Genomic DNA, 144,179 nt, shown 5'->3' with positions numbered 1-144,179 from the left:
TCACTTAAACTGAAACTTCACATTTTGGCAGTTACACCATCTCCAACCTTTGGGTATAAGTTGGCTGTTGAGTTGATTGATCACCTAAAATCAATCTTCATCTTTGTTAACATACATATATCTTCATGACTTGGCTTTTCTTGAAATTCATTCTGCATTTTCACTAATTTTATCACATGGCACATAATTCAGTCTAATAATTCAAATTTGGGAAGAGTTTAATTAGGCTAATTGAAGTCCAAATGATCATAAACTGCTAGTTTGTATCATTGTTAAAATGAGGTAAATTCTTAAACCCCATGCTTTCAAATTTTAGTCTGGATCTGTCTTTCCCTGGCCACACTCCTCTCTCCCACCTATGCTTAGAGTGTCTTTTCTGAGCTCACCCTCGACAACAAGAAACTGCCAAGAGGCGGTTGCTCTGAGTAAACTGCCTCAAGCACATTCACCTGACCAAAGCAGTGAGACGAAATACACACTGGCTTGCTTAAGAGCGCAAAGAACAAACACACACTGGCTTGCTTAAGAGCGCAAAGAACAAACAATCACTGCGCCCAGAGTTGGCAGGGATTCAATTGCAACAGGATACTTCTAGTTTTCAGCTGTGCCAAGCGGAACGAAAGGCTCAAGCCGTCCGAGCATATTTCCTCTTTGAGGGATGCTTAAATGGGTTAATGCTGCCCACCGCACTGCCCAAGGGGACCCTCGGTTTTCTAGTTTCTTTTTTTCTCGGCAGCCGAAGTTGGGATAACTGGGCGGACCGGTGGAGGGGAATTTCCCATCTCCTTTGCAACAACCCCGTGGCGTAGCACCGAACCCTGTGAGTCAACTTCTCCTTTCAATTGCTTTGGCTGAACAACGAGGAAGGCAAACTCGCTCCTGGAATTACAGATTAGACTAATCAGTCGTCTGCGCTTAGATGTTAGGACCGCCTTTGGGGTGAATGGGCGGGTCCTCTTCTGGACCGCCATCATTATAAACTAAAGAATCTCCGCCGGCGGTACTACTTCGTGGCCGTCCTCTTGCTGTCAATACGGACGTAAACTTTTCCTCTTCAGCGAGGTATTGAGCTGGGAGGAGTGAAATAGCTGAGTAAGTCGGTGCGCGGGGCTGATCATGAGTTGGAAAGTTTATACGGCGTGGCTCTGGGTTGCTGAGGGTTGTGGTTGCTTCGGCTCAGGGCTAGGACCCTAGAAACACTTAAGAATACTGTAGAAGATTTCACTTTGTGTGTGTGTGTGTTTGTGTGTAATACACGCGCGCACACACATAGAGGGGGTGGAAGAATAGAAAGGTCTTTTGGGCCGCTATGTGCGGGTTCGCCCTGTTGACCTTTACGTCGCTGCTTCCTTTAATCCAAAGTTCAGAGTTACGTCGCCTGAAACGGCTGGTAAATACAAGAGCAGTTACTTTTTTGTGGGAGGGAATTTCCTTTCGTTTCTGCAGAAACCATGGTTAGGTCAGAACTTGTCGAAATTAGCATAGGCAATATTAAACTTATTTGCCTAATCCATATGTTGGGCTGTGGATTTATTTTATTTAAAAGATGTAGAAGGCCCCTCCTTTTTATGAAGTATAACATTGGATGGGTAACAAATCAAACCTATTCAATATATTAAAAATACAAATGTGTCTCTACTCCCAAGTTCTAGCTTGTTTTCCTTTATTCATCCATATTCTATTATAAAGTCACAAATTAGTACTAATTAACATTTAGAGAAACTGTACCCTTGTAAATAACTATACATATATAGATAGTCTCTATGACTAAAGAAGCTAACATAGTTGCTGTTTGGACTCATGCTGCTGAGGCCTGAATGCAACAGACAAACAACCAATTATATCTGGAGACAAGCAAAATTTTAAATCCTGAAATATAGTGAATGCAATTCTGAATCTGCCTGCAATTAGTGCAGGTTCGCATCCCACCAGCCTCAAGGTTGACTCAGCCTTCCATCCTTCCGAGGTAGGTAAAATGAGGACCCAGATTGTTGGGGGCAATTAAGCTGACTTTGTAATAATGCCGCTTGGGGTGTGTGAAAGCCCTAATAAGCAGGCATATACATAGAATGAAGGCTACTGCTAAGCTTGTAAGCTGCCCTGAGTCTTCGGAGAAGGGCGGGATATAAATGGAATTAAAATAAAATAAATAAAATAAACCTTGTTGATAAAGGTCAGATAAGTTATGGAATGGGCTTAAAGACGTTGTTAAGGATGAATGTAAAAATGTCTGCCAAAAATGAAGAAAACAAAACAAACTGGATGTTGGAACAAACTGGAGATTCTCAGGAAGAGAAGAGAACCAAGAGAGAAAAACTCTCAGGAGTTTAACAAAGAATTTAAGAGCACGGTTTGAAGAAACAATAAGCAAGATTGCAACATCTGTAAGAACACTGAAGATAGAAACATATATGTTAAAAACAAGGAAACTTTCAGTATAACTCCCAGCTAAAAAGGAGATTCTAAACTTAAAGTGGTATGCAAGCATGCCCCATAGCAAACTAGGTTTATTTAATAACCATGGCATTTGCTTTTAATGACCACTGCAAAAAAGGTTGAGAATTTGAGTCAGTCGCATGATGACATATTTTATGACGGTCACAAATTAACAACCATAATTGGTAGGTTAAATTGGCAGGTTATTGAATCCCTGTAATTTATTAGTCCCTAAGAAATAATTCAATGATAGTGGTGGCAAAAATCCTGAAAATTCCTAGTAATATGTGTCTGTAGTTATATGCTGGGGCACATAAAAAGTCAGTTGACTCAACTATTGTGCATATTTACTGCATTTCAGGAGAATGTATACATAAATTCCTGCCATTTTTGGACCCAAATTCACATGGGTTTTGTAATCTCTAGGGAAAACTAGATAAACCCATTCTTCATGTGCTACACACCATTTACTGTCTCGTGTATTGTACTTTTATTTGTATTTAGCCAAATGCCACAATATCTGTACATAGGATAAACATTAATTGCAAATGTAATAACTGAAATTATTTAATTTATTTAAATTTACCCATGATGCTTCCTTACTAATTGGGAAACCTTTGGGGAATAATCATGTAAACATGAAGCAATGAAATCTTTGTGAGATTTATCCCAGGTTTGCTTTAAAAAAATCCATATACAAAGAATGATATCTTCTATACATTGAAATTAATACTGCAAAGCTTTTCTTCCAAAGAAATGTTAGAAAGTCCTACCATTAAATAAATTGAGAAAAGTGTTTGAAATCCATTCAGTTAAAGCCCGCACATTTTAAGACAAAATGGAAATGAACACTATGTTCTAATTTATTTCTCCTTGAACAATAAAAGCATCTATTTAAATGAAACTAGAAGTCATAGCCCCATCTTCACCTCCATAATAATCATAAGTCTAGTTCAGCTAGCTAGACAAATCAATAATCATCTGTTCAAACATTTCCCATTCTAAGGTTATGTTGCTTTATACTAAACCCCATCTCTATTACTCCATCCCATTGGAGGTGGAGGTAGGCGTTACCTATTCTATTCATACTGTGCCAGAATTTCAGATAATACAGATATATTCTAACTACAATAAATTAGACTGGATTCTTCCAAGAGGAAGGCTGTAGATATACTGAATAAAGGTCCAGAAACAAGCTATCACCAGCAACTGAACTTAAATATGTCCTTTGTACATTATGTGAGTGAAAGTAACATTTGGTTAATACTTGTCCATACAGATATTCCAAGGTTTTGTATAGAACAGAAGTTTAAGCGGGAGAAATTAACACTATAGCACCTCTGTTCTATTGCCAAGAAGAAAATATGGATATGTCCATGTAGTCACTATGATCAAGCTCAAGGAAGAGATCTTATTTTGGCTGAAAAAATCTTCAATAATGCTTAACAGTCAAAAACTATTTAAAGCAGTTTGTTGCTTTAGTTTCATCATTCACCCTGTCCACAGGAATGATATACATCTGCCTCTTTCTCATTGATAAACCCTAAGTTTTGGAAGATCCCAAGGGAGGAAGAAAGGATCGTAGCTGAAAGGGGTGAAAACAAGACATAAATGTTTGGCAATGTATTTAACTGATGTTTGAATTTATTCAACAGGTAATCTGAAACGTTTTCTCCAAAATGAATTTCTTCCTGGAAACACTCAAAATAATCTTGCTGTGTATATATTATCTGATGGAGTTTTTCTTATCATTTATCTATGCACGGAAGAAAAATGTTGCTGGTGAAATAGTGCTTATAACTGGAGCTGGAAGTGGAATGGGAAGGCTGATGGCTTTAAAATTTGCTCGACTTGGAGCTACTTTAGTTCTTTGGGATATTAATCTGGAAGGAATCAAAGAAACAGCTAGATTAGCACGTAAAATTGGGGCTGAGAGAGTACATGATTACATTTGTGATTGCAGCAAAAGGCAAGAAGTCTATCAAGTGGCAGACCAGGTAATTATATATTGTTATAGGTTTTTACAACATAAAATATTTTATTTATCCATCAAACATTTGTTCCATCTGCTAACATGGCATCTGTAATCACTAAAATCATATATTGCATTAAACTATAGTTCATTTAAAACTGGATTGACCCAGCATGTTAGGCAATAGACCATGATTTATAAAGTACTGTGTCAAAATCATAGGTTTGTATGTGTGAACCCAGTTGTAAGACTGCATAATATGATGAACCAGAATCCCCAATAGTTCTAGATATGACCAATAGTGAAATATTCTGAGGACTGAAATTCAGAAATATCTGAGGACTGTACATGGTATTCCAAATTACTTGCATGTATATGTCATTCTAATATTACCTGTGGTCTTTGATTTATTCATATAACAGTCTTTTTCATGGAGACTTCTGCTTGTAAAACACATGCACCCCAATTTTTAGTGATGTCATTTCAAACAGAAGTGAAACCCCTAACTTTACCACAGATCCTTAATGCTGAATGCTGAATTAAATAGAAGGGAATGAAGGTAAGAATCAGAGAAAAAATGTTTTATCTTGCAACTTTCTCCAGTGTTTTCCCTTCTTTGAAACTTTAAAGTCTACTTTGCTGAATGGTGAAATGTTACAATAAATGACAGATAAAACAAGCAGACTGAGCCTCCATTTCATGTGATGTCCGATGGCATGTTTAATACAAACATATCAAGATCCTTGTGTGAAGATTTTTGGTAGCTGTACTTTCTTTTGAATTATGTAAATTTACTAAAATTGTTTTAACTTGGGCCTGCTCTGTGATTGTTCTAGGTGAAAAAGGAAGTTGGTGATGTTGGTATCCTGATTAATAATGCTGGCATCATAACAGGAAGGATGTTTTTAGACACCCCCGATATGCTTCTAGATAAGACTATTCAAGTGAACACAATGGCACACTTTTGGGTAACAGATTTTTGATTAATTATGAAAGTATATCCAGTATGAACTTGCATTTTTTAATTAGTAAAAATGGTCTTACAGATAGAACTCCTGTAGAAAGTCCTTTGTCTTTTCTCATCATATGTTGACTAATAAGAGAAATGATTTCATAGTAGAATATCTTCTCTCACTAGTTTCCAATCAAATTTCTAAAAAGCAAACTAAACAGAAGCCAAGAAAGGTGATAGATGATTGTAAGAAAATCGTAACTATAAATCCTGTTTCTTATAAGCAATTTCAAAGCTATGCATAGCGTCCTCAGCCCTCAGTCAATTCTACTCTATCAACACACAATATATTTCTATCCTACTGAACAAGCTATAAGAATTGCACAAAGGCTCTTTTAGAAGATGATTCAATAATTTCAAAGAAATAATTCTACTATGATGGGATCATGTTCTTTCACAAAAGGATTATATGTGATGTCTAAGATCCACAAATATTTTAATGAGCCTCTTATCATTTTCAGACCATGGAAATCAGCCAACCTGAAGAATGCTTGTATCCCCTCTCCCTGATCAACAAAAGATTATATTTTTAGTAATTTGGTTTTTTTTTTAAAAAAAAAAATAAGCTGTACAATTAAGCATGTCCCTTCTTAACCCTTCTCTGGATATCTGGAAGGCCACCAATTGTTTAAGCAGATAATATTGATGTTGATTTTGACTAAGATCTTCATTTATACACAATCAGCTATTGCTGTCAGCAATCACAGGTTCAACCCTATAAGTTTTTCAAAACATGTCAATCATGCTTCTCTAGACAGTGCTTTTCAAGAAACAACAAAAAATAAGATTTTTACTTCTGTAGCACAGATATTCAAAAATGTATTTGTTTCTACTTTAGACTTCAACCTTGATTCCTGGGAACTTCCTCAATACCATAATTCTATGCAGTTTTAAAGTCTGACTTTTTGTTATTGATGCCCTCTAGTGGTCTACCAAAGAAAGACAAGAATCATAGCTGTGGTTACTCCATATATTAAGTAATACATTTGAACATAACACAGCAATAATATAGAAACATAGAAACCCAGTGGTCTATCGAATCTGCTGTTTGAGGGATTTGTTTTGTTTTGTTGTTGTTGTTGTTATTATTATCAGTGCTTTTTTTGTAAAAGAAAAAGGTGCCGGAACTCACACGTCATACAACCTGCCTTGCCTACCCTACAAGGTTCCATCCAAAAAAGGTGCCAGAACTCCGTTCTGAGCGTTCTATGAGGAAAAAAGCCCTGATTATTATTATTATTTATTTTTAATTTTTGTTAGATAAGGTAAAGGTTCCCCCGCACATGCGTGCTAGTCGTTTCCAACTCTAGGGGCCGGTGCTCATCTCCATTTCAAAGCCGAAGAGCCAGCGCTTGTCCGAGGATGTCTCTGTGGTCATGTGGCCAGCATGACTAGACGCCAAAGGCGCACGGAACACTGTTACCTTCCCACCGTAGTGGTCCCTATTTTTCTACTTGCATTTTTACATGCTTTCGAACTGCTAGGTTGGCAGAAGCTGGGACAAGTAACAGGCACTCACTGTTACGGAGCACTCGGGATTTGATCTGCCAAACTGCCGACCTTCTGATCAACAAGCTCAGCGTCCTAACCCACTGAGCCACCGCGTCCCTTTTTGTTAGATAGACATATTTAAATTCTCTTCCTAAGAACTAACCTATTACCTGCCCCAAACATTGACTCCCAAGTTTCAACTATTCAACAGCAAATATTTCCCACAAACGGAAGTTTGGAGACTGGATGATTATTATCATAAAAGAGGGATCTAGAGGTGACCTCTTGAGAGTGTACCCCACCCTTTTTTCAGGGAGATTTATACCACCACATAGACCCATCCTTGGTCACCTCCAGGTTGCCTTAACATCCCAGAAGAGACTAAAATGAAGCAGATAGATTTAATTTAATTTAATTTAATAATTTGATTTCTATACCGCCCTTCTCCCGAAGGACTCAGGGCGGTGAACAGGGCAATACACAATAAAAATCAAATACAAAAATTAAAAAACCATTAAAAAACCATTAAACATCATGCCCATAAAATCAATACATATTAAGTTAAAAACTAATTTTAAAAACCTAAAACTAAAAGACTGGAAGACCTTTCAGAAACATTGAAATATTGTTGTATCTACCTGATTAGGTCATTTTTGAAGTGAAATTAAAAAAAAATTCTTATTTTTTATATATTCATATGCTGAAATGTATTTGTTTTTACCTCTTCTCCATAGACTGTCAAAGCATTTGTTCCAGCCATGGTAGCTTCTAATCATGGACATGTGGTGACTATTGCAAGTTCAGCTGGCTATTTTGGTGTCAACAAAATGACAGGTTAGTATATGGCAAAGGTTCTGCAGAAAAGATTAAATAGAACTTTTAATAGTTTAAATAAGTCTTAATTTGACAAGTGAAGTAGGCCAAAGAGTTAGCAACTGTTATTACAAATCAACATTTCCTTCCAACAAGAAACAAAACACTGTAGTAACAAGAGAAAAGAAAGAAAGAAGCAATATGAAAGAGGTAATCGGATTTATAGAAGTATTTGAATTTTTTGAAAAAATGATAGGGCAATTTACTTCAAGTAATTGAATTAAATTCAGTGAAATGATGGCTGTCCTTTTTGTTAATTATTCCTTTCACATTTCATTGATAATATTTGAAAGAAATGTCTAGGGGTTCCCCTCAAATATTTTAAACATGAGACAGGAGTTAATAACAAATAGTTTGATTTACTGTTGCTATTAAGTATAATATGCATAGTAATTAAGTTGCATTTCCACACATCTGGACCGTGTATTTTGAGAAAATGTGTAGTTTACCCTAAAAATTCCCAGCCTTTTTAGCAGCAATGTTGTAAATATAGAAAATAGACCTCTGAATGTACAAACGAAAGATACCAATTGCCATTGATTTTATTCAGTTACTTATATGGGATATCCAAAATATTTTAGGAAGAATATTCTGCTTCATGCACATACTATTATGTTTTTTTCTCACTTTTCAGATTACTGTACAAGTAAATACGCAGTTCTGGGTTTTGCTGAATCTCTAGCTTTAGAGATGATGGCAATGAAAAAGAATGGTGTTAAGTCTACAATTGTCTGTCCATATCTAGTGAACACTGGAATGTTTGAAGGCTGTGAAACAAAGTGAGTTGTTTGCATTGTGTGTGTGTGTGTAATCCTTAAATTACATAAAATCACATAAAATAACGACACATTTTAAATAAAATAGTAATGACAGGTTTAAATAAAACAGAACTTGCTCTTCTACAGTGTTTTGCAACCTTAGTACCAATTGTGTATATGAATTTCCCCAGTTTCCCTTCCAGAAGCTATTTCTGATATTTCTAGAGTTTAAGTCCACAGATCTGGAAGACTGCTGTTATACGTTGAAGTCACATACAAGGAAGTATATTCTTTTGGATAAACTCATTCTGGTTATGAGCTCCTGCTCTCAGTAATTTTAGTAATATGTATAGGATAGCCTAAAATTACTGAGAGCAGGAGCTCATAACCAGAATTTTAGTAATATGTATAGGATAGCCGAGGGACGCGGTGGCTCAGTGGGTTAGGACGCTGAGCTTGTCGATCGGAAGGTCGGCAGTTTGGCGGGTCGAATCCCGAGTGCCGCGTAGCAGAGTGAGCGCCTGTTACTCGTCCCAGCTTCTGCCCACCTAGCAGTTCGAAAGCACGTAAAAATGCAAGTAGAAAAATAGGGACCGCTACGGTGGGAAGGTAACAGCGTTCCGTGCGCCTTTGGCGTCTAGTCATGCCGGCCACATGACCACGGAGACGTCCTCGGACAAGCGCTGGCTCTTCGGCTATGAAACGGAGATGAGCACCGGCCCCTAGAGTTGGAAACGACTAGCACGCATGTGCGGGGGAACCTTTACCTTTACCTTTATAGGATAGCCATGAATGCTCTGAGGCACACTTGGCACTGGTTCTGTTTCAGCCATCTTATATTTTCTCCAAAAGGTAAGCCAACAAGAGAAGATGCTTTGTTAAAGCAACTGCATGTTCAATTGTGAATCATGCAGGAAGGGATGATTATGGTGACTGGTTCAATAACAAATCAAATTGAAAATTTCTTCAAAACAGAATTGAAGGAAAAGCTCATAAGGGATCAGGATTTCCTTTGTTCAAAGTTCCATGCATTATTCAGCCTACCAGATCCTTCATCAGAGAAAATCTGGCCAATAAAATAAAAAAAACACCACCCTAATCAAGGAACAGCCAGATAAGCTAACAATAAACAACCCAACCAAGAAACCTCCAAGACCACCCCTCACTCACCAACACAACTGACAGGGCAAGCCAGTGGTATATAAACTGAGAGCAAACCTCACTCCTTACTAGCACTGATGATGTTACCTAGTTTGGATAATGAAATGTCTGCAGAAAAACAACCAAGCTCAGAGAGCACCAAGTATTTCTCAGCTCTGGTGGCACAGTGGTTAGAATGCAATAATGCAGGCTAACTCTGCCCACCGCCAGTTCAGTCCTGATTGTCTCAAAGTTGACTCAGCCTTCCATTCTTCAGAAGTCAGTAAAATGAGGACCCAGATTGTTGGGAGCAATATGCTGACTCTGTAAACCATTTGGACAGTGCTGTAAAGTATTAATGAGTAGTTAGATAATTCTATTACTATTGTCATTTCAACCCTGGACTACAAATACTCTCCTTTATTGGTAAAATTTAGTTTTGGTAAAATCTGGTATAATGATTCTTTAGAACATGTATAAAATGCTTGAGCTATGCGTTATGGATAGTGATGTTTTTATACCCTTAGTATCAAATTTTACACTGGAATATAATGTAATGTGGTCAGCTAAATCCACAAAAGAAATATCATATTTGCAATGTTAGATGTGCTTCTCTGAATGATTAATGGAGCATTGGCAAATTACTCCATTAGAATTAAGAAAACTACCTATACAAAATTGAAACGTCCTAAGAAAATAAAGAGTTCAAATTCTGATAAAACAGAACAATAAGGCAGATGAGAAGATATGGATAGATGATAGCTGGTAGGCAAGCAAACAGGCAGGCAGACAGAAAAAATATTACAGAAGAGGGATTTTGCTGGATTGATAAGATACCAAATCTAAAATCAAATTTTAACAGACTGAAAAATTAAGTTGGGAGAATTATTTATATAAATTGTAACTGTTTCAAAGCCTTTTTTTAATCCCATTTATATTTATTTATTTATTTAATTGATTGATTTTATATACCGCCCTATTCCCGAAGGACTCAGGGTGGTGTACAGGGCGAGTTAAAACAATACAAATAAGTACACTTTAAAATAGAATTACATTAAGACTAGCCCACAATTAAACAAATTAAAATCCCACCCTTCTCCGAAGACTCAGGGCAACTTACAATCTAAGAAGCACAAATCAATGGCTTTCGGGGGGGCCCCAAGCAGCATGTTTACAAAGTCAGCTTATTGCCCCCAACAATCTGGGTCCTCATTTTACCTTCCTCGAAAGGATGGAAGGCTGAGTCAACCTTGAGCCTGGTGGGACTCGAACCTGCACTAATTTTATACAGAAGGCATATGAAGAACTGAGTAAAATAGCCTTGGTGGAGCAGTGGGCTAATGCCTCCTTAAGTAACACCAGCTGCCTGCATTTAGTGCAGGTTCGCATCCCACCAGGCTCAAGGTTGACTCAGCCTTCCATCCTTCCGAGGTAGGTAAAATGAGGATCCAGATTGTTGGGGCAATAAGCTGACTTTGTAAAAATGCCGCTGGGGGGGGGAAGCCCTAATAAGCAGGTATATAAATAGAATGAAGGCTATTGCTAAGCACATTGTGCTTTAGATTGTAAGCCGCCCTGAGTCAAATTGAGGATGAAATATGAAAAAATTAATAGATTGTCCAAAGATTTTCTCCATTAACTCAAATATGCAATTGTTAATTTTCTAACCAATGTTTTGCTCTAGAATACTATTTATTGTAGTATTTATTGTATTATTGTAAGTTGTATTATTGTAATATTGCAATAATGTGAAGATATCTGTATTAAATACACACAAAGAAAAAACATGAGCAAGAGAAGATATTGTGGTTACAGATTGTGCGAAATAGGGAGACAATGTTCATGGGTTTGGTTGGTGCAGTATGGTTCTTGATGATTGCTTTGTTTAAGCTTTAATTGCTATTACAGATGAAATTCAAGAAAAAAATATAATTCAAAATGGTGGTGTTTTATTCCATCAGGTGGTCTAATTTGCTACCCATTATAGATCCAGAATATGCTGTTGAAAGAATTGTGTCCGGGATACTCCGAAATGAACGATACATCTTTATACCGCGAAGTCTATACTTCTTTAATGCAATGAAAAGGTAAGAATGTTTTGCCTAGAACTAATTGAAAATGTGTCAAGAAAGGAACACTGAACAACTACAAAAACAAGGTAACAGTATAAAAAGGTTCCCAAATTGTATGCTCTGTTGAAAGACCTCTTATGCCTATGTAAATTAGGCAAAATTTTATCCAGGTTAATTTTATTTTGGAAATTTATCCAATCCAATTCAATTATTTTATTTATTTATTTTAATCCCATTTATATCCCACCCTTCTCCGAAGACTCAGGGCGGCTTACAATCTAAGCACAAATCAAATGTTAATTAAACTAAACTGAATTATTCAGGAAAATTTCTCTTTTAGAACAGATTCTAAAGTTGATATTCAGTTTCATATAAAAGTATAGAAAAGATGGATTTACCTAGTTAATTTTTTTAAAAAATATATGAGAAATCAGTGTCATACATACGTTCATCCAATAGCACAAATAAGGAACATGCTGGGTGAAGACTATCAGAAAAACAGGGCAAAGAACAGTGTAGCAGATACAGCATCAAATTCCTGATGTATATTCTTTGCGTGTGCCATCAGTCCTTGAGAAGATTAATTTCTTTTAACTTGAGGTGACATCCATTAATTTTTGTTTTGAAAAGGGCAAGGGGAAGCTGTCGCATACACCACACCAGCTGCACCTAAGTTAGGCTTCGTCAGTATTCTCTTTCATTTTTGTTGTTACTTTAAAGAAAGAAGAAAATTGAATTTCATATCTATAGGGATATGAAAGTTTTGCAGAATATTGGAATGTGTAAAACATGACCACCAATTATTAGAGGGCATACCTGGAATTTTGAAAAAATACTGGGAATTATCTTATGAAAGGGCTGTTCAATTACAAGATGGTGTTTTCCTCTTATTTACCTTCTGTGTCTCTGCAGAATTCACCATGCTACTTCCATTTATCTATACCCTTTTGGGTGAAAAATTAAGCACTACTTTGCAGCCATTCATTTTCCTTTACCAATAATATAAAAAAGGATGGGCACAGCCACAGCTAGAAATGCATATGTTGTTAGAAATAGTTGCTTTGCAGTTTTTTATTATATTTTAATTTAAAAAGTGGGGAGCAATAAACCTGGTGGGTGAAAAAGATTAAAGATATGGCAAGCATCTTTAAAATAGAATCATTTCTAAAGAATGTCAGAAATTCAGATATCACATCATAGTTAGAATATTGAAGGCACATTTTATTGCTTGCAGCAGCATAAACTAAGTAGTGTACACAGTGCAGAACAAATGTGGCTTGTCTCCAATGCTTTCCTGCAGTTACACTTGAAGCAAAATTGAAATTTGGTCATCTTCAGGTATTGCCTAGAACCCTGATAAGTATATCAGGAGAAGGGGCCAACTCTTGGAGTGGGATGGGGTTACTTGTAGAGATTAAAAATCTGCAACATAACGTTGGCTTTGGTGATAGCCCAGCAGAAGACAAGATAGCAGTTAGCAATAACATTAGGCTTATATACTGCTTCTCAGTGCTTTACAGCCCTTTCTAAGTGGTTTACAGAGTTAGCATATTAATTGTTCCTTCTAGCCTTGTACTCAAAAAGGCTTTTTTTTGTTTGAGAAAGACCCTGCATGAATTTTACTGTAAATTCAGCCCTGGAATAGGGTTAGCATTTCTGGATAAAAGGGACATTATTCCCAAGGGAATAAAGCCCGCTGTTCAACTAGCATTGTATTCCTGTATGCAAAATATGAGGACAATCACAATAATTTGAAGAACAAGAAAGATTTTTTCCTGATGACCCGTCCGGCCAGTGAGCTGGCAGTTTGAGACCCCTGGGTTAGATGGTTTTACTATATGTAGTCTGCATTTCTACATCTCAAAGCAAATTGGGATGTCCAAATGAAGACGTTTTTGTGTTTCATCAATAACAGACTGTACAGCCGGCATGTCAAACTGCCGATCCACAGGCCGGATCCGTCGCATCAAAACCACGCCCACCCCATTGCCCGCAATGGGGAAAAATTGCAATATGTCGTGCGACATCACGAGTTTGACATGCCTGCTGTATAGGAAACCTAAGAAGGGTTTACATGTGTGTATGCCCCACCTGAGTTATAGACATCTCTTCCAAAGTGAATTCAATTGCTTCTCTTATTTCCTGTCATCCATTTAATATGACTCAGAGGGGTCTGGTGTTTATTAGCTTCTACAGATTATCTGCTGTCTACCATTTTAATTTTCTGCTATGTTATCAGATTTAATTTTGTTTCTTTTGCATTTAATATTTATTAAATTTCTATACTGCCCATCCCACCTAAGTGATTGTTTAGCTTCTTAATGTGTAAAACTTGCATAACACTAATGTAGCAAAATTGACAGAATCTCAAAGTTTAATATAGAGTGGCTTATGTTTGTCTCTTTTCTTTTTAGCTTGATTCCTGCAAAATCAGTTGATATCCTTTCTGAATATTTTGGAATTTTACAAATTATGAATAGATTCAAAGGTCAGACAAAGAAGACTGATGACTACAAATATCAGAAAAAATCAATAAAACCTCCAGGTTCCCTTGACTGATTATAAACTGAGGAGTCAGTATAGAGAACTTCCAGTTTACGCTGTTGTAAAGGGTACACTTAAAACAGCAAATCTGGCTTATTAGCAAAAGTGAAATACTGGGAGCAGGGTATGATAATTTTAACTACCACTCTTTTTATAATTGCTGAAATACAACCTAATAGTGATGCTTTATTTCAATAAAATTATTTAATTATATAGAACAATTAATTTTTTGTGGACTGTTAGCAAAACAAGGAAAATAGTAAACTAATAGTAAACTACTGATATAGAAGGTGAAGGTGCTTTTTTCTCCACCCCGAACCAACCCAGTGATGCCCTCGCCGTGATGTCCCGTTGCCTGGAGGCGGTCCAGGTCTGGATGGGGAGAAACAGGCTTCATCTCAAGACTGAGTGGCTGTGCATCTCGGGTTAACCAGACTATTCCATCTTTAACGGTGGGGGGGTGAGGTGTTACTCCCCATTGATAGGGCTCGCAACTTGGGCGTCCTGGATTCACGGCTCAATTTTGAAGATCACATAGGATCCGTGACCAGAGGGGCTTTTGCCCAGGTTCACCTGGTGCGCCAGTTGCGACGCTATCTGGACCAAGATGCCCTACGCAGTCACCCATGCGCTCGTGACCTCCCGGTTAGACTACTGCAACGCTCTCTATATGGGGCTGTCCTCGAGGACCACTCAGAGGCTTCAGCTGGTGCAGAATGCTGCTGCGCGAGTTGTGATGGGGGGTTCCCGATACTCCCATGTAACCCTCTACTCCACGAGCTGCATTGGCTTCCAGTTGCCCTCCGGGTGAGATTCAAGGTGCTGGTGATGACCTATAAAGCCCTAAATGGCTTGGGTCCGGGATATTTACACCTGCTGCCGGCATCAAGTTCCCTTCGTCCTGTGCGCTCCCACATGGAGGACCTTCTCAGGGTGCCACCGGTAAAAGACTGCCAGCGGATAGCACCGCCTGCCCTTTGGAACCAGCTGCCCGTGGAGCTTAGGGCTGCCCCCAACCTTCGGTCATTCCACCGGGACCTGAAGACCTGGCTCTTTGAGCTTTCCAGCCCAGGCTGAGAGTTTTTAAATTGGGTGGGGCGGTGGAGCGCTCCGCCGAGAGAATGGGGCAGTGGAGGCTTGCCGCCCATTCTCTCGGCAGAGACGTCTTTCGGGGGATCCAGCCTCTGCCGCGCCGCAAGAACAGCAAGCCACCCCATTCTCGGCGGAGCGCTCCACCGCCCCATTCTCTTGGCTTGCCGCCCTGTTCTCGTCTCAGCGGAGACTTCTTTCGGGGGATCCAGTCTTTGTCGCCCCCTTCTCTCAGCTGGGCAGCTGAGAGAAGGGGGCGGCAGAGGCTAGATCCCCCGAAAGAGGTCTCCGCTGAGAGAATGGGCGGCAAGCCTCTACCGCCCCATTCTCTCAACGGAGGCTTGCAGAGGTGGCAGCAGAGCATGGACGAAGGCAGCAGCTCTCCAAACCGGGTGGTGGTGGTTTGGAGAGCTGTGCGTGCAGCTCCCCAAACCTCCACCACCCCATTCTTTCAATGGGACTTTTTTACTCCCACTTTTTTCCCAGAATGGCGGAGGACTAGGAGCCGCAGGAGACGGCTTAAAGAGCTGCATGCGGCTCCGAAGCCGTGTGTTGCCGACCCGTGTCCTAATGTATACCAAACTGCTAAATTTATTAATAAAAATATTAGTTAATACCACTGAATTGACAGACTTGAAACTAAAGTTGAAAATATTTATAGATTGATAACCATAAACATTATGGTGAAGAATATTAGTCCTTAAAGTAATAATTTTTAACAAGATATTAAAATTTACTGATAATTAATGATACACTGATCTAAAATGAGCCAACTTTTGTCTTGTCTTGGAAAGTAAATCTATGGGAGTGCTCAGTCCTGTACTATATTTTCAGCCATTTCATTTGATTACATTATCTGTAATCAATTTGAATTCCTTGCTCTTTGTATATATGAATTTATGTGGTACAATATAAAAACACATTAATTTGGCTAATCAAAACCTTATTTCTGCAAGTTTTTCCCATATAAGAATGCATTACATTCTTTAGACATTTAGTTTCAAGTTTCTTTGGGTTTTTTTATAAAATACAATACAAGGACAGTGGCAATACAGCTATCAAGAAACCAGTTTTTGAAAATAAAATAAAGCACACTGTTATAGTAAAACCATTATACATCCTATATTAATAAAACTATATGGTCAATATGGTGCTCCTCCCAATGAAGCTAGGATTCTCTCTCTTTCTTCTGCTATAGGCATATGTGGTTTTGTTCCATCTTGTCTTCTCTGCATCATAATCCCATGCTAAAAATGAAAACAAATAATTCTGGTTAAATCCATTTTGCTGTTAACAAACATTTAATATATTTACATATTTAGTTCAGCAAATCAAATACTTGCTGTGTAGTTGGAGAAGAATTGCTCCACTAAAATAAATGTTATCTCTTGTCATCTAGAGTACCTATTTTTGAAATACTGTTTCAGCATCAGAAGATAAATCATTCTGTTTAAGATACACAATCATCACTCAATAGTTTGGAGATGGAACTTGGCCATTCATAGAAATATGAGTCAGGATAGTTTGCACATAACAGAACTATACAGAGCATCATGCTTTGACTTTCTCTATATATGCAGACACTGATTTATATACATGGACACTACCAGAATGAAGTCACAACGTGTTTAGGCCTAGAGGCTTAATGTCAATGATCTACCAGAAGAGTCACTTTTTTCATTAAAACAGAAATGGTTTGGTAGATTCTAGTTGAAGAGTGGTATAACATCAGAGTATGGTCAGCTAGTTTTTTGCACGTGTGAATAAATGATTGCTTTCACCCATAATATTAAGTGAAGGAAAGACAGCCTCTCTGGGCAAGTGGCCATATTTGGACTTTTGAGAGCATGTGATGGATATATTAAAAAATGGCTGCCATGGCAAGCTTGCCTCTTTTAACAAAAAGACTATATAATATCAACGCCTCAATTCACCAGAACTAAAATTAATGAGATTACTCTCACCCACTTGGCTTTTTTAAGTAGGTATGAATATTTTCAAAGCAAGCACTGGGATACACTCACCCACCATTACTTATCTTTTAAGAATGACTAAAAGCTTAGAAATATTATAAAACATAAAAGAGACTAGAAAATGGCCACTTACTTTGCAACATATCAGCTTTATTTTTTTTAAAAAAATACATAGAAAAAAATGGAAATTGCTCTATGGAAATCTGGAAAGCACCAAAAGGAGATGTCTACGAGAATGTTATCTAACATTGTGAATTTTTCTTAGTATGAATGTGACCTATCCAAAGAACAAAATGATGGTTTATAAACCAGATCAAACCAATTTTTCTTCTCGCTACATACAATATGGATTGATCTCATGTGTAAAAAAAAAAAACCACCAGTAAACAAATTCTGATTTGGTGTCTAAATTCCTGAATAAATAAACGATTACCATAAAGTTTTAAATACAGGTAGATTTATCCTTACAGGTAGATAAAGTATAGAGGTATCCTATCACAATTGTAGTATAATCCATAGGATTCAATTTGAGTACCGGTGTCCCATCATGAATGTCAAAATTCATTAGGACCTGTATATAAAGAGTGTGCTTGTTCTGGGCCATCCTCTTAAAAGGTGTTTCATACTATCAACTAATTTTCTAGACCCCCTATGAGGAATGGGTAGAGACAAGTCTCAGTGTTCCAGGTGATGTTGATAAGTAGTCAAACCCATCACTCTTTTATAGGATGCAATAGGCTCTGCATTGTTCTCCATGTAATTTAACTTCTTTAGGAAATTACTGGGGCAGGTGATTCATTAATTAGGTTGCGGTATTAAGATAAATATCCAATTACATATTTCCACCATTGGCAAAGCTGATAGGCGGTAGGTATCATTAACTGTGTCTTGAGGATGGATGGATAAACCAATCTAAAGTAAAATATTAAATAGAGTTTGAATACTGTCAGCTATTCTTTTACAGGATAAAGCAGTTGCAACTTCCAGATTCTCTTGCGTTTACAGAATCTGGCTGAGGTTAGGAGAGCCCTTGCCTAGTTTCAACCAATGGAGCAACTGCAGCCCTTTTTGAAGCAGCCAGCACTAGCAACAGTTACGCTCACTCTTACCAATTTAAGTTTGATCTGTTGCAGCGCATTCTATAAGGTGTTTTTTTTAAACCTTCCTGGAAACATCCATTGGTACAGCATGTAGCAATCCACTTACTCGTGTTTGAAAGCCAGGTCAACAGCATCTCAGATACATTGCAAGTAATTGATGATTTTGATTATAAAGTTCCATAGTTCTTTATCTTCCAGAGTACCTTCTCCAAACAGAATATGCCCATTCTGATGCATTCAATCCAGAATGAGATACTTCAGATCCCAGTGCCAATGAGATTGTGAGAAGTGAGTGTGAGGATAAGTCTTATTGAAAGTACACTATCTCCATAGATTAGTCTGCTCCTGAGGTTCAAAGAACCAAATAATGTTAGCATTTAGTATGATAGTGAAAACTATTCATTTTTTACTGGAAAATGAATTTCCTTGGAAATTGTATTCTTGGTTATTTTAATTTATTGTGTATAAAGAATGTGTATTTTAACTTAACTTACTATTTAAATTTTAATCTGAAGTAACTGTAACATTGTTAGATTCTGTGGCACAGACACATTGTAATGTAATTTCATATAAATGATGCAATAAATAATCTGACCTTTTAATTTTGCCAGAGAGACAATAATATTGATAGAGACAGAAATAGATTAGAGGCAGGTTTAGAGCCTTATTTCTGTTTCCCTTCCTGAACAAGTTTATTTATAAGCCTTTCAATTTACTTACCCAAAATTTTCGGCAATTTTTGTACTTTAAAAAATAGATTGCACACATATCCTTATTGGATTGATTCGCTTCCAAACACTTTCTAGAAGCATCACTTTCCTTGAATATGAAAGGAAATAAAATATAAAAACCTAATAGTTGGTTTCCACAATTTGGAAGAGTACCATATTTATTTGTTGAAAGGCAACTAAACAGTAAGAGTGCGATCTTATAAATATGTTGGAATAAATTCCTACTTAACAGTAGTGTAACTATATGTTTCTTCAAAGTATTAATCTAAAACATTAAAACTAAGATTAGGCTAAAAGTTAAATCTATAGTTTTGTAAATAATAAGATAATAGGTATCTTAAAATTCTCCCAACAAAATATATTATCAAGAAATGTAACTAAATATGATAAGGATGCAAACTTTTTGGCTTGCTTTAAATTAAAATAGAACTGGTAATCTAAAAGATATTCTAGAATCCCAAGAAATATGCAAGAAATAAGATAATTTCCTCATCTGACTAGGTAGTTTTAACAGTTTAAAGCTTTTGTAACATCATACAATATCACCTGTAACAAATCACAATTAAAATTTTAAAAAGCTACATCTTCAAGTGAATTACTTATCAATTCACAAAAAGGAGTTGGGAGATGAAAAAATAAATCTAGTGGAACTTCTCTGCAGAACCAAAGCAAAGGTATCAGCGGAGCTTCCTTCACAGACCTTATAGGAAAGCAAGGAAAGAAACATGGAATTCTTATTGTTGAAAAACAGTACCATAATAGCACTGAAGAGGCCATGTTTTATTTGTTGCATAGGCCAGGTTTTGTTTTTAAAAGATTTTAGGTTAAAATATAAATTACATTAGCCAATAAAAACATTTGGTTTATGATATCTTCAAGATTTTTAATAAAGTGCTTAAAATATTAAATTAGTGATTATTACTATTTAAGGATGTTAGATGTAACCAATATTCTATTATCAGGGAATACATTGTTTATAGGTATATATGGATAATTATTTATATTTTACTTGTTCTGTAAAGGGTTAATAATCTTTGTGCTAACTTATTTGGAAAAACTAACTCAAAGGAATATAATAGATCTTGAATTATATTCTATCAAATCAGTTTATTACAGTGATAAATCCAGGTAAAATATCCAACAGAACTGCCTTATACATCTATATGTGACACAAAAAAATGAATATAAGACTTAAACCAAAGAATATCTTTAATAAAATAAATTATTAAAAGTGAACAAAAAAGCATTCAAACTTAGATTTTGAATTATACCTACATTCAAAGAAGCCTTATATTTTAAAAGCCTTATATAAATTCAACTAATAAATAAAATAAATATTAGTACATATTTTTTAAAAAAGAAAACATGATTAAATTTTATTTTATTTTATTAAATTTATTATTGCTGCCCACTCCTTTTATACTGGTTTTATCGTATTACAAGATGCAAATACATTATAGAATTCATATATTAGCTAGGTACAAAGGTATTTACACTTTAACTATAGGGATCAGAAGAGAGCCAGATCTGGAACACGAAGTGTGTGGGCACTGTATCTCTGGTAAAATGCTGTTTCAGAGGGTAAGGACAAAAACAAGAAATGTTTTGTTTAAAACTACTGAAGTTCAGAAGTTTTTCCAAACTTTTATGATTTTACAATTCAACAGAAACAAATTTAGAATATATTTGTAGTTACAGGATCCCGTCAATATCAGTCATCAATGTTCTGGTCTATCTCCTATCCCAATGTATGCCATATACCCCACCTGCCTACCATCCCAATCTTCCCAACTTTTTAGCTTCTTCTCCTGCCACCCTTGATGTCCCAACACAGCATATCGTTTTCATTCCCAGCATCTCCTCAACTGCCACTGGTTAGGTCTTATTTATTTATTTAATAAATAAGCTGTTGCCAAGAAAATCCCTTCAGACTTGTTTTTTTAAAAAAACAAACTCTCACCCCTTCTTTTAATCACACTTGCCTGGATAAATGTTATCTAAAAGAACATAGCCCCATTTCATTCTACATATAAACTAAGATACCTAGAATACATGTCTATGTTTGGACACAGATTATCCAGTCAACTGCCATATGCAGTATTTTGTACATTATTATTATGTAAAGCTACATTTCAGAATAAATAATAAAATAATAAAATAAAACCTCATAGCATCCATTTGAAGAACTCAACTTACCACTAAACATGGATTAACGTCATGATCCTGCAATCGGTGTTTTTGGGACATAAAGTCAGTATTGTATTGTTTTTTTTCTGTGTGTGGTTTTTCTTTTAAGGACAGCAGCTTAAAAAAAAGATAATTTCAACACATCAGGACTTTTGTCTTAACAAAAATTTAATACTTTTTCCTAGGGATTTGTAAATAATATTTTAAGAAAAGAAGCATAGGAAGAAAAAAGGTTGTTTGTAAATAAGTATAATTAAAATCAGCTTATTATGCATTAGTATGTTCAGTATTATTTTTAAAAAAATGTAACTTCTTTTATGAGGCTTAACATTACCTTGAAAGAAGTACAAAGTTCTGAAAAATAATTATTTAAAAATTAGAAAAGAATATGGCAATAGGTGACAATTTCTAAAAAAAATATTCCGCAAAGCAAATATATTTGAAACTACCAAAGTTGGCTGAAGTGAAGCATATTTCAGAGAAAATTCTGATTCCAGAAAATCTGCACTGGCATATTTTTGAAAGAAATATAAAGCAGAAATATATTTTTGCTCATTCCAAAATTATAAATTTACAATTTTCCATATGGTATGGCTATCACATGAATTTAGAGGTAAGAGGTGGGGAGCTAGGTCAAGCAAGTCTAAAGGGGGTTCAGATGTCATTTCAATATATTTATATAGCCATGGGGAGGGGCAATATGAGACCTATTTTTCTACACAGCATTAATTGGGGTCTTGGGGTAACATTCCTGAAAGCTATGAAATAAAAAGAGCAATTGCAATAGATATTACAGAAAAAAGTCTGGCTTTATTATAATTTTAAAGAGCAAAATTTCTTAGCTGATGTTTCCTGTCACTTTATCTACTATCTCCTACAGAATGACTTTTCAATGACAATTAAAGAAAAGACAAAGCATGAAGATGATTTCCAGACCAAATCAATTGTGGCTGGCTTTCCTTCTGTTGTATATAGGTACTGGCTTAACTAAAATGCAGCAAGTTACAATTTGAGCTTTGAAATAGAAAGCAGTAAGAAATTTTCAAAGTTTTAGTATCTAAATTAAGAATACTTTTTTTACATTCATGTTGCAGGATAACCATGTAAGCACAGCCAAAATTCAGAAGTCTGTTAGCAGTCTCTACATCTTTTCAAACTTCAAGGCATAAGTTTTCATGAACCTTAGCTGCTTTCATCAATCAAAACCAAACTGATCAAAAATACATAAGATTATACCTTTCAATAAAATTAGTTATTCTAAAAAACCGCTACTAGATTCCTGATACATGGTATACGAGCAGTCAAAGGAAGAGTCAGGCAGGACATCAGTTTATAGTGTGTCTATATCAGACATGTCAAACTGGCAACGTCACGCGACGTATTGGGACTGTTTTGCCATTGCCGGCAATAGGGTGGGTACGGCTTCCACTTGATACGTCCAGCCCGTGGGCCGGCAGTTTGACACCCGTGGTCTACATAGTCACAAGAGGACGAAGTCCAACTCCTTTGAATGCAATTGACTCTTATCTAATTTTATGTAGGTGCAAACCCTTTGTCTGAGAAGATTCCTGTGCACAGGCTTGAGAAATAAGTACATGTGGACTTGTTTATTTAAGCCTGACAGTACAGCACTCTCTTGAAATGGGACAACAGATATATCACTTAACTTGGATATAAGTCAAAATAACAGCAAATCAAATAACACAGTACTGGCAACCACTTAAGAAATATTGACACACACACCCAAAAACCCCCAACCTGGATCTGTCTTAGTCATCATAAGTCAAGGTTGACCTTATGGATCATGACATATACATACACTGATTTGAAAGCAAGCTTCTAAATGTGATTTACAGCCTAATATTTATTTGTGTGGTTGACTACTACCTCAATCCTTAACATTCTTACATTTACCTGCTGATATTGGTCATTCATTTCTTCATTTCACAATATGGAAAGACATGTATTTTGGACACTGGTTCTGGCAAAAAAAGGGCAAATTGTGCTTTTAAAGATTTTCTATGATAAAGCAGTATACAGTACAGCTGTACAAAATAGACTTGTATCTACACAGTAAACAATGTATGTGAAATTTGCAATCTAATCCTATGTGTATTATATTAAGTTCAACATGGCTTACTATCAGATTGCTGAAATAGTTACAGCTTATATTTAAAGATCTGTATTTTCTTAAAATGTTGCAAACTATAACTACTAAATATACCAAAAACTAAATTATAGCATATGTGAACACTAAAATACTATTTTTATTTGTATTTGTAACTTCAGGCTGAAGCATTTGTACTCTAACACTCTATTCCTAAACAGTCTAAACCTTGTGAATTCTCAAGCTTTGTTCTTCCGTTATATATTCAAGATGGACAGTGTTTAATATTCACATGTTGTAGGTCTATACCTATATTGTATAAAGTATGTATATGTTGTATATAGTACATTTAGGTATGTGTCATGTATGTGTTCACTTTGAGAGTGGGCAACTAAATTTCATTTTTGATATATGTCGTGCCCACAGTAAAAAAATGACAATAAAGGTTTTCTTATCTACATCTTATATTAGGAAAGCAATCCTTTATTTTCCTCCTTGGTGGAAAACACACAAATATATGCAGGCTGAGCTCTGTGAAATTGAAGGCAGAGTCTATTAGATCTCTGCACAACTTGCAGCAGATAGGCAAGTTGCCTATATTCCCAATGATTTAAAAATGGTAATAGCAAATATCAACATATTCCTCCGAAAAACAGTTGCAGAAGTGAAGAGTGGGGAAATCAGCAAAGTAGCCCTAACACTGAAACTAAATTCCCAAACACACTTTTTTTCAGGTCTACATATGTCCTGCATTATGTCCTTTCTGGTTAGACTTGACAAATACTCTTAAGAATACAATAAAAATTCCTTGAGTCTACTTTAATCCTAACGAGTTAATAACACTTTCTTGTTATTTTCTAGATGACAGTATATGGAAGCGGTCTCATTCTGGGATTTGCAGTCCTGGGATTTTCTATTAGTCCATATATATACTAATATAGTGTTTCCCAATCTTTTGGGCACCAGGGACCTGTTCCATGGAGACAGATTTTTCCGTGGACCAGAGAGTGGGTGGCTTTGTGTGCTGCCTGCATTACACAGATGGGACTTTGCTTGTTTGTACGGGCAGGTTGCTGGCATGCCATGGCCCAGTACCACGGCTGGGAACCCCTATACCAGGGGTAGGCAACCTTGGCTCTTTTATGACTCGTGGACTTCAACTCCCAGAATTCCTGAGCCAGCACAGCTGGCTCAGGAATTCTGGGAGTTGAAGTCCACGAGTCATAAAAGAGCCAAGGTTGCCTACCCCTGCCCTATACTAATAGATTCAACCTTGTTTAACGTTACAAGACAATCTCTAACTGATAAGCACAAACTATCTAGCAAAGACGTACAAACGTTTCCCATCGTTGTGTACATGCTTAGTTCCTAGTTTTATGACCCTGTTAATTATTAATAGTTTCTAATATTTTGACATCTTTGCTTTCATTATATATATTGTAAGCCTCCCAGAGTTGCTGGTATAGTGAAATGGGCGGAAAATAATTTTAATAAATACGTTGCTTCCGTCGCATTCTTTTCAATGGAAAGCTTTCGAGAAAGTCTATAAACACAAAGGAAACAGCTCGTCTCTGAGCTTCGAATCTAACTTTCCGTACAATTCAATGGAGCGCACGGCCATTCTCCAAAGAAACTGAGAAAGCCTTTCTGCACCCACTCTTTTTCTTAATTCCGAGCCCGAAATCGGGGGAAAACTTAGGAGGAGGATTGAGTCTCCGTCGACTGAACTGCTGCCGGGGCCTTCCAATGCAATTTAGCCGAGGGGAACCTGGAGCATCTTGGTGAGCGGCGGTAAAGCCACTCCGGCCCGTTTTGTGGAGGAGCCACGAAAGAAAAGCGAACCTAAGAGAGCCGGGATCACTGCGACAAGAAGAAGAGGTCTGAAACGGACCGGGGGAAACAGGACGAGGCCCGCTTCGGCCACCTTTCCCGCAAAGCTCCTTTCTCCTCATTCTTCAGAGAACAGCCAGGGGCAGCGTTCGCCTTGGGCGCTGCGACGCCCCCAGAAGGCAGCTTTAGCGAGGATGTTCTAAGCGGGCGAAGGCGCCCCACGCAGCACAAGGCGAGACCGCGCTCTCACGACGCCGCTCCGCAGCGAATACTCACCTCGGCCACCACGAGGAACTCAGCTCACGGCCCGAGGGCTCGTCTCGAATTCGAAAGACGTCAGCGGCTTGGGCAACGACCTTATAACTGGCGCAGCCTACCCCGTTTCTGGCCCCGCAGCCCGGTGGAAAATGACAGCTCCTTAACCCAATGCAGACGACCGGAGCTCTTTGAAAGACAGCCCCAAGCCGCCTCAGACTGGCCAATCTTTGCTCGGTTCCTCCCCGGCCTGTCCCGAGCGGCGTTTCCACCCACCAACGGGGCAAGCCGTGAGCACGAAAGGCGCCACCGACTGGGCGAGGCTAGAAGGCTGAGTGACAGGGGGAGGTGTCCAACCCGCGGCGCGTGTGGGCGGCTGGCGGTGTGGGCGCGGCGTGTGCGGCAGGCTGAGCTGCACCGCAGCGCATACACTACAATGGCTGCTGGAAAGAGGGGAAAGCAAACAATTTCCAGGCCCGCCGCGTCCAGCACGAAATATGGGGAAAAAATTACAGAAAAATCGGAGAACCCTGTAAAAGGCGGGAAGCGGGCGCTGAAGGGATGCTGAGGCTCCCGGGGTAAGTCTGCTGTGGGTTAGGGGTTCTGCAGCCGGGGTTCAGCAGGGAAATATTAGGGTTATTTAAATTCTGAAGGGGGAGGAGGAGGAGGAGGAGGAGGGACGCGAAGAGCGAAGCAACAGCAGCCGAAGCAGGGATGGGGAAGGTTTGCGCGGCTCCATCTCTTTTTAGCCCTTCTGGGCTTCTTGGGGGGTCCCTAAGTCCAGCACGGGAAGGCACCCTAAAAGTAAGACTCGCTTTCTCCAGACTTGGCTGGGAGTTCTTCCTCGCTCTCTCCCTCCCTCCCTCCCCTTTGCCTCGCTCCGGGCTTCTTGGAACGGCGAAGAAGTGCCCCCCCCGCGCGGTAGTTTTAGTAAGTGGGGAGTTTTGCAGAAACTTGGAGAAAAGTGCCCCCCCCACACACACACACTTCGCCTCTCTGTATGTGTGTCTTCTCCACCCCCCTCCCTTCCCTGAGCTCCAGCGTCTGTGCTGTGAATATAGTGACAGCAGCGGTAGCAGCAGCAGCAGCAGCAGCAACAGCGAGGAAGGAGCGGAAGACATTAGAGTCCGCGGTGCCCCAAAATGAGAGAAAATTAATGAAAATTCGGCGGTGTCGCCGAATCGGACACATTTTGCGCAGAAACGTTGCAAAGGGATTGCTCTTGCCGGACGGAGTACCGGGGTGCCCGCAGCTGAAGCTTTAGGGGGAATCTGGAGTCACTTTGGGACATCCAGCGCCCTTCTCCCTCTTTTCATTGGACAAAAGTTTTTTCTCTCTCTCTCTCCCCCCCCCTCCCCAGCAGCATAAAGAAACGAATTTGCCTCCTTTTTTGACTTCGGCGGATGCGAGAGGCTTTCTTTTCCTTTCTCGTGTGGGTTTGGAAGAGAAGCTTAGGAAGGCAAGCAAGGTTGAGGGTGGGTAGCATTGGGGAGCGGGGTTCGCTAACTGAAAGCAGGAGAGATCCGGAGAGAGAGCAGGGACAGCTTGTTGTCAGTATCATAAACAACCAAAATGGAGGGAGAACTGAGGCATATAACAAAATTAAAAATAGCTCGAAAATTCCTAAAAAAAATCCCCAAGTCGCTCGAGCTTCCGAATTGCCCCCTAAAAGATCACACCGAACCCGCATACCCTCATGTGAGTTTTTAATGCGCTCGGAGAGCAAGGAGTTAAAATTGATGCCTATTTTTGTTGATGATCGCTTTAGAAAGGCAAAAGCCCTTTTACAGCTCATTCCCGACACTGCGAGAACGTGAAAAAAACCCCTTTCTTCCTTGAATGGTGGCGGGAGGTGGGAATGCACGAGCTGCACAGCTTTGGGGCAATGTGGAGCTGATTGTAAAGGAGGTAACTGCTACATTTGCCAAACTTTGTACCTTCCTTTTCTTGTTCTTTGTCTGGAGAGGGGGGGTGTGATTTGGTAGAAACACAGATGGAAGAAGGGGGAGGTGGCGAGAAATGAACTACCTCGAGATTGTCTTTCTGCCCCTCTCCCAGTTAAGATGTAATGCAGTGTAAAAAAAGTAAATCTTAACTGGTTATGAAATGTCTTTAGGTTGATTATGGATCTCAGTGTTTGGGTTCCTCTCTGTAAAGTGCATTCTGTTGTACAATACGGAGTTAAAGCAGCGTGCCTTAGAGTGAATTGGCAGAAAATACATGTAGTGAGGTTCTCTCTTCTGGGAGAGAACCGGTCACTTGGTCTAGTATACTTACTTCACTTGGTTTGTATTTTACAAAGTATGCAATCTATAGTTTTCTCCAGATAAAAACAGTGTATTCTTTGCATCATATTAAAGTTAATGTGAAAGTGCTGCTGATGTTGGTTTCCACGTGGGATCAGAGACAGAGCAGGGTATCTTAAAGAGACAGCTCCTCTTTTAGCTATCCTCACCTATGTCAGAGCTCTAGCTGAGGCAAAGCAGTTGTCCTGTATTTGCTAAAATGTAAAGTCATAAATCAAACTCAGGAGGGAGGCTATAACTACTTAAGCTGACAGAGTTACACTAGTTCCATTGTGATTTCTATGGATATTGATTGGATCTAAGTATTTACTTGCTGTGATGCCATAAGGCTGTATAGTGCAGTGGCTGAATTTAATTTAAATTGTGCTTTGGAAATTGATTTTGCAATGTTATGTGTAGAAACTGAAATAGTTTCTGCAAGTCATAGCATAATTTCCTAGAATAACCTAAAGTTTTCTTTATATTAAAATAAATTCAATTGAAGGCACTAGGGAGCTGATAATTAGACAGACACTATGGGGGGGGGTGTCTGTTGAAGTAAAAGTATGTCTTTTTAAGATATTCAAACCTGATCAAAATATATGGCTAGAGCACATAGGGGACCTAATCTGTGTGAAAGTTTTACATATGCTTATGATATCTCTGTTGTTTTCATTGAAATACAATATAAAGTGAAAGCAGGTCGCATTTTTAGAATTTGTTGTTGGTAGTCACCTAATAATTTGAAGTACCAGTACCTGTTTTTAAGTGAATAATGTTAAGTCTTTGTGATATAAAATTGACCATACATGTTTCAAAGCTTCTAGCAATATACCTGAAAAACTTCTGTAATAGCCCTCACTTTCCTCATGCACACATATCTAACATAACATACTTACATAGTATAGATTATAAAGTGAATTCAAATAAGTATTCTACCCAAAAGGATGAACTGAATGTTGAGATTAAAGTCATTTGTGTTTATTTTGTGTATTTGAACATCTGTTTTAGTGTGTTTTTTTATGTGAGCAACTGAACTCAAGGATTATAGCCTTGTGATCATACATGTCTTGTCACTTCCTTGGGTAAATATGTTGCCTGAATAATCTTGTGGCTTATTACCCTTTGCACAAAAACACCAAATTTTAAAAAATTTCATCATTGCAATTATTTTTTTAAAATATATTAGTTCATTTGGGAAGGGATTAATTTATTTTTATGAAGATGCTATATAAACTCTTTTGCTGAAGATTTACCTATTTTTGCTATATGATCCAATAGTTCAAATACAATAAAAAGAACTTAAGAAAAACAAACTTTCAAATAACTGATGCACACCACATGTTTTAAGAATGACACTTGAGTGACTTGTGTTTATAGTACATAAGCAATTTTGAATTACCAATTAAAGTCACTACATTCATAAGTAGGTGTATATATAGGGGAATAAATAGGAAATAGACATGTAGTCTTCCACTGTTACCTTAAATACATGATACACTATGGCATTTGTGAAGCACGTATAGAAATATTCAACATTGGCATTAAACTTAATGCTGAATTTTGGCATGAATCTTGATTTCTCTGGAGTTCACATTAAATTGAATTTCTCAGAGAAAGAAATAAAATCTATCTGCTTTTCATAATAGAAGTTATCTAAAATAGATCTACAAAACTTGTATTGATGTATAGTTTTATGTGGTATACTGATACCATGATAAATTCATTGTTAAATGAATTAATCTGAAAAATACAATCTTGAGTTTTATTTTTTTGCTATTTTATGAATGTTCTCCATTTATGGAAATGTTTAATGAAATGAAATTAGAGCGTTTGTTATTTAGCTCTAAATATATTTAAAGCCAAAAGATTGAGAAGGGTATTTGTTTCTAGAATATATTTTATTTCCCTACTTTATTTTTACAACAGGTGAATTTCTTGATCTTTTAAAAATTGAATAGACCTCCAAGAATATAGATATTTTATTACTGAGAACCTACAGTTCTTTTTAAAAAGTTAAAACTATCTTTAAAGAAGTTATCTTGATTGTAACACTCTTTAATTAATATAAAATTCCACCTTCTATTATGCTATAATGTTAGAAATTTCATAGTTCTTCAGTGAATTTTATTCTTCATGTTACTTTTTAATACAACCTTGTTCCACCAAATCTTTTAAATTTTAGTTAGGTTTTCACACTTGATGTATGAATAATTCAATTATGAAATTCAACCTCTTAATAATATTTTATCAAAATAGTTTCTTTCCACTATAATTTTATTCTTTTGATTGTGGAGATTTAAGTTGGTCAGTTTAGTGCATTATCTCAGTAATTTATGTAAATTTGTTTTACACTTAGAAAAGTTTTTAAAAGTGGCTTTAAATTGTGTACTTTACACTTAGAAATTATCATTTAAATCTGATTAATTATAATAGTTTTCACACATGTTAAACTTTAAAGGGATACTGAATAATTATGTGTTAAAGGTTTATAGTATCCAAATCTTCAATGAGTCACACTAAAATGCTGAAATGTCTTAAGTGATGAGACTATCCTTGTGAATAGATAGGATTAATAATTCTAGTAGATTTCAGCATGATTTAGTAAATATCTGAATGATATGCTGATCATCTTTAACCAATTACTGTTTTAAAAGTGTTAGAGAACTATGAGAATAAATGAAATATGAAAATATAATTTGTACTTGTCTGACATAGAATTTGTTTAAAAATTTACATGACAGACAGCTACTACTTTAAGTAAGATGGTAGAAACAAAAAACTACATTTAAAGAAAGCAAGAAGCAGTTGTTGTTTTTCTTTACAATAATGAAGATTTTTGCAAATAAACATAATAGTGTTTTCCTCAAAAACAATAAAATAATTTATCTTAGTTTTATGTATATTTAGTTGCTATTGGATAATAGCATAATTATATCTATAATGCATCAATATAATCTGAACATGTGTGTCTGCCCTATAACTGCACAACAATTAGATAACCAAAACTACATGTTGTAAGTTGGTACTATCAAATAATGGTGTAAATTTTTGAAAGAAAATTTTTATCTTTATATTGAAACAACTAGTATGAATATATTTGTTAAAATTAAAATTCTTATCTGTTTTAACAATTGCTTCATACTGTATATTACTACAAAATTACATTATTAGAGTTTTTGTGAATGTGTAGAATTTGGGCAGCTATTCGTACTTTGAAGAAATTATAAAGTATAAAACAGAGTACCATAAGTGGAAAAAAGCTTTATTAAAATTAAAAAGTTTTCTTAATCTGTTCCAAAATTAACCTCTTACCATGAAATTGTGTGTATGTGTATAGTTTTGCTCCAGACCACTAAATAACAAAACTGTTAAGAGATATAACTTTTCAAAACAAAAATGTGAAGCAAGATAATATATATGAATGACAATCAACTTCATTTCATATCCCCCCATATGAGCCAAGAGGCTATGGGGGAAAAAGAAATAGGAACATGAAAGAAGATCATGGAAACATACTTTGAAGAGGAAAAATGAAAAGAAGATATGTTTGAAAAAGCTAGTATAATCATATCTGTAGTGTGTATGCACAATATCCCTGGAAATCAGATTTTGCAGACATCTGCTAAAATTAGTTTTTAAAAAGCTAATATTCATGTACTGATGGGACAAACTGGATCACTTTCGATTTTAGTAAACTTCTCTTTTTTGAAGTTGAAAAAGGTATCCTTTTTATGTTACATTATATGGATGTGTGTGTGTGTGTTGTATCTAATGGTATAATCCTGAATTCAGAATGCTGTTGTAAAAACAGTTTTAATAAAAATATCAGCACAATAATTGATGACCAAGAGATGAGTTGTAATTGGCTGGAAAAAAATAAGATGCATAGATGAAAATAATTGTAGAAATATTGTAGTATACTTTTATTCTAAAATAGGGATACTTATAATAGAGACAGTTTTAATTGTCTAATTTTCTGACAAATCAATTCTTAACATTTTCACAATTATATGTACACATGCTAAGGCAGTATTTTCTTATTGATGCTGACAGTTTTTTAAACTATATTTTTGTTTTAAAACTTCAAAGAAAAGGAATTGTGCAACTTATATCCTAGAATCAGAAAGACTTGAATATATATTTATTATGTATATGATAAGTATAAATAATTTCAAAGTTTTGTATCACTCATTTACAGTTAAAATTCATTCTGCTTGATAGAATTGGATGTTCTGTAAATACTGTTTCAGTCTAATGTTACATTATGCAACTCAAATTACATTGAATTAATGGTCCTATAAATGTACAATACTTCTGTTTAGGATTAGGAATACTGTTATTTTTCCCATAGATGTTAAAATTATATTGCTAGTCTTATTCATGTACTATTTATTCTGAAGTTAAAATGCGCACAACACATATTGTAAGCCTATTTTCTTTCTGTCTTACAGCCTTCTAAGTGTATGGAATACTTGTAGAACTATTTGTTATGAATGACATTTTAAATAGGGAAGTTACATACAAGTGTTTCCATACACTGTTCTAGTGCAATGTTATTTTTTTTTCTTTACTAAGGGATATATCTTTCCTTCCTTCCACCTCACCTTACCTTACCTTACCGCCTGCTTCTTACTGGTTAATTTAGCTTCTCAATGATTGATTTTCTCATTCTCTTTTTCAGTTTCTTAAATAAAATGATTAATCTGTTTTTAATAATCTTATTCAAAACACCTTGAAATAATCTAACCTACAGTGTAAGGTATATAAAGTTTGTTACACAGTATTTTGGATTTTGCTCAAAACTGACCAAAGTCTAAAATACATTACATAGCATTACACAATTTATATGTATGCCTAAAAGAAACGTTCTGGGAAATATTGGTAATGGAATAATTTTTATTTTCTTACAGGAAAAAATAGTCTGTGATAGGTGAAATCAGATTGTAATGGTTTTAATATGGTATATACAGTTTTCAGAGAATTAATATTAATATAAAATTCTAGTTCTTAAAAAGGGATAGACATTTCTTTGGTATTGTAATAAAGTTAGGACTGTGCACTTTATTTCAGAATCCATGATTTCATTATACTACAAGTTGCTTTTAATAACAAGAAGTGAAATTGGAAGCAAACCATAAATTGGGGACCAATTCTGAGACTTAACTATCTGACAGACTGGATCTACATCTTGCTCATTTTGCCTATTTTTAAAAAAAAATAGCAAAATTTATGTGTTTATATCCATGTAAATAGTTCTAAGATAGTCCATGGTTTTAAATTATTGTCTTTACTTTTGGTTTTTGTGATATAGTAAATTAATAAATTGAGAACAGAAGAAAGTTATCTTGTACATTAACTAATGTACTGTGGACAAAAAAAGCTTTGGACTACAATTAATGAAAGCTTATGCCCAGAAAATATTTCAATTTTTAAAGAGCCACAAGATTACTTATCATTGCAGTATGTGATTTACATAGTTTTTTTTTATTTCTAGATGGGTGAGTATTTTTAAAAATACTTAAAACCATAAAGCTTGCTCAGTTCATGTATAACTGTTTTTCTTCTTTATGTATGATGGCAGACAGCTTCTGAGGGAGTAAATGAATTTGTGGCAGATTTCACAAATCGTCCAGTAGTAAAATGCAAATTACATAACATTTTTTTCTTGAAATATTTAGTTATATCAGAGTTTCATACATTCTCTGAATACCCTTGCTTAATATGATAAACAATATTCTGGACAGTATTAATAGGAATTGTGTGTAATAAATAGTTTTCATATTTACTAAAGTAGTTGAAACCTGTTAAGTTAAAAAAAATCTATTACTAAAGTTTTAGGAAACTCATCTCTACCCAACAAATTAAAGGGATCTTACAACCATCATATGCATTACTTGGGTCTGAGATGCACAAACAAGTGCAATTTCATATCATTTCATATCATGAAATGTTAGAGAGTAAGCAGTCCTGTGTATAAGTAATTTTATATTTCAGTATTTCCTGAAATATATACTGATATTTACTGTATAAAATTGTAAATTCATAAATTTCTTTCAAAAACTATTATTTTATAATCTATTAATAATAAAGAGGTGCAAGTCACTATAACTTTAGTACAGAAAAACTATTGGAAACGAGTTTGAATATGGCCTACATATTCTGTCCCTGTTGCTTCCCTAGCTTAAAGATATCAATAACGTGATCCTCAATAAAATGTCAAGGCACAGGCAGCTTCAAGTAGTTCCAGGTTTATCAAATCTTTTCCCGGATCCATTTTATTTTAAAATAAAAATAGCACTTTGAATTGGATCTTGGAAACTCCTTTTAATCTTGACAAAATAAAATTTGATTTTATTGGTTTCTACTTTTGCAGTTAGCCTTGCAATTGATGTCCTAGCAGTCTAGGTTACCTCGTACTTTTACAGGTAATCATTGACTTACAACCACAACTGAGCCCCAAATTTCAGTTGCTAAGCAAGACAGCTGTTAAGTGAGTTGCATCCCATTTAATGGCTCTTTTTGTCACAATTGTCAAGTGAATCATGTCCTTATTAAGCAAATCTGGCTTCCCCCATTGACTTTGCTAGTCACCAGCCTGTTGGGAATATTACAAATGGTGATCACAACCTCAGGACAGTGCAACAAATACATGCCAGTTACCAAGCATCCAAATTTTGATCACATGACCAGAGACATGTTTCTTCCTTAAGAAAGAAGAAAAAATGTTGGGTTTTCTTCAACAATAATGTTTGTTTTTTAAAACAATAACAAAGCATATTATTGTCTTTAATTTAAACATTAGAAGCTAAAGAAATTGGTGAAACCTCAATTTACCAAAACACTATGCAACAGTCTGTATGTGAAATAGACCAATTTCGATTACATGTAATCTGTGTAATAAAAACTATATAAAACACACAGATAATAAATATTCTAAAATTTTATGGGCACGTGAATAGTGGGGATCCTATTTCCCCAATTAGTCTACTAAAAATGAAAATTATTATTAATATTCTGATTATCTTTGAAGTCACGGTGACTTTTGAAAACAAAGACCTTTCCTGAAAGGATAAACAATCCATGTACTTTGGAGGAATCATACAACTGCTATGAAGGTTTCTGATTGTGTATGCATATATAGACTCTTCAGTGGAGTCGGAGAACTGTTGCCTGTGCAACACATGAATACAAATAGAATATTTTTTAATCAGCTGCACAAGCCTTCCAGAGATCCAGCTGTGCCTTATATTATTGTAATATAAAATTACTAGTAATATAATATAGTAACTTTATAGTAATGTTACAAACTAACTGTTCACTGTGGTGGTAAGCACTCTATAGTTATCCAAAGTAATACAGAGGAATAGGAACCTTTAAACAAACTACAAAAATAGTTTTTCCTTATTCCAGGAAAGGTTTTAAAGTGGTCATTAATTAGTTATAAAAATAATTACCCATAATATAAAGAGAATGCTACAAAATCAATGCAAGATCTGTCTCTAGTATTGTTAGCCATCCCTTTGTCTTTTACATACATTTTGCATTACTATCTAGGATAGAGTGAATAATCAAAGTCACTTCTTTATCAAATGTATATAATGGCCCATGTCACCAAAGGTAATTCTGGATAGCACACAACAAATGGGTAAAACTACATATAAAAGCTACAGATACAAAAGATATTAAAATTACATTAATAGTAAATATTACAAAACCAGAGGTACAACGCTAAGCAAAAAGGAAATAAAAAATAGCCACCTCAGCAATTGAGCATCAGTTGATGGGCAGAAGCAGGACCAAAAGTGGGTAGAATTTTAGAATTACAGAATAGCTTTTTCCTTATGGCAGTCCAGTCATGTGACAAATGCCTTACAACTGTAAATGCATATGAAATGAATAGTAACTTACAATAGAATAGTGTGAAGAACAGGAGAATTTGTAGGCATCTAGCAAAACAGATGATAACATGTTTCCTGATTTTATTTTTAAAAAACCTAAAATCTGGAATGAAACAACAATAGGCAAAAGTCATTTCTGTGTGTCTGCAATATATTGGAATGTTTCTGAATAGTGTATCTGTCATAGCAGAAAAAGATGTATAAATGAAACATTTTTTATCCACTACAGAAATACGGCATACTTCCCCATTCTCCAAGTTATTGTAGTGAATTATAGTCATTAAAGATCTTTTTATAAGCCATTGAACAACTCCACCTGCATGGTTGGATGCCTTTTGGTTGTTTAAATTAGCTGCAGAAGATTTTTGAGTGTTGCTGCCGACTAAAAATATAGCTTTGGGAGAAATTGCATTAGCAGAATGTTTGCTTTTGGAAAATTAATGTTTCTTTAAAAACTGTCAGGTTTCAAAAGCTCTCCCATTCTCACTTTGTACATTGATAGATACTGAAAACACCATGACTTTCCAGAATAATCTCAAAAGAATGTGCCCTATAAAGACTATTGCTATTGCTTAAGGAAATAAGAAACACACCACAATATTGTTACTTTCATAAGAATATGTCTGAGCAAGTTAGAAGTTGCTTTTCCATCTAGCTTCAGCACAAACCAGACAAACTATTTTAGTGTGATACGTGAATCCAGGCAAAGGCTCTTTGTCCTCTACACTACAGTCCCAGCACCTAGATTGATACAGGATGAGATGAGAATGTCTTTTTCAACTTGCTGGATGGATTGAGGAAAAGAGACTGCAGGCTGGAAGTGGCAATCTGAAGCTTGCATCCACCCATGGCCCAGAAGTGTTTGGAGCTAGATAGTTGTCTAGCCAACTATCTATGTCATAAACAGCCAAGTAATGCTTCTTGCAAACTAGTTTGCAAAATGACTAAGCATATTGTCTGTACATTAGATTATGTTACCTATAAGACACTTTAAACTGTTCAAATATAAGTCATGAATACATACTAAAGTTTGCAGGGAACCAGAAATAGTTTGTATTAAAACAATACCTGAAAATAATTAGCAAGCTAGAGACATCATTGTTCTTGTCACATGCAACAGGAGTACATTCTTAATCATTTTATAGTGAGTGTGATCATGTAATGAATCTTTTACAGTTTCTTTTAATTATTTTCTAAGACTGGATTCACACATCATGCTAAGCAAAGCTATAATAAGGGGGGTGTTTGGTCACTTTGCTTAGCATATTATGTGATTCCAGTAATCAAGTTGGCTTGTTAAAATTACCATAAATGAATGACACTAACATTTTAGAAGTTCTGCATACCATGAAATTAAATTTGATGACAGTCTTAGGTTTTCATGGTTGAGAAAATCAATGGCTGAATCATCAATACTGTCAAATAGATTATAATTAACAGATATCATAAAAATTGTTAGAGCTCATGCATAGACATAGAATTATTGATTCCAATAGATGTATGAAATATATGAAGATTTGCCCATATCTGTCCTTAGTTGTGATGACTATATCTGTCATTGTGAACTTATATGAAGTCTTATTGTTTGAGATAATTCTTTTGTTTTCCTCCAGCTTTTCCTTTCCTGGGCACCAAGTTCTACATATTCCAATAATAGTAATAAATTTAGAATATATACAAAGTTTTACTTGTGATAAAAGTCATTGGAGGTATTTTTAATACGTGGAAAAGATAACATTGACTATATGAGCTTGCGTGTCTCCACAAAGTTATTTTGAAACCAATACCTTAAGCTTTGATATATTGCTTGAGTGATATATCATGTTTGTTCATTTTTCATGCTTCTACAGTATGCTTTAACAAGAATTTCCAGAAACAGCCTAGGGAAGAACTTTGGTGTTGCATCGAAAATTGAAGACCATAGAGGACATTCTCATTATCACAGGCTTCTTTCAGTAAAGTAATTTATGTGTTGTGGGGTTGTGGAGAAAAACAGTAGTTGTAAAGTTACTTGATTTGTTATGTAGGTTTTGGTGTAGTTTGTAACCTAACCTGTAGAGAAAAAAGGTTGAGGCTGAAAGACCAAGACATATGCAGAAGGATAGAACTTAATTGTAAGCAGGCATAATACAAAGCAAAACGCTGTGTACAACATTTGAAAGTTGTGTTGAACTTCAGAGCTTAAAATGAGTATGCTTTTTCATGCAGTAATACATTACTAGGCACTTGTTTCTTCAATCAAACTTCTTGTACTCTTTTTTTAAACTTTTTTTAAACTATGGATTTCCTAAACAAATACATCTAAATGGGTAGTTTGTATACATAATCCCATATGTATCTGCTGGAAAATGAATATTATTTAATGGTCATGAATGCAGCCCTGGAAATGTGGATCTGATTCACTTTTATCATTTATTATATGCCATGAAATAGGTTTTTTTTTTAAAAAAAATACTGACCTAGATTCTCTTGTCCAATGCAGTCCTGGACCTTGGGTTTTTTTATCGGTTATTTCCAAGTTTGTATTTCCAAGTTTGATTTTTAGTTTTAATGGGTCATGTTTTGCATAGCAATATTTCATGCACTGAGTTGTGATTGTGCAAATATCTGTTGTGATATAACTTTTTTCTAACTTTAAGATGCTTTGACGTGAAGAGTTTACATGGTTGATTTGTTCAGCTCTTTCTCTGAAAATTGTTTAAATAGAAAGGCATTCATAAAATAAAGGTAGCATATAGGCTGCCATAACAGAAACTCAGTACAAATTGTGTTAAATATTTGTCTTGGATCATATGATGTCTAGCTCTTTCTTTTTCTTTCTTTCTTTTCAGATCAGCAAAAATGGGAAGCAGTAGATTCTGGTTTACTTCTAGAAATGTCAGTGGAACTGGTTAAGACCAAAATCTGAAGGTTTATCTTCGTTGCCCATCACCAGGTGTGCACTGACAGAGGCTACCATAAAACTATTTTGAGTATGAACATCTTTTAAAATGGTATAATATATATATATGAAAGTATTGCTTTGTAATATAATTTTAAATTGTTATTGATACTGTATCATTCATTCTACAGTTGTGAAAGAATGAATATGAATAATATGTACTGAAGCTGAAAATAGACATTGCTCAAATTTTTTTCAGCTGGTCTTTGAGAAGTGTAATATTTGAGCAACAGTATTAAATACTGTCTGCATTGCTCAGCCTGTACATCCACAACTGAATTAGCAATATATGACAACTACAAATAATAAGCTAGTGTTTTAATTATTTAAAAATTTACCCTAGGGATAACAGAACCAAAAGCAGCTGGGCTTCAAAACACTATGCGCATTGTTCATCATTTACATGAGAACTTTTCCAATAATCTTTTTCTGCGCTGCTCCTCATATATATTTTCTCACTCTCTACAAAAAAAAATCCTACTGCTTTCGAAAACCATTCATTTTCTGTGTTATTATTCAATAATGTAATTTAAAGGGAAGATCAGTTTTCTCTTCAGATATTTTATATGCACAGACCTCTTTGGATACGGGCCACCAAAATTATTTTGTTTTTTAAAGAACCCATAATTCTGAACTTGATTATCACTTGAATCCACATAATTCATAATCAGTTAAGTCATAATCAATTAATTTTAAAGCAGCAGGCAACAAGCGCTATTTTCCTTTCTATCATGGGTTGGATAAATATCTTTTGGGGATCACAGGCTGCATGATTTCAGAAGATGAGCCATATCCAGCCCATAGACTGTAGGTTACTGAACCCTGTTGTAGGGAATGCATCTACAGTTTACTGAATCGTTTCAAGATTTTGTCTCCAGTGCAGATAGAATTACCGGAAGCATGTAAATGAAACACTGGTTTCCATATATTTTCATGTATTTAAAGTACAACTAGTCCTCAACTTACCATTCATTTAGCAATCACTCAAAGTTAATAACAGTGCTAAAAATAAGTCCTTATACTTGCAACCATTACAGTGCACCTATAGTCACAAGATCAAAATTTGGGATCTTGGCAACTGACATGGATTTATGATAGTTGCAACATCTCAGGGTCACATGATCAGCATTTCCAACTTTCTTAGTTGGCTTCCACCAAGCAAAGTCAGGGGGGAGGGGAGGGATTCTCTTAATGATTGCATGCTTCACATAACAGTTGTGATTCACTTAACATCTATGGCAAAACTAGTCATAAATTGGGTGCAACTGCCTCAATTAGCAACAGAAGTTCCAGTCCCAATTGTAGTTGTAAGTTGAGGACTACCTGTAAAATGCTTCCTTTTTCATCTGAACCTGAGGCTCTTACTATGTGCCATATTATTAATTTTATGGAACCTATACTGCATAGTTCCAAGATGCAATGAATGTGAACTTTTGTAGTTATTCTTGAGAAAATGAACATTTGTTGGTATATGCTGTGCACTGGGGAGAAGAAAGCAGACTTAAACCAATAGGGTCACTTCCCTATTAAGCCTTTGCAGGGCTACAGTGGTAAGAATGGATTGGTGAAAATCACTATCCCTTTTTCTCCAACAAAACACTGCTGAACCATTAGCTGAAGCCAACTAATATAAACATAAAGGACAGGAGGGATGGTAAGAAAAAAGAGTTTTATTTATTACCCTCAGTTGTATCTTCTAAAAAGATTTGATCGCACCTGGGCTTGAATATCAGTATTAAATATGCACAGGAAAATTATGTTGGGGATATCTAATTTAGGAAATGGGAATGCAGAATCTGAGAGAGAAGGGTTCAGTTGGCCATCACAACCTAAGATGTATTTATTTTTAAGAAGTTGAATATTAACTAATGGGAAATAGTGAGCAATATAAGGTATTATCCTTTCTTTCCTGCTCCATAACGCAATTCTGTAAAAATCTCTTGCATTTTATTGTTTTTCTTTCTCTGCTTACTCACAGTTTTTTTTAGTGTTCTTTAATCATGATCATAATAGAATCTAGGGTGTTTTACTGATTAGTTCCACATCTGTTGTACTTTATTAGTTAAATAGGCATTAGTATTAATAAGAACAGTTAACAAGCTAGCTTTATTAAAAGTCACTTTTATGATTGTATTGTTAGAGATAGAATTATAATTTAAAAAATCAGATTCTAAAATTCAGTATAATTTAATTACATGTTGAAATTTACAGAGCAACATATATACCAGTGTTATTAATTCTATTAAGATTCAGTTGTCTTAGGAGTTAGGCCTTCTATTGCTTTAAGACAGGTATTGGTTACTTTTTTATGATTGGAAATGTTCAGAATTCCCTCCCTTAGCATAAGTTATAATACTGAATTGTTCAATAAATGACCAAATTTGTGCTTGATAAATACAAATTATGTATCAAACTTTTTTACCAATAAATAACTCCATCATCCTGTACTTAAGTTTTTAGAATGACTTCCAATTTTTCTGGTGGCCAATTGTTGTTAAGCAATCAACAGTCTCTTATGGACTTGATTTTTTTCCTTCCTTCGATGCCATTTCTTCCTCACATTTTTGACTTAAATATAATTGATATTGCTGTATAGCTGCAGTTTTACTATAGCATTAAAACACTTTTATAAAGACTTTATCAGTTATATTTGCAAAGTGCTAAATAAAATTTCTATAATCTCTAACTGCAATTAGACTAAATCTGAAGAGTGAGAAGTATCCATGTACTTCTGCCTACCTAAGACCAAATAAAATTATCTGTCCATATCTTAATGTATTTAGCTAAAGTGTTGAATATTTGGATATTTGTGAGAACACCTAAAAATAATTTTGTGCCAACTATTTTTATAAGCTTTGGGTTTTAAAATATGCATTCTTTAGAACTTTTCCTTAAAAAATCATGTATATGTAAAAAGAGTTACAGCCATTTCTACATTACTAAACAGAAGGCTTTTATACAAAAACAGACTTTACAATAATTGTATACTTTCTACTTAGCAGAGTATCAGCAAAGACGTCATTTGGATCACATAGTAAATTAATCTAAGACACTAGGAAAAAATATTGCCCTTTTTATTTCTGCCATACCTTTTCCCTTGTAGACAACTCTCTGAATATTTGAAAACCCTATTGAAGAATTTGGGATGATTTTCTCTTAACACTCCATTTGCCTTGTTCAAGTGGGAATGATGAACTTATTAAAATCAAGTTTATTGAAGGATCTAAACCTGTGAATCGGTATACATGGGTATACTGTCTACTGCAAAATCAGTGAGCAGCAAAAAAAGTCATAAATATTTAATCTCTACCCTGTAGCACCATGTTCATGCAAATGAAAGTTCCATAAATTTCCAGAACAGATTTTGATGTCGAAGGGAAAGGGAGGGAGAGGAAGACGAAAAACACATTACACTCCATTGATTGAAATTTATGTTCACAGATCTATTCTAGTTGGATTCAATATTATGTTTGTAGTAGAGACCCAAATAGGCATAAAAGTTGGGGAACTCTCTAGCAACTAACAGAAAAGAAATACTGGATTATTCAAAGATGTAGATTTCCTGAAGTTATTCTCCCCAACCGCTCAAACATTCAGGAACAGGGTTAAAAACAAAAACAGGATTGTTGGAGCATCAGCAATTCAAATCAAAATTCAAAGTAACATTCAAAATGTCGGACAAATCGCTCGGATCCGGACCGGTCTGGACTCCGACTGGGCAGAGTCTGATGATGAGGATACGGGCAGCCTTGTCGATTTAATCTGGGAAGAGTTCGACCCTGTGACTCCTGAAGAAGTGGACAAGATCATGGGGAAGCTGAGCTCCACCACGTGTTTGTTGGACCCGTGTCCCTCCTGGCTGACTTATGCGGCCCGGGATGGGACACGAGGCTGGCTCCAGGCAGTGATTACTGCCTCTTTGAGTGAGGGTATCTTTCCCGCTGCCTTGAAGGAGGCGGTGGTGAGACCCCTCCTCAAGAAGCCTGCCTTGGACCCAGCAATATTAAACAACTTTCGTCCGGTCTCCAACCTTCGCTTTCTGGCGAAGGTTGTTGAGAGCGTGGTGGCGCAACAGCTCCCTTTGTTCTTGGATGAAGCTGATTATCTAGACCCGTACCAATCGGGTTTCAGGCCCGGGTACAGCACAGAGATGGCATTGGTCGCGCTGGTGAATGATCTCTGGTGGGCTCGGGACAGGGGCTGCTCCTCTGTCTTAGACCATTTAGACCTCTCAGCGGCTTTTGATACCATCGACCATGGTATCCTGCTGCGACGTCTCAGGGGGTTAGGAGTAGGAGGCACAGTTCTCCAGTGGTTCTCCTCCTACCTTCTGGGACGCTCACAGTCAGTGTTGGCAGGGGGGCAGAGATTGGCCTTGAGACCTCTCATTTGTGGAGTTCCTCAGGGATCGGTTCTCTCGCCTCTCCTGTTCAACATCTATATGAAGCTGCTGGGTGAGATCATTCGTGGTTTCAGAGTTGGGTATCATCAATATGCTGATGATACCCAGCTTTTTATTTCAACCCCAAACCACCCCAGTGATGCCCTCAACGTGATGTCCCGCTGCCTGGAGGCGGTCCGGGTCTGGATGGGGAGGAACAGGCTTCGACTCAACCCTGACAAGACTGAGTGGCTGTTCGTGCCGGCATCCCGGGAAATTCCGATTATCCCATCTCTGGCCATGGGGGGTGAGCTAGATAGGGCACGCAACTTGGGGGTACTTCTAGATTCACAGCTCTCTTTAGAAGAGCATATTGGAGCTGTGACTAGGGGGGCCTTTGCCCAGGTTCGCCTGGTGCGCCAGTTGCGACCCTATCTAGACCGGGATACCTTGCATACAGTCACTCATGCGCTCGTGACTTCTTGTCTAGACTACTGTAATGCTCTCTACATGGGGCTGCCCTTGAAGTCCACTCGGAGGCTCCAACTGGTGCAGAATGCAGCCGCGCGAGTGGACTTCACCTTTTGTTACACCTTTGCTCTGCGAGCTGCATTGGTTGCCGGTTGCCCTCCGGGTGAGATTCAAGGTGTTAGTAATGACTTACAAAGCCCTACATGGCATGGGTCCGGATTTCCTATGGCAACACCTGCGGCCGGTGTCAACTTCCCTCCGTCCAGTGTGCTCCCACAGAGAGGGCCTCCTCAGGGTGCCTCCGATCAAAGAATGTCGATTGGTGGCCCCCAGGGGGAGAGTGTTCTCTGTGGGCGCGCCAGACCTATGGAACCGCTTGCCGGTTGAGCTCCAGACGGCCCCCGACCTTCGCTCCTTCCAGCGCGATCTAAAAACGTATCTATTTGAGCAGTCTGACCTGGTCTGATGGGTTAGGGTTGGGGTTTTAATACATCTTAATTATTGTTTTAACCTTGGGCATTTATTTAATCGCTTTAACTTTTGTATCCTGTTTTTGTATTTATTGCCCTGTGCACTGCCCTGAGTCCTTCGGGAGAAGGGCGGTATAAAAATATAATAAAACAAATAAATAAATAAATAAATAAAATAAAATGTCTAACTAAGAAAGTAAATAGAAAGCCAAGGCTTGATTTACTGCTCTTGCCCCAATAGTCTTAATAAGCATTACAGCCTAAACTGTGGGTGGATATGTATCTCCTCTGGCTCCCTTCCTTTCTTCTGATGAAATATTTGCAAGTTGAGGAATCAACTTTCTTCTCTGCTTGGGCAATTTGCTGACCCAGGTAACGGGTAGGGTTTAGTTTTACTGACCTAATAAGAATTTCATCAGGTGCTTTCTTTGCAGACTTCTTTGCCATCTTCCCTCAGCCTTCTTCTTCTTCAACCCCAACCTGCCCTTCTTTCAAAGCTGCGTTTAGGCTCCGTAAGCAGTGCTGTGGGTTGCTGTCAAGGAGGTTGGTGTTTAATTTCTTTTTAACCCCAACTCAGGATTTACACGGCCCTTTTTGATAGGTTTCTTAAGCTTTATATCTACCACGGGATAGGAAGAGACCAGCCATACTTGCTTCTTGGTTGCTCTGATAACTTCTTGCCTCACTTGACTAAGCCACATGACACAGAGGAAGTGTGTCTTGACTATCTTCTGGCTCTTAAGACATCTTAGTGAAGAATGGACCTTCTGTTCTAAATAGCTGGCTTATTCTGCAAATAATAAATTTTAATATAGAGATAAAAATACATTCTTAAGAGAAAAACAAGGAAAAGAAAAACATGTGAAAAATAAGATTCATTTTTTTTAAATTAAAATAAAATTGATGTTAATCAGGAAGAAAAATGTTAGGTTGATTTATGTTTTCTACAAGAAACTACCATTTTCAGGGAAGTAAAACTGTCATATTTAGTATATGTTTTATGATATGAGACATTTTAAAAATTGATCAGACAATTAGGAAGACTACAAAATATATCAAATTCTGTAAACAAACTTTAACTAAGATAGGTCTTAACTCAGCTTATTATGGCATCTTCTATGCTTATATTTGTCTTTTCTGAAACTATATCTGTCAGTTATTCCAATCTATTTCTCTGGCCTTGCTATCTGTGATCCCATTTTAATCTTATATATCTTAGGGTGATAAAAATTAAAGCAATTGCACAGTGCCTATAGTACTAATATTCAGGATATAAGATAATTAAATAATTGGCTAGTAAATATTAGGCCATTTTCATATGTTAAAGCATTGCATAGAAAAACTGAGTTTATCACTTCAGAATATACCTGGACGATCTGCATCTGTGAATATTCTCATAATTTTTTTAAAAATCTATATTCAGGATGATAAGATGTTAAAGAAGGAGCTTGGTTAAACTTTATCTGACTTGCAAATAATAAGAATGGTTTGGATTGCCTGTTCTGCTTTTATTTTTTTATAAAGGTTGGGGGGTTTTTTCCTATCTTTTACAGATTGTTGCTTTTATTATATAGCTTTTATTTAAGACTATTCAAATTCTCTTTGCAAACCACATAGGAAGAAAAGTAAAAATAAAATTAATAATAATATAAACATGAGACCCTTCAAACATGCAGATCTTCCTTCTATTCTGTAGTATTATTTCCATATTGCTGTATCCTATAGCATTCATTTTCACAATGCTATGAGTTAGACAACAATCTTTTGGAAGTATATATTAGTCAACTTGAATTTTGATGCTAAAATTTCATGAAACAGATAAATTAATTCAAAAACATATAAAGCAATATGAGGTACTTCAGAGTACATGTGGATCTGTCCATCCTGAGCAGTGAATTTTGAGCTTTAATAAATAGTCTAAAAAGCGCCTACATATATTACATTAGACCAGCTGAACCTAATTTTATATCTGCTTTATTCAAAAGCATCACATAGCAAGTAAACTTCAAAATTAAGTGTAGTTACAAATAGTTGTTTCTTATTTTTTTTTCCAGTCCCCTTTTGCTTTCTTTAACGACCACATGAAACTTGAGAAGCCATCTAAAGCTAAATCATTTAGTGGAGTTGGGCAGTTCCCAAGTGTCCAACAAGAAGGCCTGGTTTAGGCTGCGATGGCCACTGTCATTCCTGGTGATTTGTCAGAAGTAAGAGATACCCAGAAAGTCCCTTCAGGGAAACGTAAGCGTGGTGAATCCAAACCAAGAAAAAACTTTCCTTGCCAACTGTGTGACAAGGCCTTTAACAGTGTTGAGAAATTAAAGGTTCACTCATACTCTCACACAGGAGAGAGGCCCTACAAGTGCACACAACAAGACTGCACCAAGGCCTTTGTTTCTAAGTACAAATTACTAAGGTATTAAACTCTATTTATTTTTCAGATTATATTATGTGTTGGCCATTTTAATATATATCTGTGTACACTTCAGCTGATTTTTCTGAGAGGAAATGTTAATTTAGACATCAAATTGTACAATTATAAACTACAGTGCTTAATATTATAAACAAATCTGAATTTGTGTGTGTGTATTTGAAGAGAAAAGTTTAAACAAGTTATATAAACTTGTTACAAAGGAGTGAATGGACTGAGCACTTTGGGTATGGTTATAACAAGTAATACTACATAATAAAATGTTAATGTAACTTAAAATCATCAAAGCAGCAGTTGAATAAATTAGCTTATAATGTGTGTTGCTACATTTTAGTATGATATGTACTGTCTGTAGTGACATGACATGTAAATTTCTTTCAAATATATTTAGTATTTAGGTACCATAAAATGATCATATGTACCTTCTGGTCAAAATAAATACTTACAGAATATATCTGTGTTTAAAGGCATATGGCTACTCATTCTCCTGAGAAAACCCACAAGTGTAATTATTGTGAGAAAATGTTTCATCGAAAAGATCATCTAAAGAATCACCTACATACACATAATCCCAATAAAGAGGCCTTTAAGTGTGAAGAATGTGGAAAGAACTACAATACGAAGCTTGGATTTAAGCGTCACCTGGCTTTGCATGCTGCAACAAGTGGTGATCTCAACTGTAAAGTATGTTTGCAGACATTTGAAAGCACAGGGGTGCTGCTGGAGCACCTAAAAACTCATGCAGGCAAATCATCAGGTGGAGTGAAGGAAAAAAAACACCAGTGTGAACATTGTGATCGACGGTTTTACACCCGAAAGGATGTCCGAAGACACATGGTAGTACACACTGGAAGAAAGGACTTCCTCTGTCAGTATTGTGCACAGAGATTTGGCCGGAAGGATCATCTAACACGGCATATGAAGAAAAGTCATAATCAAGAACTTTTGAAGGTCAAAACAGAGCCAATGGACCTTCTTGACCCATTTACTTGCAATGTTTCTGTGCCTATAAAGGACGAGCTGCTTCCTGTGATGTCTTTATCTTCCACTGAACTGACATCAAAGCCATTTACAAACACTCTACAATTAAATCTATACAACACACAACTTCAGTCCATGCAGAGTTCAACATCTGCACATCAAATGGTTGCCACATCATTACCTTTAGGAATGCCTTGTCCAATAGATATGGAATCAATCCACCCTTCTCACCAGCTTTCTTTAAAATATCCACTCAGTTCTACCTCATATACAGTTTCTATGACTGAGAAAGATCAGCCATTGAAAGGAGAAATGGAAAGTTACTTACTGGAACTGCAAAGTGGTATGCCTTCTTCATCCCAAGATTCTCAAGCATCATCATCTAAGTTAGGGTTGGATCCTCAGGTAGGTCCACTAGATGATGGATCTGGGGAGGTTTCTCTTTCGAAAAGTTCTGTTTCTATGAGTGAACCTCTAAATACCCCATCACTGGACTTCTCTCAGTTATTCAATTTTATACCAGTAAATGGACCTCCTTTTAATCCTTCTGTTTCTGTGGGAAATCTTGGAATGAGTTACTCACAAGAGGAGGCACACTCATCTATGATTCAGCTTCCTCCACAGGCACAAGATATTCAAGACCCTGGTAATGGTATTAGTCTTGGGTCTCTTCACTCATTATCTGCAGCTTTCACTAGTAGTCTAAACACAACCACAACTCTACCACGTTTTCATCAAGCGTTCCAATAAGATGAGAAAATGGCCTTGTGACAAATGTGTAGAAATGCCTTAGATGACATTAAATACTGTAGTGCCTACTATGTCATTTGTAAATCTACTTTTGTACAGTATCAGTCTCATTAAGCCAGTATAAAATTCAAATTAACTTTTAAAATAGTTTGAATGTGTTCATCCATAGTTGTTTACTCTGGTTGTTAAAACAATCTGTATCCTCACTGCCAATAGATCCACAATTTTTTTAAAAAAAGTGTATGGGAAAAATATTTCCAGAACATTCTGGATCTCTTGTCTTAAAGCTTCATTGAGATTTGATAATTTTTATGATAATTAAATGTGGCTCTTCTGATAATTTTAAGAAAGAACAAAACAGTAAAAAGACACTTTCACTTTCCTTGTATAAAACAACTGAAACAATGATTTATGAGTACATTTGTCACCAGGATGAAAAATTGTCCAGCTTTTTACATGCAAACTTCTAAGAAGGTCTGAAGGACCTATTTTTTCTTAAATAATTTCACTATTAGGCATGAAAATGTATTTCTTCATTTAAGTGCAATTACAAAGAAGTATGATTTGGCAAATAAAAGTATGCCTTATTGGCAACTCTAAATAGAGACAAAATTAAGAGCTTACCTTGAAATATAAATATTTTGGTTTCATCATTCTGTAAATATCTGTCATTTCCTATTCTCATAAAAGATGAGTCAAAATCTGCCAAAAGGTTTCACATGTTGTTGATTTCTATTTGAAGTTATAAAATGAATGTAAATCCACAAATATATTTTTCCCATAATTACATTGGAGCTAATCACTTTTGAGTTGTATTTCATGACATATATTATCCCCTGTGCAAGACCTTTGCTGGTAATCTTCCTTACCACACCTGCGTATTTGGCTAGTGATTTTTTTTCAATGCCAAGAATTTAAAACAGGACTCTTAGGAGTGAAGTAAAAGCATATTGCTTATGCCACTTTTACTTAATATTCAAGGTATTTAAAAAACTAATAGCAAAACAGCTATTCATGCTGTATGTCAAATTGCTATTCCTTTTCAAAACGTATTCTTATATTCCCAATAACCAAAAGAAAATGGAAAATGTACTTTTGCTGTAATTTGGAAACATATCCACTGATACCTTTAGACTTTTAAATCATATAATTATCTCTATTCATTAGTGTGGTTAAATACATGAGTTTTAAGTAGTTAAAGGAAATATATTTAAGAGAAACAAAGTTGCTCCCATTAAGGAGCTTTGGCTCCCAATATTTGTATCATAAATTCCTACTTTATCGTAGGAGCAATATGCAGGTATGATTTTACTATTTTATACTGATGTATTTAAATTTTATTACTGAATAGTAACTTTTTATAAGTGTTCCAAAGGCATTAAGATAAGGATGTATTAATAAGGAAAAGACCTTTTCAAATTTTGTAAGCTGCTCCAATATGCTGTGAGAATACTTTCTCAAAGTAGTCATTAGCTCTGCTGCATGATTGCTTCTTTTAGTTTCTATGAAACAGATTGCTAAAATGTATCTTTAATAGAATGATTTGTTCAATATTGCTTTTCAGGCTTTTAGCACCATTATTTTAATCCCAGGGTGGGGGGATTTCAGAAAGGAAAAGGCTTTATCATTTCAAAGGACTCATATTCTACAAGAAATGTTTTTTTGTAGATGGTGATTACTTTCAACCCTTAAAAACAGAATTGGCTTCAGGCTTCATTGTCTTTATACCAGTTTTTTCATTACTCATAATTGTTTGTGTTTCTAGGAAAATACTGTCATAAGACATACAATTGAAAACAAACTTTCACTTATTAAAGAAGTGAAATGAACCAATTTTAACCTATCAGTTTTTCATATTTACCACTACATTACTTATAATTTTTGACAGGGTTGGTATGTATAAAGCATGTTATAACAATGTTTCAGTATTAGTTGCTGGTTACCTTGTTTTTCTAAAAAATAAGAACTAGTTTTTTCAATAATCCTTGATCCATGTTAAAGGTCCATATTGTCATGGCAGCTCTTTCAGATTCTGAAATGGGATTAATTAGAGAACAGGTGCATTTAAAATTAGCAATAGAACTTCAGACAAGATATTGAACCTCATTCAGTTAGTACTTTGGTAAATGGCTACACCTTGTGTGAATGTCACTGAAGATGCATGAATATATGGAAGCAGGATGACTGTAGGTATTATTTACACACTAGTGCTTTATGACTATCATTTAAGCAGAGACATTGTTTGGCATCTTTAAAATGTCAATTTTAAAGCCTATTTTATAATTACCAGGTTAACTCTTAAGAATGAAGTGTTGTGTGTGCTGGCTGCTCATGCACCACACTTTGTATGATATGTTTGCTTATGTTTTATTAGTAGTGAATTGTGGAATAGAGTGATTTATTCATTTGACAGTAGAGGTTTCCAAAAACCATGTACTGACTAAAACATGAGCCAGACCTGATTGCTTTATTAAGCTAATAATGAATGTTAAGAGTACATATTTTCAGGATCTTTTACCTAGTGAGCGTTATATGTATTTTACGCTGTGTGTGTGCATGTGTGTGTTTTAAACTAAAGCTCGATCAATTTCTGTGTTACACATAATACAAGATATAGCACTTTCAAAACAAAAATATAAATCTTATAAAAAATTCTTGCAGGTTATGCTTTGTTTTTTTAAAAAAAATATTACTTTTTCAAGTGCCATTAGATGACATATGCAGGCTTTTGGTATAATGCTTTGGGTACAAGATGGTAAACAGTGTAACTATTAACAGGTACATCATAAAGTATTCTTTTTTTATCAATTTGCTCTATTGCACAGAACTAGAGTGTCTTTTTAAAGAGTTTTACAGTAGATTCCTAGGTTTACAATTTCAACAATATCTTTTACTGCCATTTAATATCAGTCCAATAACTGAGTGGTTAACCATATTTAAGTGTATACATAGAACTTGGAGGTTGCAGTCATGTGCCCACAATTGTTAGCTGAATCCCATATAATTCAATGGGAAAGACATTAAGCACAGGATTTTAAGCTAACAGCTCAGCCCTGTATGTTTTATTTGGAATACCTGTTACGTTTAGTGAAATTTATTCTATGCATTATTCATAGGAGAGAAATCTTCAGAATGTTAATAAACAGAATTTCAAAGTGTGATATCCTGCCACATGATGCTGTTGTTGAAATTCATAGGTTGAAATCAACATAGGTTGATCTTATGCCTATTAATATAAAGAAAAGGATGAAGCTCTTAATTATTTGTCTCATACACTGGTTGGTCAGGTTAAAATGATGTGCCTCTGAGTACAAAGATCTCTACATTTACATTAAATCTAAATGAATGACAGCTGCCTATCAACATCATATCAGTATACAGTAAGTTAACCACCCATTTGAAATTAGAGATCATTTAAAGTAAGTCATGTTGATTAACATACCCTTCACTTTTATAAAGGTGTCCACATATTGAAAGTCCTTGACTTTCAATAAGTATTTAACCCTAATTAACATAGAACTATTGTTAACTGCATGCAAAGACTTTTCAGTATCCGCATCAGTGGTACAACTGAACCAGAATGAATGTTTATCTTCTCAGAAACACTCCTGCAAATATATTATAGTGGATCATGCTGCTAATATAACTTGGGATACAACTCCTCTCATGGTGCTACAGATCTCCCTGTCTCATTTAGACTGATGTATTTTTATCCATAGAGAAAGGCCTATATTAGATTTATAGATGTATATTTTTATACTGTGACTTAATTTGTCATTAATGAATTTTGTATACCACAGTTTTTTCATATACACTTGCAAAAAGTAGAAACTTGGACATATATGCCCAATAAACCTATCATCAAAACTAAAATGAATGGAGCTTTTAATATGGTGTGAAGTGAAGAACATACTTGTTTATAAAAGCCCTTAAATATTGACAGACTGGGAATTAACATAAAAAAGGATGACATCTGAAACAAACCTAGATTGCTGAAAATATTTTTAGATAGTGAGAAATGTTTAAACTTGCGTGCTAAAAAGTTTCAGTGATACAAATTTTTGAGTCAAAATAGAAAAATGCATTCCAGACTGAATTTGTGTATTTCATTTAAAATTACTATCCTGTGATATGGAAATTTGTGTTGCTTATCATATATATGTACTTTACAATGTATTCACAAACTACTGTTGTATTTGTATAAAATATAGACAGATTGCATATATATTTTTGTGTATAAGCTCTGTAAAATAGCTATCACGTTATGAAGCTGCAGCAGAAATTCATTTTAGACATTCATATCCAAAGAAACAGACTATTTATTGTACACATACCCTCATAAAAATATAACTTGCTGCTATTAAACAATAGTGCTGCAGCTTCTTGCGGCCTACAGTGTTATGTTTGCTGTACAAAAAAGTATGTGAACTCCACAAAATATCAATAAAACTACAAATGGTTTTAGTTATGTACAAAATATGCCTGGATTTAAGCTACTGTATGTTGTTTATCTGTTGTTGCGGTAACCATTAATGTCTTTGAGCTACTTTTTAAATTTGTGGATAATTAACTATTTTACTGTTTAAAAGAAGAATGATAAATAGCATCACTGCATCATTTGACCCCAGAACAAGGAGAACTCCTGGGTAAAATTCATTCCCCACATTCAGAATGTCCCCAGAGGTTTTTCCTAAATGAGGAATTTATAGTTTGCCACTAATTATGCTGCATCTTAGAACACCTTACAGATTATCCTGAATTTTTCTTTTGTTTTGTTTTGGCCTTTGAGTCAGTTTTTAACTCCTGAAGATTGCCTGGACTAGTCACTGCAGTTGTGGCAAAGTTTTTAAGAATTGGTTTGCCAATGACTGCTTCCTAGGGTTGAGAGAAAATGACTAGCCCTAGGTTACTGGTTTTATGCCTAAAGTGGAACTGGAATTCACAGTGAGTTCCTAGCCTGAAGTTTTAACCTCTACATCAAACTGGCTTTGCTGTTGTTTGCCCATCTCAAAATGCTTGCAATTTCCTCCCATGATTCAGAAAAAACAAAACTTGTAAAAGAATATGTAATTTCTGTTGAGGACAACATTAAATCTTGCACAGCATATGAGGGTTCCACATTAATAGCTCAGTCCAGGATTCATTGTTTTTGTGTTTTGAGAATCATAACGAAATTGATATCATGCTTCTGCAAGACTTTGACTTTTAGTCCCTCCTCCATGAAAAGTGGGAACTGGAAGATTTATCCATGCTTGGGGGAGAGCTCAGAAGGAATAGCCTTAAACCCTTAAGTTCACAAAACAAAGCTGTGCAGCCCTACATGTGAAAATGTTTCAGTAAAAAATCCCAATTAAAAACAATACCGCCAGTCTGTTGGCAACTAAAAAGAATTCCCTTTGGGAGATCGAGAAACAGAAAAATATGAGAAGGAAACCATCAATTGTTTCCCACAAAATGCTAGGCCCGAAGCAAACTACTTTGTATAATCTGTACATTCAAATAAAAATAGTCTAACCCTGCTATCTGCAAATTATATAGATAACAAAATCTTATTACAGAGAGGATGGTCCGAGAATATTTTAGAGGGATTAGATTGAGAGCAAGCTCATATTTTTGTTAGATTGAAATATGTGAAAGCCATGATACTACTATGAGCTCTTCCATTTCTAAACTTGGTGGTCAATCCAGCACTTTGAAGATATACTAATTACTATGCAAATTATTTTCCTGACAATCCTAGATTTCAATAGTAAAACAAATGCCCTGTTATACAGTACCTGAACAAATCATTGTGCAAATACCAGGTTTAGACTAGTATTGGAAGATTCAATTTATTCAAGTTTCTCACATCATCATCATCATCATTATTATTATTATTATTATTATTATTATTATTATTATTATTATTATTATTATTATTATTATTATTATTATTAATTGAATTTCTATACCGCCCTTCTCCCAAAGGACTCAGGGCGGTGTACAGGGCAATAAAATACAACATACAAAAGTTAAAAGTAAAATTAAATTAATTTAGCCCTAACAATAAATAGTTAAAATAAACCCAAACCCTTAGTCCTGGCCGGCCTGTTCAAACAACCAGGTTTTCAGGTCCACAGGACGATGGGAAGTTGATGCCGGCAGCAGGTGCTCCCGTAAGTAATCCGGACCCATGCCATTTAGGGCTTTATAGGTCATCACCAGCACCTTGAATCTCACCCAGAGGGCAACGGGAAGCCAATGCAGCTCGCGGAGAAGAGGTGTTACGTGGGAGTATCAGGAAACCCCCATGACAACTCGCGCGGCTGCATTCTGCACCAGTTGAAGCCTCCGAGTGGTCCTTAAGGGCAGCCCCATGTAGAGAGCATTGCAGTAGTCTATTCGAGAGGTCACGAGCGCATGGGTGACTGTACGCAGGGCATCCCGGTCCAGATAGGGCCGCAACTGGCGCACCAGGTGAACCTGGGCAAAAGCCCACCCCAATTCCATTACCAATTCCTGTAAGCTGAAGAGGCTGAAGTAGCATATATTGCCTTCAAGTTCACACACGTGGAATAGCCAAGGTTGGGAAACCCTGCTGTAAAGTCAATGGTGAGAAACAGTATTAAAGCTCAAGATCTGAAGGACTGTAAACTCTACTTGTGTTCCGCAAGCACAACTGAATTTTATCAGAAATAGGAATTCTTTTATGAAGCTTTATACTTCATATAATCTATTTCATCAGGTGTTCAGATCTGCCCATTTTTTTAACTGACACCATCTCATCAACATTGGACACATGAAATATGAGGTGAGTGAATCTAGCAAAACTGGTTTCTTCAGACACTTGGTTGAGAATAACTTGCTAAGCCCTTTTTGATATGGAAACAATAAAATGGTGATTCATGGGTTGTGTTTTTCCCCTTCCACTTTACATTGGAAATTTGAAGAAGAGATAAGATTTGTGATTCCCTCACAGATACAGCCACCCATCTTACTGGCATATGACTCTGGGAGGCCTACACAATTAAAAACTACTAACATAATTCAACCAGTAAAACATAACAAAAAGACAGGAAAAGAGTGCATTCTACACTTACGCCAGCCATTTAATGGACTCCACACTTCCATGGGATCCCCAAGCCTGATGGCAAAACCCAATTTTGAGAAACTTCCAGAAGTCCAACAGGGTTTGGTCCAATTTTACCCTGGGGAAGGGTGATACTCCATAAGGTGGGCGCCGGGCCAGAAAAGGCTCTTTTCCTGGGTCTCATCAAACAGCTCCTTAGACCACAACATTCCCCTTCTGCCAGACCTGATGGGATGAGTAGATGTAATTGGGGAGAGATCTTCTTTCAAATAACCTGGCTCCATGCCATGTGGGGTTTTGAATGATCACCAGTGCCTTAAATTATATCCAGAATCAAACTGGCAACCAATGCAGCAACCAATGCAACATACGTGTGCTTGGAGCACATATACTTCAGCTGAAACTTCCGGATACTCTTCAAGGACATTCCCATATACAGAGTAATTCATCTAGGAGGTTACTGTGGTATGAGTGATCGAGTCTCAATCCATATCCTAGTATATGGAATATTTCCTTATGTTCTCAGCTTTTTTTTATGAATATAATAAGATATAATAAGATGGAAATGTTTAGTAAAGTTGGAAAACAAGTAATTGGATTTATGTTTTCATTTATAAGATAAAAATCTAATGTGATTCTTTCCTATCAATACTAGCAATTTAATAAAATTACTTTAAATGGCTTGTTCAAAATTATTCTTTGGCTACATTCATGCAAATAAAAGATAAGATTGCCCTCTTGTGTAGACAAACTGTATTAAACATTTTGTTAACCTTAAACCCACAGCAGGAAGGCAGTACCATAACTCTAAATTAAAATTTTAAGGTCAAAGATTTGTGATTATTGTCCAATTCTAAATTCAGCAACTTGTGAGTAGTAGTTAGTTTGGGGTTCTTCTGCTTAACATTTGTAATCATGTTATAATAGGAAATGGCAGTTCTTTAAAAAGCCATCCCTGATACTTGAAGTCATCATTGCTTTTCATCGTAATGTAATATTAATTCTAAAGGTTTGATGAAATTTAAATGACAGAATAATATAAGGATCAGAAAGCATCTTGAACATCATCCAACCCAATCCTATCTCCAGTACAGGAATTTATTACAACTTGTAGCTATACATTATTACTATTTAACAAACTAAGCGAACACTGGGATGGAATAAGAAAAACTAAAAGAGTTTTTATTGCTAATAAAAGGTTTAGCAATAAAAAATGTTTTAGTTTTTCTTATTCCATCCCAGTGTTCCCTTAGTTTGTTAATTTTAATATGCCTGGGATTCGCATTTTTAATCTTATCAAGGAATATTATTACTATTTGTAGCTATACATCTACTACTACTTGCAGCTTCCATTCCTATAATAGGACTAGAATTTACAATTTTTCAGTTTCTAGTTTAGCATCATAACCTGGTGCAGAACCAAAAGCTTTAGAAAGAGAGTAGCTATTAAAGTACAAGGAGGCAGCATAAGAACCCCAAATACATGGCACAAAAATTACTTCTTTAGTTAGAGTTAACAGAAGGCCAGGTAAGGTTCTCTTAGAGGGAATTCCTTAGCTTTGGTGACCTATCTCAAAGTAATTTCTTCAACCAGACCACTAGAGATTGAAAACAAGGCTTCAGGTGACAAATATAAATGGAAAGAGGAACCAATTCTGCAAAAGCTTACAGTTTTCTACAGTAAACTGCTTTGACTTGTTCTTGGAACCAATTTAAAGTAGTTAATTTAGAGTAGTACAAAATAACCAAATCTGAATTATACACTCCAGAGTAGAAGCCCTAAAGCTGCAAGGGCTGCATTTTTGCAGGAGTGGATTCTTTCAAAGGTAAGATTTAAGAATGTTTTATCATATTTAATATCATTTAAATAAGTCAAATACATATCTGTTGCTAGATTCCCTTTATTTAACAGGAGATTGTGGATTAGCCAAATCTGTTGCAAGGCACCCTCAAACACAATTATCTTCCAAAGACAGATTAACTATGTCTAATGGAGACATGGTTTCCAAATCTATTTTCCCTAAGATTGGCTTCAGTTCCTTACCTACACCCAAACTCTACACCCAAAGTCACAAAGTTAACTATTATGAACATAACTGGGCTTTTTTCCCATTAAGGTCTTCTCATTTTGAGAATCATTAGACTAGCAACACATTCAACCTCCAAATCCTTAAATGACTTTTAGTGTTAATGATATCCCATTAACTGACTCAACTCCAAAGACCCAATAGATCTTTTGAAAATCTTGGAAATAAACCTTCAAGTTTAGTCAGTGGTCTTCTACCAAAGAATACTGAAATTTTATTACCTATTTTTGTGATCTTCATAAATTAAACCTTAATTTATGTGAGAGTGCTTATGAGATGAAGCATTCTCATTCAAATACCTTAGGGACAATATTCCATATCTAAGGATCATGGAAATCTCATATGTACATCAGCTACATTAGAAGATTCTACTGTATCAGAAAAGTTTATTTCTACAGGCATTAAAGTGTTTGAGGTCAAACTCTTGAACAGAGCAAGATCTTGTGACACAGGTTGACTTTGTTAAGAACATTCCCAACAAGGCCCTATAAACTATATCTTTGAGGTCAGTTCTTGCTGCATTAATCTAATGAAGGTATCAGACTTGAAATAGGTATGCCCAAAACTGAACATGGGGTTTGGAGGAGAGTTTTGAGTTATTAGTTAAAAGTTTTGTTTCTTTCAGTGGAACCTGCACCCCTCATTTTAATGGATGACAATGCTTATCCAACATTGGTCTATTTAAAGAATAACTAATCAAGCCAAAATGAGCATATATAAAAGCTGGAAATGTAGAATTAGAAATCAACATCAGCTTCCTAAGATAGTTCCAAAATATTTATCATCATGAACACCTGGAAATCTATGAATTATGTAAGCATGTTGAGCAAAAGGAAAAAAGAACACCTGGGAATCTGAATTATATGAGCATTTAAGCAAAAGAAAAAATTATTTAGAGTTAGGAATAGCATCCTACCAACTGCCTTACTCTATACATGGAAGATTATGATCATTCTGGAGAACTAGAAACAGATAATCAAGAGTTTTGTTCAGTGGAGTTCCATTATGCCCAATTAAAACATTTTGGGGAGGAGGATTCTTCAAGGAGAAATATGTGCATTTGTTTTTAAAAGATATAGAAGTTCCCATGAGACTGAGAATTAAACATGTTTGGCTTTTGTAGAATCTTTATTCCGTGAATTTTTATTTTTAATTATACACTGAAAAAGTTACACAGCTTCACAAATGCTATCACATAACAATAAGCGATTCCACTAAGAACTAATAGCATTTTTTTTCTCTTTATTTTTGCAAGACACAGAACATCGGTTGTAATGCAATGAATGCAAAATAACATGAAAGCCACAAATTCTCTACTTGAATCTATAGCAAATTAACATACAATCAGCAACTGGAAAAGTATTATTATTTTGTTACTACTAGAAAAGATAACTATTGTACAAAGGAAAGAAAAAAAGAATTAGCATAATTGTATATTAACTAATTAGCTCTTTTAAGGAAAGGAGATTGGTTACAGACCTGTTGGAACAAAGGATCAAATTTGATATGCTGTTAAACATAACATATTCAAGCTACCAATAAACGTTTCATGGCCAAACTTCTAACCCAATCCCTTTATGGAATATAATTAGGATTAGGAAGTCAGTTATCTCTACTTGATTCTGTCCAGCCCAGGTTAAGAAGATCAAAACATAATTTATTTGAAGTAATAGCTATTTAGTTTACTACATAAGTAGCTCAGTATCTCAAACAACTTATTCTCCCAAAGGATCACAGAGTTTTCATTCTTGCTTTGATAGTCACCCATCAACAATCCTTGACGGTTGATATAAGAACATCCCTTAAAACAAAAGATTGTGTTCATGCAGATATGGATCATCCGAAATTATTGTTGCTCAACAGATAATGAACTTATTGAACTTTGAACTTATATAAGTATCTACTTGGAGATAAAGATCCAAACACTACAAGGGAAGTAGCAAACTTCTAACAGCATGCTGAATAAGAAGATTCCTTAAGGAGCACCAAACTTAGCTAAGGTAAAAAAAATTAATAGGATTTTTTATTATATCACAGAACTCATGGAAGCTGATTAGCACCTATTTTTTATCAATAAAGAATTTGATAAAGTATCTTACAATAAGTAGGTCTTAAACTGAAAATTTCTAGTATTTCAAATTTTAAAAGCTTAAAAGCATGTTACTGCCTATGTTTTATATTATTTTAAGCAGTTTATAAATATACTATTTTATCAAGTTGACCAGTTATGTGGGTTCTTATGACGAATTATGCATTTGAGTTTCTCTTGTTTTATGACTCCTACTAACAGCATTTTTATCTGTGTTCATTTTTGTGTTCTTACCTGGAGTTTACAATTTTACTTGTAAAACATGTATTATATTGGTCAGTGACTACTTCCAATTGCCCCTCTGAGGTTCACTTTTACAGTAATTTACAATTCAGCAGCTATCAAAAAGACCAATCAAGGAAAGAAGTAACCCTTTGATCTCTGCTGTTCTGATCTCAGCAAGATTCCTATTGAAGCAATTTACCTCTGAAGGAAAACTGTTATTAGTGCCAGTAGTTACTACTTTGGTTTATAAAAGGGAGTGGGAGTTGTTAATGAAGAAATTTAACATCAAATGGATGAAAAATTCCTTTTATTAATTTCATCCATAGCACTTGTTTAAGAAAAATACCTAAAATACCCAGAATTGTAGTTTATAAACAACCTATGTTCTGTAAAATTGCAGGTAACACTTTGTTATTCAGTTGTGTAGCTCCATAAAATTATCACTTCCAGGGGGACTTTTTGCTTTTAACTGCTGCTGAAAAATGCAAAGAGTTGACTTCTTTCTCACAAGAGTGAAATACTTGCAGATGTTTACCTGCCATACAGTTTAAAATAAGGAAACTGTGGCAGAGAATTGTGTTGAAATTTAAAATGAATCTATAAAAAGCATATAATGGACTGTTGTAGTGTTTGTTCCAGAAAGAGATATGGTTTGTGATTTGCATCATAAAAATGCTGTTGTCAAGTGTATGAAGGGAGTAATTGCTATGAAATTGAAGAAGATAGATTTTGTAGTAATTCTTTTCTAGAACATGATGCAAGTCTGTTTTAGGTTGTAATTTAGCCTGTATGAAACAAAATTATTAGGGAAATATATTAATTGTCATAAAGAGGGTGTGATGGCTCAGCAGTTAAAAATGCTGAGGTCAGCTGGAAAGTTGACAGTCTGGGTTCCAGACTCAAGAGTTGCACAACGGGCTGAGTTCCTGTTTCTAGCCCAGCTCCTGCTCATCTAGCAGTTGAAAAGCATGCAAATGCAAGTAGATTAATAAATACAACTTTGGTGGGAAAGTAACAACATTCCATATGCCTTTGGCATATAGTCATGTTGGTCACATGTCCATGGAAAATGTCTTTGGACAACACTGGCTTCCTCGGCCAAGAAACGAACATGAGCACCGCACCCTAGAGTCAGACATGACTAGACAGGGAAACCTTTACTTTTACCTATCATCTGAAACTGATTGTCATTTATTATTTGATAATAACATTTATGAAACGTATATAATAACTTGGGTACAAAACAATAGAAGAGTTTTGAATTTGCTTTTACTTTTTATTTCAGAAGGCAATATTTTCCATCTTTGTTAATCTAATTTTGCCTAATCTTTTCTTTAGATAATCATGCCATCCCCTCTTCCTCTTAATCGTCTTCTCCACCTGGAATTTTCTCCATCTGTGAATGCACGACCCTGCAGTAGCCCTTTGGTCTGTCCTGCCAAAGGAGAAAAGTTCTTTGGGGTGGGAAGTGTATCTAGGATTCGTCGGCTACCCCCCCACTTAGCTTGGTGTTCAATCGACTGGGATCAGTTATGTCTCCTGCATCTCCTGGGCTCTGGTGGCTTTGGTTCTGTCTACAAGGCAATTTACCATGGAGCTACAGTGGCTGTAAAAAAAGTGAAGAGATGCAGTAAGAACCATTTGGCATCACGGCAAAGCTTCTGGGCAGAACTAAATGTAGCACGTCTTAACCATAACAATGTGGTACGCATAGTAGCTGCTAGCACATGTACCCCTGCTAGTCAGGATAGTTTGGGTACCGTAATTATGGAATATGCAGGTAATTGCACTCTACATCATGTTATCTATGGGACTGGCTATTTAACAGGAAATAACAATGATAGCCTTAAATGTGACCATGGGTTTTTGAGTACAGCTCAGGCTGTCATTTACTCCCATGATATTGTGGCAGGGTTAATGTTTCTCCATTCTCAGTTAATTGTGCATCTGGATTTAAAACCTGCTAACATATTCATCACAGAACATAATGTTTGCAAGATTGGAGACTTTGGATGCTCCCTAAAGCTAGAAGATAGTGAATCATCAGGACTATATATTTGTCATCAAGGGGGAACATACACACATCGTGCTCCTGAACTACTTAAAGGTGAGAAAATCACAACCAAGGCAGATATCTATTCTTTTGCTATTACTCTCTGGCAAATGGTAACACAGGAAGATCCTTATTTGGGTGAGCGCCAGTATATACTTTACTCTGTCGTAGCATGTAACCTGCGCCCCTCTCTAAGTGCAGCTGTGTTTAAAGGTTCATCCACTGGCCAACAACTAGAGACAATAATTGAAAGCTGTTGGGGAGCTGATGTAGTCAAGCGTCCTAGTGCAGAATGTCTCCTTCACAATCTTCATTGCTTGCCTGTAGTAGTATAAATAGATTTTGTCTTATATTTTGCTACTTTTATTGATTATTATCTTTCTCCTAGCTAAAGTGTATCATTGATATTTGGTGCTTTCTAGAAATATATATATTTAAATAAATATTGCTCTAGACATGAGGTTCGTTATAAAGAAAAGTGGCAAGTTTTTTCTGCTCATTAGGATTCAGAGTATTGTTTCTTATTTATTTACAAAAGATGTATTCACCTCTTCACACCACAATAAAAAAATGGCCCAATAATTTGTCTGTGAACTTTTGGACAAATTATCATGAGCTATTCTCCCGCTCCCATTAAACAATATATAGCTTATCAATAAAATGCTGACTATTTTTGAATTACTGCAATTCAAAATATGTAAAGAATGTATATGTAACTTTAAACATGGTAGTGTTCATTTGTCTATGAATTGAAAAACATAAATAAGAAATTTAACTGCAGATTTTCTATATATTTTCTGAGACAATTTTTACAGTAAAAAAATAACTGCAGTATGGTGTTAATTCATTTCTACCATGGAAATTGGAAAGGAAGTTATTGTAGAAATTCTTAGTTCACATACCGGTATATTATTTCTCTTCCTTCGATGCTCTCTTCCATATAATAAATGCAAGAATTTGTTCTTATATTTAAATTATTAGTCTCATTAATTAAACTAGTGTATATTATTTTACTGATATTTTAAAATAAGTTACTATACTTTTTGCCTCAAATAAACTATAAACTTTCTAAAAATATTTGTCAAGTGTACAAAAAAGTTACCAAAGGTTTTGTTCATTTGAAAAAATCTGCAGTTCTAAAGATACTTCAAAGGTACAGTGTATTTATTGTGGCTTATTTCAGAGAACAAATGCTAATCTAATTCTATGTATACTTGTAATTTAAATTCTACTGAAATTAGTGGAAATTACTTTTAATAAAAAATAAATTTAGACATAGTTGTATTATTTTATAAAAATGTTAAAAACAAAATGGGAAAGTTTGGTTTGTGATGTATATGTATACAAAGCTTTAAGCCAATTGCTGAAGAAAATATCTGCTCCTACTACTCTTCTTTATAATATAATGTGCATTTTAATTTGTTATCTTTAAAATGTTGAACAATAAAAAATTTATTTTAAATTAGAATCACAAACCATCAAAAATTAAGATAAACCGAAATGTCCTTAATCTATTTAGCCAAACTTTTTATTGACTACATTTAGCATTAACTTATTTAGCAATGTAAATAATTTGGCCTTCTAAGAACAGAGCAGCAAAAAAGAACTATTTAAATATGGATTTAGGGCTACTGAATTTGTGATCAATTAATTGTTTAATCCCTATGAATCATGAGTATGGCCACAGTTCAGAGTGGTCCTCCAAGAAAATGATGTGTCCAATGGCTTCTGCTTAGGCAGAAATGTCCATTTTTATCGTATGTCAACATCTAATGTTGTAGATTGTGTTTTTAGAAAAACTGACAGAATTCCATAGGTTCAATTCTAATCGTTATATTAAGAAGTCTTTATAAGTATGGATTTCTGAAATCTCTATTTCAGAAATTTTAAATAGCTGCTATAGTTTAATCACTAAATGGTGATTAAAAATCAACTATCAGCTGACACTCTTGAATTTTTGCTAACAATTTTCCACTTCGGTATTTACTGGAAAAAAATGCCAATACCCTGCCATATCTGATAATTTTCAGAAAAATAAAATATTGGGTAACTTCCTATGCAAACAGTGCTATAAGTATATGAAACTACTGAAGGTTTTAAAGTACTGAAATAAAACTTCCAGATTATCTGATTTTTTCCATCTTATAGTGATTATCCCTTAGCTAACATCTACTTGCATCTGTAAACAAATACATAAATAGCACATCAAGGGAAATATTCCTGTATGTGACTGTTATCATATAAGCCCCAGGTAGGTAGTTCAGCCAGGAAATCAATTCAATAGGAAGGTTAGAACTTGAAACTATTAAAAAAAATCAAGTCTAATTGTGCTGTTTCTCTTCACCCTCATCCTCATTCTTCAATGAAAGAGGCTTCCACGTGTTATTTTGATTTTAAAATGCTTCAATCCCTTTTGCCTATATATTAAGGAGAACCTGTAATATTCTAAAGAATCATAACATTTTGTTTTTGTTCATGGAGCCATTCTGTCATAACCATAATTTACAAGTCAATGAAAATATACTGTTTTTCAATTAGTAAATCAAATATAAAATTATTGCAGGTATGAATTCAACTTGTGAAATAATTTTTAGATAGAGTGGTACCTTGGTACTCAACTGCTTTGAAACTCATCAAATTTGGTACTCAACGCATGTTGACACAAAAATTTTGTCCCAGTATTTGTTTGTTTGGTACTCAATGCACAAGCTAGAACTTGTTGGTGTCAACTTGTTGTGACTCACTATATTATTCCTTACGGGAAAATTTGTTTGATACTTATTATCTTTGATACTCATCACATCTCCTGGAACCAATTAATGATGAGTACCCAGGTACCAGTGTAATTAAGTTTCATGGTACAATTTATTTTGTAACTCTCTCCTTGCAGAAATTGAAAAACTTAATATAAATATTACTTACACTAGTTATTTTTAATGTCCCAGTATTTTAGCTTTGTTAAATTCAAATGCAACTTTTCCAATATGATGCACTCCCGACTGCTTGGACTACATTTCCCAAAATTCCAAGGCAGCATGTTTTCCACCAACTAGGAACTCCTGAGAGGTGTAGTAATTTAAACATGTCAACCAAGTATAGTAAGGCTAAATTCAATTATTTGAATTACATAAAATAACTAGTTATTTAGAGAGGTGTCTACTGGAAATATACACTTCCAGTACTTTACAAATTGAGAAAACATTATGGCATGTGACTGCATTTCTTCTTCTGCTTTTCTCCTCCAGGGAAAATGGAGAAAGATTTCTAGTCTTAGTAATTGACAAGATCCTGAAATTTTACATTGCAATGTCAGAGGAGGGTGGAGTATGTGAGGAACACAGAAGTTTAAAAATAAAACCGTTTCAACTGATTAATAAAAGGATTAGCTGAGACAAACTGCACGTAGTTGCTAGATTTGCTTGGCTATAACACTTAACAAAAGGGTGGCAGGGGGAAGTTCGAAACAATGTAATCAGGCGGAGGGATGATGTATTCTGGCTGTTGAAGTCTCTCACTAGGATCCACCGTGCTTTGCAAACTGCTTTTCTATTTTCTGCAGAATAAACTTTTCTTCCCAATCCAATTTTGTTGGTGTTTTAATTCCGTTTCCAACAAATTGGCTGCCCAATGTGAGGCCTCGGGCATCTGTTCCTGCATCTTCGGGAGGCGAGGTCAGCTGAGGACGGCATGCCCTGTTGATTTCAACGGTCCAAGGTTGCAGTCACAGGTCAAGGAATCTATGAGAAAACAGCAACTAGGAGGGAGGCCACCTGCCCTAAGACCATTCCAATGCATTCAGGTAGATTTCACTGAGCTACCTAGAATAGGCAAACTAAAGTTTTTGTTGGTTATAATTGACCATCTAACCGGATGGGTAGATGCATATCCGTGTAGTAATGCCACTACCAAGGTGGTATCCAGGGTACTACTAGATCAGGTTATTCCTAGGTATGGGATAGTCACTCAAATTGATAGTGATCAAGGGAGCCATTTCACAGCAAGGGTATTGCAGAATATTATTGGGAATAAATTGGAAATTTCACACCCCTTGGCACACGGCGAGCAGTGGAAAAATTGAAAGGGCTAATGCAAAGATAAAGGAATCATTAACCAAACTAATTTTATAGACCCACATGCCCTGGACTAAGTGTCTTGCACTGGCACTGCTGAGAATTAGAACTCAGCAACGAAAAGACATAGGACTGCCACCCTATGAATTATTATTTGGAGTCGCTTTTACCCTAGGACAAATTTGTATAGATTCACTCTGTGCTTTTTTTGTAAAAGAAAAAGGTGCCAGAACTCACACACTTACAACCCGCCTTGCCTACCCTACAATGTTCTATCCAAAAAAGGTGCCGGAACTCTGTCCTGAGCATTTTATGAGAAAAAAAAGCCCTGGATTCACTCCAAATTCGAGATAGAGTACTGGAGCAATATTTACATAAACTGTCCAGATATTTTGATTTTCTCAGGAAACAAGGATTGCTGGCATAAACACCTCCCTTGAGTTTCCAGTCCACAAATTCCAAATCAGAGATTGGGTGCTGATCCACTACACCCGTGTAAGAAGCTCCGAGTGGAGAAGTGTGCCTCAACCTGATCCTTTGAAGTTGATAAAAAGGAAAAGCAAAATATAGAGCTATTAGAAAAGGGGAGGGGAGTTTTAAATGTGTTGGTTTTGTGACTGTAAACGTCGGTGTAATTGTCGTTGTACCCATTGCCCAGACTGTGCACCTGTGCATCTTAAGAGTAGCTTCCCTGGTGGACGTTAACGTCTAACCCAGGGGTCTTAACTTGGCCCTTTTATGACTTGTGGACTTCAACTCCCAGAATTCCTCAGCCAGCTTTGCTGGCTGAGGAATTCTGGGAGTTGAAGTCCACAAGTCATAAAAAGGCCAAGCTTGAAGACCCCTGGTCTAACCGGTGTTTCTTAACGTGAATCAAGTTTAACATGAATGGATTCCAACTTCCAGGATTCCAAATTTCCTAACGGCTAATATCAAACCTAGCCTCTTTTGACGCAATAAGAATCATGTTACTCTCGTCCAAAGCGGGGGCGCCACGCCCACCCTGCCTCAGCAAAGACAAAAAAAACGTCGCGACGCGTCGCGTGACGCGATGGAGTTTGACAACCGCGCTCCGAAGCACTAAAAAAAAAAAAGTGACAAGAGAGAACGCCACCTTCCCGAGACGGAAGCTTCGGTCTTGCCAAGGCGGGAGAGCTCCCACCCCCACCCGACTCCGCCGTTCTCCGGCACCAACAGGCGCACCCGCTCTCCTGAGGCCACGCCTGCAGATCTTCTGATTGGTTTCTGGAGGTAATGATATCATTTCCGGGACAAAGGGGAAGGGGCGGAGAATGGCTCTTCGTCAGACTATATAAGCGTGTGCTGTGGAGGGCGTTCTTCCTTTTGGGCGAGTGTCATCGTTGCCGCTTTGTCCTTTGTTTCCTGGCTCACCGCTGTTCCTTCGGCCTCTAGTGCCCACTTCGGCCGGGATTAAGTCGGTCAGGAAAGCTTCGCGGCGGCTATGGTGAGGAGGAAGGGAGCCTCTCGCCGAGACAGGGGCGGGGGGGAATGTACGAACTCGAGCGCCGTGAGAAGCTCTTAGGCCACGTTCCTCCTTTCCTGCCCGCCCCTGCCTCGTGCTCGCTGGCGGCTCGTGCCTTTCTCTGGCAGCCCAAAGGCGCTTCCTGACTGGATAGAAACTGAAAGAGCTCAGTCTCTTCTTTGGGAAGAGAGAGGGCCGAGGGGAGTGGTCTTCTGTTCGCTATATATATTTGCCTTTTGTTGCCCGAGGCAACCGTTCCGCGCAGACGGAAAGATCTCCCTGCGGGTGTATCCAGTAAGGGGCTACATAAGTACTTACTAATACGGCGGTTCGGACTACGAAGCGGACAAAGGAGGACGGAGTACGAAGGAAATTTAGAGCTCAACCTTTTTCTCATAGTTTTCTGAATGTCTTCCCGTTTCTAAGAGGTAGCCAAGATTGGAGACGTACTAATGCTAGAATTCTGCCAAAGCTGGCTAAGTTTATTTCCCGAGCTAGGCGTTTCCTGTGCATCTCTCCTGTCCCAAGCATAAGGTAATCCTATCCTGTATTGCAACACGAAAACCAGGACGCTTTCAAACTGGAAAAAAAAACTTATTTTTTTTCTTTAGTATGAGGACTCTTATTTGACCTGAAAGAGTTTATTACAAGTACTCCCGTCAAATTACCGTTCCTTAATTTAAAAGTTTAAAGACTATAACTTTTGTTGTTTGAGAACGTAGAATTGGGTTATAATAAGATAATAAAAGATGGTTTCACAATTCTGACTCAAATTATAGTTCAAAAAGTTCAGTGCGTTATGACAGGAATTTGCATATTTCTGTAAATGTAGTTCACATTGCTTAATTAGTGAAAAATGGCATAATTTTGATTGTGCCTGATTCCAGAGTTATGATTCCCTCTTATTAGAAATGAATTGAGAGCATCCTTCTCTGGATTAGGGCAACCTGTTCTCCAAGGAATGCACAGATTGAACAGTCTGAAAAGTTTTATTGCAAACACTTGTATCAGAAAAGCACAGGCAAATATATACTAAGATGTTACTTCTCAGATTGTGTGAAGCAGAGTATTACCCTCTCCACAAATCTCAGAAGGCTAATAAAATATAAGTACTCTTTTTAAAAGCCTTTTCTAGCTTACTTTGATAGTAAAGTGTCTTATTACTCTACAGTTACTAATGTGTAAAGCAAACCAAGAATTGAACAGTTTCTTCCACAGTTTCTTGTTTGGGTCCCAGTAGTATTCAGTTTCATTAGATTTCTCCTAATTATTCCAGAGTGTAATTATTCTTACACTCTTCTTGAAAATATCTGACCTTGAAAAATAGTTGAATTGCTAATTTTCATCTTGGTGGTTTGTTTTAGGCATATAAAGATACTGGGAAGGCCCCTGTGGAACAAGAAGTAGCAATTCATCGAATAAGAATTACTTTGACAAGTCGCAATGTGAAGTCTCTTGAAAAGGGTATGTAACAAAATAAAACATTTTTAAACGGTAGTTTCCATGGTATTATCTAAGCTGCTTCTTGTTAGCTGCGAAGTCGCGTCCGACCCATCGCAACCCCATGGACAAAAGTTCCTCCAGGTCTTTCTGTTGTCCCCTTTTTCTCTTGCCCTCAATCTTTCCCAGCATTAGGCTCTTCTCCAGTGAGTCCTTCCTTCTCTTTAGGTGGCCAAAGTATTTGAGTTTCAACTTCAGGATCTGGCCTTCTAAAGAGCAGTCAGGGTTGATCTCCTCTAGGACTGACCGGTTTGATCGCCTTGCAGTCCAAGGGACTTGCAGGAGTCTTCTCCAGCACCGTAGTTCAAAGGCCTCAATTCTTGTGACTCTCTGCCTTTCTTATGGTCCAACTTTCACTGCCATACATTGCAACTGGGAAGACCATAGCCTTGACTATACGCACTTTTGTTGGCAGGGTGATGTCTGCTTTTTAGTGTGCTGTCTAGATTTGCCATGGCTTTCCTCCCCAGGAGCTTATGTATGTATCTAAGCTTATGTATTCTTATACAGACATTGGGATGTCAGAATAATTACTGGTTCATATATTTTGTTGTATTAATGAATTATATATAAAGCAATATGATGTGCTTGGGCTGCTGTATTAGGGTTTTATTCATATAGAAATAAAATATTCTACATTGGTTATATTAGTGTTGCTATATAGTTGGCAATGAGGACAAAGACTTAATTGAACTACTATGATAAGTTTATACGCTATTCTGAGCCAACATCCAAAACAATGCTATAGTGACCTGTATGTAATGTTAAGTTAAAATTCTTGCTTTTTTACAGTTTGTGCAGATCTCATCAGAGGTGCTAAAGAAAAAAATCTAAAAGTGAAAGGCCCTGTTCGCATGCCTACTAAGGTATCTAATTTGTGGAAAGTTTATTTTTTTCCTCTTATATCAAATTATTAAATTTTAGAAATAGTTTTGTTTATTGAATACATCTTTTTGCTTACATTTTAGACTCTGCGAATCACTACAAGAAAAACACCATGTGGTGAAGGTTCCAAAACTTGGGATCGTTTCCAAATGCGTATACATAAGCGCCTCATTGATTTACACAGTCCTTCAGAGATTGTCAAACAAATAACTTCTATCAGCATTGAGCCTGGGGTGGAAGTTGAAGTTACTATTGCTGATGCTTAAATGATTGTTACGTTTATCAATAAAAGCTTTTAAGTTTTTATCATTACTTGCTGGTTGTGGTAGTGACTTTATCATGAAGATGTATAAATTGAGCAGTTTACAGGTTTTAAGAAATGTTAGGAAAGTCATGATCAGGATAAGTAGTTATCATAAATCTATGGTTTATAAATTTGTAATGGTTTGTTTTGGGTAATTGAATAGTCTACAACATATAATTGTGTATAAGGATCAAACAGTTATTCTTCTCTCTCTCTCTCTCTCTCTCTCACACACACACACACACACACACACACATGGATCAAAACAAAATTAGTGCTACTCCATAATCTGATTCTGCGAGTTTTAATTCTTTGGTCCTGAAAGAGTTTCTGTGATGGACAGTTTTAACTAATTTAAAACAGGCACTAAATCTGCTGCACACTGAAATCTAAACCCATTTTTCCTTTATTTTAAACTATCTGGAGGGTCCAGCAGTTCCTAAGCTTTTTCCTGAAGTCTCTGAGTACAAATGCAGTATACACTTAGATCATGTAATCATGGGGATGCTGCAACAGTTGTGTGAAAAAGTTGTAAATCATTTGTTTCAGTGCTGCTGTAACTGAGCTGTCACTAAATGGTTAAGTCAGGTAGTCCTTGACTTAGAACTATTATTTTAATAACTGCTGGAAGTTACTGTAGCACTGAAAAAAGTGACTTAGATTTTTTCACACAACTGTTGCATCCCCATGGTTACATGATCAAAATTAGGCACTATGCAACTGGTATGTATTTATGATAGTTGGAGTATCCTAAAATGGGGCAAAACCCATTTAGCTGTCTTGCTCAGCAACAAATATTGGGCTCGAATTGTAAGACTACCTGCAAATGATTTCGAGTTAAATAATGACAATTGCTGTCTATTTACCTTGCAAAGAAGTTTTGAACAGAAAGTAATGTTTTCCTGCAAATAATACTTTTAAGTCAGTACCGCATAAATTGCTTTGTAAGCAGGTTCATCACAGATAAAAAGTTATTTGGCAGAACCAAGAGATGAGAAGAAACTGGAGAAAAAAAGAAAATTTCTCAATGAAGTTTTTAAGAAAGCATCACAATCGGTTTCCATAACACAACTTGTAAAATGGACTCGTCATGAGTGTCTCCTTCCCTGTTACAGAATTATGTGGACTGAGTAATTTATTCGGAAAACATTACATTAGCGGTGATGTTACATGCATAAACCACAAACATTTTTAATTTAAGCTTGCAATAGCTTAATAGCTGATGAATTCTATAGTGTGAGACTGGTAGAGATTTGAAGTAAGCAAAGATGGAAGTTTGAACTCAAATTTACTTGCTTGTTCTATGGGACATTTGAAATAATTTACAGGACTGGTAGCTTCAATACTGTTTGCTAATTACATTATTAAATATGAAAAATTATTACATTATTAAATGTGATTTTAGGGTATTCTTGTTCAATCTTTTTTTAAAAACTGCTTTGTTAATGCTCTCTAGTGGATTATTGTAGCCACTGTAATTTTAAAAGTAAACTAGACCAGTTTTAACTGGCTGCATTGTATCTGAACTTTTTACAGGAATCTCCAGATGTTAACATCTGACAAACGATCTCATTCAGTATTCGCAGCAGGAGCTATATTGCATACAGTATACAATTGGATATTTATAGAAATACAACACTGGCATGTAAATATATGTAAAATATGTTTTTCTAGCCATATAATTTAACAGTGGGGAAAATTGTATATTTCCTTGCAATGAGAAGGGATTTGACCTCATATTCTCATAATCAATTATAGAAATGAATGTTTTTGCCAAGTAGAATCTCCTTAAATGTAGTAAGACTTTCTGTTCTGGCAGTACCCAGAGTAAATTATACAGCAGATGCTTTATTAAGATGGGTAAAAACATTTAAATGTCTGCTATTGTAGATTATCAGATTTTCTAACATGTCTGATCACCAGAAAAATGTTGCAATTCTACAGGTGTATCTGCAGAAGGTGGAATATGACTCTGAATTTTAATACAATTTACACAATACAAAGCTCTAATTCAATAGTACTATCTTGGTTGGCTGAAAGAGCTAGCTATACTCCCACAATATGCAAAGTCACAGTTTATATAATTAATAATTATGTAATTATTTATTAAGCTTTAGAATTCATACACAGAAGTCATGACTTATAAGCATAGTGGGTGGGTTTATACGGTAATTAAACTCCATTTTGACTTCTAGGTACATGTGAAGAGAATTTTTCCAGATTGTCATTAGAATAATGATATGCATGGCAAGAGAGTGGTTTTGTTGTAATTAGCTGTTTTCACAGCCTCTCCATGATATGCTGGACCATTAATTACATAGGTTAAAGTAAAATTGGCTAGGTTGTAGTTAGGTGCTTTTCAAATGCTAACGAATTAATGCAGAGAGCATCTTCTGTGAACACCCTCCCCTGCCCCCCATTGGCAGAGGTTACTCATGTTTCAAGCTGTAATCTTCAGCTGCATTTGGAAATGTCAGGAATTAGACATTACATTCTGAATATAAAACATGAACTGCAGTCCTTTCATATGCCTTTCCTTACCAGTGTTATGAATCATCGAGTATTATAATCCAAGAGTTGTCATAGAGGCAAGATGGGCCGCATGAAAATTAAAAAGGATTCCAAATTCTGTGAGCATATCTCAACACAATTACTAAACTATTAGATCCTTTCCCCCCCCTTTTTTTTCCTCTTGTGGGAGCAGCTGCAACAGGTTGACTTCTGATAACTAGGTATTTTGTAATACTGTTGCTATAAATGATTTGTGGCAGGCATTTGGGGAATGTGCAAGACCCCCCCCTCCCCCATATTCTAAACCAGAGTTCCTCAAATCTTAGCAACTTTAAGATGTGTGGACTTCAATTCCCAGAATTTCCCAGCCTATCCACACATCTTGAAGTTTTTAAAGTTGAGAAACACTGCTCTAAAAATGTTAAATATATGCACCTGCTCATATTAACCAGAAACACTTTATTCCTTTGTTCTTTACAAAGTTTAGCCTGTTCTGAAGGTTACTGAAACAACTACCTCAATAAAAAATATGTTCAGTAAACATCTATGGACACAAAAACTACACCTCTGCTGATAACTTCTAAATATAAATGCTTATATGCAGTATATGCAATATTTACAGCCCAATAACTTGTTTAGGCAAAAGTCTGCTCAATTAAGCTTACAGTCAAATATGGAGATTACACAGCTGCCACTCCCAGAAGTATCAGTACAATATGGGGAGGGCATATAAGCATAAATTTACTTGCTGGTTTCTAATTGGCCAGCAGTCACTTATATAAAATAACATTTGCTGGTGGGGGGAAACAAACCTTTAAATAAAAAGGCTGTGCTTCTATGTCTGTAACTTCCAGAAAAATCAAAACAGGTAAAATATAGTTCAGGGTAAAAACAGAATTTAAACATTTCTAATATCTATAAACAATTTGTAGAGAAAAAAAGTGTTATGTATGCTTATTTAGAGAATCTAGTTCACTTTAATAAAGCCTATCCTGAAAAGGTTCGTGGCTAATTTGACTGTGGTGATATACTGTATTAAGCTATGATTTGTTTCAACCATGGTTTGTTAAACCTACAATGGCTGGGTTTACTGAACATATTAAGCCATTATCAAACTAAGCAATTTAAGGTGTAATATGTGTGAAAGACCTAAAAAAAACCCTTATTTAATGTAAAGGTTAAACCTGAAATGAGGAAAATATATAAAATATGTATCTGGGTGAACAATTATAATTAAGGAGTATATTTTTTGAACCAGGTTCTCTTTAACATAGAATTTGAATCTGTATTATTAGTGTCATAAAAAAACAACTACCATATGGTTAGGTTCTGAGGCTCTTATCTATTATTCTTTGGAATTCTACTTGTAGTTTACTAGTGATTTATTTGTGGTTTACTACTAACATTGCTAAATGTCTATGGAGATTCTCAGTTTTTTTCACGAGGCAACTGGACTTTGTTGTTTTTCTTTGAAGACGTTTCACTTCTCATCCAAGAAGCTTCTTCTTGGATGAGAAGCGAAACGTCTTCAAAGAAAAACAACAAAGTCCAGTTGCCTTGTGAAAAAAGCATCTCTGGGATAACAGCCTTAAATGTTTTGATTTTCACAAACCCATACCAAAGTAACATAATTGGTCCTAAAAAAAATCTGGAAAACTTACAGGGCAAGAATTTATTCTTGTTTTAGATCCAGTTTCTCAAATAATAATGTACTCATTTAACTGACTTCTTGATAGTTTGCCACCTACAGGTTAGTAAGCATCAATGCCAATTTGAAAGAGATCTTGAATAGATATTTCCTAAGATCTGGGACCATTGAAAGTGGCTTGATAATGTAGCCAATTTTCACTTTATTAAATAATTCCACAAGGACTGGAAATGAATTAAACTTAGTTTACAAATTCAAGCAGACATTCATTTGGTCTGGAATTCCATTCTTATGGTTACCAGGCCAGGACATAAACGCAAGACTTTTGGTTTTGAAAATGCGGAAGCAAGTCAGTTGAAGCAAAAATAGGATGTGGAGCTAAGTCAAAATTAATTTCCATTTCTTGCTAAAGCAATGATGCAGTTTTATACAGTATTGATCTTAAGGCCATGCAATGATCATTAAATTACTTTTGTGATGTGCTGCAAGTTCTTTTTTATTACCTTTAAAGCTAATACATGGTTATCTTAGGCCATAGTTTTATCTTATGCTACATATGATTTTTTCTTGTTTTGGTGAGATTCAAAGAACTATTTATCTTTAATAAAGAGAAGCTTAAATTCTGGTATCTTCATGGATACAGGTATAGTATTTGGTTTTGTACGACAGTATAGAAGTACTTTATTTTTATTTATAAATATTTTTATGTTACTTTGACTTCCTGCTAGCTCATAGCCCTGATGTTTCCCAATGATCTTCCCTCCAAGCAGTTTTCATCCTCCAAAATCAACTAACTGAGCAAAAATAAAAAGCCCTTGAGCATAACAATTTCCTGGACAAATCCAAGTATATATAAGTGGTCTGCCATTCTGCAAGAAATTTGATCAACTTCCTAGTCTATTCTGCAGCGTTAGGGCTCAATCCTAGTTTGTTTCTCTAACCCAGGCAAAATCAACTAACTGCACCACCTGCAATGTCTCCCAAGTATTCTTAGTTTAGCATTTGTGGTGAATTTTAGATTCATTGGTTTGTATCCTGAATGATTAAGTAGATTTGAATTGAAATCAATGGATCTTTATGATAATTTTAAAAATTACATTATAATTAGTTGTCTAATAATACTAGGTTCATAACACTACAGGGGCTGGTGGTTAAAAAGGATATTCTGTACAAGCTAGGATTTTTCTTTTCTGCTGTCATATAGTGAAGAATGAATTGCCAAGAAAATTATGGAACTACTTTTATGGGGTGTGGCATGGTAGAAGCAGTATCTTGTGAAGAATTGTCTGAATTATCTACTCCTGAAGAACAAGAAGAAGTGAAGGTAGATGACTTTCTGTTTAACCACTAAGAATGTTCGTCTAGATTTCGAGACTGTCCAGATCCTCCTGTATCTTAAGCCTATCTTCTGGAGTATTGGCTATTCCTGCCAGCTTGGTGTCGTCTGCAAATTTGATGAGTTCCCCATCTATCCCCTCATCCAAATTTTTGATGAAGATGTTGAAGAGCACTGGGCCCAGAACAGAGCCCTGGGGCACCCCACTACACATTTCCTTCCATGTAGATGCAGTTTCAAATGTTTCAAAGAAATAATTTTTTAGGTACAAAAGTAAAGTTGAGGCAAGTCAGAAAGTAAATGGTAGACTATTCAAGACTAGTAATTCTAAAGGATAAAATAGACATTTATATCTTTATTAATTTCTTCTTTAAGGAACTGTATCAGCCACTCAAAGTTTACTTGAGAGTTCGGCCCTTCTCAAAGGCAGAGCTTGAAAATAATGAAAACCAGGTTTGTTGTTCATCATTTGTATATTCAGAACAAGTAATCTAAAACTCTTATTTTCACTATTTTGGTTTCTTACCATGCTTTTAGATTGTTTTTTTATCATCATTGTCTAAGTATCACCTACACTATACTACTAGATTGATTTGCCTATGATTGCCTTTTAATGGAAGTATGTCTCTTCCAGTGTATGTCTCTTCCAGCTGAGTTCTGAGATCATTGCTGTAGGCCTGATTTTATGACTCTCATGTGGTAAGCTACAGGGGTTCCTCATTTAATGACCACTTGTACAGTGTTATTTGAAGCTACCATGGGACTGAATGAGGAGACTTACAACTAGTCCTGTTGCAGCCATCACAGTGCCTTTGCGGTCATGTGATCACAATTCAGACATTTGGTAAGCAACTTGCAATTAGTGCATCACAATAACCTCACATGATTACCATTAGTGAGCTTCACTGCTGGTTTCCAACAAGAAAAGTCAGTGGGCAAACCGGCAGTAGCTGCTAATGGCAATCATGTGACATCATGCCTAACAACTGTGCAAGATTCTTTTAATGACAGAAACCAGAACTGACACATTATTATTATTTATTAAATTTTTATACCGCCCTTCTCCCGAAGGACTCAGGGCGGTGAACAGGGCATATCTTAAAACTACAAAACTACAAAAATTAAAAAAGAATTAAATTATTGCCCACAATAAAAACAATAAAAATATATATAAATATTAAAACCCTAAGTGATTCCCCATCAGGCCAGGCCAGCTTGTTCAAATAAATGGGTCTTTAACCCGCGACGGAAGGAGCGGAGATCCGGTGCCATCTGGAGCTCAACCGGCAGCTGGTTCCACAAAGCCGGAGCGCCCACAGAGAAGGCCCTCCCCCTGGGGGCCACCAGCCGACATTCTCTGACTGGAGGCACCCTGAGGAGGCCCTCTCTGTGGCCTCTGTTGTTGTAAGCCAGTGTGGTCATGTGACATCATGCTGCCTGGCAACAGAGTTGCTGGTCCCAATTGCTATTTTTAAGTCTATATGTACAGTATAGGGATAGCTACTTGGCAGCCACTTGTTTTAGCAGGAGCTCTTCAGTTAGGAAATATTTTTGGTATGGATTTTAATTTTGTGCCTTTAAAAGTATTTTAATTTAACTTGATTTTTTCTCCTGTTATGCTTTTAAATAATTTGATTTCTGCATAAGAAATGGAGAGTTGGGAAAAATTGCAATTGTCTTTGTTGGGAAGAATCGCAGCAGTGAAAATGAATGTCCTGCCTAAATTTTTATTCTTATTTCAAATGATACCGGTTCTTAAGAAAGATTCTAATCTGGAAGAATGGCAGCGGGGTATCAATAAATTTGTTTGGGCAGGGAAAAGGCCACGAGTTAAACTTAAGATTATGCAGGATACTCGTGAAAGAGGTGGTCTTAAAATGCCCAATCTTAAATTATATTATGAAGCTGCTGTGTTAGCAGGAATAAGTGATTGGATTAATTTGACACAAGAGAGATTATTAAATCTTGAGGGCCATGACTTGTTATTTGGCTGGCATGCATATTTGTTGTATGATAAGAAGGTAGATAATGTGTTTAAAGTACATATTTTAAGACAGGCATTGTTGGGAGTTTGGAAGAAGTATAGACATAAGTTAGACTGTAAGATGCCATTGTGGGCAATTCCAAAACACGCAATAGAAAACATAAATGTTGGTTTCAAACATGATGTGACTACGTATAAGGAGATTTTAAGTCTGGAAAGAAATGTCTGGTGTTTGAAGCCGTATAACCTCTTGTGAGATGAGAAGATTGTTCAAACTTGGTTTCAATATACTCAGTTACGGGCCAGGTGGAAAGAAGATCAGAAAACTGGTTTTACAATGACTGATGAAAATTTGATAAAGCAAATTAGAAATCAGGGTCCAGCACATATCAAACGGATATATCTTGCATTGATTGAAATTGACTCAGAAACAGAACTTGTTAAAGATTGTATGATAAAATGAGCCCAGAATATCCAAGAAGTTATTACAATGGACACGTGGGAAAAGATCTGGGTGAGGAACGTAAAATTTACACAAGCTCAAAACTTAAGAGAGAACTTTTATAAAATGTTTTATAGATGGCATTTAGATCCTAAAAAGCTTGCAAGTATGTATCCGAATTATCAGCCAAAATGCTGGAGGTGTGGTGGTGAAGATGCAACATATTTTCATATTTGGTGGACTTGTAAAAAGGTCAAGGCTTTTTGGATAAAAATTTGGTGGAATATGCAGAAGATTTTCAAGCAAAGGATAAAGTTTTGTCCGCAACTCTTTTTGTTGGGTATAATTACAGATGCTACGGTTGTGGACACTAAATTGATGTTGAATCTAATTACAGCAGCAAGACTTTTAATAGGTCAATATTGGAAGAAGGAGGAATTGCCGACCATAGAAGAGTGGACTTTAAAGGTTTCTGACCTGGCAGAGATGGCAAAGATCTCAGCTTATTTGAAAGATCATTCGCAAGAACGTTATATTATGGAGTGGAAAAAATGGATTGAATATATCCAGAACAAATATGGGACTAAAAAGTTTCATTTAGCATTTGAATAAGTCTTCCTTTCTATTTTCTTTTTTTTCTTTTCTATATGAAATGTTAGTATTGCTTGTAGTTATCTTATTTGAGCTAGAGAGTGATAGATTTAAGAATTTATTGTTGGTAGCATATGGATGCTTGTGATTGTTCTTTGTTTTTATACCCTGTACTTAGCTCTGGGAAGGGGGGGAGGGGGGAAAGGGGGGGAGGGGTAGGGAGGGATAGGTAGGGAAGGGGGAGGGGGGGATTGTTAAAGATAAAATGTATTTTAAAACTTTTCAATAAAAAAACTGTTATTTTTAATTCTTTTTAATATGCTTCTATATTGATTGTATTTATATGGATTAGGTTGTGCTTTAATTGAGCAGCACTATGAGATATTTTTAGCTATAAGATAACTAATGTATTTTAAGAATAAACATACAAATAAAGTAAACAACTGGGTAAGTTAAAAAGGTACAATAGGGCATAATATTTAAATCCTAAAATCTAAATATGTTTATCCTCCTGCCTGAATGTGTATCAGAAAATAGCTACTCTTGGTATAGAATAGTTTTAACAACCTTAGCCATGTTAAGATGTATGGATTTCAACTCCCAGAGTTCCCCAATCAACAACATGATAGCAGTGTTTCAATATCTCAGGGGTTGCCACAAAGAGGAGGGACTCAAGCTATTCCCCAAAGCACCTGAAAGCAGGACAAGAAGCAATGGATGGAAACTAATCAAGGAGAGAAGAAACCTAGAACTAAGGAGAAACTTCCTGACAATTAGAACAATTAACCAATGGAACAACCTGCCTCCAGAGATGGTGAATGCTCCAACACTGGAAGTTTTTAAGAAGAGACTGGCCAGCCATTTCTCTGAAATGGTATAAGGTTTCCTGCCTGAGCTAGATGACCTCCAAGGTCCCTTCCAACTCTATTATTATTATTATAATTAAAGTTGCTATTGCTACAATTCTAGGCTCCATTGAGGTGTCATGAACACTAGATGGATAAGACAAGTGGTTTGCATATACTGCATATCTTGTTCATTGTGTAATATCATTTAAATTTAAATGATTTGTAAAGGATATTAAAATGTTTTTTGTATTAAGGACTGCTTAATTATTGAAAATCAAGAGACAGTAACACTTCAGGCTCCAAAAGAATTGGCGCAAATAAAGAATAACGAAAAGAAGATTGGACAGTCTGCACATCAATTCACCTTCACAAAGGTAAACTGTCCCTCTCTCCCCCCATGGCCCAAATTTCAGAGTTTTGAAAAGCACATAAAATAGTGTCAAAACATCCTTTTTTGCTTCCTACTTTTTCAGGTCTTTAACTAATTAGTTTATTAAGTTGAATACAGTACATTCTTAAGTAATTTGTAAGAAATTGCAGTCTTAAATATACAAATATACAATTTTATATACTATATAATTAAGTACAAGTTAGTTTTCAGTAGTAACCAAGTAACCAACAATATTATCTTAAGGGACACACCCTGTTCATTATTTCAGTGGAATCAAAGCTTTTAAAATCAGAGTGGCTGCTACATCCTCTAGTCCAATCTAACATTGTATAAAAGATATGTAAACATGACCATTTCTAACAGCAGTTACTGGAGACTTCAATTTAAATCAGAACCACAGCATTTGAATTTGAGGATTAACCTTTTCAGCCTTTCTTAGCTAAAATAATTTATTTTCCACAAGTGCTATTTTGAGTGGAAAACCCAACATGCATTATGTTGCTTCGTGAATTGAACTATCTAGGTGGAAAAGATGTTAATTTTTTTCAGCACAGAGTCAATATTCCCAAGGGAACTTTCTATCTAATATCTTTATATCATAATTATGTTAAATAATGTTCTAAAGCCAATGCAGGTTTTTCTTGTGGTTTCAAAAATGGAAAACTTGATGAAAAGCGGTGAAAAAAAAATCTAGTAAAAGTATTTTTAGAATAATCTGCACATTCCTCAAAAAGAAAAAGTAAAGAAAGGTTGTAAAGATTGTTTGTAAAGCTCTCATGCATACTGTTTAATTTGTCTCTGAAAATAACTTGTATTTTCTGTGTAGGTTTTTGGACCAAATACAATGCAAAATGAATTTTTTGAAGGTACAATGAAAGATATTGTGAAAGCTTACCTTGATGGAAGAAATGGGCTTGTTTTTACTTACGGCGTTACTAATGCAGGCAAAAGTTTCACTGTCCAAGGTATAATCTGAGGTTCAAAATTCAGAACATTTTCTAATATATAACATGAAAAGAAACAAAATTAATTATATCCTTAGGTTGTCCAAAAGATGGTGGCATTCTTCCTCGTTCCCTTGATATGATCTTTAATCATATAAAAGGAAGACAGTATTCAAAGATGAATTTAAAACCTTGCTTCAGTAATCTTACCAAGAAGCTAAACGATATGCAAGTTAAACAAGAAGAATCCATGAAAGCTGCACTTCTTTTTTCTTTGAAAGAGGTAAGTGGACCAATATGTTGGGTATTATCATGTATCAAAAGTCATAAAAGGCTTCATAGGCAAAACCCCACATAACCCTAACTAAAATTTTCTATGTAATTCATTGTGGTTCTTATTTAGCTCCTAGGATAGGAGCAGGTTGTCTTTTAATTTAGCCAGAATTTGGGACTAGAATAAGTCTACAGGCAATGGAAAAATTGTTTAATGGGCAGTGTTTTCTATACAGAACAAAAACCGTAGAATGAGTTAAGCAAATCCACGTATTTTATTTATTTATTTTAATTCCATTTATATCCCGCCGTTCTCCGAAGACTCAGGGCGGCTTACAAGCTTAGCAGTAGCCTTCATTCTATGTATATGCCTGCTTATTAGGGCTTTCACACACCAAGCGGCATTATTACAAAGTCAGCTTAATTGCCCCCAACAATCTGGGTCCTCATTTTACCTACCTCGGAAGGATGGAAGGCTGAGTCAACCTGGAGCCTGGTGGGATGCGAACCTGCACTAATTGCAGGCAGCTGGTGTTACTTAAGGAGGCATTAGCCCACTGCGCCACCAAGGCTCTGTATGTGCTCTTTAAACTGAAAGGTGATTTCTGCCTTGATGTTAGTCCATACTTTTACCTAGGATACACCAGATAAATTACTGGCAAAAATTAAATATAAAAATACATCTAAAGAAAAATAGATAAAACAATAGCTAAAACAATTCCTGGAGTTAAATTGAAACTAATCTGTACCTATTTTTGTTTTAAGGAAGATGCATGAAATAATGTTTGTAATTATCATTTTAGTGATCCAACATGTAGCCCAAGTATTTCCAACTTTTCAATTAGTTGGAATGCTTTCCAGAAGGTATTGAAGAAGGTATTCCAGTTCCATGTATATAACTGGGTCTCAAACTTTCATCACAGGAGAATTGCTTGTATCAAAATAGCCACATATTTAAAAATAAAGATTAAAACCTTACAGGATTGCTTACATATCTATTTAAATATTATATGAATAATAGACTAAAAATATATTACTAGTACACAGCAAATTCGGTCCTTCCACCGTGACATGAAGACCTGGTTGTTCCAACAAGCGGGCCTGGACTGACTACGTTTTTTAATTAGGCTTTTTACTGGGTTAAATTGTCTCATAATTTTGCATTTATTGTTTAATTCTCTTTTAAATTTTTTACTCTATGTTTTTTAATTTTTATTGTTGTGAGCCGCCCTGAGTCCTCAGGGAGAAGGGCGGCATATAAATTTAATCAAATCAAATCAAATCAAATTGCCATCTGTGGATTAAACCATATGATGTATGAAAAATACATGCACCTGTATATAAGGCAGGAAAATGGCTAAACATGTCAATATGTTAATCTCTGGGAAATATTGACATGCTTTAGTGTTCTCAGAAAAACATATGTGAAGTTTTGGGGAATAAACATTTTAATGCTAGATTCATTAGAAGCTATAACAGCTTTTTTTTTTGAAAAAAAATAATGGAAAGTTTGTGGAATTTTAAAAAGAAATTTAAAACAAATTCATATAACTTAAGAATAAAATATAATTAATCTATATAGTTTTTTTTAAGGAAACTGAAAATATTTGGAAACCTTCAGATTCAGATTCAATGTCATGCAGCTATAACTCGCCAACCCTTCCTTTGGATCAGTTAGGTAAAGTAAATAATATTCTCTCTCTCTCTCTCTCTCTCTCTCTCTCTCTCTCTCTCTCTCTCTCTCTCTCTCTCTCTCTCTCTCTCTCTCTCTCTCTCTCTCTCTCTCTCTCTCTCTCTCTCTCTCTGAGATAGTTATATAAAATGCAGAAATGTTGTGTAATAATATGGAAAATGTCAAAACAAAGGTGTATGTCTTCCATCAAGTTCTTCAAAGCCAAGATTCTGAAGCATCATTAGGGATGAGATTAGGCCCTTAATACTAGCATTTAACAAGTATAATAATATATAAATATGAATAAAATGCCATTACATTGTTGAATAAGTGTTGCCTTCTATTTTTTTTGCTGTCCCACAAACTTTTGTAAACAGATTACAAACCTGAACTTGTAAAATCAGAGGCTTATACCAAGGGTCAGAAAACCTTGGCATCACTTTGGGTTTCCTTCTTTGAAATTTATAATGAATATATTTATGACTTACTGGACTTACTACCAGTCTTGAAAAATCAGAAGCGCAAAGTTTTAAGAATCTGTGAGGATCAAGGAGGAAACTTTTACATTAAAGGTAACACTGGCACTTTGTTGTTATTCGTTTAGCTAGACAATTACTAAGATCAGTTTCAATAATTATTTTGGCAGCTCAGTTGTTAGTTCTTAGACAATTTTTGCAATAGCAAATGGAATCTATTTCTCCTCTTATGCAAATTCAGAAATGCTTATTGCAGGTAAACAAACACTCAGTTTCTTATACAGTTTGCTATTTTTTCAAAAGCAAGTAACCTAGTTTGAGTCTCTTATTTTATGAAAATCCTTTTTCATAATAGAAGATGACACCTGTATTAACTTGTTATATTTGTATTAATAATATTTGCTGATTATTTGATTAATCTTAACATCAGCTTTATTGAATATGTAGGTTTCTTTTTAGGGATATGTGACTCAGGCCAGAATTCAAATATCATTTTATAAATAGAAATCTGTGTCACAAAAAATAGGGTAAAATTTCAGGTAAAAAACAGTGGGACAACTGTGCGCAATAAAACAGGCCTTTGGTATTGGTCTTGATTCAAGGCTTCCTGAGAAGTCAAAACCCTAACTTGTGTTATCACTTTATTCTCTTTTAGTCATCTTATGTCATCTCTTTATTATATTTAAGGCCTCAGAATTGTTTTCTAGGCACAAGAAAGGATCCCATGTGTGTCCATTTTCTTATCCACCATACTCAAAAGTAGGGTTAGTTTAAACTCAACAGGAGTACTTTCTGAATATTCATGTAGAGGATTGCACTGCAAAGAAGCAACAGTTAGTTTCATTTTTAATGTGTGCTAATGTTATCTTCTTCCCCAGATTTAAAATGGGTCAATGTAACAAATTCAGAAGAAGCTTGTAAAATACTTAAAGTAGGAAATAAGAATAGAAGCTTGGCGTGCACCAAGATGAACCAGCAATCCAGTCGAAGGTTTGCTTCTTTTTATTTAGTTGTGCTCTTCCTCCTTGAGCTAATGACATCGCAATGCAAAGTGTAATAGGTGGAAAAGGAATAAAGAAAGCATGCACACAATGTTTGCTATAGCTTACACTATAAGACTGCAAAAAACCCCAAACCCTGCCACCCACAATTGTTGGCAGATTTCAATTTTTTTCTAGCACTGTGAAGTATCTGCAAGAGTGTTAAACAATACCCCCATATTAAACAAGTAAGCTAAGTAGCAGAAAGTGTCATGGCTCAGATGACATCCCCCCGTTAAACTCTGGAAAGTGACTACAGGAAGAACTAGAGAACTTCAGTCTACTCCCAGTCCAGTCCCAGAAACTAGATGGACTCCTTGAAAGCTAATTGTATCATTGGACAGCCAAACCTCAATGGTCACCCCATCTTGGTTTAGTGGAGTAAATGACCCTGTGCATCAGAGACCATTCCTTGCTACTTTATCAATAGCTGTGCACTGAATGGCATTCTTGTTTAAAGCAAACAAGCTCAAAATTTGTCAGTTCTGGCAGCTTGTGAAAGCTTTGGATGTGCCTTACAAAGCTTTTCTAATAGCTATGAAATATTTAGTCACCATCACAGAAATAGGTTTAATTGCATTAGATGTTCCTATCCATATAGCTATCAATTTATTCATCCAAATATTTTTTCTAGTACCCAAGTACTACTAAGGTAAACCTGTCCTAAGTACTATTAAGTATTATTGCCAGTAGATCTGAGCTCTACTGAGACACATCCTTCTTTTTTGCTATGAATTCACAGAATTCAGAGTTTACTCAAATACTTTTCTGAACTGATGATAATAGTTATGCTATCTATATGCCACAGTGAAATATTAAAATGCTTGACAAAGATTAGAACACAACATAATATATGTTTTTTTCCTTAGTCATAGTATATTTTCTATTCGACTCCTCAGTTTGAGTGATGAAGATATGCCACATACTCTTGGAATCTCTGAGTAAGTGTCACCTGACTAATGATAGAGTACAGTAGTGTAGATGAATTGACTGTATGATGTCAAATCTCCAAGACTTACAGCAGCTAACAACAGTAAACCATGCAAGATCATAATTAAAGCATCCATGGTGACCAATTTACAATATAAAAATATATAACAACCCCAAAAGCATACATAGAAATAGTTGAGAACATCCCATTAGTTCCAAACTTCCTTTCAGAAGAGTTTTAATTAAATTCTGCAAAGAAGGAATTAGCCTTTCTTGTTGGAGAAAGTAGTCTAAGCATAAGTGATATAAAATCATCACTTTTGATTGTACCTAGAGCTTACTGGCAGCTAATGCAAGACTCACAGTAGAGCTTTTAGATGCTGCTAGTATCAGGCACCTACTAATGGCCAGGCTCCTGCATTTTAACTCCAATGCAGTTTCTGGATAGTCTTCAAAGGGCATTTCATACAGACTGCTTTGCAGTTGTCCAAATGAGTGGCAATAAGGCTGTTAATCACTATGTGCATATACTTGTTTGCTACAGAATTGTAGTATAATAGCTGAAAGTGAACTCATTTTCACAATTACAGCCTTACAGTTTAGCTATCTTAATGAAAACAGTGGCCTTCATTTACTTCATCTAGTGTAAGATCAAAAGAAATCAAACAGATGTTGTTGATTTGTACAGACTTTCCCTCTGTGACCTGGCTGGTTCAGAAAGATGCCATAAAGCTCAAACCTTTGGAGACAGACTGAAAGAAGCTGGCAATATTAATAATTCTCTTCTTATTCTTGGAAAATGCATTGCAGCTCTGAAACAAAATCAAAACTCTAAGTAAGTAATATAGATAAAGCTTGGGACAACTTTAATTTAAAACTGTTTAATACATTAATAACTTCAAATAGTATGAAAGGATAGTTTTGGTTTCTTTTAAAATAATCTGTAATGATACCATGATATAATACAACTGTTTACTGTAGCAGGTAACAAAAATACAAAATCTGTATCATATTTCAGAAGTGTTCCTTGAACAGTTTACTGTACACTTCCCAAATTACGTTTGCCAGTATTACTTCTCAAAGACCACACTTTTTAATTGCTATCCAAAACTTTGTTTTGTTTCTCTCTTTCTCTCTCACTCTTATCTTACATCTTTGGATTTTGCAAATTATCCTGATTCTGAAGTTAACGTTTATACAACTTTATTCCAAGATTAAGACCAACTTACATTCCTTTCCGAGAGAGTAAACTGACTCGCCTCTTCCAGCCCTTCTTCTGTGGTAAAGGCAAAGCCTGCATGATTGTCAACGTTAGTCAGTGTGCTTCCACTTATGAAGAAACACTTCATGTAATGAAGTTTTCTGCTGTAGCAAAACAAGTAAGAAAGATGCTATATCCTTCACAATATAGTGAGCATATCACATATCTTATGCTACTATATCTTTTACCATATTGATTGATTTGTTTTCTATGGTAGCTTATCTTGTTTGAATTAAAAAGCTGACTGTACTCACTCCTTTCTTCTTTGATGATTAAAATTAACCTGCACTACACACTACACAAGCAACTGATTTTAGCGTGAGGACAATAGCATTCAATTGTTGAACCTGCTGTTAGTGATTTTTCCAATAGAAAGTATATATAAAAGGTGTGGTGTTTATAGATTCACAGATGTTGGGGTACCAGTTCCGTCCAGCCTCAGACTGCCTGTCCAATTTACAAATAGAATGGAACACACATTCCCTCATTCTATGTTGTTTGCTTCAGAATAGAAAATTATACATTTGTGGTGAAAGTTTAACTTTGAATGACAGGGTACATAGATCTACTCTGTGAATGGATATTTACTGCTGAAAGTACTAAAGCTAGTTAAAAAAGCTAGTAAGAACTAGTAAAATTAGCGGTATCTATTTTATACTAGCAGAATCTCCAGTTTTCCATCATTAAATTACCTCTTGATGATGATCTAAAAGTTTTTCCCTTAAGTTAATAGAATTTCCCTGATAGTTTTTCAAAGAAAATAAAAACAAAAATTAAATTAAAACAATGATCTTTCCATTTTAATCGGTCTTAAAATGTGTTTTTTTGGTGTGTGTTTTAGGTTATTCCAACATTTCAACACAAACTCTTTGATTATTTTCCTCAAAAATACAGCAGGAGAGAAGATAAACCTACAGTGCATTTTGATGAAATATCAATTGAGCAATTTCCCACGTATGCCGATATTCCCTCTTCCTCTGAAGATGAGGAAATAGATATTACTATTCTGAGCCATGAGGTAGTCAAAAACCAATTCCTTACAATACAGTATGTTCAGGAAAAAATATCATTGTGCTTTCTTTAACAAAAAAATATTGTGTAAATTGTAGCTGGTTGGAAAACATATAATTGAAAACCATAGGCTGCAATTTGTAAATCCAAAATGGTTGAATTCATGTACCCGATGGTTTGTGCATGTGCAAAACAAATCATGGCAAGATAAGAGCTATAATTTAAGGACTGGAAGCTTTGATAAGTAAACTTGGACTACATGTTGATTGTGTTACAGGACTAGTAGCAAATTTAGTTAAAATGTGAAAGTAGAAATGAAGTCAGAAAAAAGCAGAGGAGGTTGATCATCTTGCAATAAAAGTCACTAGTTTAGGCCTCATTCTTTTGAAGAACCTGATTTATTATTATTTTTTTGAGAAACTGGAATAGCTTTTATTATCTGGGAACCTTTCTATAGAACTACAAATATAAATAAAGACTGCATCTTTTGCACAAGATTTAATTCAGACTGGAGTGGATGCCTATGATAGATTTAGACCTCCTCTCCCCATTTGCTTACTTTCTGGAATTCAATATCCAAAATAAAGACTTTTTTTTTAAAAAGATTCAATTGCTCATCACCACTAGTGAATTTCAGAAGCTAAATAAGAGTGGCAGGAATTTAAGCATTATGCTCCTTCCCTAGCAGTTTCATTCTGAAACACCTGCAAACTTACAATAAAACACAAGGAGTCACTGGTACACAGTATATATTTATTCCTGCATTACAATGTTATGCATTCTTAGTTGAGAAATCACCCTATTGACTTCTGCATGAACAATTATAGCAGCCATATGTTCAGTTACCAGTGCAATGGTAATGTTTTTTTCCATTTATTACAACAAAAGATGACATACTTAATTGGGCCAAGCTTTTAGTAAAATATGTTTTAAAGTCAATACAGCTCATATATGAAGTACATTGGGCCATTTTTAGTAGTACTGCACAGCCTGAGATTCATGTTTCTATATGTGGTTCATGTTGGTATTATAGGATCTCTTGAAAACCACAGAGATGCTAAAGAATAAACTGATTGCAGAGAGACAAGGGAAATTACTCCTTGAAGTCCAAATACGCAAAGAGATGGCCAAAGCAATGTTTCAGCAACTTATGGAAACAGAAAAAGCTTGGAGGTAGGCCAAGGAAGTTATATTGGTAGGACTGACAAAAGTCATCTGTCTGTCTGATTTCAAAAGTAGCAAAATGAACCAGCAGTTAAATTAAAAGACATTTAATTATGAATATAAACTGCAGCAAACATAGACCCTGATGTATCTTATTTAATTTTGTGTAGCAGTTACTTCAAAATAATTAGCCTAAAACTTGTTTGCAATTTGCTTTATTAAAATTAAAAATTTATGGCAATTTGTTTAAATATTTTTGGTTGCTCTAAAAAAAGCTACATCATTTCCAAGTCTTTTGAGCACTTCTATGCTTCTATAATACTCAGAAAAACTTGGTAACATTGTGGAGTATATTATGGAATTAAAAGTTCTAATTTTGATACTTCATTTCATGTCTGTATTCTATCCAACTATCAATAAAGTGATCCCATCTTTAGAAAGCTAAAATGCATGGCTAATTCAATTCATGCATATTTATTTGGAAGGGACTATTAGACCAAGGCTTTACACATCATTTATGTTTTATGAAATATTATATGAGAAGAAATACTGCTGTTTACCAAACACTCATATTCAGTGGAAGTTTTGTTAAACAAAAATCAGAAATGGATTTTGGAAGGCAAAGCATTCTGTGTATGAGAGTTCCTGAAAATGAGAATTATAACAGAAAGAATATTTGTTTACAAGAAATATGTTACAGGCACAGGCAATGCTGAGCACCTAGCTAGATTCTATACAAGGGAGAGTTCAAGAGTATATGCCTAGGATGAAAACAAGACAGAGAAGAGTGATCCCAAATTAGCAATAACTTGGGCACAGTGCAGGTAGAGTAATAGAGAAAATCCTTAACTCTCTAGCTCAGTGTCTGTTAATCTTGGCAATTTTAAGATGTGTGGACGTCAACTCCCAGAATTCCCTAACTAGCGTCGCTGGCTGGAAAATTCTGGGAGTTGAAGTCCATACATATTAAAGTTATTGAGGTTGACAAGCACTGGTTTAGTTATATCATATTTTTGTCTTATGATCAATAAGTCACAAGGTGCTGAAGAATCAGTCCCCTTGGCATTTGCATCTTCAACACAGGCAGGGAGGAATTCGCTAACAGCCCTTGTTAATGGATTTGATAATGAGTCAAACTAGCATTACAGAATCTTTTCTACTCTGTAATTCCGGGTTATTTAAGATTTCCCTTGATAGAATTATCAGAGGTACAGTAATTTTCAAGAAATAGCTAAATAAAGACACTGTTTGGCAGTAATGTTCTCATAGCCGATGGCGGAACCCAGCCAACTTTTGCTAAGCTAAATAGGTTTAGACCTTGTTAGGACCTGGAAAATTCAAGCTTTCGGGGTAAATTGGAGAGTTATAAATAAAAAATAACAAACACTCAGAAAAGGAGATGGAATGGCAAAATTGTGCCTAGAATGATGCATGAATTTGCTTATGTATTTCATCAGGAACTGAGTTTATGATTTTACTTTATGAAGTATTTCAAGCAAAGCTAAAATGATCTGACAAGGCAAATGGATTGATGAAGATGATTCTTTCTATTGACTAGTGGGGAATAAGAAAGATGCATTAGGGGTCCTTGGGGCTCACTGAACTGGCTCTAATGATGTTACCAAGTTTGGGTAATGAAATGTCTGTAAGAGAGCACCAAGAACCCCTCATTTCACCCCTGAGCTACAAATATTTTCTTTTTATAGATGCATTACGTATCTGGGAAGTGGGATATAGTTGAATATTAACATAAGCTTACATCTGTATCCTGATCCAGATATGGTAAATTCTGAGCAAGCCCATATGTAAAAGGAAATGCCAAACAGCTGGAATCTGGAACATGTTAGCATTATACTGATCATTCTCAATGGTTATCAGTTGAAATCAAGGTAACTGAGCAAGGCAATTCAATATAGCAATAATTAAGTGCTAAAAAGTTCCCTGTGTTCTGGTTGTTGCACCTTGCTGATCCAGTAAACGCTTAGAAGATTTGAAAGAAAGTTATGAAGAAAAACTGGAGAATAAATTTGAAATGTATAAAGATGCCATAAAGAAGCATGCATACACATGTGCAATGGACCAAGTAGAAGAACGCTATGTTCCAATAGAAGAATTCATAGCTGAACAAGAAAAGGTTCAGGTATGTCTGGATTTAACCTATTATAGATTTTGGCATTTTTGTATAGTTCGCTCCAGGAATTCTATTCCAAAGTATAGTTGGTAAATGTAAAACATAAAAATATATCTCGGAGTACACTGAATGCCTGGTTTGTTTATTTGTCCCATTTGTCCCATTTGTCATTTTATATGGCCACCTAATTTCATAAAATCTCTGGCTTACAATGAGCAGAAGTATAAAAAAAACTTTAGAAATAAAATTATTTACAAATTCAATACTGGTAATCCAAAACAGAAAGAAGCATCAGGCATAAACAGTTTCTTGTGCTTTTTACAAAGTTTTATTTTGATTAAGGAAATCAAAACATTCAAAATTATTTTTGCTGCATTTCTAAAAATGTGTGATTTGTATGAAGCCCTAAACTATTATAGAATATTATTGCTCAGGAAAGAGAAATGAACATACTAGAGCTGAAACTACAACTTGGAGAAAAAAACAGCCTGCTTTCGGAAAATCCCTGTTTAGACTCTACCAAATGGAAGATGGATCTAGGTAAGAGATCTGTGTCCTTAGCCTTGCATTCATTTTAGAATGTAGGTCTGTATTCTAACCCTTGTTTGGTGTTCACAGATGCTAAATGCAAGATGATGGAAGAAACTTCAGATGCTTTACAGAAGCCATGTAAAGAGAGAGATGAGGTAACTTCGTTGTTTATTATAAAAATACTGGTAATAGCAATTTGGAGTCTAAAATGCACATTGTCAGAATCATTCTCTACATAGATCAATATGTATATATAGCACGTAAAATTGTAAAAATATTTTAAAGAAAAAATAGAAAAAACAATTAAATTGATGCATGGAAAAATATTTAAAAACACAATTTCAGTGTAGATAATTTTAGTACTATTAAACAGATTTGCATATCTTGAAAAATAGGACAAGCTACCTTGAGCATTAATTTGAGTATTTCATGAACATATGAAATGATTGCAAGGGTGTGTAAAATTAACTATGGATCTTGGCCAGTGCATGACAGCAACCTGTCCAGTGTTGTTTGGTTTGCGGATGAAGTGACCTGGCTCACTCTACATAGACTTTACTTATCTGCTATGTTATAATTCTGCTATTCATTGAAGGACCAGCTTCAATCACAAAACTAATTGTTGGCTCTAGAGGCTTTCTGGTACATGGAGATTCATCAAGAGACCAGCTTCATAACCTTTTTGTAGGGATTGCCTTACCTACAGGATCTAAATACAAAAGAAAAGAAAAGAAGTGGGGAAGAAAGTGAAGTAGGCATTTCAACAATAACATCTAGAGAAGTATATTAAAGCCTTGTTTAATTCTTAGTTTTTAAGAGTTGGAAGACAATGAAGGTCAAGGGTTCTTTTGAAGCAAATTGTAATTTTTAATCTTAGTGCTAAATTTGTTTTCCCAACTGGCTTTTCTCCCAGTGGATTGGATATGACTCACAAAATTTGCCAGCACATTAGAAAAAGTTATACTCCTAACATATCTAGATTTTATTAAACATTTAATACTTTCATGTAGCATGATGGAAGGCCATAAGTTGCCAGTTGATTATAGAATCGTTCTCAATATATTCAAACATTTTGTTTTGCAGTTAATAAAATCATTGAAATTGAAAATTCAGAAGTTAAATGAAATGCTGCAAGATGCCAAAGAGGAATATAGAAAAATAGTTGAGGAGGACAGTACATTAAAGCAGATGGTGAGGCTTAAGGTTGGTCACATATCTGTTCAATATGTATTTGGAGCTATATGTTAGCTTGGCACTATTCTGCTACAAGACTCAAAATAATATGCTGAGGTACGCTCTCCAAAAGCTTCTTCTGTGCTCTCGGCCTTATTTAAAACCAATTTAACTTCTTCACTGTGATTTTGCTTTTTCAATTAAAAAGTAATTGTGACTATAGGTAATTTATCGCTTAACAATGCTAATTGAGATTGGAGACTTCATTTTTAAGTGACCAGATTGAAAATCCAAAAACATATGACCACACCACTTAGTCCCATCAGTTCCAGAAGTCCTGGTTGCCATTGTTAAGCCAGGACTGTGTGGTTTGTTAAATGAGAGCCTTACCCTCATGTGACTGCAACTTCCCACTTTCTGTCAGCTTCCTCTTTGATTTTTCTTGTGGGAAGCTATCAGAAAAGTCATAAATCACATTGTTATTGTTAAACAAAGACCACTTATAATTTTACTTATTTATCAAAGGAATATGCCTCCCATGTCACTATCTAAGCAATTCCAATATAAAACACTAAATGGAATTTCAGAGTTCAAGGCACTATTTAAAGTTACAATACTCTGATATGAATAAATCCTGATTGTTAATAATTTTCTATTGGAAATGGCTGTGGTGACTTTTCAGAACCTTGAACAACCACATGAGATCGAACATCTAAATTCTATTTTGTTTCCCGTGACTACATTACAATTAGGCACTAGAATGATAATCGCCAGCAATATTGGTGTGCCTCTTCCCCATATTTGTAAGAAAAAAATGTAACTATTCAGTTAAGATGTGCAACTTCAGAAGAAACTAGGACAAGAGGATTTAAAAAGGCAATGTTCTTAATTCTATTTAAACAAATCTTGCTTTCATAGGAACAAGAAATCATTGGGCTTCAAAATACGACTAAATGTGACCACGAACTTAAAGCCACATTATCTCACCTGCAAGAAGAATTAAAAGAAAGCAAAGGTGCAGAAAGTATTAAACAACATAAATCCAAAAAGAGCTTCTTTGCAAGTCTGAAATATTAGTAACAGATGGTCCTAGGACAATGAAAAGTAAAGAACTGGAAAAACCTGAGGAGCCACCTTCTGCATCACCCAGATTGGTGTCGCTAGCACATGAACCCAAACTTATAAAATCGGAAACCATAGGGATATAAGCTTAATCTGAAAGGAATAAAATGTTCTGTATTTTGTTCATGGTAATATGGACGTAAAAGAATTCACTTGAAACAAATTGCAATTTTTATCAGTGCTAAATTTGCCATCTTCCTGATGGTGGGATTACAACCCATAGAATTTGCTGTTGTATCAGGAAGAGTTATTCTACCAATGTATCTCATGGATATTAGATGAGGGAAGTATGCTAAATAATATTTACATTAAGAACGCTATGTCTTCTTCTAAAATTCCTTCATTCTGGTTTTCCTCTTTTGTAAATGATTTTTTAAATTGTTATAACAGTGCATGTAATATTTAGATCTTAAAAATTCACATATCTTAGGCTTATAACCATTGTGAAAATGTGCAGAAAGCAACCTTACCTCTGTTCTTTTGCTTCCCAGGAATTCAGCCAGGACAACAATTTTAATAATTGACACATTGTTTATATTTTGATACTACTGTAACTAATTGTTTGACATCAATAAACTATATTTCATTTGTATACGTTCAACATCTGTAATTTTTCCCTTTTCAAATAAATGAAATAAAACATGGAATTCCTGAGACATTAAATTAAATAAATATACCTCATATATTTAATTAGTAAAAGGAGACTGATGTTTTGCAGATGTTAACTTGTCAGAGGAATATGGGGTATGTGTGAGTGAGAAGTGATTTCATTCTCTTCAGTTGTTAGTATTTGTTCAAAAATCCAAATTGGTTTCTAAAAAATATGGATTTATTGGTTCATAGTAAAATGTATTTTAAAAGTTCCAAGGAAAGGAAAAAGGACTATAAGAGCTAGGAAAATATTTTATGGAAAAATTTATTTTATGATAATTTAATAAATATATGTAACTGAAAATATCTCGTAATGATTACAAGAGAAGCTACATTAGAGGAAAAATGAAAACTTGTGATATTCCAGATATTGTCTAAGGGGAGTTTCTAGCATCCTTTATCATTGAACAGCTACGACATCTATTTGATGTACTCAAACTCCAGGATAGATGATCATATTTTGGAACAGATAAGTAAATCCAGGAGAATTAATTTGTTAAAGAAACTGTCCATTATTGTAATAAGGAGTAAGAAATTGACATTGTATTGGTTCAGATTTTCAAAATGCTTATTTATTAAAATCACATAAACAGTGAAATTGTATTTACAAGTTGACAGTCTGATTATCAGTCTACCAAATAAATTTCTTCATTAAAAGTATATAACAGTATTGACCAGCACTACTGAGCATAGGTATAATCATGGTGTTCCAATAATAATGAAGTGGTGAAAAGCATTTCAGAAGATTCACCCAATAGACATACGTTTGTGTGTGTTTGTGGGGAGAGAATTAGTAAAAATCCTGATGCACAGAATTGTGAGATGTCTTTGGAAGTCTACCATATTGTTTATTGTGAATTGTGTTCTAGGACTCCTGCTTATAAATGTGTTATAAAAAACAAAAGTTTAATTTTCCTCCCATATAATTTATGTGTGCCAAAACATACTAGTTATAGCTGCAATATGCAATTGTATTTCTAAAGCTAAACATTTTAGTTGGCTTTTTTCCTAAACAGTTAATAAAATGACATGATCAGAGAGGGAAAAAACTAGGAATGTTGAATTGCAGAAAACCACAAAAGATTATTCTAAAGTGATATCATTTCTTTTTAATTCCAGCATATTTCATACTACCCGTTTTTGAAGGATACCTTTAAAGGGAAAATTTGAGTCATGCTTAGAGAATAGATTTTTACAAAAACAATTTTTTTTGTGCAAAGAAATGGCAGAAAGATAAGGGGATTCCCTCTGATCTTTGGTAGCTTTTCAGCAAACAAAATGCAACAGTTCATATAACTTGTAGCTCAGCCGTAAAACAGACTAATATTTTTTTTCCAGAAGCATGTTGCACATGGCTATTTGGAGTAAGTGTTGATTGCCTTCATGGAGTTTTGGTTTTGCACCAAGATCTTACACAGATGATGATCTTCTGTTATAATTCATTTCAACTATTTGTTTACTTAATATAAATACAAAGAAAGCATCAGTAAAGGAAATAAAAACACCTTCTTAGCCTTCAGCAGGATTTGTCTTGCCCACTTGAGCTCTAGCTTTCAATTTTGGTACCACAAACAATTAGGGTGTTCCAACACATGTATGTAAGTATAAAAGAATTGGCTCAATCAAATTGTCTTATTAAAAAGTCCCTGCGATTTGGAAATAAGAGCAACAATTATTTCTATGGTTGCTGCTGATACTGTCCTTCAGTAGCTGTGTAGAAATCATCAAGGACACTTTGTAAATATTCAAATGTTGGTCTCTCTTCTGCTTTATCTTTCCAGCATGTTTTCATAATATCATAAAGCTCAGAGGGGCAAGATTCCATGCATGGCATGCGATAACCACGTTGAAGGGCTGCCATTACATCAGAATTACTCATACCTGATATAATTAAAAAAAGAAGCAAAATGTATTTTTAATATGGTTGATCTGATTATATCAAAACAAGACAAGCTGGTTTAGAAAAGGAAAATATACATTTCTAAAGTAAATCATGTGCTTATATCATTATTCACAAAATGGGCAGGATTTGCTTATAGGAGAAATGCAGTATTTGAAGATTTCTTTAACCTAAAAAAATCAGGTTATTATGAAAATCATAACTTCAAAACACAAAAAGGGGCGTGTTGTTTTCCAAAAGCCTAATCTAAATTTCTTATTTCTAAGCTTTGAAAAAAAAAGTCTTGGCACTGTATGCTCAGTTGAATAAGGGTGAAATGCTCATTGTACCCCAGGAATGGGTAGGACCAAACCTCAATTGTTTTGGCCTCTGAATATTGCAATAGGTTTGGTTCACATGCATTTTTTCCTCATCCAGTTCAACAATGGAAATCACAATGGCAATAATGGCCCAAAGCAAACATAAATAAATAAATAATAAATAAATAAACCTTTATTTATTTCCACCTTTGTCCACAACAATAGGAGCCATTAGTCCAATTATGCAAGAATAATCCGATTTACACTTCCATTGTCTAGGAAAAGATGCAGCTAGTGAAGCAACCTAAATTGTTGAATTTTAGTTACTTAATTGTGGATTGTACTGGTGCTTTATTATGGCTTGGATAATAAAACATTGCTCTACCTAATGTACTACTGCACCCACACTTTCCTACCATCTTTTTCTTTTCACCTTTTGCCAAATAACTATGTTTAATGTGTTCCTTTTATTGACTCTGATATTTCTCTGTATAGTATAAACAGAACAGAACAATACATAAGAAGAAGCACAAACCTGGATAAGGAATTTTTCCATAAGTAATTATTTCATACAGAAGAACTCCAAAGGACCATACATCTGATTTAATAGTAAAAGAACCATAGTTAATGGCTTCTGGTGCTGTCCATTTGATAGGGAACTTTGCACCTATGGAAGTACAAATAATTCCATCTTAAATCTAGACATTAAAAAGTGAAAGGTAGTTAGGACATTGGAAAGAATTATGAAGTGACTGGGAAATGTCTTCTAGGAAAACATGGAAACCTGTTTTCCTTCTCATCCCCTACCTTACCATAATTGTCCTTCTTGAACTGAGAACAAGTAGGGAAAACATACAGATCATGGTTTCTGAAATTCTTTCCACCCCTTTTCCAGCAATGGCCATAGGAAGTGTCCGCATTATTTTCTGTGTAATGAAGTAATGTGTTTCCTCTATTTGTGTGACTATGACACAGGAAGTTCAGGTTGGGCACATACTCTTTGCTCTGAATTGTGCAACCAAGAGGGAGGGATCCTTAGAATGGAGCATTTGCTAAAATTTCAGCTTGCTGTCCAAATCTCTCTCCCATAGAAATGCATTTTTTGTCTCCCCAAACAACCCCACCCCCACTGGATTGTTTGTCCTACGGAAAATAACACATTATTCAATATATTAAATTTAATACATTAAATATACTAAAAATTTAATTTATTACAATTTATTGACTAGAAACATCTAAGAGATCGCTGGAAAAAATCTCCCCTATCATTAAATATATTAACATTAAAAAACAGTACCAACCTTCCCTGGCTGTGTATTCATTATCCTCAATTACTCTTGCGAGTCCAAAATCAGCAATTTTACACATAAGTGTGTCTGAAACTAAAACATTTGCTGCCCTCAGATCCCGATGTATGTAATTTTTTCTTTCAATATATGCCATCCCCTCTGCAATCTGCAAGAAGAGATAAAAAGGTTTTGATTTTTCTACTGCGTTGTTTATATGCATAAAAATATCTAAAAATAACAATTTACATACAAACCTAATATCTTCTTTTATTTGTATCTGAAGAATATTTGTAAAAATTTATAACCTTTTTGTTAAAAAGTGGTGATTGTTTCGTGCAATGTTTACATTACATTGTAAAATGTGTCTAAAAGTTATATTATTATTATTATTATTATTATTATTATTATTATTATTATTATTATTATTATTATTATTATTATTATTATTATTAATTAAATTTTTATACCACCCTTCTCCCGAAGGACTCAGGGCGGTGTACAGGGCAATAAATATCAAAATGTAAATACAAAAGTTAAAAAAGAGATTAAAAAGAATTAGAATAGTTATGCCCAATAATACAATACTAAAAATGTGTTAAAACTTATTTAAATCCAACCCCAAACCCATCAGACCAGGCCAGATTGTTCAAATATATAAGTTTTTAAATCACGCCGGAAGGAGCGCAGGTCAGGGGCCATCCGGAGCTCAACCGGGAGGCAGTTCCACAGGTCTGGTGCGCCCACAGAGAACGCCCTCCCCCTGGGGGCCACCAATCGACATTCTTTGATCGGAGGCACCCTGAGGAGGCCCTCTCTGTGGGAGCGCACTGGATGGAGGGAAGTTGATGCCGGCAGCAGGTGCTGCCGTAGGTAATCCGGACCCATGCCATGTAGGGCTTTGTAGGTCATAACCTACATTTGGATCTGTTTCCAACCCAGAGGCCAGCGGCCTAAATACAAGTATGACATTTTCCATTTCTTTCCAAACAATAAAAATAGAGACAAAGTGGGTGGCCCCTAGTTGTGTCCTATTTAAATAATTGATATTTAATTTATACTTTTAAAAGTACACATTATTTGATTTTGATGGCAATTGTTTTTCTAAAATTTATTAGGACTGGAAATCTTTGAAGGACCCTTAATTTTATTTATTAAACAGATGTACTGAAGAATCAGGATCAATTTATAATGTATTGTTTCATAACAACATACCATAAGTCAAGAATAAGTCAAAATAATGTTAATACATTATGTTATTAATGCACAGTGAGAATGCCAACATTGGTAAAGGATTCATTAGGGTTTCAACAAACCTTGGACTAATTCTGTCTTTCTGAAAGATGGCCAGACTGGTGCCATCTGAACTTTTGGTGAAAAACTTCCATAAGGCTGGAATACCAAAGAAATATATTCAGGTAATCCTTGACTTACATCTACAATTGAGCCCAAAATTTCTGTTGTTAAGTGAGTTTTGCCCCATTTAATGACATTTCTTGCCATGGTTGTTAAGCGAATCACTGCAGTTGTTAGTAACATGGTTGTTAAGTCATAATTATGGCTGCAACGGTCATAATTATGAACCAGATGCCAAGCATCTAAATTTTGATCATGTGACCAAGGGCACGCTGCAAAGGTTGTAACTGAAAAACAGTCAAGTCACTTTTTTCAGTGCTGTTGTAACTTCAGATGGTCACTAAATGAACTGTTGTAAGTCGAGGACTAACTGCACTCCCTTTTTGTCCCCACTCTTTCCAGCTCATATATGTAGGGTACTCCAAGCCTATATCAACTGCCTGTGTACCAAATAGGCCCAAAGTACCTAAATCTGAAAAACATATAGAGCCATATAGAGTTTAAAAGATTAAAACAAGAACTTGAACTTGAATAAACGAAGTTACTGATTTTGTTAGTCAAAATCAAACTCTAAAACTGCAATACTGTAATTAGGTGTCTGCACACTCTTTAAATGCAGATAAACATACATAAAAAGAGAAAATGTTCTCTTCTTGTTCCTCTTTTTGAGGTCCAGTAATGGAAAAATTCTTCTGGTGCTTCTCATTCTACTGTCGTAATTGCTGAATGCTTCTTTTAAAATTTGGGAAATATTATTTAGATTAAATGCATGTTTAGAATAAAAATGGATGATTTGAAATTTAAAATATGATTTATAAAGTTTTTGAAAACAAAGCTGGCATGTTCACAGAAAATAATTCCCTGTACTTTATATCTCTGTTTAAACAATTTAAACAGAGGTATAAAGAGTTGCTGATGTTAAACTAGACTGGGCTAAATTTTACAACAGAAAATTAAGTTCCTTTTCAAAGCATACTTGTTAGAAGGCATACTGCTATCTAGTATTTTGATCTGTGGTATAACTGATAGTAATGTATTCTAGCTATTTGCTATTTTATTTAATGAGAAAGAAAGATGTAAGATGAAACACTCTTTACAAAATGCAGTCTGTTTCTCTTCCGCTCTTCTAACATTTTTTATGGCCTTGGCTTCACTGCATCTGCTTCCTAGTAGTAACGGGGCCTATCCTCTATAAGAGTTATTTCCTCTTCTTACAGGAGATAGGGGTGATTTAAATGAACCCTTCTTTAAACTCAGTCAAATCCTGAAGAATTCTAAACTAACTGGAAGGAGCCCAGTTTCTATTCCTTTTTCTAGATTGGCCTGAAATTGCATTTACATGGCTAAAGAAATTCAGTTTTTAATGATTTTTTTATAATGATCCAAACATTAGTCATAATAGGTCTTTGATTCTCTTTTCTCAAGTTTATAAACGAGATCAACAAAGAGTCTTCTTGGGAAGTCACACCTAGTTGGCATTTCTTGTATTCACTTTTGCAGTACTAAATAGCCATCATAAGCACCTAAGGACTGCAAGAACTGTTCTTGAAGCAGAAAAAATACTTCTTCCTGCTATGTTGTTCTTTGAAGATAGAATATGAATACTTATTCCATGACATCAGAAAAGCCCAGGCAACAATTTGGAATGGCTGAAAGCTCTATAAACACAATTACTGCTTCATACTTAAACTGAAGTTTACATAATAATACTAGTGTTGTTGATAAACCATAATTATGGTTTTCAAGAGATACTTTTACATGCCTGTAATCAGGTTGATCCCAGTTACATCCTATTATACTGTGTAGTTTGGTAACAGTTTATATAGTTCAATCTAGTCACATAGTTCTATTATTTTACTATAGCATCAAGAACACACTGCTTCTTAAATTTATATCTGGTTTTGTTTACCTGAGCTGAGAAATCAATGAGCTTTGGTAGTAGTAATTTTGTCCCTTCTGTACTCTTCAGAAAATCCAATAAACTTCCTGTGTGGATAAAGCAAGTATATTGACAATAAATACAAATAAAACTCAAGTGTTCTGATCATCTTGTTTTCCAGATTGTGCTAAAGCATGCAATTTTAGATTATGATTTACTGCATAACTCACAGTTGACTGAATTTAAACTATTATGGATGAGGGCAAACTGTGAACTTAGCCACCGAATGAATATGTAAACATTTCTATTGTATATCTTCATTCTTCAAGCATGTTGGACTTCAACCTCCACATAACCTGCTTTCTGGGAATTCTTGAATTTTTACTCTTAAACATATCTGGAGAAACCAGATAGGGAAAGAATGTTATGTGCAATATATTCCTGCAAGGTACTTTAATTTATGAAGAACAGTTTTGTCCAGAAAAATCCCGAAGTTCAGGATGAGAAGCCAACAGTCCTGCCAAGATTCAGAAGTTAATGTAGATTATCTCACTACTTCAGAGCTAATGACTATCAATAAATAATATTTTTCCTACCTTTTGCCATAAATTCTGTTATAATATAAATAGGTTCTTCTTTGGTGACTACAGCGTATAGTCTGACCAGTTTGTCGTGCTGAAGTGTTTTCATCAGGTTGGCTTCTTCTAGGAATGCTTGGACGGACATAGTACCAGGTTTCAAAGTTTTAACTGCCACTTTGGTATTGTTATTATAATAACCTAGAATGAAATTGATAAGACCAATCCAAAAATAATTAGTATTATTTGTATTCAATTAATACAAATCTGCTTAAATATAAATTTCTAGATCTAGACATATACTTTGTACTATGCTGTATACATAGGCAAATATCCAGCCTTATCCAGATGGGTGTTCCCCACATATTAATTGATCAGGAAGAACTACTTTGGATCGTGCATTTATTAAATGCAAAGTCTGTTATTCATTGAAGCAACTTTTTTTCAGGCTTCCATGTGATACACAAAAAAGATGCTGCTGCTTTATTATATCCATACTTCCAAATCAGAAAACTCTGGGGGATGTATGGGCCTATAAAAGAGCGCAGTAAGCTCTTAAATAGTTGAATGACTTTCTTACACCTAAACTGCAAGAAGGAATATAATAGTAAAGACGAACTCATGACAAGAATCCAGAGAGACCCTGTATACGTTTAATTTATATTAGGTAGCTAAATAAGGAATAGCTGTTTCTCAAAATTATACAAAATTGTGTATATGACTGACATTTTTCCCCAGGTAATGAGGGAAGTTAGGCCCACGACCACTCAACTAAACTGACAGAAAATGATTTTATGTCTGAATATTCTTGGTAGTGCTAGTGGGATAACAAAATTTGATTTCAGATGTATTTTTAGACAGAATCCTCTTCCAAAGTTTTTCTTAATTTGTATTTTATTTTGTGCATTTTTTATAAATTTTATCAGATTGCTTGCTTCCTTTTCCATATGATTAATTCCCATAAAAATAGGATGTATTTCTGAATGAACGTATTATATAATCTCTTGCATGCAATTTTTTTCTACAAAGCAGATACTCTCTAATGAAATAGATTTCCTCTTGCCTATGAGAGCTCATGTTATAATATGGTTCAGGATGTAAAATGTTGTGAGATTCTTTGCTGTTTTTGGTCACTAGATAAAAAAGTTATTCTTCTATACAATTTAAACATTGTTGGGGGCAATTAAGCTGACTTTGTAATAATGCCGCTGGGGTGTGTGTGAAAGCCCTAATAAGCAGGCATATACATAGAATGAAGGCTACTGCTAAGCTTGTAAGCCGCCCTGAGTCTTCGGAGAAGGGCGGGATATAAATGGAATTAAAATAAATAAAAATAAAAATAATAAAGGATTAGTATCTCCCTTTCATTAACTCTCTTGCGTTTCTTTGTCACACTAAAATCATTATGGAGTAAACAAGGCAAAATATATTTTATTTTGGAAAGGCAAAGAAAACTAAAATCTATAGAGTAATTGTGATCAGTTCCAGGACATTTCTATATGAGGCGTATGAGAAGCTAATTTGCACGTTGGCAGACATTAGCAATAGCAACCTGTAGTTTCCCTTCATTGCAGTAAATTGGTAATTGTCTAGCAGTTACTTTAAAGAGTTATAGTATGCCAAATTTAGATGTCAAAGTGGCTACATAAACAAGAGGAAACATCTTGAACCAGAAGCACCCTCCCTTTCTTTTTTACATAAAGATGCAGGAACATAACTTCCTGAAATCGGTTCTTCCTTTTGCAGATGACAGCACTTCACTAAACTACAGTATGTTAATTCATTTTGCCGAATTTTTGCTACGGCTGTACTAAATAGCAAACATCCTAAGATGATGCCTGAGAAGCATACTACTGTATATCTGCATGTCTTACATTAAATTAACAAATCAGCCATCACTGTGACAGGAAGTCAAGGCATGGCAGAGAAGCAGTCATTCAGTGGGCAAACAGAAACTTGACCATGTAACTGAAGTCAAGAATCATAACCAAGATTTGTTCTGTGCTAGCCAGCATTATCTGACAAGTACTGTATAAAGTATAGTTTCATGCTATGAGCAAATAGTTTTTTATATATCATCTGACCAAAGAAATGTTCAGAGTAATTGGGCAAAAGCGAAGGCCCATTTTGCTTATGACCTTAGGAGCTGCAACATCTGGGAATGTGGGACCATACTGGATTTTTTTTGACAACTTATTTGAGGATGTTGGGAAGAGGATGCACACATTCTCTGACACCTTCTGTAATCTCTCTTTTCTTACACACTCACTCAGTTCAATGATCCTAATCAATACCATTGTTTCTTGATTGTTGAAAGAAATCCAAGACCAGTAATTATGCTTGCAAGAAGTGCCAGCAAGATCATTCTTTACTGGTGCCTAATAAGGTTCACAACAATTAAGTATCAGATTAAAGTTCTCTCTCTCCTCCCTCCCCCATGAATCTAAAAAAAATAATTAATAGTTGAGAAAAAATTAAATTGCTTTCCTATGAGTCTGATGAGTTAGCAACGGAGAATAATGGATGAAGCTCATAGGCCACACACTTATTTGAATACAGAACCTCAGTTTTGGAAAAAAAAAATTCATTTTTCCAAACACTCGGATTTGATTCATGTCCTGCACTGTATCACTGAAAAGAAACATGTAGTACAAAGCAATGTAGTACATACTTTGAATGCAAAATAATGCTTATCAATAACCTTTTCCCAGTTGAGGAACACAGATATCATTGAAGAAAAGTATTCTAAGGTTTGCTTTATGTGTGGTGATTATGTTTTAGTTTTGGGGAAGGGTTTTAGAAATCCTTTTATATGTTTTAGTTTTGGGGAAGGGTTTTAGAAATCCTTTTATATGTCAAAGCAGCGTTAATCCAATTTTAGGGCTTTAAAGTATTGTTTTCATGTATTTCCTGCCCAAGATGGCAGAAAACAGAATCTCCATTTCTCAGTAATCATGGCTATGATGGATATTACAAGGAAGACTCAGGAGCCACAGTCCCCTTCTCTTCTCCTCCTTACCCTCTGCCATTTACATGTTACAAGCATCTGAGGAATTGTCCATATAAAATGAGTACCTTACCCATCCAAACTTCTCCGAACTGACCCGCTCCAAGTTTTTTCACTAATTTGATTGAATCTCGAGGGATTTCCCAGGCATCTTTATCCCATGGTTTCTGTGGTTTAGGACTAATACATGCTTTCTCTAGCTTTCTGCATAAACCATCTGCTTGCTCTGTTTAAGAAATAAACATATATTTGTATCAGAGATTTTCAGAGATCATATACCTGTATTTTCTTTCTAGAAGAAAGGGTTAATTTTTAATGCCACAGATTCTGTGGCATTCGTTTTTTATCCCCAAGTGGGCTATCAGTAAGATTAGTGTGATCCTGGGTACAGCCAAAGAAAATTATATGGGAATAATTACATTAGAACTATGTGTACTTATGCAGCCTTTCTTATTTTCAATTTACAATGTTACTTGATGAAATGCTACCTTGTGCCACTAATAGGCAAATATCTAGTGAAATATATTTTGCTAATTATAACAGATAAAACAGAACTTTTTTCTTATATCAGTCATGATATTCAAACTTAGAAATATGAAATTAATGCTTGTATTTTTAACTAAACATAGATATTTGCCATGCATTATATGTTCAAAGAAACCACTCCTTACAGCGCTTAAGCTGCTGGCCGAACATCAGAGCACTATACAAAAGTGGATGGAAGCATGGAGTAGCTATACCTCCCAAGATATTTCTGAGCATATTAATCCTAATAGTATCTCCAGGATTTAATCTACCCTGACGCATATGGGTGACATACAATAGAATTAGAACAACTCATGGGGTGTGTGCCAATTCTCTGTATAAATGGGGAAAGACACCTTCAGCACAATGTGATTGCAGGGCTCCCCGACAGACTATCCAGCATATAGTGAGGGAATGCACTAATAGAAGATACCTAGGAGATTTTAAGGATTTCCTCTGCGTAACAACAGCAGCTACTGACTGGATCTCCAAACTCGACATTAAACTCTGAAATGTTATTTCTGTTTTCCTCTTAGGTTTTATAATTGCTTCTTTTAAAAAAAAAAAAAAAAAAATGTTTTAACTGTTCTAACTTGTAAATATGAAGTGCTTTTAATTCTGTGTGTGACCAGCCATACGCTAAATAAATAAATAAATAATGTTCAAAGAAACACAGAATTGTATTTAAGGCACAGTAATCAGATATAAGGGACGCGGTGGCTCAGTGGGTTAGGACGCTGAACTTGTCGATTGGAAGGTCGGCAGTTTGGCGGGTCGAATCCCGAGTGCCGCGTAACAGAGTGAGCGCCTGTTACTCGTCCCAGCTTCTGCCCACCTAGCAGTTCGAAAGCACGTAAAAATGCAAGTAGAAAAATAGGGACCACTACAGTGGGAAGGTAACAGCGTTCCGTGCGCCTTTGGCGTCTAGTCATGCCGGCCACATGACCACGGAGACGTCCTCGGACAAGCGCTGGCTCTTCGGCTATGAAACGGAGATGAGCACCGGCCCCTAGAGTCGGAAACGACTAGCACGCATGTGCGGGGGAACCTTTACCTTTACCTTTAATCAGATATAGCTTGACAAAGCAGTGAAGATAGGCATAAAGGGAAAAGAAAGGTCTGAAGATATCTCTATAAAACATTATTGTGAATGAACTAAATTGTACTCCCTTAAATATCAACTGTGGTTTTTCTTTCCCACAGCAAATATGTTCACAAGACTGCCACAGTGTTATACAAATAATTGCAATGTTGATAATCTGAAAAGTGTTCTGTTTCAAGCCAATCTGATATTCCTCAATCTGCACTTAGCTTATCCTTGTTTCACGTTTATATATGCTTTTTGATTATTTCAAACTCTACCCTTCTGAGAATTCTCCTGGACTTATACTGATGCTCACCCTTGACACAATTTATTTTGTAAGTCCAAATCGATTTGAAATTGAAATGCAGAAATGTTTTCAATGTTGGCTAGTATTTGATAGGTAATTTTTTAAAAAAGCTGACTTACTTTGATAATGTTTAATCATATCACTGATGCAGGGAAAAGTAATTCTTGGAGAGATGTAATAGCCTCCATTGTCTAAGCTTCTGATTTTGTAGTGCTTAACAACATCACCATTTTGTCCATCATGGTCTCTTATTGATAATGAATAACTACCTGTGGACAAAACAAAACCAACAATACCCCATAAAACAATTGCCAGTTGGTTGCTACATTTAAAATAATAACTTATAAACAATGTTAATAAAGGAAAAGGTTAAACTGTAAGTGTCAACTTTGTAAGGTACTCCAGACAAGAAGTCCACCCAGAAGTACTACTTCTACTCTATTGTAAGGTTATATTAATATAATTGTGCAAATCTTAAAGTATGGTTCTCCCCTGTTGCCTTCAAAGCCCAAAATACTGGTAAGGGTCCCTTTTGAGATATTTGCCTTGCCCATATCCCTGCTGCATGCTAATTGCCTCATATCCAAACATTGTCCTGGATGCGTCTCTTCCTTCCATCTTGCTACCTACTATTGCAATAAGACAACAAAGACTAGGTCCATCAAACTGATGTTTTTCTTATGTCTACTAAACAGGTTGCAATAAAATAATTATTACTTTAGAAAAACAGGCTTCTGGAAAAAAGACAGCATTCCCATTTGTTAAAAAAATGGCTTCTTTAAAAAAAACAAAAGCAACATTTTTCCTGGGTGAACAATTCTGACTCTTCTCCAAACAAACAATGAATCAGAACAAGTAAAATAATCATGGGACATGTTTCTATTTTCCCAGTATAGTTAATCATCTTATAAACTATTTTTCCCACTGTACCACTCATTCCAATTGCATTTCTTATAAATGTGAACAATTATATTATGTTATAGCTGATTAGTGGTAGAATTTGACTTTAAGAAGTCTCAAAGGAACATAAAATAGATCTTCCTAATCATATTACAACTTTTTTCCTTAAACACTTTCCTTTTCTTCATATACACAAATCCAGAAATCATGATCATATGGCTGAGTGGCATCTGGTGGGGATGGGAGGAAAAACTAACATTTTTTTTTCTCTGTGGTTTCCTCAAGGTTTTACTCTCTCTCCACTCCTATTCAACAGCTACTAAAACCAGTAGGTAAAATGTCAGATATCCTCAGTACTGGTGATATCCAGTTATATAACTCCAACCTAGAGCAACCAAGACATACTGCTAAGGTTCCTTTCCAGTTTCTAGAAACTGTAGACCTGAATGGGACCTGACTGTAGACCTGGCTATATCCAAGCTATAGTCAGAAACTGTGAGTTTTGGGATCCCCAATTCTAGGGAGTTTCCTCCTTCAGTCCTGGATAAAGTTGTATTCCATACGATAGAATTGGAGCAGTTTGGGAATCCTCTTATGGACTTGGGTCCTGCTGAAACAGGAGATAGCAGCTGGTGCCAGGAGGCTCTTTCAGATAACAAATTCTATACATTCCTGGAGTGGGGGACAGTCACTGATGTCTCAGTCACTTCCCATATGGGCTAATGCAACATGCTATACATAAAACTGCCTTCTACCTAGGAAGAATATTATTGTATGATGTACAGCTTGATGTACCATTGTGTGCCATGGCACATGGCCATGTTATTTATGAGACACCTGTATCTCTGCTTATCTCTTGATATTTGGCAGGCAGGCATGTTTCAGGTTCCTTCTAATGTTACCTGGCAGAATCCAGTTGCCATAACTTCTTTGTCACAGTCCTCTTAAGATTTTGATGGCCACAAGTCTGCTAGTCTTTAAGGCTCTGAAAACCTCACTTTCACAGGGCATTAGACAAGAGCTTAAGATGAATCTGTACAAAAAGGATCTTTTTAATGGATTGTGCATATGTTGGCCTTGATTGTTCTGATATTCTGTTCTGTTACTCTTTGTTTTCTTTTTATGCTACTATCAAACTGTAAGTTCTTTTGTAAGTTGGACGGCCATATAAATCAAAGAAAGGAAGGATCAATTTGAACAGTAATATGTATTATAACTACAGAAAACTTCAAGTCTTATTCCTGATCTATTAATTCCCTTTAGAGGGAATCTAGCTAAAATGGAAAAATCTTTGCTAGATTCTGGTTCGATGACTGGAAGAAGGGGTTTTTTTTGTCATGGAATGTCCAAGATTGTGCCCAATAAATTTTATTGTGCAAATAAATGTTATCATATGGAAGCTTATTCAAAAGTTTGTGTCATAAGCATTTAAGACTTTTAAGACACAAAATTGAATTTATTTTCAGCTCGAATGAAATCCAGAAAACTTACCTTTTAATGTTTCACTCTCTCTGATAAGGAATGCTCCAGGAGAATTCCCTGGTGCTAAAAGTTGCCTTTCTGCATCTTTTCTGGTTATATCTTTAAAGAACCATCTGAAAAGTATTATTTTAAAAATATATTTTATTGTTTTCCAAACATGAGAGGGGAAAAGCAGTGGAAATCAAATATTTAAAAGATAAGAAACCTACTCTTCTGTTTCTAAGGTGTTGACTTTTGCAACATAATTGCTTGGGATAAATCCTTCTTTCTTAGTTGAAAGGGACTTAGCCCTCCACCATTCGCCATGTCTAAAAAAAAGAGTAAAATAAACGGTATTATTTTTGTAAACAACACTTTACTGATCAACCTCAGCATCATTCAAAGAAGTTTACATTTCAACTAAAAGAAATAGTAACAATGTTCAAACATCATAGTAATCCAGGATTAATGGTTTGGCATGAATCACATACCATGAAAAAGTTGCCTCATTTAGGGCTTATTATCCTAATGTAGAATATACTACTTGCTTTATTTAACTGTAGAAATAAGCAAATCACAGGTAGTTCTCAACATAACCTGGAATTATTATTGTAAGTTGTTGTGGTCATAAATTTAGGCATTGTGTGAGCAGATCCCCATTTTTCAACACTTTTGTGGGGGCTGTTAAATGAACGCTACAATTGGAATGACAAAATCAGCAAAAAACTGTCACAAATCAGTCATGTGACTGCAAGATGCTGCACATGGTCATACTGATGATCATGTGACCATGGGAATATGTCTGATCACCATAATTTTGAAAATGGGTGGTAAGTAGCTTTTGGTGCTCTGTCATAACTTCAAATCTTGTTAAGCAAGGGGTTGTAAGTTGAGGATTATCTGAACAAGGTATATTTATTTCAATGACAGAAGTAACCTCAATCTCTGAGGGTAAGGCAGACTAGGATAACAGGGAACTGCTTACATGATTTAATTACTGAGCTGGCTGTTTTTATTCCTCTTTGCCAAGAGCCTGTATCTGTTTCATAAGACTACTATAAACATCACACACACACACACACACACACACACACACACACACACACACACACACACACACGGTTTCTATACGTGGTTTTATCCATTTGTTGTGCACCACCCATAGTCTCCTTTGCTGAAACGTGCAGCTATATTAATTTGATAAAGAAAGAAAGAAAATCTTAATTTGCCTGTTTCTCAGACAGGCTAGTTAGAAATCTAAACTGTGGATTCAAGCACTTATCTTCATTCACAGCTAAATTTAAATGGTTTAGCATGCTTTTGAGTGATGGCATGGTTTAGCATGCTACCAAAGTATGCTCAGCATAATACCTGTTAACTATGTTAGGAATCAAAACTGGTTTGAAACCTCATGCATATTAAATCCTGTATTCACTTCCAAAACTAGTACTGCTTATCACACAGTTTTTGATGACTAAATAATTAAAGAAATGTATATATCAACATACTGTTACCCACATTAACTTCTGCATTTGCGTTTCCACAGAAAGTAACATTATTTTGATAGTAAAGAAATCCTAATTATTTAGAGGTTGATATTTTTATTAAACATATAAAATTAATGGCAGAAAAAGAATCAGTGGTAAATCAAGTCTACCCTTTGAGGTTTTTTATTTTTTTAATTTTTTGTCGGATGATGGACATGTGTTTATTCCAAGAATATTTAAACTCAGTTACTGAAGATTAAAGCAATATTTCATGGACAAGGAGAAGCAGGGAACTTTTAAACTGAAACAAATTACACAGCTGTTAAGGGATCTATCTATCTATCATCTATCTATCTATCTATCTCTATCTCTATATCTATAACTATATATCTATAAAAAGTAAAGGTAAAGGTTCCCCCGCACATGCGTGCTAGTCGTTTCCAACTCTAGGGGCTGGTGCTCATCTCCGTTTCAAAGCCAAAGAGCCAGCGCTTGTCCGAGGGACGTCTCCGTGGTCATGTGGCCGGCATGACTAGACGCCAAAGACGCACGGAATGCTGTTACCTTCCCACCGTAGTGGTCCCTATTTTTCTACTTGCATTTTTACATGCTTTCGAAGTGCTAGGTTGGCAGAAGCTGGGACGAGTAACAGGCACTCACTCTGTTACGCGGCACTCGGGATTCGACCCGCCAAACTGCTGACCTTGATTGACAAACTCAGCGTCCTAACCCACTGAGCCACCGCATCCCTATATCTATCTATATATCTATATCTATATCTATCTATCTATCTTAGTATTATACGTTTACAAACATGTTGAATGGGAAAGTATGGGAAGAAAACCTCCCTTTAAAAAACTCTAGGACTTCTGCTTCTGATCTTTTCCATTAACCTATTCTTCAATAAAAATCCTAGAGATCAAATCTGAAAGTATGCAGGGGTTGTGGATGATCCAACAGTCCTTTTATTATACCTTTTCAATTGGACAGCTGATCAGAACAGGTTAAGTTGAATGACAGTCCATATCTTGTGAACTTTGTGGCCAATGAATACAGCCCTTCCCAGTTTTTACTCAGCACAATGCTACCCTCATTATTTTAATAATAATAACTAGCTTTGGCCTATTGGAATTAAAATGGCCAGTCTAAGTCTAACTGCTGAGCATAACCCTAACCTCATGATTACCTAGAAGTAAATAAAAGCAGGGCAAGACTTCTATACTTACTCCTCCAGAATTCTCATTTTTTCTCCTTTTTTGAAGGACAAGTCATCTTCATGCATGCCTTCATAAACATATAAGGCTATCACAATGTCCCCATGTTCTTTCTCCTCATCTAATTGAGAAATGTAATAAATATATTCTTACTCATTTAATATAATGAAACAATAGGAATTTGTTGTAGTAATCGGTGATTTTTTTCTATAAACATACCTTCATTATAGAACCTTTGACCTGGCAAAAGAATATCTTCATTTCCCTAAAGCAAAAAAATAAGTTATTTAATATCACCAGATTTATTTTAATTTAAAATACAAATCCTATAGGGTTTTTCTTAAGTTGATTAGTTTATTTTGGGCTATGTTTGAAATATCTGACTTAGGTTCGAAATGTCTGCACATACAAATTTATCAGGAAATTCATATCAGAGTACATCCATTTTGGGAACTAATTGGTTCCTCTTTTACCTGAACCACCAGTGTTCTTCTCTAAATTTCAAAACTATATAGATTTATAAAAACTTTCCTGAAAAATTGCAAGTGCCAACTGGGCGGATGTCTATTTATAGAACAACTAAAAAGTATTCTGGGCATTCTGCAATACTAGGCTATTTATTGCTAAAAAATATTATGGCAAAATTGAACATTTTGGCTAGAATTTCATATTTTATGGATTTCCTGAAAATAAAATTGATATACTTTGGTAAAAACAAATTTATTTGTCAAATTTATATGTTTATATACACTGAAAATAAAATTGATATACTTTTGGTAAAAACATTTATTTGTCAAATTTATATGTTTATATACACATTTATTTTAATAGAATGCTTTGCCATTTTAGAACATAGTTTATGAATATATCACTAGATAATTGTTGATCACTCTTCAAAAGATCTTTCAATTATCCAGTAAGTAGGGTAAAGTTGAGATATTAAGGGAATCTTCGTGCTGTGGCCCCCTTCTAGATCACTCAGTTCCAACTAGGTTTATCTGACAGAAGACAATCCAGTGTAGAAATATCTCACATTTTTGATGATGTTCCTGATCAATCCAGTATACTGTAAGAAAATTAAATGGAGCATATCCTTGATTTTTTTTAAAGAGGGTAATGCTTTGTATTCTACTACTTATTCTTCTTCATGAAAACCATCTCAAACAAGTAAAATCATGCATGGCAGGGTTTAGCACAGTATGTGACCCCAGATGGTTTTCTTACCACATGATAACTGAAAAACAGCTATCCTGTTATGGATAAAATTGCCAGGTGCATTATCTAGTTCTCAGGTTCCAAACTGTGGATTCAAAACAACTTTCTTATATATAGGTTTCTGTTGCAATTTGTTTTTCTTATCTGTAACAGTTTTTATTAATTGAAAAAAGTGCTTTATGAAGGCATCCATGTTGAAAATGGAGAACGTCCCCTTGACAAATATTTTTTGAGAATAAATGCACTATCTCTGTAAGATTTTAAGAGTCCATAGTTTTAAAAAATATTTTGGACACTTTCCAAATCATGTCCAATCAATTTAATTTACCACAGCTAGACTCCAATCAAGGTATAGAAACATGTCAGCTGTGATCAAGAGAACTGGCAGGCACCTGACCTAAATTTCAAGTACTGTTGCAAAAGGTCTGAATACTTATGCCAATGTGATATTTTAGTTTTTTCTTTTTAATAAATTTACAGACATTTCTAAAATTGTGTTTTCATTTTGTCACTATTGGGTACTGAGTGTAGATTAATGAGAAAAGACTGAATTAAACAATTGTAGAATCAGGCTGCAGCATAACAAAACTGACAAAAATGAAGAAGGGGTACGAATACTTTCTGAATGCACTGTATATATAGCTCTAATAAAGTAAATTTCATTTTTGATGTGTGCCGTTATGCCCACAGTAAAAAATGACAATAAAGATTATTTTATCTAACTTTGCACACAAAGTTTCGGCAATTTAAAATGAATTTAGGTCATTCAGTTTAGGCACTGATTCCAGCTAACTCAAAGCTATCTTTTAATCTGTTTGGTTGCTAATACAGGAATCCTTGCTTAGCAACTGCCCTGTTTAACAACTGTTAGAAGTTAGGACAGTGCTGAAAAAGTAACTTTACTGACTGGTCGTTGCACTTATGTCCATCACATCATCCCCATGGTCATGTGATGAAGATTCTTGTACTTCACAATCAGCAGGTGTTTATGACCATAGCATTGACTCATAGTCACATGATCACCTTTTGCATGTTACTGACTTACAACAAGCACAGTCAATGAACAAGCTGGCAGTGAAATCGCAAGTCATGTTCATGTGATGTCTTGCTTAACGACCACATCTTAAAATCTTGCTCTTTTTCCCTCTCTCAGCCCCTTCCTAATGAAATTTCCTTAAATATTATCTAACTACTTAGTTTTTAAAAGTAGTACAAAACAGATAATCCAGAAAGAATTTAGATTCCTAGATGACAGGACATATGTTATAAATAAGTAAAAAGTAGCCCTTATTTACAGACCATAATTGGGACTGGCAACTTGGTCAATAAGCAAAGCAGTTGTTAACTGAAACCACGACAGTGTTTATGATGTTACTTCAGCTTTCCATTGCTTTACAGACCTTGAAAGTCATAGATACAAAGGCTGGCCGCAAAGTTATTTTTTCATTACCAGTCTTTTAACAGTAGTTAAAGAAGACCTAAACAAGGACTAGCTGTAAATAGCTGAAATATGAAGAGGTGATGAATATAAAATACACAATATGCCATTTCTCTCCCCTTTTCTGTATATAAACACACACATTTTATTTGTGTTATTACTTCTTAGTTTAGATAATATTTAGGATTAGGTTTGGGATTAATCTATGCAACATATTTCTCTTAAAATCATGAAGAATATCTTTTACAGGGATAATGCAGTTCCTAATTTTCATACAGCATTCTTCCCAGAAAATAAGAATACTCTTAAAATTTAGTTATTGCTGTTTCACCATTTTCTTTTAAAATGTAATATATAAAACAAGGAAAATAAATTCTAAAGAAATTTCCTCCATCGTGAGCATTTTAAAAAAAACATAAAATGTTATAAAATGAATTACTGTATTTCCAAGATTCCACAGTGAAACTAACACTGCTGAGTGATCTACAAATGCAGGGCTGTATATTCAAACTGCTCTTAGCTGGAACAGAGGACTCAAAGACATAAGATTCTAGATTTCAGGTACATTTTTTATGGGCTAATGAACGCACTGCCACAAAGTTAAACTGCAGTTCATGAAAATGTAATTTTCATTCCTGGTTATGTGTTGTGGTTTTTTTAATGAAATAAACACTTAAGGCATGCCAGTCAAACTGCAATCTCACTGTTGGAATTCTTCCCTGAAACTATCTACTTACTGGCCTTTGCTGTTTAATGGACGTTGGATCCCTCACATAAATAGTTCGTTCACTTTTACGTACTGATTTGTTCTTCACATCTAGCCCATCTCCACGCAGACTCTCTTTTTGTTTGGATTTTATACATCCCATATTTTCCTGTTGGGACAAAGCAAAGCAATGGAAAGATTAGACAAAAATGCTGTCACGTGTATTTGCATAGTCAAAGCTATATGAGTTTTCTGGGGGTTTTCCAGCTTGGCGACAGCATATAAATAATAAAATATCATCCCCAGAGATTTGTATGGTATTTTTAAACAGACAAAATCATTTAGCTATTTTGCCCAAGGTTTCACATAACGTTTTTATTTTCACTTTATACTGCATATAACCCTGAAAACTAACATTCATATACAGCATTTATCGTCTCTAAATAAAAGGGATTTTTGCTTTATCTTCAGAATGAGGCATTGATATATATTACATTTACACAATGATAATCATCGATGTTCCATAAATATTTTTATGATATCCTTGTATAAGGAAAACTATAATGCCCACATCAGAGTTTATTTCTTCCAAATCATACTCCAGTGACCTGTTAACTGAATCAGTGTGCAAATGCTCATAATAGACATCTATTTTTCATCTATAAATGAAAAAATTGAAAGTGAAATCCATGGCAACACCTTTCAAATTTGACACTTTCCCAACCCTACATTACAGCTCCTACAAATATAACTTTAATGAACTTAATTCAGTATGTTGAAAATAAAGTCATCCTATTCAAAATAAAATTCAGCATATGAGGTCTAATGTTCCTAAAGCTTTGAGTTAAAAACCAATGTTTTCAAAACTGCAAAAAATATGTATACTTATTAAAATTTTATATTTAGAAATGTGGTTTGGGTACAAATGTATCAAAGGAAGTATTTTTATTTTTACTCTATTTTAAGTGCCCTGGAAATTTTAATAGATTTTTTTTAAATAGATGGCTATACAAGGATAAATATGCTCAAGGATTACATAAGCCCATGAAAACTGCCAGAAGTGCACAGAGCTTAGCGCCAACTGAAATATCTCTTCATTCATTCCAATAAGAATGTTCAAAACAGGAGGATAAGGAATAGGAAATTTAATTTTTTAAATAAAATTAAAATTAGGTTGTAATTTGTCTACTAAATTCCTAAATAGTATAGGGTTTTTTGTGTTTTGGTTATTGCTATTTTTTGCCCATTTAGTAAGCATCTTCTCTTTTTCTACCTTGTGCTCTATTTTTATATCCTCCTAATTTCTTTTGATAATATTTTTGAATTTACTGTGTTATTGAAAGGTGAGTGAAAGGTTGCTATTTTTTCCTCCTCCATTCCCTGTATGTTCATTCTTTCTAAATTTAAACTCCTCATGATTAGTACCCTGGGATTTAACTGAGGCTTTAGAAATTGGAAAATTTTACATTGCTTGAGAGAACATATTACAACGCTGCTGAATGTTTGCTGTAATCATGCAAGATTTCATAAAATCATCAAAATCATGTCAGGTTTCATGATCTCATGATATTGTTTTTATTGTTTATTTGGAAGGCTCTTGCAAATTGGTACAAAACCTGGTATCCCATGTCACTGCTTTGTGGCTCCTGACAGAATGAAGGAATGTTCCATAGCTATCATTTCAGCATGGCTCTAGAAAGGGGAAAAGGCAAAGGCAAGTCTATAAGAGCCTATTTAAAAACTAAAGTAAATGTCAGTCTACTGTCCCTTTTATTCATAATAAGAAAGATCTCACATGAAGCATCATAACAGTGGTAGATTGATAAAATTCTATGTATAAAAAACATAGTTGTTGAGTATATTCCTAATATTTATTTTATTTTATTTATTTTAATTCCATTTATCTCCCGCCCTTCTCCGAAGACTCAGGGCGGCTTACAAGCTTAGCAGTAGCCTTCATTCTATGTATATGCCTGCTTATTAGGGCTTTCACACACACCCCAAGCGGCATTATTACAAAGTCAGCTTATTGCCCCCAACAATCTGGGTCCTCATTTTACCTACCTCGGAAGGATGGAAGGCTGAGTCAACCTTCAGCCTGGTGGGATGCGAACCTGCACTAATTGCAGGCAGCTGGTGTTACTTAAGGAGGCATTAGCCCACTGCTCCACCAAGGCGCTCTCTCTCTCTCTCTCTCTCTCTCTCTCTCTCTCTCTCTCTCTCTCGTAGATGAAGTTCCATCTAAGTTCTCAGAGAGGTATCAACAAATTCAAGGTACTCTTAAGCACTGCATAATTACAATCATTCAATCAAAATGTTTAAGAAACATAATCCAAATGAACAGGGATGGAGAGCACAAAACCATATTAACAAGGACTGATCATGTGCTAGCAGCATTGGGAAAAGAAGGAAAATTCCTGATTGAAAGATGATTAGAATTTATCTGTACTCCTCCCACCCCACTGCGATTTATTTCAAATCCATTGTTTTTTTTATTTTTAATGATGCTGCTTTGAATTTTGGATTTCTCAATCTTCTTCATTCAATTGTGTTTGATTTTTGGACACTTCCTGGACAAATCCTTCTAGCTTTCTTGGCCAGGTTTTTCAGAAGTGGTTTGCCATTGCCTCCTTCCTAGGGATGAGAATAAGTGACTGGTTCAAAGTCATTCAGCAGATTTTCTGTCAAAGGCAGGAGTAGCACTCAAAGTTTCCTGGTTTTGAGTCTGATGCCTTAACCACTACACTAAACTGGCTCAAAGTATCTGGGTATAAGAAAAACTGGATATAAGAAAAACTGGGTATAAGATGTATTGAACAGAGTTAACACTCCACGGCATACATTTTGTCACAAATTCCATTCACAGACAAACCTTTTTTATGTGTTGAGAGTGACCAACTCTAGCTATTCATTTTTAGATGCTAAGTACTTTCCTGTTTTAACAATTAGTATTTCTTGTGTAGTTCTCCTTTGTATAGCTTTATCCTGAAGTCAAAGTACAAATATAAATTATCATGTTGCAACAAGTTTGTAAAAATACATAAGTTACTTGTACCCGTGACCTCTTAGTACCTTTAAGTTAACTATCTGACTTTTGATCGCATGAGTTCCTGGGAGAGTTCTCTTCTGTACTTACACACTTGGGAAATATTAACACTAAAGGCCAGGCCCCTGTTCTTTAGTACTGAGAGATTTGTGGCAAATCCTTCCTTTCATCTCCTTTTTTCCCTACCCAAGTGAGGAAAAAAATATTACAAATGCTTCCATCAAATGATCCAGAAATTGGAAAGAGGAATGACACGACATTTGAAAGACAAAAATTAAAAATGGGACTGAACTTTGCTTTAATGCCATAAAACTCTGCTCCAATTTGCTTTATTTTTTAGATTATTTTAATTCTGTTTTGAAAATGTAGCTAACATCTTAAGGAGTTAGAGATTATGTAATTTATTCTAAGAAAAATCATGTAACAAAGCAAAATCAACATTAGCCTAAGTGTAGCAGTGATTGTCACTGATATATGAAATTTGGCCCTCAGATCTAAATATCAGTTGCTTTTTACTTTATGCCAGGCCATTGAATGTAAAGTCTCTCTTAAAGACTCAAAAGAGACCTCCTGAAAAGGAAAAAAAAGTATCATAATCTCTTCACGAACTTCTTTCTACTGTATACTCTAAATAAGTGTTCAGTTTATTCCAGTACCTAAAAATACTGTATTTTAGATTAAACATGACTATTTGAGAGTTGAAGAAGGCTGAAAATCAGCAATTCTACAGCAATGCTTTGAAAGCAGGTTTCATCCAGAAAATATAATTGAGACTAAAGTTACATACTTTTAATTTTTCCCCAAATATCCTTTGGTTTGGCTCCCTTACATACATTTCCAGTTTATCAGATTGATCATACTGTAATTAAATCCTTCCTTGTACCCTTAAAATCATCTTTGTTTATTCAGTTAGTTTACTTTCTGGAGACTTTCCCCTTTCTCTACCACTACCAACTATCTTTTTGTCTGTTTCCCACTTTTTCCACCAACTGCTCTTTGAACTACATGTTGCAGTCCTCCAAAGTTTAGAACTTCTTCTTGATTGTCTTCTTCAGAAAAGCTTGCACTCTTTAAGGAGGGAAGTAAAATTTGCCAAAGACTGGAAAAAATGCTAATGCAGCAAAGGGAACAGATGAAGAAACTGTGGGGAAAGCAACAGGAAGAGAGAAAAGGAGGTAGTGTGCTGTTGGGTAAGAAATTCATGCTACAGCTGTTAGGAAGAACACAGATCATCTCCTGATATCCACAGGTCTGCCAGTTAATTATTTCTTGGCAGTCTGTTGTTTCGAGCACATCTCTGCTGCTAGTTCTGATACTGGAATTAGGTAAACAACAGAAAAAGAAATATCTTCAGGAAAAAACAAAGGGATAGCCCAGAATTGTATTTTATTGTATAGTTTCTTCCCTTCCCCCCAACATTCTTATTAACCAATGATAGTCTTTATTGTGATACCTGTAGACGAGGGCAGAAGAAACAAGAAAAGGCAGGAATACCATGAGCTTCTCAAACTTCATCTTATCTGACAAAATAGACCAACTTTACTTCATCTTTCTTTAAATATCAACAAAATTTTAATGCAAAATTTTTATAGGCCTTATAAGACAGTCCATGGAGTATCTCTGAATATTGGACAAGTAAGAAATGGCCACAGAGCAATTCCATTATAGGGACATGTGTCTTTTGAGATGAAATCAGATATGTCTGTGGAAATATGCCTTTCTTTGATTAATATTGGCATATGCTCAGCCAATTAAAGATCTGCACATACTTTTACTCTTATGGCAACATCCCTTTAAAGCAACCTCATTGTTATGGGAAACGTAACTTCTGCTGCACTGCATAGAAAGCCAGCATTCTGCAGTAAATGCTGACAAGAGAAAAGAAACAATGATATCTGTTAGCATGAAACAATTCGAAATAAACATTGTTGTAAATTAATGCTAAAGCATATACAGCATAATTTTAAGTTCCATTTCTGATATCATTATTTAAAAGAGTCTTGGATATAATAATAGTAGTAGTAGTAGTAGTAATAGTGGTAGTAGTAGTAGAGTTGGAAGGGACCTTGGAAGTCTTCTAGTCCAACCCCCTGTTCAGGCAGGAAATCCTATATACCATTTCAGACAAATAATTGTCTAGTCTCTGCTTATTAAGATAGGAAATTAATAAAATAAATAAATAAAGGAAGAGCTGCTGCTAATCAAAGCACAAACTACTAAAATTGATGGATAAATGGTTCTGAATCCACACTAGGTTCATATTACCTACCATATTTCCTACTATTTCACAAATAGCAGAAAATTATTTGTGAAAACCACAATTGTTTAGCTTCATTGTTTGTGCTGATTGAAACCAAATGAACTTCACTGTGCCTCAATGCGTGTGAATCTTGCCAGGACGAAATACATTTCCACAGGCTATATAACTTGGAACTTCTTAATATAGAGTACTGTCTATATTTGGAGTCTTAAACTGTCATTATAATTATGTGAGCAACTAGTTTATTAGTGCAAAGGCTCTAAAAGACTCTCCCCCCCATGTGCTGATTCAAAAGTCTCTACTGGGTCAAATATGAAGATTAGCATTAAACATACATTTATAGACACCACCAACCCCCACAAAACAGAGCTCTGTTTTCACTATTTCACTTTGTCTATTTACTTGGCAACATTTTTCATTAACCAGAATACCATTATTTGCTTTGGTTGTTAGAGAATAACAACATACCCTGTAACCACACTGGAAACTTGGCAGGATATATCTCCTCTGTAAAAGGAACTCTGTCTGAAAAAAATTGTCCAGTTCTACCCAGAATTAAGAACGTTATTTGGCAATTTTCTTTAAAGGAAAAAATGTTGTGTCTTCCATTTGGCATATGCCGTCTCTCAGAACAGGCTGCAACTCCTGCAGATTTGATTCAAATTCAGTTTACTTATAAAGGAAAGCAAATTAAAAACTGATTAAATAAGTGAAATCAACCACATAAGGAAAAAGTAATCATCACTTGGAGCTTTCTCATTATAACTATGAAGTACAGTAGAATGCTGGCTTGGGTTTTCAAATTAAATACAATAGATTTTAGTCAAATTCTTGAAGAAATTAGTACCAGTCCTTTGGGTTGTGTGTATGTGTCGGGTGTGTATGTGTGAAGATGACTTAATGCCAAGAGCGGCACAAGCCATTTGGGTATATCTCCTAGGAAAGACCAGAAATGGCATTCCATGAAGACGTAGCTTGGTCAAATTTCCTGTACTATTGCTACTGCTGTTTCTTGTCTCTTTTCTCCATTACTGAGGTAGCCAGACTCTCATATATTAGTGGTTATCTGAAGACAAAGAGTGTCTGAGTGATCCTGGTTTCCTTGTCCTGTTGTTGTCAGATAGAGGAAAGTAGCCGTATCCTATTCATGGAGCCGTGGTGGCTCAGTGATTAGAATGCATTATTACAGGCTAACTCTGCCCTCAGCCAGGAGTTTGATCTGACCGGCTCAAGGTTGACTCACCCTTCCATCCTTCTAAGATCAGTAAAAAGAGGACCTAAATTGATGGGGACAATATGCTGACATTTATAAACCACTTAAGAGAGTTGTGTAAAGCTCTGTGGAGCAGTATACAAATCTAAGTGCTATTGCTATCCCTACGACTACTGGATTGCTGGTCCTAGCTATTTAGAGCAAACTGACAGTTCCAACCTCAGCTACGAGGGTATTTCAGTGGGGGCTACTACTGTCCCATCTAGGCATGGAGCTTGGTTTTTTCCATAATCCTAAGGAAGTTCCATGAAGTTCCATGGCACAAATCTGCAACCTGTTCGTTTCCAACTGTTGCTCTTCTGCTGTGTGAATATAGACACACAAAATATTTGGAGGCTAAATGTGGCCTGGTGGCTGGGAGCTTAAAATCCCTGATTTACTAGAGATACACTTGAGCGATTTATATAGGTTCTGCTCAGAAGTTCTAATCAACATTGTACCCTTCTAGATGTTTACCGTAGCCAAAATTACCGTAGGTCTGAAGTGGCTACAAAAATAGAAGATGAAAGTCAAAATGTCTCTTATTTAATGCAGATTACTTTATAAAGTTAGCTTCTATTCTCCGTTAAAATGTTGCCTTAAACCAGAATCAATTCAGCATTAGTGGATGTCAGTAGAAAAGCTATGAATCCAAAAGATAAAAGTTAAATGTATTTATTAAATTTGCATACATCTGTAATCAAGACCTCCCAGCAGTTTTAAAAATAAGAACAGCATATATAACTTATAAATGTGTCCACTGTAATCATTACTATTGTTATTTCTAAATAAATGAGACATAAATCCAGAGTTATAAGAAAAGCAGTTAATTATCTTTTCTCCCAAATACATTGAAGTAATATTGTATAATCACAAGTCAGAGCAAGGCATTCACTGCTAGTTATTAGCTTCTTTTTAGCAGTAAGCAATAACCATCTTTTCTGTGGTGATGCTTCAAGGAATAAAGTAAACTTGCTTTAAAGAGGAAATGTTCCTTGTACATAATTTAAGCAGCAACTTCGCCAGTCAGGAGGATCTGAGTCATGCCTGGAAACCCATCACTGTGCAAGAGGGGGTTTTTTGTCTGCAAGGGGTGGGGGAGAGTAGTATCTTGGTAGCATTCTCACATAAATTTACTGGAAAGGAATAGCTAACAAAATATATAAACAGTCAAAGAAAATGAAAACCCTATATTTCAGAGATGCATCCAGGAAGTATTATAAAGACATTAATTACATGGTATTTTTACATGGTATTTTTCTGACTAAGCAGCACAGCCTAACTTTCTTGTTATTCAACAATACAATATGCCCCAAATATAAAGAACATGAAGTCTGTATCTAAAAAGTAGAAAGGGAAAAAAGAGCATTGATAAAGGATAATGTTTGTAGGTCAGAGTTGAAATGTGGGTTCCTGGGTGCTCTCTGAGCTTGGTTATTTTGTTGCAGACATTTCATTACCCAAGCCTAGCGCACTAATAATGTTACCTAGTTTGAATAATGAAATGTCTACAACAAAACAACCAAGCTCAGTGAGCACCAAGGACCACTCAAAGGAGAGCATATCTGATTTGTCTTATATCAAGTCACATCTTTGGATCACAGAGCTTTGCACTAAGATTTCCCAAGGCCCGTGGAAACAATGTTTTCCAGAACTGCGTTACTATGCCTAATCCAACACAATCTTTCTTTTCCCTTGACATTAAGTTTAAGTTTATTGAATTTATATACCGCCCTTTTCCCGTAGGACTCAGGGCGGTTTACAAAGTGTTTAAAAACATCAATACAATACAAGAATTAAAAACAGTTAAAATAATTAAATTTGATCCCTGAGGGGAAAAAAAATTAGGCAAAGGAGTTGCTAAATTTTAAAAAGTATTAATTATTAATAGAACTAAATGCTATACTTTTCATTTGCTCTTTGTTCGTAACTACTCTGGACCTAAAGAAGATAAATTTACAGAGTTGCAAAATAAATAACTATCCAGCTATAATATGGCTACTTCCTTCTCGGAAATTCCAGCAGAATTAAGTGAGGTATAAAAATGAAACAAAACACCTTCTTAGTAATGGACTGATATCATATAACAGGAATGGCTGACCTTTTTATGACTGATGCCATAAATTATCTCTCCCAGTTCTAACTGCAAATGCCAGATTGCGTGAAAATGCTGAACTCTGTGAGATTATTAGTGAGTCATGACCCCCTTACTCTATGTAAATGCTGGCCACACTGACATCTAAATACAGACCAGGAACCAGAACTCATTTCATAATCATACAGAAATTAAAAGAAATATTTCATTAAGCTTCTATTGAAGGAGGATTTTTTTTGTTTTACGTGAACGCAAACTGTTAAAACTGCATTACTGTGTGTTGTTTATTTGGTTGTTACTGCTGCACAATAAGAGTTATAGGAAAAGATTATGAATGCTGTTTCTATTTGGTATGTTGTTTTGCTTCATTATTCTCTTCTTATATGTCTCTTGCCTTGTTTCTTTTATTTTTTAAATCAGCCTTTGTTATATACTATTCCCTTTATTATTTTTTCTTTTCCCTCCCTACTGATTTACACAGCATTAGTAATTGGTTGATCATTATTGTTAATTTGTATGTAGAGGACAACTGGAATATGTGTCATGACTTAAAATCATATTTTATAGGATTTCTTTTTACTTTAATCACTCTTATTATTTGGAGAAGAATGCTTTGGTCTTTGATATGTTTCAGTATAATATAGATGGTTGTGATGTATGACTTTTTCTTGGTTGTTTAAATTTTAATAATTTGTAATTGATAATTTGTAATTTCCTTTGTAACATGACATTTTAAAAGGTTGGGATTCCCAGTTAACTGCAGACAATTGCTGTATATAAATACTGTATATAAAACTGAAATTGCTTCAATAGACTGACATTGTTCCTAAAGTTAAAAAGTTGTTATGGAAAGCTTGGTTGGCGAAATTGATGTATGTAATAACTTTAACATGTGAGAGGTATTGGCATTATATTTTAATAGGCTTTTTAAACTCTCAAGAAGAAATATTGGATGAAAAATGTTGTATTATGAGATGAGTGCACAGCTCTTCTGAATTTCTATGGTCCAACCAAAGATTCTTCAGAACAAATAACTATTTATTTTCAATGCCTTTATATTATGGGTTTGTTTGTTGCCTATGAATTAACTTTGATTCCTGGCGACCATGCAGACAAGTTTTATTAGAAACGTTTTTGGAAGTGGTTTGCCACTGCCTTTTTCCTGTGACTAAGAAAGAATGACCATCCAAAGTCACCCATGTAGAAAGATTCATGCCTAAGGCAGGACTCCATAGTCTAATCTGGAATGATATCTTTAGCAACTGCATCTTTCATATACTAAGTTAAAAGGCCGAATGAGGGTTGAAGATTGTGTGAATCAAACTTGGTTTAGATCATAGGACATATATTTGGTTCCAGACTCAACGTCTTTGTCACTGTGCTTGTCTATATTTTCTCTGAAGCTTTGAGTGCATTACATGAAGAGTTTTGTTTATCAGACAGTTTGCCACAGTGTGATGCTGATTAGGGCTAAAAGGAAGTGACCTGCTCAAGGTCACCAGGCTGGATTCTGTGCAAAAAAGGAAAACTAAAACCTGGATCTCCATGTTTGTAATCTATGCACCTTAATCATTAGACCACACTGCAAGAGTGTGCACCTACATTTAATTTAATAGCTACTTGGTTTGCTATTCTCTTCAACAGGAATAACATGAATCTGGCATACAAAAAACATTTTTTGCTAGATAATTTGCTGATAGTGGTTCTTTAATATGTGGTAGAGATGCCTTCAGAGCCTTTTTACGGATGTTTATAGATATTATAAAGTTTGTGGCTTTGAAAAAACTGTTATATATACTGTTTAACAGGTACTTTAATGCATCATTTCTGAATAATGATGATTTTATTAAGTAGAAGGAACTGAAAAAGCAAGATTTTTAAAATTAAGATGACTTGATTACGTCTTAGATATGGAATACTGCTATAGCCTTTATCTTTGGAGGAATCATAGTTTTCATAAATTATGAACATACAAAGAAGTTACAATCAACATTAAAGAATGGAAGGAAAAAATTACATGTATCTCTTTACTCACTGCCTCTACCTCCTAATCAATAAGCCTTATATGTCCAAAATACTTTTATTACACTAAGTCAATGAAAATTGGGAAAAAGAAGAAATATCTTAAATATAACAATTAATATTGATAAAACTACTAAGAATATAAAAGATAATGTAAGATATTGCATTATTTGGGAGATTCTGATGCATTCTTCCATGACCTTACAATTTATTGTTTTAATGTTTAAGTTTGATTGTTTTATTGTATGTCACCCACAGCAACATTACTGGGATGGATAATTATATACATTTGATAAACAAACAAACAAAATGCGATTCCAGGATTGATTAGTGTTTAGAGAACTTTTATTATCATAAATATACTTTTAGATGAATTTACAACGTATAAAATTAATTTTGTTGTATTTAATTATCTGGATTGAAATTGGATTGTGTTTACTAAATCAGTAATCTTCTTTCATAAGAGTCCTGAACATATAGCACTTTGTTCAAGCACTGGGCCAAAGCTCATTACCAAATCTGTCTGGATTGTGGTTAATGGTTGTAATTTGTTTTGTCTGGCATAGCCATAGTTAAATAGCTGGTAGATCAATAAAGGGTTGGTTGAAATAGTGTGAAATATCTTTCCTATAATCTTAAAACTACAGATAATGCTTAACAATCACAACCACAATTGGGATTGGTCACTCTATCACTAAGGAATGTGTTTAAGTGAAACATTACATAACCTCATGTCTGCCATAGGCATTAAGCAAATCACCCACAGTTATTAAGCAAGAGATCATGTGACCGCAACATGCAATTTTACTGCCAGCTTCTGCACTGACTAATTATTGGAAATCAACTCTGAAGCAAGTAAATGGTGATCATGTGACCATAGAATGCTGAGACAGTTGTAAAAACTCACCAACTGCAAAGCGCCCAAATTATGAACATATTACCACAGGGATGCTGCACTGGTTATAAGTGTGAGAACCAATATAAAGTTACTTTTTCAGTGTCACAATAACTTCAAACAGTTGCTAATCAAAGTAGTCATTAAGCGAGGACTTACTATAGGATAATATTAGAAAAAGCTAGCTGCATATACAGTATACTGGATTCTTTAGTGAATGTTAAATAAACATGGCTTAAAATTACCTTGCTGTTGGATACAAAAAGTCACTCTTAATTCATGCAGTTTGTTTTTCCCCCTATTTTAGATTGACAACAACAGGATCAATAAAGGACTCTGGACTGATTGCTATGTATTAAAGATGCACATTACCTCCTTCTTAGGGCTGAGGTAGTGTGACTGGCCCAAAGTCACCTTGCTGGTTTTGTCCCTGAGGCAGGACTAGAATTCAGTCTCTTGGTTTCTAGTCTAGTGCCTGGTTTTCATACCACATAAGGTAGAACTAGATATATTGAAAAATTCCCATATAAATATTTGTATTGGATCACCAGAATTCAATAATTAAAATTCATTGGTTATTCTGATGTTAGTCTAGTATACGTGCATGTTTTCCCTTTGTCTATCCCCATTGATAAAGGCTGGTATTCCTCAGAATTCTAACCAATCTTGACATTGTTGGGACCTATTGAGATTTCATCTCCCTTCTCTCTTCATAAGGTTTGTGTCTGAGGAGTTCATTCAATCAGTTGGTCATCCAATCATATTTGTCCTCAGTTTTCAAAAGTCATCTGATCACTTGACTAGCTTTCAAAATGTTTTTTACTTTGTGTTTTTGAAACACACATAAATAAATGAAAAGGAGAAGCAAACTGCCTGCAAGTGCTTTTCTCTATGATAAACGAGGATTTGCAATTTCCAGTATGCATTGTTTCTTAAATACAATGGAAACTCTGCAGATGGGCCTCAAGAGCTGTTGATTGATTGGTTTCGACAGCAAACATTACAACATCCCCTGATCAACAAGGTGGATGCAATTTTAAGAGATATAACAAAGTTATAGACTTGTAACACAAATTTGATTGGTTTTATATCAGATTAGCAAAATACATGGTAATATTCTAAGACATAATATAGTATTTATTTTTGCCTTAACATAACATCTGAAACTACAATGCCACATCTACTACAATGATAATAAAATGTGCTTTGTGATATACCGTATTTTCTGACTTTTTAACCCATGAAAATCTTCTCAAAAGTCAGGGGTCGTCTTATACGCTGGGTGGTGAAACTTTAGGGGCAGGGCTGGCTGGAAAACCTGGAGCGGATCTCCCATTTGGTCTGGGCAGGAAAAGCGGGACCAATTGGAGAAGAAGCTGCAGTCTGTGATTTTTTACAGGCTGGGGTCTGGGCGTCTTTCCTTCTAAAGTTGAAGAGCAGCTGCAGTCTATCCCAACTTGAAAGGCAGGTGGGAAATGCAGCAGAGCAGCTGCTTAGCTCTAAGGACACATTTAACTCAGGAACTGGGCGGGCTGGCTGGAAAACCTGGAGTGGATCTCCCATTTGGAAAGCTTTAGAGTGAATTAGGAAAAGTTTAATCCACTTGCACTGTTTTATGTTTACATGTTTGATGACAAACAGCCTTATATTTATAAGTACCTGAATGTCATAAGCATTTTAATTAAAATTACCATATTAAAATCAAATCTGATGTTTTTTAATTTTTATTTGGTGTGCGTTGGAAGAGGGGTAGTCTTATACGGCGAGTATACCCCAAACCCTATAATTTAACAGGAAATGTAGTCTTATACGCCCAGTCGTCTTATACGCCGGAAAATACGGTAACCCTACCCATTCATACATACAACTACCTAAGGGATAGTGAGTTTTCATTGTCACATCTTGGTTCATGTTAATTACTTTTTTAATCTCCCTGGAGATGCCCATGCACTCTTTATGTGAACCACAATTCCAAAGCTTATTTAGAAGCATATGATTGAAAGAATCCTGATCCATATGAGCTTCCAACCAATAATTTTCCTTTTCACCAAAAGGAATAGGGTCTACTTAATCTCTGTGCTTTTACTTTAGTATAAGATCTTTGGACTTCATTGTTTTGATGCCTAAAGGAAGACACACATACACTGTATGTCTAGTTTACATATAATGTTTAGCCACAATGTAATCTTTATGTCTGAACATAATGTTCCACATTCATTTTTTGAAAATTTAAGAGTAAAGCTATAGATTCCGATTCAAAATGCAAAATAGGATTCTGAACACAAATGTCCATGCACATAGCAACTGGAAACACCTTAAACCAACCATGACTTTTCCTAACTTTATATGGCTATCTTTTGCCATATAATCTTGGGAGAAGATGAATTTCATTTAAAGTACTCTTAACATGTGCTATATGCAAATTCACATACTGTACACTTCTGAACTTGGTCACTACCTAGCTGCATTTGCTAATTGCTTCATTTGGTTTGTCTGTGAAGAAAAAACCCTGAATGCTACTGTGGGAAGTCAACCCCCCAGAGAAGGAAATATTAAAAGGGCAGAAAAATATATTTCCTCAAAAGATCTTAAAGAGGCAGAAAAGCATGCGCAGTTTTCTTAATAGCCCCAAGTCTCCCTCCCCCAAGCAGAAACCAGCTCTATAGAAATGCAGATGTAAGTAATCCAGGAAGGTTGGAAGCCCCCAGCTAGAAGATTAGGAAGACAAAGACACCTAAAATCTACATACCTCACCCAAAATCTAAAACAGGACATAATAGGATTAACTCACAGATGCCAAAAGGACACAGGTCAAAATACATGACACCGGAAATACAAAGCCTCAAAACAGGAACAGGAAACAACTCCATACAAAAGCCTCAGAGGGTATAAAAACCCACTCCTACACGTCCTCCCTCTTTCTTCCAGAGCCATCTTTCTGTCTGGCACTCCTCTTCAATAAACTGCAACCTTCTTTCTAAAGCAGTCGCCATGTTGTTTATCCCCGGCTTGGACTGAACCATGCTTAAAGACTTTTCCTTCAACACTACTGAGAATATAAATCTAGAAATTACGTGCACAAAAAGTATGCAATCAAAAGATTACTTCAGCACAATTATTTATTATATCATTTATGTATTTTACATAGCAATTGTGACTATAGGTTGCTTAAAAAAGGTAAAGGTTCCCCCGCACATGCGTGCTAGTCGTTTCCAACTCTAGGGGCCGGTGCTCATCTCCGTTTCAAAGCCGAAGAGCCAACGCTTGTCCAAGGACATCTCCGTAGTCATGTGGCCGGCATGACTAGACGCCAAAGGCGCACAGAACACTATTACCTTCCCACCATAGTGGTCCCTATTTTTCTACTTGCATTTTTATGTGCTTTCGAACTGCTAGGTTGGCAGAGGCTGGGACGAGTAACAGGCACTCACTCTGTTACGCGGCACTCAGGATTCGACCCGCCAAACTGCCGACCTTCTGATTGACAAGCTCAGTGCCCTAACCCACTGCGTCCCTAGATAGGTTGCTTACATAGTGTTAAAAGCAATTAATAATAATGGTGCTTAATGACAAACTCAGTTCAAACCTTAAGAAAACACAGAATCACACCAACAGCTTTCCTAACCTTCAGACCTCATGCTGCAGTCTTAAAGGATTTGCGAAATGCTACTAGTGTCAGGACTATATTGTTCTCTAGGGCAGGGCTTCCTAAACCTTTTGCAATCAGACCTCCTTCATGTACACACCTTCCCTAATAATCTAAATAGCAAAATGAATACAAATGAACAATGAAAACATATAATGCAAGTTTACTTTTAACAAAGACATAAAATAAAAATTAAAAACCTTCACACGTCCCCTAGATTCCCAAGGGAAGTACACTTCATTTTGGAAACTCTGCTCTAGGAGTAATGATGTTCCAATGGACAGATGCTCCAGGCAAATTTTCTGGATCTCCTTCAGAAAACAAAGTTTTGGAACATGTTCATCCTCTTACAGTTGGTGGAATAGCAGAAAAGGATAGGTACCTCTGATCTATGTGATAAGAATCATTTGTTTGGCATTTTCATTTTAAAACATACATGCCTTGATTTTGAATTTAAAGTTTGTAAAGCACACTATTAAATAAAAGGATGCCCCTCCTTGCAAAATAATTTTCACATAAAAAGCAAATATAAAAACATACACTATTGATCTAGTGTGTTGGAATCCAGAGTGATAAGACTGAAAGATAAAATGACTTATACAAATATTTAATTTGTTATTTCTACTTACAAGTTGTTCTCAAAGTTTACATTTCCCAAAGCAATTGCAATCACTACTGGTTTATTCAGTAAAAACAGACATAAAGAACAGATTGTAAAAGTGTACACAACATACACCAGCAACTATAAGGGTAGTCCTCATTTTATGATCACAATTGTGACAGGCAACTTAGTGATTAAGCAAGTGCTCACTAAGTAAAAATATCTATGCTTATAATTTTATTCCAGCTTTCCTTTGCGTTGCAGAGACCCGTAAAACTTGTAAATGCAAAAATTCATCACAAATTTAATTTTTCCTCACCATCCTAATGCAAATGGTTGTTAAACAAGGACTACCTGTAAAGACTTGTGCTTTTCAAAGGACCAAGAGATTAGATCTGAAAAGTCTTTATCAAAGAAATTTCACAGAGCCACAATTGAAAAAGTGGAATACTTAACAGAGAACAATCTACCGTAATTTTATTTGTGAGTGGAATGTATACCTGCCTCATCACTTCACCGTAATGTGGTGTATTAGAAATCAGTAGGAAAAAGATGTCCCTTCACAATACTCTGATCTGGGCTATAGTTGGGCTTTCAGTACCCTGTTGCAACATGCCCAAAGAACAAAAAAGAAAATGTTAAACAATAATCTAAACAATTTATTAGTATATTTAAGTGTAAATTAAAAAGATGCAGTATTTTTATGATAGTTAAGAGATCTATACTTAGCAAGCCTACATGTTTTTAGTGGCAAAGTACTTAAAATAAATTTATCTGAAACACTGGATTTCCTGCTGGTGTTAACATGCAATAATGAAACTTCAAGAAAAGGAACCATGAAAAATATTATCCACAACACATATTTTCTTTAGTACCTAGGTAGCTTTACAGTTCTTCAGTCACAATACCCACACTATAATAGGGCATCTGTCCAGCTATTTGAATCAGATACCTTTCCTTTTTCAAAGGCAAAACTTCATTTTTTTAAATTGATATTCAAATATCTTAAGCATCTAATTTACATAGCAGCCCATCTCATAAACATGATTCTGGACCATAAAACAAATACTATAAACAAATAAAAATAACCATTAAAAACAATTCAACATATACAGTAAATAAGACAGTGGGAGAATGGAGCAACATACTACACACAATGCAATCACCTCATGGGCTCCCTATTTTCATGGAATCCCCAAGCTTGATTGGAAAATAAAAGATTTTGAGAGAATTCTAGGCCATTAGGACTGGGGCTAATGTCACTTTGGGGCAACTGATATTCACAGGGGTGGGTGGGGTAGTAAATTCTGCTGCAGAAAAGGCCCACCTCCTGATTCCCATCAGATGTCATAAGTGCAGATGTGACTTTTAACATGCCCCTCCTCCCAGAGTTGATGGCATGGTAGTTAACAGCAGCAACTGTTACAGATCATTTATGACATTTATTTCGAAGCATTCACATTTTAAAATTAATGACTGTAGATGACTTTCAAGCTCTTAACAAGAAGCGGCATAATCTTAAGTATCTGAAAAGTAATAGCAAAAAGTGCCTTGCTATGAACTCCGGCAGCAAATCTTTTTGATTGCTCATCTGAAATTTTAAGAAACCATTTTCACAAAATGTCTTGAAAGTTTTCAGGTGAGGTTCCAGAGAATTCTGGGATTTCATGACTGGTCACCAGGGGAATTACAAACCTAGGGAATATTTGTATTAATTAACCATGTAACTTTATTCTCCAAAGAAGACTATGAATATTTGGTGGTCTGGCAAGTGACATACGTCTGAACATTTTTACTGATGGAAATTATGCCGCCATTCTCACTACTAGAGTGACATACACTCCTTGGGTTTCTCTTTAACAGAATATATCTTGGTGAAAGTTAAGAAATTCTCAGCTCTTTTGTACTACATGTGCCTTTGCTTACTTATCTAATAATAATTATATTCATATCTTCCAATGGTTTCATTGTGCTGACCAAACAAAATATATCTGCATATGTTAATCATGTGGATTTTTTCCTTTTCTTTACATAGAAAATTTTTCACACATTAGAAAAAGTGGGATAGAGGCAAAGAATTACTCTAGTAGTGAGTTCAGTGGGCATATATATTTAATAAATAAATAAATATAATTTTCATCAGTAAAACAAATGAACAAAACACTATATTCCAACATATGCATCGAATAATCAACACAGCAGCAATTATCTACATCTCTTTAAACCTAAATTTGCATGCACCAGATGTGGGGGCATGGGTGGGTGGGATGACCTATCAAGTCATGGTTTGGCTGGAGCATTCTAGCCACCAAGATGCAATTGCTTCTGTTTTACCATCCTGACTTCTCCATATCCAAAGTGAACACATGTACATGTGTGCAAGGACACTCCAAATTGCCTTTTTACCATTAATCTTTTCTAATTTCTTCTTAAAATTGGAAGATACCCTGCTGCAGTACATTCTGTATAAACATAGACTTATTAATTTAACTTCTGAATTTGACAATATAAATTCACTTATCTAAGGAGTAAACTAAGAACAATCAGAGAATGATTTGGAATCATGACTGATTAAGCAATTTGTGACCAAACATTATTTATTCTAAAGACCTCTACTGTCCACTTATATGCCCTTCTAGTGAACACAAATGGGCTATAACTACAGAAAATATACACTATGCTGCCTTTGTTCATTGAAGCAGCAAATGTTTCAAACACATGCTCACAAGAATATCAACTCTACTCCAATTTTTAAAAAACAGGAAACAATTTTTCCCTGGATTCAAGTTACAAAGAAAATCCTTTTAAGAATAAAATCAACTAAAAGTTTATTTGTCCAGCAATATAAGTAATTGTTTAACATTCCATTTTGAGTAATTATTAACTTTTGCTTGTATCAGAAAGCTATAAAAACAATCGATGAGAATGCTAAATAGTAAACAACTACTGTTCAGATAGCCAGGTCAAGATTGTGAAATAAGAGAAATCCAATGAGCAACAAAACAGAAGTATATTGCTAAGATGAATACCCTAAGATTAAGACTAGTTTTTGTAAATCTTTAAGTATCTATAACAAGGGTGTCAAACTCGCAACGTCACATGATGTGTCGTGTCATGACGTATTGTGACTTTTTTGCCATTGCAGGCAATGGGATGGGCACAGTTTCACTATGATGCATCCAGCCCATGGGCTGGCAGTTTGACACCCCTGATCTAGGTAAATAAGGAACTGAAGACAGCTCTTCAACTGCTCTTCTAGATTTTTTTTAAAAAAACTCACTATAATTAATGATAATCAGAAAAAAATAACATTACATCATCATCTTGTAGCAATGATTTAATTAAAATATTACTAATATATAAGAGCAGCTCTATTATTATTAAACTGCGTAAGACAGTAACATATTGTGTTCACAAGTATTATCTGGTTTAGGAAAACAGGTAATAGTATGTACAAATGAGTAAAATAGCTAACAGTAAATTTATCTGGTATGGTTTATATTTTTTAAAGTAATGAATCAATCGTATCATAAGACAACTTACTTTTAGTAAGACTGAATGTGTAGTGACACTTGTAAAACATTCCAAACAAGAAAAACGTCTGTCAAAATTTAACAACTGAAGTGCATGAATTCACTTCCCTATAAACTGATGGATAGAGGAGCTATTGTAATAATAGCACTGACTTCCTTTCAGCTAATGCAACTGTAACATAGATGGTATACAGATAAAACTTCCTCTTAAGGGTCAGCTGTATAAACTGCCCATTTAGTACACCACTTCCTCTTTTTTAAAAGAACTGTTCAGCATACAGTTCAAATTGCAGAGCATAAAGAATTTAATTAACAAAGCAGGAAAGGAAATGGCTCTATGTTGTAAATGGTTTCAGAGCTTCTTTAAAAATATTTATTTGTACCTCTTTGCTAAGGTTATTATTATTCAATTTTACAGACAAACTTGTCCGTATGGCAATGCATTCAAAGCACCCCTAAAGAATGATATTGCAATAAATAACGTCTAGACTACTGGACCCAGATTCAAATCCTAAATTTTTCCCTGAAGCACAGTTCAAAGTCTTATGAGTTCAATTACAGTTCAATTACAAATTGAATCAGCGCTCCGATGATACGCTTATCACTGGTTTTCTGAAGTAACCCAATTTTTCAGGTTTGCAGGCATCATTGCATCATATATTACTGTGGTTGGTATGAGGCACAATCAGTATTTGAAACAATGTCTGACCCAACTAACATCTAATAGTCTGGAGAAAATTGGTTTGGGAAAGGCTGATCTTCCCACTGCCTCTAATTCCACAATATTATATAAATATTAATATAATGTTAATGAAATTACTGTAGGGCAGATGGTCTGCCTAACATGGGTTAATTTCAACCCCTTGTAAAAATATAGACAAAGATTCTCGAATAAAAGGGAAATGATGGAGAGATGATGCACGCACGAATATTACAATATACTGATTAGCTTGTTGAGAGCCGGTGGGCCCAGACACCCCTTCAATTGTCAACACCAGAGGGCAAAATCTCCCTTTAACTATTTCCAAGCACCGCACATCCGTCAGAAGAAAATTAGAAGCAACGACCCACGATGATTTCATTCTCTACAGACAATTTGACACTGAACAAAGCAACAGCCAACTAACCCCAAGCAGCTTTCAGTCGAACCGGATAGGTAGGAAGACCGTAGCCGGATCAAAAGAAGTTACCCAGACTCCAGCAAAACCAAGCCATTCTGCCTGGACAAGACTAAAAAAAGAGAGAGAGAGAGAGAGAGAGAGAGAGAGAGAGAGAGAGAGAGAGTGGCCGCCAAAAACCGCTTAAAAGTGGTTGGAAAAGAAGAGGGACTTACTTTCCTAAGCGTGGAGAGTTGAACTCCACCAATTAAGTCTACCGTTTCTTCAGCCCGGAGGCTGGGAAAAAGGGAGAGCGAGCCCACAGCCCAGAAGGAGCCTCTCTGAGAATGAAGTCGCCCGGTTTTCGGAACTTAGAAACAGGGGAAGTGAAAACCTAACCAAGAAGAACCGGCGAGGCTCATTCTCGCTTCAGCCAGTCCTGCTCCGCTGCAGAGAGGAACCTCGGGCGCCTTGCAGAGGCTACGGTGCGTTCCTACTTTACTTCCTGGTCGTGGGCAATTTGCATAGTTCCTCTGGAAAGGGCGCCCGGGCGGGGAGGGGGGGCTGCGCTGGGTAAAAAGAGAAGTAAGGAAAATGTGGGCATTTTTTTCCAAAAAGGGCGGGCGGAACCAAACTTGCAAGAAAGTTACGTCTACAAGTAGCCACCAGGGCGTCCTCCCAAATGGGCGCAAGCCAGCTGCTGCGGGGGGAAGGGGAGGGGGATGCGGGAGAGAGGTTCGGTTTTTTTTGTACTCAAGTAACGCCAATGGATAGAAGCGGCTTCTTCGCTGCGTAAAAGAGGGAACGGGTTGGGTAGAAGCTGCAGTGGTCTCACAGCGAGCCTCAAACCCAAATGGATTGCCTTTCAGCTTTCCTCGCCGCTTTTATTCCGATTTCCCTCCGCGAATCCGCCACGAACTGGGTTCCTGTAATCTTATGCAGAGTTGACCTGGGAGGCCGGTGTGTGGTGTAGTTGGTTCACATAGTGTGGTGGGATGGAGGGTTTGTTGTCACTGTGTGTTGGGGGGAGAGAGCACAGGGGGAGGCTCAGCTAATCTCAATGTACACATGTTGTACTTTGACAATAAAGGTTTATTATTATTATTATTATTGTTCCTCCTCTCGAAGCCTCCGGATTACAGTTCTTACCTAGAGTTTCCAAGCAATGTCACCCAAACTATGTAAAACGAGAATTGGAAGAATCCGAATATATCTGCAGGGGAAAGTTCTCTTGAGGTCAGTGAGGTTATTCTCAGGGGGGGAAGATAGTACAAGAAATCACAGCGGCAGGTATTTCAATGGGCTAAACCGGCGTTTCCCAACCTTAGGAACTTGAAGATGCGTGGACTTCAACTCCCAGAATTCCCCAGGGAATTCTGGGAGTTGAAGTCCACGCATCTTCAAGTTCCTAAGGTTGGGAAACGCTGGGCTAAACGTTCATTTCGGTTCAACGGTGAACATCTTATGAACATCTGTCAGCATCTGCTCATGGGTAAAGGGGTTAACGTTTCTTGTTGTTGTCTTTGTTTTCAACTGTGAAGGTAACTATGGAGCACCTTTGTAATTCAGTCATTAAAAGCTCTTTGGTTACAGCGTGCCTCTGCTTGATTTATATGTACCTATCTACATGCTTGCGTGCACAACAATGCTACCCTGGGATCATGGGAATTGGCCAATCTGATCTTCAGGTGGTGGGAAAAAAATTTTTTTTTCTTCATGTATTCCAGCGCCTTCTCACCAATTATCTTTTAAAAGGGGAAAGCTAAAATTAGTCTTACAAGGAAGACAAATGCCATTAGATTCTTAAATATGGACAAAAAATATAGTAGTATGAGAAGGACCTCTTGCTTGGGGGATTTTATTTGATGGTGTTACATTTTGCAATGACTTTATTTAGCTCCTTTATTTTGCATAAATAACTCATGCAGCAACCACACCTACCTCCTTCCTCCTCTTATGATCCCCACAACAATTCTAGGAGGTGAGTTGGGCTGAGAGAAAGTGATTGGTTCCAAGTCACCCTTGGCTTTCATGCCTAAGGTGGAATTAGAACTCAGGGTCTCCTGTTTTTAGCTTGGTGCCTTAACCAGTAGACTAAACAGGCTATTTATGGTAACAATTTCAGGGCAAACAGAAAAAGCAACATTTTGCTCTGAAAGACCATGATGGCCCTAACTTGGTTTTAGTTGAAATGGCTTAGAGAGCTTTGTATATTTGGGGCTATACTTACTAACCATGATAATTAATTTGTGGATATTTTCAAAGGTGTATTAAAAGTTAATCAGAGAATGGCTCTCAGTTATGTGCTTCGTGTATCCAGGGCGCTGCTCTCAATGCCTAACGTGGTTTGTTTTCATTGCATCTTGTTTGACTCTAATCATTGTGTTTTTTAAATAGTTAATATAATATTTGACCCCTAACAATTGTGACTTATTGAGCCAACTAGAGTTTAGCCAACTGTGTGAACGCAATCAATCAACTTTTATCTCATCCATCTTGACATTTTTGCTTGTTTCTTCAGTTTGCTTATTGAATAATGCTGAATCAGCTTTCTTAAACTCCATCCAGTTATTTTCATATTGTAGTACCCAGAATTCTGTTGGATTTTGAACTTAAAGCCAATAAACAATTAAACTGCTATCTTGTTTAATTTTGGAATGTATGAAACTAAATCTTGGCCTAGTGATTAATATACGGTATATTCAAATTTAGATCAACATTTCCCACTACAGAGGATAGAAATTTGGTACAGTATAAAGTATCCCAAAATTGAAGCAATTAAAAACTTGACGTTTTTGGTATTACAAGCCATTCCAATTGAAATATGCCATATATGTGTAAATTGTAATTTTCAATCTTTTTAAGGCACCCATAGGTAGTCCTTTACTTACATCTGGTCAATTAGTGACCAAGGTTGTAATAGACTTCCAAGGACTATTTATGACCTGGATTAGTATAGGTGGAATGAACATCTGCTGTCCTTTGCATTATTAAAGCTGGTCATAGATGTTGAAGAAAATCACCCTACTCTACAGTCCTTGTTGTATTTACTCAAAATAAGTGCCATTGAATTGAAAGTAGGATTTCAATCTTGTATTTTAAGGAAATCACTCTATGCACACTTACAATTCCCATCTGATTTTCAGAAAACTATATATAATACTGTACCTTCAGTGACAATATGAAGGGTATAAGACACATTCTCTCTCAACTGCTCAGTTATGGAAGTGTGGATATGAAATTAGGGCACATTGATCTTATATGTTATGTAGTCAGATCATATCTTGCAATACATGTTCCAAGTCTTTACAAATACAAAACTTCACCTGGATTGAAAACAATGCATCTATCATAAGGATATTATGGCCTCAAGGAGCTGTTTGTCAGCAGATACCTGTTAGGCAGCTGCTCCTATTAAGCTTAAGTAATATTATATATACAGTCTCCATTTCTGTGGCATGCTTATTGCTGTTTGAAGTGCTGCTTCTATGTGTGTTTTGTTGTCTTCCTGAACAAAAGGACTCATTTGCCATTTGAAGTGGCTTCACTATGGACCCTGGGCTGCAACAGCATTGACAAAGAGCACACATCGACCAGCAAGTGCTACATAGATCTCTCTAGCAATTCAACATTCTACTGTTGCCATGCATAGATTGTAAAACAGAGTAAACTTTTTTTAAAACCCTTATTGACATTTGTTTCATATTTGTATATCTTTGTTTTAGTCTTTATGTTTCATTCATTGGTGCCAGTTGAATGATATAAAAGGACTTGGCTTAATTCCACCATTAAGTCAGATAACTATGGAAACACAGAGATCAAAATTGGTTTCATAAGAATAAATATTAGGGGCTACTGGTCCTGTATAGGGACGCAGTGGCTCAGTGGGTTGCTGAGCTTGTCGATCAGAAGGTCGGCAGTTTGGCGGGTCGAATCCCGAGTGCCGTGTAACAGAGTGAGCGCCTGTTACTGGTCCCAGCTTCTGCCAACCTAGCAGTTCGAAAGCACGTAAAAAATGCAAGTAGAAAAATAGGGACCACTATGGTGGGAAGGTAACAGCATTCGGTGCGCCTTTGGCGTCAAGTCAGCCACATGACCACGGAGACGTGCTTGGACAAGCGCTGGCTCTTCGGCTTTGAAACAGAGATGAGCACCGGCCCCTAGAGTCGGAAATGACTAGCACGCATTCTCCCCTGAATGGCCCTCGCTTTACTCATAAAACTAATTACAGAAAAATGTATTTAAACTAGCATATATTAAATTGAATTGTACCTATGCTGTACTGCTAGAAATCAATGTTGAACAATCATTCAGAGAAAGAAAATGGAGATGCATCTTTGACATGTAACCTAAAGATGACACTTACATGTCTACATTTAGAATTGGGAGAAATTCCTTTTTGAAATCTCAAGAAAACAATAGCATCAAGGGCAAATTATCACATACGTTTCTAATTGATTTGAAAATGAAGTAATATTTCTAGTTCATATCTCATATCACATATGTTGTATGATCATGTGGTTGGCTGACGGAATGAAGACAATTCCTCTGGGCCCCATCCATGGAAGAAGCACTATCAAAATAATGCTTTATTTGAAATGATCAGTATTTAAATTCAAGACTATTAATGTCAGTAGCCAAAAAAAGTGCTGATCTAAGGATGCTATTAAAAAAAAGGTGATCCTAAAATAATTCTCTCTACTCAGCCTCTCAACCTGTTGAAAGTAGTTGGCTAAAGGAAGAGAGACCATGAAAAGGAGTGTCAGCCAAGGTACAACATTCTTCTGACATTTTCAGCATATTTTGCAATTACCTAAATGGGTAAAATACTATATGATGCCATCAAGTGCAAACTATTTTTTTAAAAATAATTTTAGCTCTTGCATCAGAAATGTATGTTATCTAATTTTTAAGCAGGTTATTTCATGCATTTTAAATCAGATTTGATTGTTTTACCTCAAGGAAGCACACTTATTTTTCTCACTTGTAATCTGGTATCAAGAAATGAGCAATTTCTTGTAAACAAATATTCCTGAGTGGTTACATGAGGAAATAAGTGAAGGAGTAATAATGGCTTGATAGCATTAAATGATAAAAACATAAAAGAAAGCAAGTATTATAAGGACAAAAATATTTGAAGCTAACTCACTAGGTAAACTGAAAAGCTTTCAGGCATTTAATGAAAGATAACCTTAGTTTGATTACAATATTTTGAAGGACACACCTTTATGAATGAAGTTTTGATAACTGATAGGATGAGTTAGTTGAATTAGCTGGGATTTCTGCAATATTTAATTGCATTAAACATTTTAATGATCAAGTAAGGATTTTCTTCCTGTTTAATTTACATCACCCTGCTTCTTTGGTTTAAAAGTCAGTATTCCCTGACCTTCTGTTTAGTGCAGGAGGAAATATTCTTTAGTCTTTTCTGAATATAACTATACAGCTAACATCACATCAAATCTACTATGACATGCATAATGGCAGAGGACTGAATTCTGCTTTTTCTTAATTTTCCCATTTCCTTGTTGCCATCGCTTCTTTCTGCTTCTAACCCTGATAGGCCTGGAAGAGTTAGTTGCTGGTTTTATCATTGTTGCTGCTTTAGAACTCTTTAAAACAGCTGTAAACTAATTCTACTGTGTATGCATAAGCTTTCAATAAAAAATAAACACATTTTAATAATTATAGCAATTTTTTTCTTCAAAATTCTATTTTTTTAAATTACAGAGGAAAAATATACACATAAAACAAAAATGAAAAATCAAACATGAAACAAAAGCTAGCATATCAAGACAAAAGACTTCTACATAAAATGAAATACCACTTACCAATATTTTTACACTCATGTTGTGAAACAAAGCTGCCTTAATACTCTGAAAGCAAAATATAGTCATCGACATAGAGAGGACACCAGATTTTCTAACTTGCAATCAAGCTACAATCATTGTGAAAAGTTTCATCCAAGAATAAGTTTAGGAAACTAGGAATAGGCAAGACATGAAATGGCTAAAGAAGAAATGGGAGAACCTTCCTTTGATCCAGGCACCAAGTTACTTGTTTACTTTCGAGCCACATAGAAGCCAGCTCCTCTCTGTGCCCTGCTGAAAATGGGAAGTGATGCCACAGCAAAAAAGATCAGCTCCTTCAAAACAGCTCTACCTAGGAACCTTGGTTCAGTCAATTTTCCTGTAACTAGACTTCCTTTTCTCACCTGTCTTTCTCCACAAGATGCAACAGACTCTGCACCTGGGCTGTAGGTGGGTTTGCTCAATAACTGGGAAGAACTTGAGGGACCACAAGTTTCTGTAACGACCATTTTACTTCTAAAACTTTACATGTTTTCTCCCTCTCCCTGTCACACAAGAAAAAACATGGGCATCCAGAAACCTAAAAAAAAGATAAGAAATGTCATATCATTTTCCCTGTTCTAATGATTTTGTCTTAAAGCTCATAATAAACTCAACTTAGAAAGTTATTGTTTCTTTTAATATTTGTCAAAACCTACCTACTTTCACTATGGCTATTTAAACTTTCTGACTGCAAATCAAAGATCCATGAGAAAAAGAGTTTTAACACCGAAGTTATTTTTTACTTCAGTATGCTGAATAAAGCCACACAGTCCTCTCTGCTCTCTTATCATCCGTGGTGGGAAGGCCACTGATAAATTCCATCTGAAAATACTGGCAGTTAACAAGACAGCAAAAGGTAAATAACATTTAGTCTCCGATGTTAAGCAGGATAGGGCCTAGTTAGTACTCATATTGGAAGGAAATAATAGCCCATAAACTATTCTAGAAAATTTGATAAAACTAGATGATGTACAGGATAGTTATTGTTGGTAGACTAGATGCAGTTAGTATTTTTGCATATTGAAAAAGGAAATAGGCTTTAAAACAGCACTTTTATCAGCTTTCAGAATCAATTATCTAAACCCAGTTGAAGGAGGAAAGAACTCCCTATGTCTTATACTACACATTTTGCTAAGTATTCAGATTAGTCTTTTCACAGAATTAAGTGTATTTCTCATTTTGAGATGAGATACAGTTGCAGTGAAATACCATGATTACTGCATAATCTTAAAAATGCTTTATTATTTGCAAACTGATCTCTTCTTTAATGGTGTCTCTTGAGAAAAATGTGATTGAAGAGAATGTTTTATTTGAAAAATAGTGATATTTATACCATTAGCTGACAGCAATATGTCAGATCCTTTACCTCTTATCTATATTTTTGTATTATAGTATCCAAGTAATATTATTTCATTTGCATATTAAAAATGAAGTTCCTGTTTAGTACTCAAAGAAACTTTATGCAATTCTGATATAGATTGTCTTTCAAATGTACTCAAAAATTCCCCAACCCCTTCATATTTTGGTTTGATTTTTCATTTGCCATGAAATATTTACAATGCAGTCATATAAAATGTTTACTTTTAAGATAATAATTCTTCAAACCTGCATCTTTAGAAAAAGTAAATCCTTTAATAAAGATATATTCAAATGTCATCTACCGGTAGAAAAAAATGCCTTGGCTCTTTCTTGAAATAATTAATGTTATTGGATTATTATGTTATAGTAATGTTTATATAATGCTAATCTATACAGTTAACGAGATACCAGAAACATTTTTAGTCAAGAACCATGATATAGAATGAAAAAATGTTTGCAAAGGATTTAAAGGTAACCATATCCTGTACATACAAAAATTAAACATACAATCCTATATTTTTCATGTATAAGAGATTTAGGCGGGGTAATAGTTTATCAAAGGATATCAAGCTGTAATCGTCTTACAGTCAAAAGATGCTCAAAACATATAGTATATATGGAAAATCCTGAAAAAAGATTGTAATATTAATAAATGCTAGTAATTAAGGCAACAATTTGCCTTAATGATCTTAAAATGGAAATCAACATAGAAAGAGGTGTACAACAAGGCGATACAATATCACCTATCCTTCTCTCAGCCTGCTTTGAAAAAGTATTTCACAAACTACATATATCTTGGCCAATGGGTGTCAATGGAAGGTGATACAATGAAGGAAATTGAATGGCGTGTTAAATGTGATTGGCAGGCATTCGGCAAGCTAACCATAATTTTCAAGAACCTCCCCCTATGCCTGAAAAGTTTTCAGTGTCTTTTCCATCAGCGTGTGCTACCTGTTCTAACATATGATAGTGAAACATAGACACTAACCCTGTGATGGGATTCAACCAGTTCGCACCAATTCGGCAGAACCAGTAGCTAATTTTTTGTTCCCCAGGCCCAGAATAGATTTCCGGAAGCAGGATCCACACAGAGAACTGGTATAGTTAGATATATGACTCACCAAATTGTTTAATAACCAGACCCTACCAGATAATTCATCCCTTTTTTTCCTGATAAAAATATATGCACATATAACCGAGCATGTGCATTTTAAATATATGATTTTTAAAACAAATTTTACCTGGTCTTCATTGAAAAAAATCCTAAAAACAGCATACAATACCTATGAAAAAAAACACTATTTGCTGTCAAGCTGGGGAATGGGGAAAAGTCTCTTGTGGCTAATGACCCATTCTAAAAATGGACAGGACAAGGTTTAAAACAAAACTTCCGTGAGTTTACATACAAATATTATTTCCCATAGATTTAATCATTTTGTCCATTAAAATTACAATTTGATGTAGGAGGTTCATATGATTCTCATCTTCGCTTTACACTAATAGCTTAATATAAACACACAATTTTACTGCTGGTGATAATAAGGCAAGAATTCAATGAAACCCAAATACATCAGGTAAAAGGTAAAGGTTCCCCCGCACATGTGTGCTAGTCGTTTCCGACTCTAGGGGACGGTGCTCATCTCCGTTTCAAAGCCAAAGAGCCAGCGCTTGTCCGAGGATGTCTCCGTGGTCATGTGGCCGGCATGACTAGACGCCAAAGGCGCACGGAACGCTGTTACCTTCCCACCGTAGTGGTCCCTATTTTTCTACTTGCATTTTTACATGCTTTCGAACTGCTAGGTGGGC

General features: G+C 35.5%; 7 protein-coding genes across 17 annotated transcripts; 5 read left to right on the top strand and 2 right to left on the bottom strand.

Annotated features, from left to right (window-relative positions):
• The first annotated feature begins 613 nt into the window (after positions 1 to 613).
• Positions 614 to 15,321, top strand: SDR16C5 (short chain dehydrogenase/reductase family 16C member 5). Of its 3 annotated transcripts, none has more exons than XM_083360780.1 (7): positions 614 to 820; positions 4,092 to 4,433; positions 5,245 to 5,376; positions 7,646 to 7,745; positions 8,419 to 8,563; positions 11,644 to 11,769; positions 14,169 to 15,321. In XM_083360780.1, exons 2-7 carry the CDS (start codon positions 4,116 to 4,118, stop codon positions 14,311 to 14,313), a joined length of 966 nt encoding a protein of 321 aa, XP_083216906.1. In that variant the 5' UTR covers positions 614 to 820; positions 4,092 to 4,115; the 3' UTR covers positions 14,314 to 15,321. The 3 variants fall into 3 exon arrangements, with proteins under 3 accessions (XP_083216906.1, XP_083216904.1, XP_083216905.1); XM_083360778.1 differs by lacking the exon at positions 614 to 820 and adding an exon at positions 838 to 1,092 and having other exon boundaries at positions 14,169 to 15,312; XM_083360779.1 differs by lacking the exon at positions 614 to 820 and adding an exon at positions 869 to 1,062.
• Positions 15,322 to 16,443: 1,122 nt separating this feature from the next.
• Positions 16,444 to 25,702, bottom strand: CHCHD7 (coiled-coil-helix-coiled-coil-helix domain containing 7). Its single transcript, XM_083357881.1, has 5 exons — positions 25,592 to 25,702; positions 23,293 to 23,359; positions 21,388 to 21,495; positions 19,181 to 19,279; positions 16,444 to 16,634 (listed from the first exon to the last, which is right to left on the bottom strand). The coding sequence occupies exons 2-5, from the start codon at positions 23,311 to 23,313 to the stop codon at positions 16,530 to 16,532; spliced, it is 333 nt and encodes a 110-aa protein (XP_083214007.1). The 5' UTR covers positions 23,314 to 23,359; positions 25,592 to 25,702; the 3' UTR covers positions 16,444 to 16,529.
• Positions 25,703 to 25,959: 257 nt separating this feature from the next.
• Positions 25,960 to 49,341, top strand: PLAG1 (PLAG1 zinc finger). Of its 4 annotated transcripts, none has more exons than XM_083359180.1 (4): positions 25,960 to 26,148; positions 38,588 to 38,691; positions 46,074 to 46,432; positions 46,915 to 49,341. In XM_083359180.1, exons 3-4 carry the CDS (start codon positions 46,191 to 46,193, stop codon positions 48,176 to 48,178), a joined length of 1,506 nt encoding a protein of 501 aa, XP_083215306.1. In that variant the 5' UTR covers positions 25,960 to 26,148; positions 38,588 to 38,691; positions 46,074 to 46,190; the 3' UTR covers positions 48,179 to 49,341. The 4 variants fall into 4 exon arrangements, with proteins under 4 accessions (XP_083215306.1, XP_083215305.1, XP_083215304.1 ...); XM_083359179.1 differs by having other exon boundaries at positions 38,588 to 38,728; XM_083359178.1 differs by having other exon boundaries at positions 38,588 to 38,749.
• An 11,651-nt stretch (positions 49,342 to 60,992) lies between these two features.
• On the top strand, positions 60,993 to 62,072 carry MOS (MOS proto-oncogene, serine/threonine kinase; the record flags this gene model as incomplete). The annotated part of the gene is made up of 1 exon (XM_083360182.1): positions 60,993 to 62,072. The coding sequence occupies one exon, from the start codon at positions 60,993 to 60,995 to the stop codon at positions 62,034 to 62,036; it is 1,044 nt and encodes a 347-aa protein (XP_083216308.1). The 3' UTR covers positions 62,037 to 62,072.
• A 5,014-nt stretch (positions 62,073 to 67,086) lies between these two features.
• Positions 67,087 to 69,951, top strand: RPS20 (ribosomal protein S20). Its single transcript, XM_083358611.1, has 4 exons — positions 67,087 to 67,236; positions 68,619 to 68,718; positions 69,547 to 69,620; positions 69,723 to 69,951. Exons 1-4 carry the CDS (start codon positions 67,234 to 67,236, stop codon positions 69,903 to 69,905), a joined length of 360 nt encoding a protein of 119 aa, XP_083214737.1. The 5' UTR covers positions 67,087 to 67,233; the 3' UTR covers positions 69,906 to 69,951.
• Positions 69,952 to 73,273: 3,322 nt separating this feature from the next.
• Positions 73,274 to 94,106, top strand: LOC310638266 (kinesin-like protein KIF20A). Of its 4 annotated transcripts, none has more exons than XM_083359176.1 (19): positions 73,274 to 73,322; positions 75,307 to 75,426; positions 75,814 to 75,891; positions 79,558 to 79,677; positions 80,521 to 80,659; positions 80,737 to 80,921; positions 82,505 to 82,589; positions 82,961 to 83,155; positions 83,938 to 84,049; positions 84,969 to 85,040; positions 85,718 to 85,864; positions 86,243 to 86,408; positions 87,132 to 87,308; positions 88,335 to 88,474; positions 90,440 to 90,605; positions 91,031 to 91,136; positions 91,215 to 91,282; positions 92,211 to 92,318; positions 93,219 to 94,106. In XM_083359176.1, the coding sequence occupies exons 2-19, from the start codon at positions 75,313 to 75,315 to the stop codon at positions 93,375 to 93,377; spliced, it is 2,337 nt and encodes a 778-aa protein (XP_083215302.1). In that variant the 5' UTR covers positions 73,274 to 73,322; positions 75,307 to 75,312; the 3' UTR covers positions 93,378 to 94,106. The 4 variants fall into 4 exon arrangements, with proteins under 4 accessions (XP_083215302.1, XP_083215301.1, XP_083215300.1 ...); XM_083359175.1 differs by having other exon boundaries at positions 80,749 to 80,921; positions 92,211 to 92,330; positions 93,219 to 94,105; XM_083359174.1 differs by having other exon boundaries at positions 92,211 to 92,330; positions 93,219 to 94,105.
• Positions 94,107 to 94,623: 517 nt separating this feature from the next.
• On the bottom strand, positions 94,624 to 135,636 carry LYN (LYN proto-oncogene, Src family tyrosine kinase). Of its 3 annotated transcripts, none has more exons than XM_083360775.1 (13): positions 135,399 to 135,636; positions 114,747 to 114,884; positions 111,576 to 111,621; positions 111,369 to 111,477; positions 108,886 to 108,984; positions 108,686 to 108,789; positions 106,414 to 106,563; positions 104,452 to 104,604; positions 101,390 to 101,572; positions 100,824 to 100,900; positions 97,574 to 97,727; positions 96,808 to 96,939; positions 94,624 to 95,954 (listed from the first exon to the last, which is right to left on the bottom strand). In XM_083360775.1, the coding sequence occupies exons 2-13, from the start codon at positions 114,876 to 114,878 to the stop codon at positions 95,752 to 95,754; spliced, it is 1,542 nt and encodes a 513-aa protein (XP_083216901.1). In that variant the 5' UTR covers positions 114,879 to 114,884; positions 135,399 to 135,636; the 3' UTR covers positions 94,624 to 95,751. The 3 variants fall into 3 exon arrangements, with proteins under 3 accessions (XP_083216901.1, XP_083216902.1, XP_083216903.1); XM_083360776.1 differs by having other exon boundaries at positions 114,810 to 114,884; XM_083360777.1 differs by lacking the exon at positions 135,399 to 135,636 and adding an exon at positions 135,193 to 135,259 and having other exon boundaries at positions 114,810 to 114,884.
• Positions 135,637 to 144,179: the final 8,543 nt, after the last annotated feature.

Source organism: Vipera ursinii (genome assembly GCF_947247035.1).
Source record: "Vipera ursinii genome assembly, chromosome: 3".
NCBI classification, from domain to species: domain Eukaryota; kingdom Metazoa; phylum Chordata; class Lepidosauria; order Squamata; family Viperidae; genus Vipera; species Vipera ursinii.
This window is presented reverse-complemented; position numbering and strand designations above follow the sequence as displayed.

Bases quoted from the DNA above. Each gene is read 5' to 3' on its own strand.
- PLAG1 (XM_083359180.1), top strand. From the start codon at position 46,191: ATGGCCACTGTCATTCCTGGTGATTTGTCAGAAGTAAGAGATACCCAG. The intron at 46,433-46,914 runs GTATTAAACTCT...CTGTGTTTAAAG, and splicing joins TCTAAGTACAAATTACTAAG to GCATATGGCTACTCATTCTC.
- LOC310638266 (XM_083359174.1), top strand. From the start codon at position 75,313: ATGAATTGCCAAGAAAATTATGGAACTACTTTTATGGGGTGTGGCATG. The intron at 83,156-83,937 runs GTAACACTGGCA...CTTCTTCCCCAG, and splicing joins AGGAAACTTTTACATTAAAG to ATTTAAAATGGGTCAATGTA. The intron at 86,409-87,131 runs GTAAGAAAGATG...TGTGTGTTTTAG, and splicing joins TTTCTGCTGTAGCAAAACAA to GTTATTCCAACATTTCAACA.
- RPS20 (XM_083358611.1), top strand. The intron at 68,719-69,546 runs GTATGTAACAAA...GCTTTTTTACAG, and splicing joins TGTGAAGTCTCTTGAAAAGG to TTTGTGCAGATCTCATCAGA. The intron at 69,621-69,722 runs GTATCTAATTTG...CTTACATTTTAG, and splicing joins CTGTTCGCATGCCTACTAAG to ACTCTGCGAATCACTACAAG.
- LYN (XM_083360775.1), bottom strand. From the start codon at position 114,878: ATGGGATGTATAAAATCCAAACAAAAAGAGAGTCTGCGTGGAGATGGG. The intron at 96,940-97,573 runs GTTGGTACTGTT...GTACTTCCATAG, and splicing joins TGAATACACAGCCAGGGAAG to GTGCAAAGTTCCCTATCAAA. The intron at 95,955-96,807 runs GTTTGTGCTTCT...TAATTATATCAG, and splicing joins TGGAAAAATTCCTTATCCAG to GTATGAGTAATTCTGATGTA.
- CHCHD7 (XM_083357881.1), bottom strand. From the start codon at position 23,313: ATGAATGACCAATATCAGCAG. The intron at 21,496-23,292 runs GTAAATGTAAGA...CTTTTTTTTAAG, and splicing joins TGAATGACCAATATCAGCAG to CTGCTGTCCTTAAAAGAAAA. The intron at 16,635-19,180 runs GTAAGTAAATTG...TTTCATTTTTAG, and splicing joins AAAATTGCCGAAAATTTTGG to CATGGGATTATGATGCAGAG.
- SDR16C5 (XM_083360780.1), top strand. From the start codon at position 4,116: ATGAATTTCTTCCTGGAAACACTCAAAATAATCTTGCTGTGTATATAT. The intron at 7,746-8,418 runs GTTAGTATATGG...CTCACTTTTCAG, and splicing joins TGGTGTCAACAAAATGACAG to ATTACTGTACAAGTAAATAC. The intron at 8,564-11,643 runs GTGAGTTGTTTG...TTATTCCATCAG, and splicing joins TTTGAAGGCTGTGAAACAAA to GTGGTCTAATTTGCTACCCA.